The 144,179-nt window shown below is 44.1% G+C and overlaps 1 non-coding gene across 1 annotated transcript; it reads right to left on the bottom strand.

Annotated features, from left to right (window-relative positions):
- Nucleotides 1–63,010: 63,010 nt before the first annotated feature.
- On the bottom strand, nucleotides 63,011–63,085 carry Trnat-ugu (transfer RNA threonine (anticodon UGU)). Its single transcript has one exon. It is a non-coding gene; the product is annotated as a tRNA-Thr (tRNA).
- Nucleotides 63,086–144,179: the final 81,094 nt, after the last annotated feature.

Here is a 144,179-nt window from a genome sequence, read left to right as displayed (position 1 = left end):
TGTAAATATTCGTCCATGTTCCAAATGAACATTGGGAAAGTTTAAGTTTGTAGAAGCAATACTGGCCGAGATATACACGAAAGAGCCAAGGAAACTGGTACACCTACCTAATATCGTGTACGATCCCCAGCGGGCACGCACAAGTGCCGCAACACGACGTCGCATGGACTCGACTAACGTCTGAAGTAGTGCTGGAGGGAAATGACACCATGAATCCTGCAGGGTTGTGATAAATCCGCAAGAGTACGAGTGGGTGGAGATCTCTTCTCAACAACACATTGCAAGGCATCTCGATATACCCAATAATGTTCATGTCTGGGAACTTTGGTGGCCACTGGAAGTGTTTAAATTCAGAAGAGTATTCCAGGAGCCATTCTGTAGCAATTCTGGACGTGTGGGGTATCGCATTGTTCTGTTGGAATTGCCCAAGCCCGTCGGAATGCACAATGGAAATGAGTGGATGCAGGTGATCAGACAGGATGCTTACGTTCGTGTCACTTGTCAGCGTCATACCTAGACGTATCCCAGGAGTCCCGTATCACTCCAACGACACACGCCCGACACCGTTACAGAGCCTCCACCAGCTTGAACAGCCCCTGCTGACATGCAGCGTCCATGCGTCGTCATACGCATACATCTCCATCCGTTCGATACAATTTGAAACGAGACTCGTCCAACCAGGCAACATGTTTCCAGTAATCAACAGTCCAATGTCAGTGTTGACGGCCCCAGGCGAGGCCTAAAGGTTCGCGTCGTGCAGTCATCAAGGGTACACGAGTGGGCCTTCCGCTGCGAAAAACCATATTGATGATGTCTCGTTGAATGATTCACATGCTGACACTTGTTGATGTCACAGCACTGAAATCTGCAGCAATTTGCGGAAGGGTTGCACTTCTGTCATGTTGAACGATTCTCTTCAGTCGTCGTTGGTCCGGTCTTACTCTATCTTTTTCTGGCCACAGCGATGTCGGAGATTTGATGTTTTATCGGATTCCTGATATTCACGGTACACTCGCGAATGGTAGTACGGGAAAATCCCCACTTCATCGCTACGTCGGAGATGCTTTGTCCCATCGCTCGTAAGCCGACTATGACACCACGTTCAGACCCACTTAAATCTTGATAACCTGCTATTGTGGCACCAGTAACCGATCTAACAACTGCGATACACACTTTTTGTCTTATATGGCGTTGCTGACGGCAGCACCATATTCTGACTGTTTACATATATCTGTATTTGAATACGCTTGGCTATACCAGTTTCTTTGGCGCTGCAGTGTATTAATCGTACAGAAAAAATGAAGATAATCTTTTTGTAGGAAATTTAATGGAGTTAAATTTTGTAGTGGCACACGTTTTCGCTGGACGCCACAATTTTCGAGCCATTCAGGAAAACCTCGTTTGAAAGTCGCTTTTGCACGTTTATCTTGAATGTTTCGGAACCTGCGGCCTCTAACGAAAGCATATCCCAGAACAAAGTTTAAGTACATTATGTATGAAATGTATATTTGTACCATCAGCTGTTTTTATTTTAAACCCAGATATCAACCGGTTTCGGTCTTGGAGTATCATCACGGATGAACGGTTAAAATGGACTAAGTCACCAATTTCGTTAGTCATTACTTAAAACGTGTTGTGCTGTCATAAATGTTAATATGTGACACAGGATTTAAAAAGCAAACAAATTAGTACTAAATGTATACAGAGCAGTGCTGAATAGTGGTGGTTTAGACCATTTTAACCCTTCATCCGTAATGATGATGCAAGTCTGAAACTGGTAGATATCTGGGTTTAACATAAAAACAGCTGATGGTTCAAATATGCATTTTGTACATTACTTAACAACTGTTGACAACAACTTTCCAAAAATGTTTAACTACATTAAAGCTCCTACAAAAAAGTCCTTTTCATTTTTCTGTAGGGCTAACAGTTTGCGCATAGTGAGTGAGAGGATATGAAAATCTTGTGTGGGCTGCACAAAACCCATAGGTAGGAGTAGCTGAATTCAGCTGGTAAATGCTGGACTACTAGTCCAAACGTCTGTTTCAGTACTGCATTGGCACTTTTTTTTTTCATTTGACGCTCTTTCATCTCTGTCAACGATTTGTGAAAGTGAAAAATATCAAGTTCCAACATAGTAGAGAGTCCACATTAAACCGGATGTGTGTGTGTGTGTGTTTGTGTGTGTGTGTGTGTGTGTGTGTGTGTGTGTGTGTGTGTGTGTGTGTGTGTGCATGTGCGCGCTTGTGTGTGTGCGTGTGTGTTTGTGGGTTAGGGGCGCTCAATAACTAGGTTATCACAGCCCTTACGAAACTGGTAGAAAATAATGTGGTAAAAACGGAGAAAATGCGAGAAAAGGGATAAAAAGCAATACGACATAAAATCGCTCTCACTGTCACGCAACCTCACCCATGATCATCACCTGCACAATCATACTAGCTCACATCATCGAAGATAGCGTTAAAATGGTTCAGATGCTCTGAAACTCTTCCGTAAATCTAAGAAAGACAAGAGGGAAACCAAAATAGATCCTCAGGAATATGCGGCTGATTGATCGCTTGGCAAAACGCGTATGAGCCAGCCTTCCTCGTAACACATTGAAAACGTTGCTCTGAGATTTTAGGGAGCAAATTGGACACTTCAGAAGCCAGTTCTAGGGTTGGGTTAGTATCCCCTGCATTTCGTATGGCTCTTACGTGTGTGAGAACTGTTCAGAAGAGGATGCATGAATGTTTTGCAACCAGTCTCCTCCGTAGGAAACCTTTGTAATAATTGTTCACACTGATTTATAAATCTGGAATAAGTTGGCTTTCAACTAGGGTCACTCATTTTTTTCGAAGGTTTCATTGTCTAATCTCAAACTCGGTGTCTGTAGTAATCTCACGTTATCGGCAGTGTATGGAGTGTTTTTCATGTGTAATTTGCATCCGCAAACTGGGCACATTTCATATCTTTCATGCAAGTTGCCCTCATGCACCGGTGAAAGCACACTATACAGGACTGAAACTTTTACGAGAAACGATGCACCAGTGGCAACTAGAAGTTTCGTGGGACCATTTTAATGTGCGACGCACGTGTTTCGAAACTTGGATAGCTGATTCAACGCTTGGACTTTTAATACTATAAATGTACTTGATTTACAAAGGCAGCAGTAAAAATCGACTGAACGCATTCACCAAACTGAACTGATGAATTGTGTAAGTATGCAGGGGACTTTGAAACGAATGACAACGTTATTGTTGTACACTCACAAAACGGCGGCCATGTCGTTACATCTGTTATGAATTGTATATTGTGCACGAGGGGAGATCACTATGTTATTGTTGTGGTCTTCAGTCCTGAGACTGGTTTGATGCAGCTCTCCATGCTACTCTATCCTGTGCAAGCTTCTTCATCTCCCAGTACCTACTGCAACCTACATCCTTCTGAATCTGCTTAGTGTATTCATCTCTTGGTCTCCCTCTACAATTTTTACCCCCCATGCTGCCCTCCAATGCTAAATTTGTGATCCCTTGATGCCTCAAAACATGTCCTACCAACCGATCCCTTCTTCTAGTCAAGTTGTGCCACAAACTTCTCTTCTCCCCAATCCTATTCAATACCTCCTCATTAGTTACGTGATCTACCCACCTTATCTTCAGCATTCTTCTGTAGCACCACATTTCGAAAGCTTCTATTCTCTTCTTGTCCAAACTAGTTATCGTCCATGTTTCACTTCCATACATGGCTACACTCCATACAAATACTTTCAGAAACGACTTCCTGACACTTAAATCTATACTCGATGTTAACAAATTTCTCTTCTTGAGAAACGCTTTCCTTGCCATTGCCAGTCTACATTTTATATCCTCTCTACTTCGACCATCATCAGTTATTTTACTCCCTAAATAGCAAAACTCCTTTACTACTTTAAGTGTCTCATTTCCTAATCTAATTCCCTCAGCATCACCCGACTTAATTTGACTACATTCCATTATCCTCGTTTTGCTTTTGTTGATGTTCATCTTATATCCTCCTTTCAAGACACTGTCCATTCTGTTCAACTGCTCTTCCAAGTCCTTTGCTGTCTCTGACAGAATTACAATGTCATCGGCGAACCTCAAAGTTTTTACTTCTTCTCCATGAATTTTAATACTTACTCCGAATTTTTCTTTTGTTTCCTTTACTGCTTGCTCAATATACAGATTGAATAACATCGGGGAGAGGCTACAACCCTGTCTCACTCCTTTCCCAACCACTGCTTCCCTTTCATGCCCCTCGACTCTTATAACTGCCATCTGGTTTCTGTGCAAATTGTAAATAGCCTTTCGCTCCCTGTATTTTACCCCTGCCACCTTCAGAATTTGAAAGAGAGTATTCCAGCTAACATTGTCAAAAGCTTTCTCTAAGTCTACAAATGCTAGAAATGTAGGTTTGCCTTTTCTTAATCTTTCTTCTAAGATTAGTCGTAAGGTTAGTATTGCCTCACATGTTCCAACATTTCTACGGAATCCAAACTGATCTTCCCCGAGGTCCGCTTCTACCAGTTTTTCCATTCGTCTGTAAAGAATTCGCGTTAGTATTTTGCAGCTGTGACTTATTAAACTGATAGTTCGGTAATTTTCACATCTGTCAACACCTACTTTCTTTGGGATTGGAATTATTATATTCTTCTTGAAGTCTGAGGGTATTTCGCCTGTCTCATACATCGTGCTCACCAGATGGTAGAGTTTTGTCATGACTGGCTCTCCCGAGGCCATTAGTAGTTCTAATGGAATGTTGTCTACTCCCGGGGCCTTGTTTCGACTCAGGTCTTTCAGTGCTCTGTCAAACTCTTCACGCAGTATCTTATCTCCCATTTCAAATGGCTCTGAGCACTATGGGACTCAACTGCTGTGGTCATAAGTCCCCTAGAACTTAGAACTACTTAAACCTAACTAACCTAAGGACATCACACACATCTATGCCCGAGGCAGGATTCGAACCTGCGAGCGTAACGGTCGTGCGGATCCAGACTGTAGCGCCTTTAACCGCTCGGCCACTCCGGCCGGCTATCTCCCATTTCGTCTTCATCTACATCCTCTTCCATTTCCATAATATTGTCCTTAAGTACATCGCACTTCTATAAACCCTCTATATACTCCTTCCACCTTTCTGCCTTCCCTTCTTTGCTTAGAACTGGGTTGCCATCTGAGCTCTTGATATTCATAAAAGTGGTTCTCTTCTCTCCAAAGGTCTCTTTAATTTTCCTGTAGGCAGTATCTATCTTACCCCTAGTGAGACAAGCCTCTACATCCTTACATTTGCCCTCTAGCCATCCCTGCTTAGCCATTTTGCACTTCCTGTCGATATCATTTTTGAGACGTTTGTATTCCTTTTTGCCTGCTTCATTTACTGCATTTTTATATTTTCTCTTCTCATCAATTAAATTCAATATTTCTTCTGTTACCCAAGGATTTCTATCAGCCCTCGTCTTTTTACCTACTTGATCGTCTGCTGCCTTCACCACTTCATCCCTCAGAGCTTCCCATTCTTCAACTACTGTATTTCTTTCCCCCATTCTTGTCAATTGTTCCCTTATGCTCTCCCTGAAACTCTCTACAACCTCTGGTTCTTTCAGTTTATCCAGGTCCCATCTCCTTAAATTCCCACCTTTTTGCAGTTTCTTCAGTTTCAATTTGCGGTTCATAACCAATAGATTGTGGTCAGAATCCACATCTGCCCCAGGAAATGTCTTACAATTTAAAACCTGGTTCCTAAATCTCTGTCTTACCATTATATAATCTATCTGATACCTTTTAGTATCTCCAGGATTCTTCCATGTATACAGCCTTCTTTTATGATTCTTGAACCAAGTGTTAGCTATGATTAAGTTATGCTCTGTGCAAAATTCTACAAGGCGGCTTCCTCTTTCATTTCTTCCCCCCAATCCATATTCACCTAGTATGTTTCCTTCTCTCCCTTTTCCTACTGACGAATTCCAATCACCCATGACTATTAAAGTTTCGTCTCCCTTCACTACCTGAATAATTTCTTTTATCTCGTCATACATTTCATCTATTTCTTCATCATATGCAGAGCTAGTTGGCATATGAACTTGTACTAGTGTAGTAGGCATGGGCTTTGTGTCTATCTTGGCCACAATAATGCGTTCACTATGCTGGTTGTAGTAGCTAACCCGCACTCCTATTTTTTTTATTCATTATTAAACCTACTCCTGCATTACCCCTATTTGATTTTGAATTTATAACCCTGTAATCACCTGACCAAAAGTCTTGTTCCTCCTGCCACCGCACTTCACTAATTCCCACTATATCTAACTTTAACCTATCCATTTCCCTTTTTAAATTTTCTAAACTACCTGCCCGATTAAGGGATCTGACATTCCACGCTCCGATCCGTAGAACACCAGTTTTCTTTCTCGTGGTAACGACGTCCTCCTGAGTAGTCCTCGCCCGGAGATCCGAATGGGGGACTATTTTACCTCCGGAATATTTTACCCAAGAGGACGCCATCATCATTTAATCATACAGTAAAGCTGCATGTCCTCGGGAAGAATTACGGCTGTAGTTTCCGCTTGCTTTCAGCCGTTCGCAGTACCAGCACAGCAAGGCCGTTTTGGTTAATGTTACAAGGCCAGATCAGTCAATCATCCAGACTTTTGCCCCTGCAACTACTGAAAAGGCTGCTGCACCTCTTCATGAACCACATGTTTGTCTGGCCTCTCAACAGATACCCCTCCGTTGTGGTTGCACCTACGGTACGGCCATCTGTATCGTTGAGGCACGCAAGGCTCCCCACCAACGGCAAGGTCCATGGTTCATGGGGGGGGGGGGGGGGGGGGGGAGATCACTAACTAATGCAAAAAATTGTTCAAATGGCTCTGAGCACTATGGGACTTAACTTCTGAGGTCATCAGTCCCCTAGAACTTAGAACTACTTAAACCTAACTAACCTAAGGACATCACACACATCCATGCCAGAGGCAGGATTCGAACCTGCGACCGTAGCAGTCGTGCGGTTCCAGACTGTAACGCCTAGAACCGCTCGGCCACTCTGGTCGGGAAAACTAATGCAACACTTTTTTTCTGAGCCAGTTTTTGATGAAAAATGCAGAATTTGTCGTGGGACACCTTGAAATATTAGCGCTTCAGCCCCTATAGTAACATAAAATTGCTATGGGTGGCGGTACTGTACTTAGCATTCAAAATGGCTTCTGCAACGGCGGTGCGTTTCAAGCATAGATCAGTCATTGAATTTCTTTTGGTGATAAACCAAATCATGGCATATATTGGTAGGAGCTTCCAGAATGCCTACGGAGACATGGAAGTGAACAAAAACAGGATGAGATGTTGGGCGGGGCATCTGTCATTATCGCAACAAGGTCGCGCGAACCTGTCAGATCTCCCGCCTACTGGCCTACCGCACGCAGCTGTGACTCCTGTAACGGTGGTACGTGTGGACACTCTCATTGGAGGTAATCGACGATCAAACACCTCGCTACGCAACCGGACGTCTCTACTGGTAATGCTGATACACTCGTCGACCAGTTGGGATACTGAAAGTTGCCTGCCCACTGGGTTTCTCTCCATCTAACACAAGACCATAAAGAGCAAGGAGGGACCATCTGTGCAGACTTGCCTGCGTGTTACGAGGCTAGCCGTAATGATTTCTTGTCGATCATCGTCACAGGGTTCATTACTTCCAACTGGAAACGAAACGGCAATCCACTAAATGGTGCCACACACCTCTCTTCCGAAGAAAAGGTTCAAAGCCGCACCCTCAGCCATGAAGTCGTGACTACGGTCTCCTGGGACTCTGTAGGAGTTATTCTGTTTGATGTCCTCTCTCATGATGCAAGAACCAACTGTGAAGCGTACTGTGCTACCCTCATGAAATTGACGAAACGACTTCAGCCTGTTCTTCGCCACAAAAATATAAACGAACTCGTTCTTATGCGTAACAAAGCAAGGCTCCACACAAATCTATCTGAGAGCGGCTCACAAAACTTCATTGAACTGTTCTTCCTCATCCACGGTGCAGCCCGCATCTCGCACCTTCCGACTTCCATGCGTTTGGCCCAATGAAGGATGCACTCCACGGGAAACAGTGGAGGTTACTGATGCAACAGGAAGTTGGCTCCGACGTCGACCAGTGGAGTGGTACCGTGCGGGGATGCAGGCCCTCCCAGTAAGGTGGCGTAAGGCCGTCTTATTGAAACGAGATTCTGTGGAAAAACAGGGTTTCATGGCCGAAAGAGTGGGAATAATTTAATTTATTGAAATCATGAATAAAACTAACCTGCTTTCAGAAAAAAAGTGTTGCCTTACTTACTGAACGCCTCTAGTATTTATACTTAACTGAATTCCGTCTTTACCATTGATTTACAGAAGATTGAGAAAATTATGTAATTTAGATTAAAGAAGGGTTCACAGAATACTTGTCTTAAGAATGGACTAAAATAGCATACACAAGACGCAACAATTAAATTGCTAGACTCTGTATAAGGTTATAAAAGACAGCACGGTAGGAAATGCTTGCAAATTAGTCCATCATATTTTCATATCTTACACCAAACATTCCCTTTTGTAGTCACAGTTTGGGAATGATCTGCGACGTCCTTATATAATGTCTTTACAGCTTATCTATCTAATTAATAGACTGCACTGGTACGACTCGTAAAAATTCGAGTGAACTATTATGTGTAATCTGAGTGCAGATAAATGTAATCACAGAATTGTTATTACTATTTATCGAATAAATTGCTCTTTTAAAATTTCCTTCTCATACGGTCGTCTTAGTGGTTTTAGTAACATCGAACGCCTATAATGGCTTGGTTTCCACGGATCACCAGAACGTTATTCCCACGTCCACAGCAAGCGCGCACATAGAGATGAAGACAGCAGCCGATGCTGCTGCCTCCAGAGGTGAACACAATGCAAGTGCAGCCAGCGCAGCTAATGTTACACTGCGTCCCTTGCTCACAGAAACATCGCCGTCGCGCGCTCCTAAATTATCACTTCTGCCTGAGTCCACGGACTCAACCTGTTCTGCGCACTTCAGCAACTCAGTAATGGATATACGATAAGAAAATTTGCTTAGAATATACTCGACGTCACTGCAGATGGACCACTAGTCCATTTGAGAATGTTGCAGAAGGATTTCTGCCATAACCTTGTTCAAGGAGCCAACTTTTCTGCTGCGAGAAACATAATGGCGTGATATCTTCACGCTTCGACTGTCTTAGGTGTTCATAGGCGGTAGTCGTGCCACCAAACTTCCTTGTACATTTGAATCCCCTTTTGGTTTTCCTCGATATCTGGTTCATAGTAATTTTCATAATTCTTCTCGCCGCAGGAAGCTTTTGTTTGTGCAGCATGGGTCCAATCTCGTTGTGTTTAAACATCAGTACGCCAATGTATCTGGTATTGTGCTGTGTGAACTATGTGTAGAACCTTTCGCAAACTTTAAGCACCTGGGTGGCTCTCGAAAAAGCCCTTGAAAGAAGGCCTCTGTCGCAAGCCAACCTTGGACACACCTGGTGCGCTTTGGGGAAACGACAGGAAACATTAATAGTGGCTGCAGCGGCAACACTCACTTAACTACGAGTCCACTCACTCAAGTATTACGGCATCACGCTCGGTTGCGCCCAATGAAATACTTGCTGCAATAATTCTAGCCTATGTATGAGAGGCGTTCTGCACATTTCTTCTGAAAGCTGCTTGGTTTTACTCGGGATTCCAAACACCATAATGTTCTCCACTCTTTTGGCCACAAAAATCTATTTTTCAACAGAATCTCCGTTCAATGAGACGCTCTTACGCCACCTTACTGGCAGGGCATGTATGTGCGCATGGTACCACTCTACCGCTCGACGTCGGAGCCTACGTCTTATTGCACCAATAACCTCCCCGTCATCAGCGTACTGCTTCCTGCAGAGTGCATCTTTCCTCGCGCCAAACAGATAGAAGTCAGAAGGTGCGAGATCCGGGCTGTAGGGTGCATTAGTAGGAGCAGTCCAATGATGTTTTGTGAGCGCCTGCCGAGTGCGCAGACTTGAATAAGGTCTTGTGTTGTCATTGAAAAAGAGGAGTTCGTTTACATTTTTGTGGCGACGAAAACGCTGAAGTCGTTTGTTCACCTTCCTGATGGCAGCACAATAACTTCAGAGTTGGACGTTGCACCCTGTGGGGCTAACATCGAACAGAATAACTCCTTCACAGTCGCATAACACTTTTACCATTACGTGACAGCTCAGTGTGCGTCTCTGAACTCCAACTTTGGAGGAGAGGTGGTTTGGCGCCACTTCATGGACTGTTGTTTTGTTTCCAGTTCGAAGTCATGAATCCATGTTTTATCGCCTGTGCTGATATTCGACAAAAAAATTGTCGCCATCAGCCTCGTAACGTACAAGCCAATCCGCACAGATGGTCTTGCTTTGTTCTTTACGGTCTACTGTTGGGTGACATGAATCCAGTGGGGGTACAGCTTTGAGTACACCACTGGTGGGCGAGTGTCTCAGCACTACCAAAAGAGACGTCCAGTTGTGCTGTGAGGTGATCCGTCGATCACCTCGAATGAGACTGTCCGTATGTCCCAACACTGCAGGAGTCATAGCTGTGTGCGGCTGAACGGCACGCGGGAGATGGGACATACTGCGCAACCTTGTAGTAATGACGACGCCTCGCCCAACGACTCACCGTGCTTTTGTTCACTGGCAACTCTCCGTGACATTCTGCAAGCGCCTATGAATATCTGCAATGCTCTAGTTTACCACAAAAAGAAAGAACTCCTCAGTGAGTACTCTCTGCTTGGAAAGCAGCTTCGTTACAGACGCCATTTTGAAAGCTATGTGTAGCGCCGCCAGCTATCGGAACTCCATGAAACCATAGTGGCTAAAGTGGGAGTATTGCACGATGTCCCACAACAAATACCGCTTTTACTCCATATTCTGGAGAAGTTTTATATTATCTAACCTACATTATGTTTATAGCGTAGATAAGAACAATTCCACCTTTTACACCTGACGTTTAGGTTGTTATTTTGTTTTCAACCAAACACGCTTCGCCTACGCATATTAGAGATCACCAGTGATCTACAACAGTGAGAAAATTACTTAGTTATACATGTTTTATTAGGAAAGCTGTAATGTTTCCTGGCAGCTCATTTAAGTGATTTAACTATTTACAGTTACATAGTTGTCATTTATGACTTACTTCCTTTTTGTTATTCTTTTAATTTTGTCCATTGGGTCTTCTGTAGGGATTATTGAAGCACGTGCAAGATAAATTTACAAGTATTTCATTCAGCCTTTAGAGAACAAGATCTGCTATTTTTATCTTTTTGTCTGTACAGTATTTACATTCAGTTAAATTTGTTTCAAAAATTTGCTACCCATTCCTCAACTGCGTGTGTTGATGGAGCTACGACAGGACACAGATCAGGTGTACTACAGAAAATCCAGTTAGAATCCTCCATTTCGTTATAACAACGGGAGTTTCTAGTTTAACAAAAGGACCTGTCTCGATTCCAGGAAGACTTGTTTGAGGAACCAGATCACGCCGCCGACGAGCCGTTACACCCTAATCCTGCTTCTTTCCTACGCCATGACAGAGTCTTCTACGCACATTATTACTCGTAGTGACTAAACAATGACTTTCTAAGTCAGTAGCTGTCATTGCAAATACTAAAGCACCAGTCAACATTTCACTGTGCGTCGTTCACGCCTCCTAAGTGATATGGCTGATCTGAGTGAGTTGTTAACATAAGGTATTATATTGTAAAAAAACTTACACACACAAAGTTTCCGCATCACCTACCTTCCCTCCATCCTTAACCCAACATTCCACATCACAACTTACTGCTCCCGGCGGAGGTTCGAGTCCTCCCTCGGGCATGGATGTGTGTGTTTGTCCTTAGGATAATTTAGGTTAAGTAGTGTGTAAGCTTAGGGATTAATGACCATAGCAGTTAAGTCCCATCAGATTTGACACACATTTGAACATTTTGAAAACAAAATAACAATCTAAACGTCAGGTGTAAAAAGTGGAATTCTTTTTATCTACGCGATAAATGTAATGTATGTTACATAATATAAAGCTTCTCCAGAATGTGGAGTAATCAGTTGGTTAGTCTTCGTAGAAGACCTCTCACTAGTAACATCTTGTATAGAGGAAGCTACGAGGGACGTTCAATAAATAATGTAATACATTTTTTTCTCGGCTAGTTTAGGTTGAAAAATGCGTAATTTGTTGTGGGACATCGTGCAATACTTCCAATTTAGCCCCTATAGTTTCATGAAGTTCCGATAGGTGGCACCGCTAGACATACCCTTCAAAATGGCGCCTGTAACGAAGCTGCTTTCCAAGCAGAGAGTACTCACTGAGGGGCCTTTTTTTGCGGTAAACTAGAGCTTTGTAGATATTCATAGGCGATAGCAGAATGTCACGGAGAGTTGCCAGCGCACAAAAGCACGGTGAGTCGTTGGACGAGGCGTCATCATCACTACAAGGTTGCTCAAAATGTCCGATCTCCCATGTGCCGTTCAACCGCACACAGTTGTGACTCCTGCAATGTTGTCAATGAACATTTACTGACTTGAAATAATATACACTGTCTGATCAAAAGCATCTGGATACCGATTAGTGGACATTAATGTGCGGTGTGTCCAGGCTTCGCGTTTATGGCTGGGTACACTTGCAGTGGGGTTCCTCAATCTCTGTGGAAGACTGGCTACCCATTCTTCCACAAGAGCCAAAACTGAAGAAGGTAGCAGTTTTGGATGCTGGGGTATGGAGCAAAGTCGACGAACTAACTAATCCAAAAGGCTTTCCATTGGGTTGAGGTCGGTACTCTGTGCACGTCAGTCAATTTCAGAAATGACTTTGTTCACAAACCATTGCATCACAGTTTCTGCTTTATGGCAGTGCCCATTGTGATGCCATCACAAACAGTCATCCTCTCTGAACTGTTCCTCAACTTACGCAGCACAAATGTCGTAAAATGTGCTCATATCCTTTCGCATTAAATGCTTTCTTGAGCGCAATCGGTCGACCACGCCCTAACCACGAGAAACACCCCAATACCATACCACCACCTCCTGCTTACTTGAATGCTGGCGCTACAAATGATGGCAGCTAACGTTCTCCAGCCTTTCCGTCAAACCCAGGTCCTTCTATCGCATTGCCACAAAGTACAGCGTCATTCTCACTTTTACAATTACCCACAATCCCGTCGCATCGTTATTTACACCACGTCAAGCGTCATTTAACACTGACAAGAGAAACTCCGCATCGCATACTCCTCAGATTTAGTGGTCAGTTGGCTCATTGGATAGTCCGTCAAAAACTGCACACAGATCAAGTATGAAAACAGGAAGGTGTACTGAAGCGTGGAAAAAAGAAGAAAAAAACAGTGAATGGTCCAAATTTAATACGTCCAATGTCGAGCAACGTTATTAGTCGTCGTGGTTGTGTGGTCCGGCTGGTAGATTGTGATCCGGGAGATAAGCGTTCAAATTTCAGCCAGCACAATTTTTTTTCTGCACAAAATTAAGGACTTTCCGGTCGGTTATTGACGTGTCTCTTCGTTGTGTTCAAATTTGTATATGTGTCGTGGCGTAATGTCAGTTTGCAACAGTGACGTGTAACGAAGGGGCCTGCAGACCTATGCGCCCCCTACTTGTTCTACACAGGTACCACATATTAGGGCTCTTGTGTCCCGTTTTGGAAATCTTGACTCTTGAATTCCTCCGTTGTAACATCGTTCCCATACGTTTATTTGTTGTTTTAATTTATGTGAGAGATGTATGAAGCATCTCGCCTGTTCTCACAGTTCTTCACATTCCCTTGCCACGATAACGTATACACTCCTGGAAATGGAAAAAAGAACACATTGACACTGGTGTGTCAGACCCACCATACTTGCTCCAGACACTGCGAGAGGGCTGTACAAGCAATGATCACACGCACGGCACAGCGGACACACCAGGAACCGCGGTGTTGGCCGTCGAATGGCGCTAGCTGCGCAGCATTTGTGCACCGCCGCCGTCAGTGTCAGCCAGTTTGCCGTGGCATACGGAGCTCCATCGCAGTCTTTAACACTGGTAGCATGCCGCGAAAGCGTGGACGCGAACCGTATGTGCAGTTGACAGACTTTGAGCGATGGCGTATAGTGGGCATGCGGGAGGCCGGGTGGACGTACCGCCGAATTGCTCAACACGTGGGGCGTGAGGTCTCCACAGTACATCGATGTTGTCGCCAGTGGTCGGCGGAAGGTGCACGTGCCCGTCGACACTGTTGCTCCTGGGGTATCGGCGAGGACCATTCGCAACCGTCTCCATGAAGCTGGGCTACGGTCCCGCACACCGTTAGGCCGTCTTCCGCTCACGCCCCAACATCGTGCAGCCCGCCTCCAGTGGTGTCGCGACAGGCGTGAATGGAGGGACGAATGGAGACGTGTCGTCTTCAGCGATGAGAGTCGCTTCTCCCTTGGTGCCAATGATGGTCGTATGCGTGTTTGGCGCCGTGCAGGTGAGCGCCACAATCAGGACTGCATACGACCGAGGCACACAGGGCCAACACCCGGCATCATGGTGTGGGGAGCGATCTCCTACACTGGCCGTACACCACTGGTGATCGTCGAGGGGACACTGAATAGTGCACGGTACATCCAAACCGTCATCGAACCCATTGTTCTACCATTCCTAGACCGGCAAGGGAACTTGCTGTTCCAACAGGACAATGCACGTCCGCATGTATCCCGTGCCACCCAACGTGCTCTAGAAGGTGTAAGTCAACTACCCTGGCCAGCAAGATCTCCGGATCTGTCCCCCATTGAGCATGTTTGGGACTGGATGAAGCGTCGTCTCACGTGCTCTGCACGTCCAGCACGAACGCTGGTCCAACTGAGGCGCCAGGTGGAAATGGCATGGCAAGCCGTTCCACAGGACTACATCCAGCATCTCTACGATCGTCTCCATGGGAGAATAGCAGCCTGCATTGCTGCGAAAGGTGGATATACACTGTACTAGTGCCGACATTGTGCATGCTCTGTTGCCTGTGTCTATGTGCCTGTGGTTCTGTCAGTGTGATCATGTGATGTATCTGACCCCAGGAATGTGTCAATAAAGTTTCCCCTTCCTGGGACAATGAATTCACGGTGTTCTTATTTCAATTTCCAGGAGTGTACTTACCACATGACTCATATTCTGTGATGAATAGTGAGAGCAGGCAAGATTCCGCGTGGACCTCTCACAGAAATAGAGACCACAAATGAACGGCTGTGAACTATGTTAAAACGAAGGAATTCAAGAGTCAAAACTTCCAAAACGGAACGTAAGGGGCATAACATGTGGTACCTGTGTAGAGCTAATAGGAGATACATACTTCTGGAGGTCGCTTCGTTACGCGTCACTGTTCCAAACTGATATTACGTCACGACACATCGACATCTACATCTACATCCATACTCCGGAAGCTACCTGATGGTGTGTGTTGCAGGGTACTTTGAGTACCTCTATCGGTTCTCCCTTTTATTCCAGTCTCGTATTGTTCGTGGAAAGAAAGATTGTCGGTATGCCTCTGTGTGGGCTCTAATCTCTCTGATTTTATCCTCATGGTCTCTTCGTGAGATATACGTAGGGGGGAGCAATATACTGCTTGATTCCTCGGTGAAGGTATGTTCTCGAAACTTCAACAAAAGCCAGTACCGTGCAACTGAGCGTCTCTCCTGCAGAGTCTTCCACTGGAGTTTATCTGTCATCTCCATAACGCTTTCGCGATTACTAAATGACCCTGTAACGAAGCGCGCTGCTCTCCGTTGGATCTTCTCTATCTCTTCTATCAACCCTATCTGGTACGGATCCCACACTGCTGAGCAGTATTCAAGCAGTGGGCGAACAAGCGTACTGTAACCTACTTCCTTTGTTTTCGGATTGCATTTCCTTAGGATTCTTCCAATGAATCTCAGTCTGGCATCTGCTTTACCGACGATCAACATTATATGATCATTCCATTTTAAATCACTACTAATGCCTACTCCCAGATAATTTATGGAATTAACTACTTCCAGTTGCTGACCTGCTATATTGTAGCTAAATGATAAGGGATCTTTCTTTCTATGTATTCGCAGCACATTACACTTGTCTACATTGAGATTCAGTTGCCATTCCCTGCACCATGCGTCAATTCGTTGCAGATCCACCTGCATTTCAGTAAAATTTTCCATTGTTACAACCTCTCGATATACTACAGCATCATCCGCAAAAAGCCTCAGTGAACTTCCGATGTTATCTACAAGGCCATTTATGTATATTGTGAATAGCAACGGTCCCACGACACTCCCCTGCGGCACACCTCAAACCAGTCTTACTTCGGAAGACTTCTGTCCATTAAGAATGATATGCTGCATTCTGTTATCTAGGAAGTCTTCAATCCAATCACACAATCGGTCTGATAGTCCATATGCTCTTACTTTGTTCATTAAACGACTGTGGTGAACTGTATTTGAATACAGCGAACACACACGTCAGTGACCGGACGGAGAGTTGTTCGTAATTTTGTGAAGAAAAAAAAGATTGTACTGGTTGAGAATTGAGCCCGGATCTCCCACTTCGCAATCTACCACCGCGACCACACAACCATGTCACGACAGCTGATAATGTTGCTCAACATGTTACATATTTATGTTGGACAGTTCACTATGTCTATTTTTCTTCTTTTATCCACAGTTCAGTACGCCTTATCCCTGTTTTCAAGCTTGACCTGTGTTCAATTTTTGACGGACTATCCAATGGGCCAACTTATCAGTAAATCTGAAGGGGTGCGATGGGAATTTCCCTTGTCAGTATGAAATACGTTGCGTATAAGGGGCTGTTCGACCCTTGTCCCCCATTCTTTCTACCTTTCTACACACAGTCATTGTGTTAACTGGGCTGCTAGTTTGGAATTCACGAGTGGTTCCTTCCGCTGATGTCATGCCAATTTTTTACAGCCACCCTCCGTAATGTGCGTTAGTTCCAGTCCAACAGTACATAAGGTATTCCTGCCCTAGGTTTAACCGTGATCGTTCTTTTGCGTTTCCACTTCAGTAGCCACATCGCCAACAGCCCACATGGACAGCTTCAGAAGGAGTTGAAATGTCCCTGGTGGATTTGTTAATAGCGTGATATTCAAAGTCTAGGCGACGTCTGAAGTCACGGAGCTCTCCTGATCGACCTATTTTGCTGTCGTTGCTTCTCTACTGACAACACAGTACTCCCCGTTGAGCCGTGGTAAAATTTGCTGTTTTGAAGAATGCGTCGCAGCGCGTAGTGTTAAGGCCGGTTCCCACTAGAGCGCGGCAGCGCGGCGTGCGGCAACGACAGCGGCAAGCGTTTTCCGCTTTGACGCGGCGGCTCGCGGAATTGGCGTTCCCACCTGGAAGCGGCAGACGCTAGCGGTAGCCAATGACGGACGGACAGTCACTGAGGTACGGGGCGGGACCCACGGAAACGCCCGGTGCGTTTGATTAACTGTATCTTACACCTACATGAAGGAAAGACAAAGTTGGGTGAAGACATACCAATTTTTCATTTTCTGTACAATGTACTCTTTCACATATTTCATTATCCATGTTTTCTCATTTCAACATAAACAGATTTCATGACTACCGTTCATGATTGTTCACTATCCCCTAACACATTGAAAGAATGTACGATAAAAGAGATTATTCAGATAGTTAAGCGAGACAAAAATTTAAAATGTGATACGGTAGCAGGTACACGAAAACAGTAAGAACACAAAGGCTAGCTGGAAGGGATGAAAGTGGAAGCCACCTGATAGAATTTCCCACAGAGCATAATGTAATCATCGCCAGCACCTTGGTTAAGAATCACGAAAGAATAATATAAATTTGGAACAGAGTTTTCGAAACCAGATTTTAAATTGTAAGGTGTTTCCTGGTGCAGACGCAAACCTGACTGAAGACTGTCAATAGCAAGAAAAGCGTTCTGAAAAAGAAAATTTGTTCACATCGAATATAAATTCTAATGGTTGGATACTATTTTACAAAGGTATTTGTGTGGAGTGCAGCCTTGTATGTAAGTGAAATGTGGACGATGAACAGTTCTGTCAAGAAGACAATGGACGCTTTCAAAACGTGGTGATCAATAAGAATGCTGAAGATTAGATACGAGGATCGTGTGACTAAAGAAGAAGTACGGAACTAAATAGAGGAGGAACAGGAAATTACGGCACAACCTTGACAACAATAGGGGTTAGTTGACAGGACTTATTATGGGGCATCAAAGAGTGAGGACAAAGGGATTGGGTGATAGTATTCTGATAATAATCATCTGTTGAAATGCTATTCTACTATTTTATCTATTACTGTAAGCAGTGGACTTACTCTTCCATGCACTCCTCCACAAAACATTTAAACCAAAACTGAAATCAGCTGAACACCAAATCTTTCAACCACTGTCTGACAACTACTGGATTTACTTTCAACGTTCTATAATTATCACTGGCTAGCCACACATACATACAGATATAAAGAGAACAAAAATAAACAAACATTAGTTTTCAGCATATAATTCTGCAGATTGGCAACATGTACATAAACAAACCAGACAGGAAGGGACATGAGGTGAACACACTGTAGTTACGACTTCAAATCAGAGTTTTCAGTAAAACGTCTACAGCTAGTGACAGAAGAAAAAAGAGCGAACATGAAAATGTGCTTATGTTCCATAATCTAAGTTTTAGTTCAACCTCCAGCATGTGACCAGGTGAGGCGAAACGTATATGTCCGCCAATAACTCGATTCACTGTAAGTAATCAGTTATTCACTTAAAAAAAGATGTGAACTGTTTTATAATCTGCAAGTATCACAGATCAAAACAAAACTGAGTCATTCTAGATTCCACCGAAGATGCCTTAAAATAAAAGGCGAAACGCGCGTTGAATCAGTAAAGTTCACTGGATAAAGAAAAAAAAGTTTGTTACTTACCAAAGGAAATAATCAATAGCTGTAGGTATTTAGTGAATTATATTTTATGACATACCAGCAAATTAGTTTCGGTTTAACTTCTCATTCCACATGCTATTAAATGCTGTTTAAAACAATTCATCTATCCCTTCTGAAAAACTGTGGTTACTTTCATATCTCGGTAGATAAACAGATTTAGGATATTTATCATGCGACGAAATACATGACTTTTCACAAGTTATCGTTTGCAAAAAAAACACGTTTCGATTTCTTGAACCGTTTACGATATTTGCGGTTGATACAACCACACGGTTTACGACAAGCAGGACGAAGTACCGGTCGCGCCGCGAGCAACCCTTGCGCGGTCACGGTACAGCCCGTCCGCCGACATATCATTCAATATCTCGAGAACGGTGATAGCTATCGATCTGCTCTCACCTTTAAAAACAATTTCGATATGTTGACTAAATTTCATACGCAATAATGTATTACCTAAAATGAACTGTACGCAAAGTCCACGCAATGCGTTTTTACCTCTGCACACTCATTCAAATTTCGTGTAAACGTTTACGTAAATGCGATACAGCAAGTAACCACGACGAATAACGAAAAGAAATTCGGTCCTTTATCGAGAGAAGATATCAGGCTGTAACATGACCAAGAATCAAATTTTTCTACCGAATAGTTTCCTTGGAATCGGATGATAAGTATTTCATAGCTGCCGCCGCGTCCGCGCCAGCGGTTCGGCGAAAGTTCGTGTGGCCCGGGGTTCCGTACCTGACGTCACGCTCAGCGCGTTCTGTGATTGGCGGCGCGCACCTGGAGCGCGGCACGCGGCAGCGGAAGCGGTTCGACATGGTCAAACCGCGACGCAGAGCCCGCCGCGCCTTGCCGCTGACGCCATTTCCATGGCAACCACGCCTCTGACGCGCCGTTTTGACGCGCGGCAGCCCTAGTGGGAACCGGCCTTTAAAGCAGTCGCCTTCCGTTTCTGGCGGTGGCGCCGCTGTGGCAATCGTAGCTTTGGTGTCCCCCTCTGGTGGGAAACGGGAAAAGTTGCCTGTTCACGTGCATTTAAGGGGCGCTATGAGCTCGGCGGTCAGTCTGTCAGTCTCGGCGAGTCTGGTTAGTCGGTCAGCCAAGCCAGTCTGTCAGTCTCGGCGAATCTGGTTAGTTGGTCAGCCGGGTCAGTCTGTCAGTCTGGGCGAGTCTGTTCAGTTGGTCAGCCGAGTCAGTGTGGGGCAGTCAGTGTCTGTCTGTCTGTCCAGAGTGCTAGTATGTGTTAGGTCTCCAGTCTGCTCCAGTTGCTCGGGCAACGGACATTGGCGGTTGGATCCATCGGTTGGTCGGTCGCAGAATGAGACACAAGATGACTTCTCCGCCTGGAGCGTCGGCGCATGTGAGGTCGCCACGTGAATCCAGTGAGCCACGCCGTATAGCGAGGGGTAGTGGCTTCGCGGCCGACACGAGAGCAACAGGAGTCAACCCACGACGTCGGTCTGGCCGGTGCGAGCTGCGACGCCGTGAGACGGGAGATCGGCGCGCCTTCCTGCGTCTGTTGAAGCGGCTGGCAGCGGACGGTTCGGGAGAGCGCTGGGGCTGCTGCGCCAGGTCTTCCCCAGAAGTCGTAGTTTATTAAAAGTTAAATGATTCGTGATGTGGTGTTTCATTTAGCTGTTAAATTCTACTTGTGTTCTTGGTCAGTCTCTCCTCCCCAGCTTGCTCGTCTGTCTCTCGTCCTCATTTGTTAGGCAGTTAGTATATGTCTGTCTGTCGGTCTGCCGTTCGTTAATAGCTGCCTCAGTCATGTTTGTCGGATTCGGTGTTAACGAATTTATTGCTTAAGGTGTAAAGGCCGAATTCCTGACATATGTTTTTATCTTGCCTATCATCTTGCGAGGTGGTATATGTGTAATGTAGAGCATGTTGGTACATTTTACGGAAAACTGCATTTCATGGATTTTATTTAAATGGTCTTTTTAGTATATAAAGTTGCCACCCTTCCACCGTAAGAGTTCTTTTAAAAACAAGTTGCACCTTCGGTGGCAAATAATTTTTAATGTGAGTGTTTTGTACCATTTCCATCCCTCTTATGGGGTGCGTAGTTTATGTGTTTGTGTGAGTTGTTAAAATTTTTAGTTTAAAGTAATCTGGTGTGTTGCAGATTTGCACCAGTTCAGTCATTCAGAGGTTGTTGTGAGCGGTCGTGACTACGGCAGTGTTAAAAGGGAGCGGCAAGGTTCTCAGCCCGAAAGCTCATACTATCAGAAAAAATTGTTATTTCTGCCTCTGAATACATTGTAACTTGATATTTACAGGGTGCTTTCTGATTATAATTTTAAATCTGTTTTTTAAAAGAAGGGGGCTTTTATGAATAAAATTTTCATTTATTGAAAAAAAAAATAATTTGTCATCAGTTACCCATTGGCAACTACATCCACGCCCACATAGTGTGAATAAATGTGTTAATATTCTTGATGAATCGCTAGTAAATAAAGTAAATTCACGGCTCACCCGTCTCCTGTTATAATTTTGCGCCTGCCGCTCTTGACATCTGGTGATAAGTTCCCCAATGCACTATGACAACCGGATACTTTTCATTAGATAATGTAAGTGGAAAGTCTTCAGAAATACTCAATTAGCAATGTAATGAATTATTGGTGAGAATTAAAAATTTGTGTCAGAGTGGAAGTCTAACCTTGGCCTACTGCTTATTCCCGGCAGGTGCCTGAACCGCTAGGCTCTCTGATCACGCCTGCAGTCCAGGAAAACTTTTCTCTATCTCCTCTCATTACTTCTCAACGGTAGAAAAGCAGAGATTAGCAGTACATCGTGAGGTGCACTCTTTCCGGCACAAATTTTCGTTTGTTCAAAATGGTTCAAATGGCTCTGAGCAATATGGGACTTGACATCTGAGGTCATCAGTCCACTAGAACTTAGAACTACTTAAACCTAACTAACCTAAGGACATCACACACATCCATGCCCGAGGCAGGATTCGAACCTGCGACCGCAGCGGTCGTGCGGTTCCAGACTGAAACGCCTAGAACCGCTCGGCCACCGCGGATGGCTTTCGTTTGTCGCGGTGCAATCGTTACAACTACAGCTTTCCACTAATTTATTACTCACGAACACTAAGAGCACGAAAAGTTTTCGAGGGTATCCATTTCCTATTGCCACACGTTGCCACGCTCTTATTTAAATGTGCTGTGCCATTGTCTCCTAATATCCCTTTGTTGATCTTACTTGTCTGACAATGTGCCAAGGTGGAGTCCATGCTTTAAACATACAGTGGAAACCCGGAGTTAAGACCAAGGACAGAAACGAGGCCACCCTTGAACAAATGACACGCGAGCGCTCTCGGGGAGTACACACATCCTGTTAGGCTGTTGCGGCGACGGCGAGAATTTTGACAGCCCGCAGATCAAACTCTTATGATGGATAGTCTTTTATAACGCAACTCAATTACAGACACTCGGCAAAGCAAGCACTACATAAGGCACCGGAAGCGTAGAACGGCTGCTTTGATCCATAGTCACTTGACAGCAGTCGACTGTCAAGTATTACGCTATTGGCGACCATAATTAGACTTACACCCTTTATACTCCACATGCATTTAAAATCTTTAACTGAATAGTTTACTCTGAAAATTGTATACATTCAATAACAAATTCACTATAAAAAAACTCTCTTGTACTGACACAAAAAAGGACAATAAAATTTCACTTAACAGTTACGAGTATCCTTCGATGTTATCACCTTCTATACAAATATACCCAGAATGGAAAGTGTCTTGAAAGGAGTATATAAGATGAGCGTCAACAAAACCAAAACGAGGATAATGGAATGTAGTCGAATTAAATCGGGTGATGCTGAAGGAATTAGATTAGGAAATGAGACACTTAAAGTTGTTAAAGTAGTAGATGAGTTTTGGTATTTGGGGAGCAAAATAACTGATGATGGTCGAAGTAGAGAGGATATAAAATGTAGACTGGCAATAGCAAGGAAAGCGTTTCTGAAGAAGGAACATTTGTTAACATCGAGTATAGATTTAAGTGTCAGGAAGTCGTTTCTGAAAGTATTTGTATGGAGTGTAGCCATGTATGGAAGTGAATCGTGGACGATAAATAGTTTATACAAGAAGAGAATTGAAGCTTTAAAATGTGGTGCTACAGAGGAATGCTGAGGATTAGATGGGTAGATCACGTAACTAATAAGGAGGTACTGAACAGAATTGGAGAGAAGAGAAATTTGTGGCACAACTTGACTAGAAGAAGGGAACGTTTGGTAGGACATATTTTGTGGCATTAAGGGATCATCAGTTTAGTATTGGAGGCAGCGTGGAGAGTAAAAATCGTAGAGGGAGACCGAGAGATGAATACACTAAACAGATTCAGAAGGATGTAGGTTGCATTAGATACTGGGAGATGAAGAAACTTGCACAGGATAGAGTAACATGGATAACTGCATCAAACCAGTCTCTGGACTGAAGGCCACAACAACAACCTACAAATATAGCAGTCCAAAAGGTAATTATAAACATACAGAATAACATTTCACAATATAGAAAAATTTCCGTTGCAGGCATAGAAGAAATCATAGACCTCCTCAATATAGTTACAACACAAAATTATTTTGAAATCAACAATGATTCACATTCCCAATTAGCCGGAGTATCCATGAGTTGCAGTATTGCCGGAACCTAACGAAGAAAATCATCTGTTATTTTGAGGTAAGTGGCTTACACACTTCCCCTTGAAGATGGAGATGAGCTTGACATCGAACGTATTCATCAAGCACTAAATAAACTACATTAATAAACTCTATTCTAAAATACGCTTCATCGTGGCATCAGAAACGAACAAACCAGTTAATTTCCTGGACCTCACAATCACTAACAACAATAACTCACACGTTTTTGAAATTTGCTGAAAGCACACAACTGACATCATACATGCTAATTCATGCCATCCAAAGGCACACAGCCACACATAGTCGTATTTCCAAATCATGATCAACACAACCACTAAACCAAGGTGCCATACAAAAAGAGCCCGATGCTTTACGATATATAGCACAACAAAATGTTTTCAACACAGACACAGTAATGCAGATATTAAAGAAAAACTACACCTCTACAACCAAAAACTAACAAGGACATAAAATTATTCAGAGAAACAATAAAACAAGACTAAACCAACGTACATACCGATAACATATTTAAGTTCAACAACAAATAAATCAAACGCGCTAAGTAAGAAGTATCCAATTCACGTACAAAACCTACAACAATATCCAGCATAGATTTCACTTAGGAAATAAAAAATTATTCGTGCAACCCAGGCATATACAAAATCGAATGTCAGGAGTGCAATAAATTTTACATAGGACAGGCACTTTAGTACAAGATACCGAGATCACACGAGAGTTAGAGAAAATCATCCATCTACATTCTTCAAACACTTGAGAACGATAACCACAACCCAGAACGAATGGAGTTAGCAACGAAAATTTTACACACATTGCCTAAAGATTTAGCAATGAACGCACGTGAAGAGAAAGAAATCTACATACACATGATACAACGCTCTGATGACGCTTTAAATGAGGGAAATGATTTAAAACAAACATTTAACTCAAACAAGCCACAGAGACAGCGATTACGAAGCTGGTACACACAATCCGGAATGATAACATCAACACACCACGGTAACTGTAGCCATTTGCATTTTGGCCAACTGTCAATCTGGCAGATCTGACAATAAAACGTAAAATTATAAAAATTAAGTGAAAGGACCACTAAAAACAGGAGCAAACCACAAAATAGCTTATAGCATAAGACTCTTACACCTGTTCCACGTGACAAAGACCACTGATGATGTATGGTCGTTACTAACAAATTAGTATATCCGAAAATATGATTAACCAACATTACAATAAAATAGAAAATGTTATGTAACTTTCCCAGATGATCGGAGGCAATTAAGTAGAAATGTATCAACCACAATAAACACGTCATTAAATTACCGCAGTTGCAATCTAGATTTTATTACATAATGTCTCTAAGAGATTTATTCCACGCTGCAGGCCCACTCGATCGTAAAGGTAATTTGTGCGTTGCTTCAGACTATATACGAAACATTTTACAAATTATATAAGATGCTAGCAGAATGATACATATGTAGTACTTAAATGTCCATTTTCAAGTTCAAAATGTGGTGACGAAAATACACTCTCAACATTACTCAACGCCGAGTGTCTCTGTTGAATAGGAACTTTTCCACGCACTCCACCAAAAGATCAACATAAGGGTTATCTGTTTTAACACTTCCGTTTAGTAAAAAGGTGTTAAACAGTAATGTAATACTGCCACCTTCTGAAGAAGATAGATTTAAATCTGTCGAAACCTAGGTAAAGATTACTTTATCCATTGCAACTGGTCGGCTGTTTTTAATCTTATTAAACAGCAATGTTAGAATTCTCTGTTGATGGAAATGTAAGCTGCAAAACTAGCTGCAATCAGGTAATACATTTTTAATATTTTACATGACAGAACTATTTCGACTGACTGCCATTATCAAGCGACCTGCGAGAGTAACATTGGTAAGATTATCTATACGCAAATCGTGGTTATTTTATGGTTACTTTTGCGTTGGTACTTTAGTTGGAAGTGTCGACCCTATTGCATCTAAAGTAAATTTTTTCTATTAACTCGTTGTAAGTATAACATTTTTTGTTTTCACGAAACACAAAAAATGCGTTTTTAACAGATATTTTGATAGTTCGGTATTCTGACAATTATTTATAACGATGCCATATATTTACAAAGTGTATATACAGCTTATCAGACATGATGTTACATTTCGTTGTTCTTATATTCCTTTGAATTTTATCTATATGAATATATATTTCCAGTTCTTCAAGAATGTTCATAGTAACTCGTTTCGATATTCTGTGTAATATTTATAACGTAGTTTATATTCTCTCGGCTTTGTGGTGCTAGAAAAATTACACAGATTACTGTATCTGATCAAAAGTATCCCGACACATGACATATCAGGTGTGCTGACCCTTCGACTTTATGACGGCTGTAACTCTCCTGGGCACACTTTAATTGACTTGTCTAGATGTCTCTGGGAGAATGTCTACATATTCTGCCTCAAGGACCGAAACTAGAGAAGATAGTGATGTTGGTCGCCTGGGTCTGAAGCAAAGTCGACGTTCTAACTCATCGGGACGGTGCTGAATTGCATTCAGATCGGGACATTGGGCAGGCTAGTCCATTTCAGGAACCTTATTGCCCACAAACCATCGTCCGACCGATGCTACTTTATGGCAGGGTGAACCGTGAAGCTGGTACAAACTATTATCGTCCCGAAACTGTTCCTGTACTGTACGCAATACAGAATGCTTTAAAACGCGTTCAGCCGACCTGTGTGGCCAAGCGGTTCTAGGCACTTCAGTCCGGAACCGCGCGACCGCTACGGTCGCAGGTTCGAATCCTGTCTCGGGAATGGATGTGTGTGATGTCCTTAGGTTAGTTAGGTTTAAGTAGTTCTAAGTTCTAGGGGACTGATGACCTCAGATGTTGAGTCCCATAGTGCTCAGAGCCATTTGAACCATTCTGAAAACACGTTCAGATAGTTACGCATTTAGCGTTTCCTTAGTCATAATAAGGGACTACATCCTAACCACAGAAACATCCCCATTCAGTAACACCAACTTCTCCGTACTCCAGTGCTTGTGCTACATGTGATGGCAGGTAATGCTTTCGAACCCAAAACCTTCCATCAGGTTTTCACACATTATATATTCATCACAGCAAATCACTCGCTTCCAGTCATCCGCTGTCTAGTGGAGTCACAGTTTATACCACCCTAAGTACCGCTTAGTATTGGATACCATAATGTATGGCTTATGTAGAGTTGGCCGACCATTGCACCCTATTCCTTTTAAATCCGTACGCACACTCACTGCGCTGTCTGGACTCTCAGTAGTACTTTTGAAACCCACGAGGGATTCCTTCCGCAGAGTTCACGTGATTTTTACAGGCACCCTCCGCATTGCTCGTCAGTCCCTGTGCGTCAGTATATGAGTTCTGCCTGGTCTTGGTTTTTCCGTGGTTGCGGTTCGCGTTCGCTCTTCACAATGAGATTACCAATGTCCACTTGGGCAGCTTTAGAAGGGTTGAAATGTCCGTGTGAATATGTTATACAGAAGATTTCTAGTGACTAGACCAACTTCGAAGTCACTGAGCTCTCCTGAGTGACCCATTCTGCTGCTGCTGCTTTTCTACTGACACATTAGCCCTCGCTTCCTTTTATGTACTGGGATGTGACATCTAGTGGTCAATTCGACATGACATAGGGGTCTGGAGATTTCTGATCAAATAGTGTATACAACTACACTGAAGAGCCAAAGAAACTGGTGCATCTGTGCATCTGCATAACATCGTGTAGGGGCCCCGTGAGCACGCAGAAGTTGTGCAACAAGACGTGCCATGGACTCGACTAATGTCTGAAGTAATCCTGGAGGAAACTGACACCATGAATCAAGCAGGGCAGTCCAGAAATCCATAAGATTACGAGGGGGTAGAGATCACTTAAGAACAGAACGTTGCAGGGCATCCCAGGTATGCCCAAGTGGAAGTGCTTAAACTCAGAAGAGTGTTCCTGGAGCCACTCTGTAGTAATTCTGGACCTCTGGGGTGTCGCACTGTCCTGCTAAAGTTGCCCAAGTCCGTTGGAATTCACATGTGGACATGAATGGGTGCAGGTAAAATGGAAATGCCGTGTGGCTAGGGTCTCCCGTCGGGTAGACCGTTCGCCTGGTGCAAGGCTTTCGAGTTGACACCTCTTCGGCGACTTGCGTGTCGATGGGGATGAAATGATGATGGTAAGGAGAACACAACAACCGGTGCCTGAGCGGAGAAAATCCCCGACCCAGCAGGGAATCGAACCCGGGCCGTTAGGTATGACATTCCGTCGCGCTGACGACTCAGCTACACGGATGCTGGTGATCAGACGGGATGCTTACATACGTGTCACCTGTCTGATTCGTATCTACATGTATCAATGGTCACACATCATTCCAACTTCACACGCCCCACACCATTACAGAGCCCTCACCAGCTTGAACAAACCCCTGGTGACATGCAGGATCTATGGATTCATGGGGTTGTCTCCATGTATACGTCAATCCGCTCGATACAATTTGAAACGAGTTTCGTCCGACCAGGCAACATGTTTCCAGTCATCAACAGTCCAATGTCGGTATTGACGGGCCAAGGCGAGGCGTAAAGCATTGTGTCGCTGCAGTCATCAGGGGTACACGATAGCGCTTTTGGCTCCGAAAGCCATATGGATGATGTTTCGTTGAATGGTTCGCACGCTGTCACTTGCTGACGGCCCAGCATCGAAATCTGCAGCAATATGCGGAAGGGCTGCACTTCTGTCACGTTAAACGGTTCTCTTCAGTCGCCATTGGCCCCGTTCTTGCAGGATCGTTTTCCACCGCAGAAATGTCGGAGATTTGATGTTTTACCGGATTCCTGATATTCACGGTGCACTCGTGAAATGGGCGTACGGGAAAATCCCCACTTCATCGCTACGGAAATTTGTGGTAAGGGCTTATGGGACCAAACTGCTAAGGTCATCGGCCCCTAAGCTTACGCACTACTTAATCTAATTTAAACTCGAACCCCCGACGGGGGGAGCCGCGCCGACCCTGAGAAGACGCCCCAGACCGCGCGGCTACCCCGTGCGGCACTTCATCGCTACCTCGGAGATGCTGTGTCCCAACACCCGTGCGACGACTATAACGCCACGTTGAAACTCACTTAAATCTTAATAACATGCCATTGTAGCAGCGGTAAACGATCTAACAAATGTACCAGACACGAATGCGTTGCCCACAGCAGCGCCGTGTTATGCCTGTTTACATATCTCTGTATTTGAATACGCATGCCTATACCAGTTTCTTTGGTGCTTCAGTGTATGATATTGCACCAACTTTCGTACGTCCTAATAATGATTACGGGCCGTTCTGAGGCCTCGACCTCTCCAAATGAAAACAGGGACGACGGGGATTGTAAAACAATCTTAACGACTAGTGATGACGCGTATGGATGTGAAAATAGCTTCTAATTTAGAAGCACCCGATAAGGAAAGTAAAGCGTGTATTTCGTTACTCAGCATGTGTGATGATGTGACTGTTCGGTGGTAGCAAAGAAAAATAAAAGCCTTACTTATAGACTGTTTTTGTTAACTCCATCAACGGAACCACTGAGTACGAAAGCAAGAGATGAGTCCTGGGAAAACGTAACTTTGCGGCGAGCACAAAGGTTTGTTTTCAAGTCCCAGTTCAACACACAGAAATGATTTGCCCACAAACTTCATTACAGCGTATTCTCCTGTGCAAAATAAAAAGATCGATATGGAACGGCAAAACTAGTTGAATACCTAAGTTTTCCGAAAGAAAATACAATTTTACTAATTGTACGAGGGTTGCCCAGAAAGTAATGTTCAAATGTTCGTGAATTTCTAATGGACCAAACTGCTGAGGTCATCGGTCCCTAGTCTTGCACACTACTTAAACTAACTTATGCTAAGAACAACACACACACCCATGCCGGAGGGAGGACTCGAACCTCGGTGACACGGCGCCCTAGACCGCTCGCCCACTCCGCACGGAGGAAAGTAATGCACCACACTTTTTTCTCAGCCGAAAACAATGCTGCGAATGTGAAACGTTACGTATGTATTATTTTAAGCCTCGTCAGTGAGCGCGCCAAGTTTCCATCACTTCCGACAGATAGCGTAGCTTCAGAACAGTTTCAGCGTAGCGTCTGTAGGTGGTGTACGTTACAAGCAACGTGCCGTCATTCAGTTTCTCACTGCAGAGAAAGAAACAGTGAGGAATATTCACAAACGTTTGTACGAAGTCTAATAAGCATCTGCTGTCGACAGAAGTACAGTTAGTCGCTGGGCACCGAGGGTGAGGTCATCAGAAGGCGGTTCGGCGGAGGTCCATGATTATCAGCGGTCCGGGAGACCATCCACGGCTGTCGACTTGACAGCCCCGACCTAGCCCCTCGGACTTCCACTTGTTTGGGCCATTAAAGGATGCCATTCGTGGAAGACGTTTAGAGGACGATGAGGAGGTGATTCACACAGTGAAGCACTGGCTCCGCCACCAAGACAAGTATTGTTACCGACAGGACATTGATTTCATTTTATTTGATTTTAACAGGAGAGCTAAAACAGCTTAGGTCTAACCCGCCACTGCCCGCACCGAAACTAGGTTTATTGTGCGGTATCGCTCCCTGTATATCTAGTAAAGACAACCAGTGCCCTTAAATAGTGCAAGGAGTCCCTCTACCAGTTTTTTGTTGGACACAATTTCTTCAGGTCTAGTTGTCCCGAAGATTCTGTATGTTTTACTCTCCAATGCCATGCATTCAAAGATTAGGTGTGATGCAGTTTCTTCGCCCTCATCACAGATCCTACATTTAGGGTCCTCTTCCATTATACCCATTGTGTGTAGGTGTTTTTTGAAGTTCCCATGGCCGGTCATCAGTCCAGTCATGAGTCTGATCTCTTTCCTGTTCAATCCCAGGATTACAGAGCTTCTTTTAAAACATGGCTTGCGCACTATTACCTTACCATGTTTTTTTTATGGACCTTGGTCCAATATCCTACGTGCTGTTTCCTAAGCCAGTTCCGTAGTTCTAATTTGATCATAGCCTTGGTGATTGTCAAGACAGATTCCGGTCCAATAAATGGAGTTGTTGCTCCCATCCAAGCCAATCTATCGGCTTGTTCATTGCCACAGATCCCTGAGTGGCCAGGGACCCATACTAGGTACACCCTATTGCTTCCCCCTAGCTCCACCAGAGCTCTGGCCATCTACAACAATCTTAGACCTTGTTGCAGGAGCTTCCAATGAATACAGGACAGCCTGGCTGTCTGAATAGATGTGGATGCTACGATCATTGTAGCACCTACTCATATTCTCCTCCACACATGCCCTGATTGCAGTAATTTCGACTTGGAATACAGAGGCCAGTTTCCCTAGAGAGATGCTGCTCTCCAGTCTTGGCTGAACCTCGTACAACCCTGCCCCAACTCCTTGATCTGTTTTCGACCCATCGGTGAACCAAACGATGTCCCCCGTACGGTGTGGAACTGTTTTCTCCCACTGCTCCCTACTTCCAATTATTATGTTGTAAGGCTTGTCTAAGCAGTTAGGAGTTATTATATAGTCAGCGGGCATTACCCCAGCCATACCTATATTTACTACCGACAGGACATACACGCCCTTGTTTCGGGCTGGAGGAAGGGCAAAGAAGGGGATGGAGATTAAGTGGAAAAATAGGGAGTGTAGATAAAACACCATTCCTTCGTGTGTGTGATTCTCATGATGTTCAGTACAGAACTGTTGAAGAAAAAGAATGCGGTGCATTACTTTCTGGGCAACCCTCGAATTTCTACTGAAGAGCAGAGGCTCGACTTTTTTATCACTGACTTTTTCTCTTTACGTCCGCCAGAGTTCAACGGCTTCGGCCAGGTAGGAGTATTACAGTTTTACCTGTGACATTTTTTCTCGTAAGAGTAGCCTGGTACAGCGTGTCGGCTTTCTTGTGGACCGGATGATGGGACGGCACGCATTTAAATTTGAACAATAATGCGAGTGCGGTGACTTCCGGTAAAGGGAGTGCCTAACCTGCCTGCTCCGACCATCCGATATGCGCCAGCGGAGGCCAACGCACCGCGCTTCTCTGATTGCACGGTACATTTAATACTCGCGCGCTCGGGTTTACGCTGCCCGCATGGACGCGTTGTGCGAGTACTGGGTGGCTTATGGAGGGTCGTTATTACCTACCTATTGGGGCAAACGCTTGTGATGTAAGGCAGAAATACTGGTGGTTGATCTTCGAAATAGTGCATAAACAATCCTGAATGTTTTATGGTTCTCGACTGCTATATAGTCATTTGTATTTCCCACGAAAAATAATGAACGAGGTAGGTTTAACTGGTCCGACGATCATAGGTACGAAATGGTGTGACAGTCAGTCTTCCACAAACCGAATTCAGACACGTACGATACAGACTGTTACCATAATGTACTCTGTTTCACTCACATAAAGAAAAGACTTCTAACTATACTATGGCTGCTATTGTGTCCCATCAGTCTTTAGGTCGTACAAATCCCCATTCATTATATGTGTTTCCTTTCTATTTAATTTTATTTATCTTTTGTAATCTTCAAGTATCAGCCATTCAGGCGGCGGCTAGTAAGTAAAGGTCGTAAACTTGATAAAGTGTAGAGAATATGTATTAACTAATTAACTCAATAGGTCTTGATACTGGAATCTGTATTAGTTTGTTGCGGTATGAAACGAAAAAGTTAAAGACAAAAGTGGAAAGATTATATAGAATTTTGATTATTACCGTTTCTAACTTATGTATCACCCATATTCTGCTAAAGGAAACATTACCAATGACAAGTACCGTCGATATCTCACAGGAGGTGTTGATAACATGTCTAAAAACGGTTTTAAATTACCTCTCGGAGGCAATTCTGTGCTGGCGTAAGCTGTTGCCAGCACACCGGTCGGCAAAGATCCATTAATGGGCGCTGAATCAAGCGCGCCTATTACGAGAGAGACCAGAGACAAATGGACAAGCAACATGCCGCCAACGCCCCCTCTACAGCACGCACATAGGCCGCCGCGGCTGACCGGAGGGCCTCACTGACTCACTACTCCAGTCTGCCGTCTGTTATTCATTCACAGAGTGGGCTCAGTTCCCATCTCAGGCTACGACAGTACATAGCGACCAGATTAGTGACTATACTGAGACTAAAGTTCGTAACAGCAAGATGACTGATATTGTCTGCAAGAGGGCTCCTCTGCTGGAATATAGCTGCGCAGTATGGGATCCTTACCAGGTAGGATTGACGGAGGACATAGAAAAAGTGCAAAGAAGGGCAGCTCGTTTCGTGTTATCGCGCAATAGTCCGCCCCGGTAGCTGAGTGGTCAGCGTGACAGACTGTCAATCCTAAGTGCCCGGGTTCGATTCCCGGCTGGGTCGGAAATTTTCTCCGCTCAGGGACTGGGTGTTGTGTTGTCCTAATCATCATTATTTCATCCCCATCGACGCGCAGGTCGCCGAAGTGGCGTCACATCGAAAGACCTGCACCAGGCGAACGGTCTATCCGACGGGAGGCCCTAGCCACACGATATTTCCATCGCGCAATAGGGGTGAGAGAGTCACTGATATGATAATATTTTGTTGGCACCCACCTACGTAGGGAGAAATGATCATCATAATAAAGTAAGAGAAATCAGAGATCTAACGGAAAGATTTAGATGTTCCTTTCTCCCACGCACCATTCGAGAGTGGAATGGTAGAGAAGTAGTATGAAAGTGAGTCGATGAACCCTCTGCTGGGCAGTTAAGTGTGAATTGCTGAGTAGCCATGTAGATGTAGATTTAGGGCTATTACTGAGGAGCTTGAACCACAAGAAATGGAGTCTATTCCAATTAAGTAAATGTTCACATAAACAAAGAACCGTATTAATCCACGTGTGCATTTGTGTTGTAGAAAGAGGATGTCGTCTACCCATAACAACATCCTCTCTCTCTCCGTTGCTTCCTTGCGGTACAAGACTCTGCAATGGCGGTGAGGATACTACAAATTCTATGCGCCATAAGGTTTACGTTATACACTCCTGGAAATGGAAAAAAGAACACATTGACACCGGTGTGTCAGACCCACCATACTTGCTCCGGACACTGCGAGAGGGCTGTACAAGCAATGATCACACGCACGGCACAGCGGACACACCAGGAACCGCGGTGTTGGCCGTCGAATGGCGCTAGCTGCACAGCATTTGTGCACCGCCACCGTCAGTGTCAGCCAGTTTGCCGTGGCATACGGAGCTCCATCGCAGTCTTTAACACTGGTAGCATGCCGCGACAGCGTGGACGTGAACCGTATGTGCAGTTGACGGACTTTGAGCGATGGCGTATAGTGGGCATGCGGGAGGCCGGGTGGACGTACCGCCGAATTGCTCAACACGTGGGGCGTGAGGTCTCCACAGTACATCGATGTTGTCGCCAGTGGTCGGCGGAAGGTGCACGTGCCCGTCGACCTGGGACCGGACCGCAGCGACGCACGGATGCACGCCAAGACCGTAGGATCCTACGCAGTGCCGTAGGGGACCGCACCGCCACTTCCCAGCAAATTAGGGACACTGTTGCTCCTGGGGTATCGGCGAGGACCATTCGCAACCGTCTGCATGAAGCTGGGCTACGGTCCCGCACACCGTTAGGCCGTCTTCCGCTCACGCCCCAACATCGTGCAGCCCGCCTCCAGTGGTGTCGCGACAGGCGTGAATGGAGGGACGATTGGAGACGTGTCGTCTTCAGCGATGAGAGTCGCTTCTGCCTTGGTGCCAATGATGGTCGTATGCGTGTTTGGCGCCGTGCAGGTGAGCGCCACAATCAGGACTGCATACGACCGAGGCACACATGGCCAACACCCGGCATCATGGTGTGGGGAGCGATCTCCTACACTGGCCGTACACCACTGGTGATCGTCGAGGGGACACTGAATAGTGCACGGTACATCCAAACCGTCATCGAACCCATCGTTCTACCATTCCTAGACCGACAAGGGAACTTGCTGTTCCAACAGGACAATGCACGTCTGCATGTATCCCGTGCCACCCAACGTGCTCTAGAAGGTGTAAGTCAACTACCCTGGCCAGCAAGATCTCCGGATCTGTCCCCCATTGAGCATGTTTGGGACTGGATGAAGCGTCGTCTCACGCGGTCTGCACGTCCAGCACGAACGCTGGTCCAACTGAGGCGCCAGGTGGAAATGGCATGGCAAGCCGTTCCACAGGACTACATCCAGCATCTCTACGATCGTCTCCATGGGAGAATAGCAGCCTGCATTGCTGCGAAAGGTGGATATACACTGTACTAGTGCCGAAATTGTGCATGCTCTGTTGCCTGTGTCTATGTGCCTGTGGTTCTGTCAGTGTGATCATGTGATGTATCTGACCCCAGGAATGTGTCAATAAAGTTTCCCCTTCCTGGGACAATGAATTCACGGTGTTCTTATTTCAATTTCCAGGAGTGTAGTTATTATTTAGTGAGACAGTTGAAGTTCCACTATCTCTTATACTGGACGTATAGTACCATAGCCTATCGATACTGCCGGAACTGGTGCCTCGAAAATTCCTGCAGGCGCTGCGAGCGGCGCTTTGAGCATCGCCACCACTCAAGAACCTCCAGGCCGCCTACCAATGAAGACCGCTCGGACGGTGCTACACGCGGCGGGTACCTGGTCACCAGGCTTCTTGTCGTGAGTGCTTCCATGTCGCTAGTTGGTGCCGAACGTTACATAGCTTGTTGAAGGGTAGCTCTTCCGGCAAACATTCAGTGTGCTTGACGCACGTCCTTATTGGATATCTCTTTACACCTAGTTACGGCTATCTCAAGTTGTCAACAGTACAGCATTTGAGTACGATATATTTTTTTAAAGAGCACTTAACTAGTCTTTCGCTTACTTGCCCGGATTCCTACAGCGAAAGATTTTTTGGCGACCTTCCATCGATTTATCGTTAGCTCCTCGGAACATGATAATTACCAAATGGTTCAAATGGCTCTAAGCACTATGGGACTTAACATCTGAGGTCATCAGTCCCCTAGACTTAGAACTACTTAAATCTAACTAACCTAAGGATAGCACACACTCCCATGCCCGAGGCAGGATTCGAAGCTGCGACTGTAGCAGGAGTGCGGTTCCGGACTGAAGCGCCTAGAACCGCTCGGCCATGATAATTACACTCATACTTTAAACGAAGCTGCCTCCTCTAAGGATTTAGTCTGCTTAAGGGCAGTTAAATAAAAACGTGACGGATAAAAAAGGTAAGTAAAATGTTTATTATTTCAGAAGTACTCGACGTACCTGTTAATTCGTTTATCTCACAGTGAAACATGACGATCAGTGCCTTCATGGAAAAATGTTTATGGTTACCGATGGAACCATGATTATACCCAGGCGTCTACCTTTTCGTCCGATGCAGATCGACAGCCTCCAATGTCTTTCTTCAGGGCTCCAAAAATATGGAAATCATACGAGGAGAGATCGGGAATGTATTAAAAATGTGCAAGGGCTTATCAGCGAAACTTATCCAGCGAAGTCAAAATGACATTCATGACGTTTTTCTTTGACTGCGAGGACCAGCTGCTCACTGACTTTTTAGAACACGGTGCCACATTCAAGGCACAGTGGTACGTGGGCATTGCACAAAAATTGAAGCCCTCCTTTGTCCAAACGCCCTGGAATGTTGACGGACAGCACCATTCTATTGTAGGATAATGCCAGCCCACATTTTGCCAGATCTGCTTCCAATTATAGCGATTATTTTTGAAATAATAAACGGTTTAGCTACTCTTTACCACCTGCCTCGCTTTCATTTGGCTGTCCCTTGTGTATACACATATAAAGAGTAGTCAGATACTAAAGGACATTTACTAGTTCTATACCAGATATCTGATTATTATACACACATCAAAAAAAAGTTTTGCATCACCCCGATTCCCAGAACTCCTGAAGACAGACGTGGACTGTGGATGTTGTATCACAGACACAGTCCCTTTGGCTGTTCAGAGATGTCACTAAACCCGCCCTAAGATGTAAACATGCATGAGCAGCGCCTATTAGACGGAGGGGGTGCGACAGCCGATCAGTTCGTCATTCTACCAGGAAGGAGGTACACGGCTCGTGTTGTCTGTAGTTCAACCATGCCTAGACGGTCAATACCCCGGTTCGATTGCGTCCGAATTGTTACTTTGTGCCAGGAAGGGCTCTGAACAAGGGAAGTGTCCAGGCGTCTCGGAGTGAACCAAAGCGATGTTGTTCGGACATGGAGGAGATACAGAGACAGGAACTGACGATGACATGCTTCGCTCAAGCCGCCCAAGGGCTAGTACTGCAGTGGATGACCATTACCTACGGATTTTGGCTCGAAGGAACCCTGACAGCAACACCAACATGTTGAATAATGCTTTTCGTGCAGCCACAGGACGTCGTGTTACGACTCAAACTGTGCGCAATAGGCTGCATGATGCGCAACTTCACTCTCGACATCCATGGCGAGGTCCATCTTTGCAACCACGACACCATGCAGCGTGGTACAGATGGTCCCAACAACATGCCGAATGGACCGCTCATGATTGGCATCACTTTCTCTTCAACGTTGAGTGTCGACGCAGACGTTTTTGGGAGGCAACCCGGTCCGGCCAAACTCCACAGACACACTGTCCAGCGATTGGATGTTTTCTGCTGTTTTCGGATGACAGTATGTAGGGCCGACGAAAGCCGCTGGTAGTCATAGAAGGCGTCATAACGGCTGTACGGTAAGTGAATGCCATCCTCCGACCGATGGTGCCACCCTGTCGGCAGCATATTGGCGAGGCTTTCGTCTTCAAGGACAACAATTCGCGCCACCATCGTGTACATCTTGTGAATGACTTCCTTCAGGATAACGACATCGCTCGACTAGAGTGACCAGCAGCTTCTCCAGACATGAACCCTATCGAACATGCCTGGGATAGATTGAAAAGGGGTGTTTATGGACGACGTGACCCAACAACCACTCTGAGGGATATAAGCCGAATCGCCGTTGAAGAGTGGAACAATCTGGACCAACAGTGCCTTGATGAACTTGTGGATAGTACGCCACGACGAATACAGGCCTGCATCAGTGCAAGATGACGTGCTACTGGCTATTAGAGGTACCGGTGTGTACAGCACTTTGGACCACCATCTCTGAAAGTCTCGCTGTGTGGTGGTACAACATGCAATGTTTGGTTTTCATGAGCAGTAAAAAGAGCGGAAATGCTGTTTATGTTGATCTCTATTCCAATTTTCTGTAAAGGTTCCGGAACTCTCGGAACCGAGGTGATGCAAAACATTTTGTGATATGTATAGTACCAACGAAATGGGCAAGTAGAGAACAATATAACAAGAAAATAATCCTAATAAATGTAGGTCCCGAAAACAGTGGTTTCCTGCACACAACGTTTGCACAAATGCTGTCATGCCAATGTTACAACACTGCTAATGTAAGGTTACAGGTATTTCGAAAAACTGCAAAGTGAGGCGTAAATTATAAAGTGATGAACTGCTCTCGTTTGAGATTACCAATATTTCGGAAACCTAATATTGGTAAACAGCGCTTCCACAACAAGTGTATCGGATGTGGGTAACCAGTACCACGGCCTTTCAGGCTCACCGACATAAATCCATCGCGTTTTTTTTTCTTTTTTTGTGTGGTGATATTTGAAAGCTTTGATGTATTCCAGCACTGTTGTGTAGATGAAGTCGGGGAACGCATTGTCAGGGCGCTCGGAACGCGCCCAGGATTTTTGAACATGTATGGGAATTGGTGACGAGATGTGCTGCAGTCTGTGTTGACATGAACGGGATCATTTGGAACACTTTTTGTGATGTGTTTGTCCTCGAGTGCGCATCTGGAGTTTTGGGTCCTCGGGGTATTCATCTACTCGACGATAGAAGGTCGTATAGGGGAAATGAAATGACTGGTTTCAGGACTTATGTTTATTAGAATTACGCTCGAAAATAAAGAGAGAGAGAGAGAGAGAAACGACGATCGTCATGAAGGAGTTATCCGAATGCAATGTAAATAGCTAGATGTAGTATACGAGGGCAGTTCAATAAGTAATGCAATACATTTTTTTCCTCGGCCAATTTTGGTTGAAAAACCGGAAATTTCTTGTGGAATATTTTCAAACATTCCCGCTTCGTCTCGTATAGTTTCATTGACTTCTGACAGGTGGCAGCGCTGTACGGAGCTGTTAAAATGGCGTCTGTAACGGATGTGCGTTGCAAACAACGGGCAGTGATCGAGTTTCTTTTGGCGGAAAACCAGGGCATCTCAGATATTCATAGGCGCTTGCAGAATGTCTACGGTGATCTGGCAGTGGACAAAAGCACGGTGAGTCGTTGGGCAAAGCGTGTGTCATCATCGCCGCAAGGTCAAGCAAGACTGTCCGATCTCCCGCGTGCGGGCCGGCCGTGCACAGCTGTGACTCCTGCAATGGCGGAGCGTGCTAACACACTCGTTCAAGATGATCGACGGATCACCATCAAACAACTCAGTGCTCAACTTGACATCTCTGTTGGTAGTGCTGTCACAATTGTTCACCAGTTGGGATATTCAAAGGTTTGTTCCCGCTGGGTCCCTCGTTGTCTAACCGAACACCATAAAGACCAAAGGAGAACCATCTGTGCGGAATTGCTTGCTCGTCATGTGGCTGAGGGTGACAATTTCTTGTCAAAGATTGTTACAGGCGATGAAACATGGGTTCATCACTTCGAACCTGAAACAAAACGGCAATCAATGGATTGGCGCCACACCCACTCCCCTACCAAGAAAAAGTTTAAAGCCATACCCTCAGCCGGTAAAGTCATGGTTACAGTCTTCTGGGACGCTGAAGGGGTTATTCTGTTCTATGTCCTTCCCCATGGTCAAACGATCAACTCTGAAGTGTATTGTGCTACTCTTCAGAAATTCAAGAAACGACTTCAGCGTGTTCGTAGGCACAAAAATCTGAACGAACTTCTCCTTCTTCATGACAACGCAAGACCTCACACAAGTCTTCACACCCGAGAGGAGCTCACAAAACTTCAGTGGACTGTTCTTCCTCATGCACCCTACAGCCCCGATCTCGGACCGTCGGATTTCCATATGTTTGGCCCAATGAAGGACGCAATCCGTGGGAGACACTACGCGGGTGATGAAGAAGTTATTGATGCAGTACGACGTTGGCTCCAACATCGACCAGTGGAATGGTACCGTGCAGGCATACAGGCCCTCATTTCAAGGTGGCGTAAGGCCGTAGCATTGAATGGAGATTACGTTGAAAAATAGTGTTGTGTAGCTAAAAGATTGGGGAATAACCTGGTGTATTTCAATGCTGAATAAAACAACCCCTGTTTCAGAAAAAAAAGTGTTGCATTACTTATTGAACTGCCCTCGTACATGCACAGACAAACAAATCATTAAAATTTCAGAGAAACTGGATGATTTATTCAAGAGAACGAGCAAGTCAATAATGCGCTAATCCATCTCTGGCCCTTATGCATCCAGTTATTCGGCTTGGCAATGATTGATAGAGCAGTTGGATATCGTACCAATTCTGTCCAATTGGCAAGTTAGATCGTCAAAATACCGAGCTGGAAGGAGGGCCCTGCACATAATGTTCTAAAAGTTCTCAATTTCGGGAGAGATCCAGCTACTTTTCAGGGCAACGTACTGATTTGCAAGCACGAAGGCAAGCCGTGCGTGGGCGGGCATTATGTTGGTGAAGTGTAACCCAAGGATGGTTTTCCAAGTAGACAACAAAACGGAGTGTAGAATATCGTCGACGAGCCTCTGTGTTGTAAGGGTAGCGCCGATGACAACCAAAGATGTCCTGCTATGGAAAGAAATGACACCCCAGGCCATTAGGCCTGCTTCTCGGGCGCCGGCCGCTGTGGCCGAGCGGTTCTAGGCGCTTCAGCCCGAACCGCGCTGCTGCTACGGTCGCAGGTTCGAATACTGCCTCGGGCATGGCTGTGTGTGATGTCCGTAGGTTAGTTAGGTTTAAGTATTTCTAAGTCTAGGGGACTGATGACCTCAGATGTTAAGTCCCACAGTGCTCAGAACCATTTGAACCATCCTGGTTGTCGGGCCATGCGACGAGCGACAGTGAGGTTGTTATTTCACCGCCGTCCGGGACGTCTCCAGACACGTCTTCTCTGCTCATCGTGGCTCAGTTCGAAGCGGGACACATCGCCGAAACAACTATAGTCCAGTCATTGAGATTACGGGACGAAGACGTGTCTGGAGACTCCCTGGTCAGTGGTGGGATACCAACCTGTCTACCGCATGCCACACGCCCCGACAACCAGAAGTGATAATCAGGTGTGTCATTTCCTTTAATAGCAGGCACCACCCCTTTCGTTGTGTACCGCTGCACCCTTACATCACAGCAGAACTTCGTCGATATTCTACGCCCCGTTTGGTTGTCCTTCATGCATAGCTACCTTGGGCTTACTTTTCAGCAAGATAATGCCCGTCCGCACACTGCAAGAGCTTCTACTGCCTGTTTTAGTGCCTGCCAAACCCTACCTTGGCCAGGAAGGTCTCCTGATCTTTCCCCAATTGAGAACCTTTGGAGCATTACGGGCACGATCGTCTGACCAGATCGGAATTTTGACGGTCTAACGTGCCAATTAGATAACTGGAGATCCAACAACTCTGTCAATAAACGGGAACCCGAATAGCTGCTTGCTTAAGAGCCAGAGGTGGACCAGTGCTTTACTGACTTCTGAAATTCTGTCTCTTGAATACACCTTCCAATTTTTCTGAGACTGTAATCCTTTGTTTGTCTGCGCGTGTACATCACATCTACCTGTTTCCGTCGCATTCGGATATTTCCTTTGTGTTCTGTCGTTTGAATTCTTTTTATCCTACGGTGTATTTGCTTGGCCCATTGTCCTCTACACGCACTTTTCGTTTCTTCTAGTAAAATTCAGATAAGCTATATAAGTGGAGACAATATTTGTCCCGAGAGGTCGAGGCAGTTACACTGATTTTGTACCTGTTGCAATACGACCGGTGTCCGCCAACAAACGTTTCCAAGTCAGTCTGCGGTATTAAGTAGGTAGTAGGAGTATTCCACTAAATTACAGGCCCATATCGTTAACGTCGATATGCAGCAAGATTTTAGAACATATATTGTATTCAAACATTATGAATTACCTCGAAGAAAACTGTGTATTGACACACAGTCAACATGAGTTTAGAAAACACCGTTCCTGTGAAACACAGCTAACTCTTTATTCACATGAAGTGTTGAGTGCTATTGAGAGAGGATTTCAGATCGATTCTGTATTTCCGTATTTCCGGAGGTCTGTTGACACCGTACCACAAAATGGTTCAAATGGCTCTGAGCACTATGGGACTCAACTGCTGAGGTCATTAGTCCCCTAGAACTTAGAACTAGTTAAACCTAACTAACCTAAGGACATCACAAACATCCATGCCCGAGGCAGGATTCGAACCTGCGACCGTAGCGGTCTTGCGGTTCCAGACTGCAGCGCCTTTAACCGCACGGCCACTTCGGCCGGCACCGTACCACACAAACGGCTTGTAGTGAAATTGCGTGCTTATGGAATATCGTCTCAGTTATGTGACTGGATTTGTCATTTCCTGTCAGAGAGGTCACAGTTCGTAGTAATTGACCGAAAGTCATCGAGTAAAACGGAAGTGATTTCTGGCGTTCCCCAAAGTAGTGTTATAGGCCCTTTGCTCTTCCTTATCTATATAAACGATTTGGCGGATAATCTGAGCAGCCGTCTTAGGTTGTTTGCAGATGACGCTGTCCTTTATCTACCAATAAAGTAATCAGAAGATCAAAACACATTGCAAACCGATTTGGAAAGGATATCTGATTGGTGCAGAAATTGACAGTTGACCCTAAATAACGAAAAGTGTGAGGTCATCCACATGAGTGCTAAAAGGAATTCGTTAAACCTCGGTTACACGATAAATCAGTGTAATCTAAAAGTCGTAAATTCAACTAAATACCTCGGTATTACAATTACGAACAACTTAAATTGGAAGGAATACATAGGAAATGTTGTGGGGAAGGCTAACCAAAGACTGTATTTTATTGGCAGGACACTTAGAAAATGTAACAGATCTACTAAGGAGACTGCCTACACTACGCTTGTCCGTCATCTTTTAGAATACTGCTGAGAGGTGTGGTATCTTTACCAGATAGGACTGACAGAGTACATCGAAAAGTTCAAAGAAGGGCAGCACGTTTTGTATTATCGCGAAATATGGAAGAGGGTGCCACAGAAATGATACAGGATTCGGACTGGACATCATTAAAAGAAAGGCGTTTTTCGTTGCGACAGAATCTTCTCACGAAATTTCAATCACCAACTTTCTTCTCCGAATGCGAAAAAATTTTGTTGACACCGACCAACATAGGGAGAAACGATCACCACGATAAAATAAGGGAAATCAGAGCTCGTACGGAAAGATATAGGTGTTCATTCTTTCCGCGCGCTATACGAGATTGGAATAATAGAGAATTGTGAAGATGGTTCGATGTACCCTCCGCCAGGCACTTAGATGTGATTTACAGAGTACCCATGTAGATGTAGATGAAGTGTGCGTGGGTCCTGATTGTTGCGGCGGACACACGAAGCCACGGAAGCTCGCTGAAGAGACGAAAGCGACCTTCCAAGTGTTCCCTCACAAACGCAGGCGCGGCATCACCTTTGCCACGTCACTGGGTGGCCCACGAGTGACGCGGAACGTGATCTCCGCACAGTAACAGGTACACGGACGTCGAGTCCTGCGAGATGCGACCCTGGGACGGATGCAGGTAAATGCGCTGACTGGCTGAAAAAACACCCGGCAGGATGTGACAGCCGGGGCACTGGTCTCCGGTCGTACTCCGTTAAACGCGGTGGGCGCTTGAAAAACAGGAAAATGAGCTGCAGAGGCAGCAGAGTGGCGGAGAGGAGAAGGGAGCAGGCATCCTGTGCGTACGGAGCACCTTCCGGCGTCCAGCAATTACCCGCGCTGGCCGCTCAGCCGGAAAGCGAGGCTGTGTTACACCGCGGTGCATGCGCCGACGCCTTCGGCGATCCTCGGAACGGCAGGCCAGGCCGCAAGAGCGGCTTAACAGCCTGTCTCAGTGGCACCACAGAAACCGCACACAGCCGCCTGAGGCTGCTCGCTGCGTACTCAGTGACCTATGCCGCATGGTTTCTCAGTGAACACCACACCTTTATTTGCTAACGCAGTTCTGTGGCTTCTATACACTGAAGCGGCAAAGAACCTCGTATAGGAATGCTTATTCAAATACAGAGAAACGTAAACAGGCAGAATTCGGCGCTGCGGTCGGCAACGCCTATATAAGACAACAAGTGTCTGGTGCAGTTGTCAGATCGGTTACTGTTGCTACAATGGCAGGTTAATACGATTTAAGTGAGTTTCAACGAGGTGTTACTGTCGGCGCACGAGCGATGGGACACAGCATCTCCGAGGCAGTGATGAAGTGGGGATTTTCCCGTGCTGGCCGCTGTGGCCGAGCGGTTCTAGGCACTTCAGTCTGGAACCGCGCGACCACTACGGTCGCAGGTTCGAATCCTGCCTCGGGCATGGATGTTTTTTTTTTTTTTTTTTTTTTTTTTTTTTTTTTTTTTTTTTGTTTGTGGTTTTAGGGCGCAAAACTTCTATGGTCATTAGCGCCCAGCCCATGACGTAGAAAACAGGAAAAAAAAACGAAATTTAAAATCAGCAGCAATGGAAACAAAGTCAGAAAATTTGAGAAACTAAAGGCAGAAGGAATGCTTAAAAGTCCACTATAGAAGGGGGTTGGTTGTCCCCAAAAAAAAGCTTCAAATGACTGACGTCATTTCACTGTCACTAATAAACTGTAGAACGCGGTCAGCTGAGCGCGTGTCATCTGCTAAAATCGACGATAGATCAGGCGAGAGCTGTAGACGGGAGCGTAACGGATTAAAATAGGGGCATTCAATTAAAAGGTGTCTGACCGTCCACAGCTGAGAGCAGTGGGGACAGAGTGGGGGAGGATCACCGCTTAAAAGATGTCGATGACTAAAAAGACAGTGCCCTATCCGGAGTCGAGCTAAAATTACCTCCTCCCGACGACGCGTTCGGGAGGAAGAGGTCCAAGCGCAAGGAAGGGCTTTCACTTCCCGCAATTTATTGTGGGGAAGTGTTGACCAATGCGCATGCCATAAATGAGTAACTTGGCGACATAAACCGCTCCGTAGATCGGTAAACGTAAGAGACTGAAGAGCTGGCCGAGGAAGAGAGACTGCAGCCTTGGCCGCTATATCAGCCGCCTCATTTCCACAGATACCAGCGTGTCCCGGGAGCCAGAGGAACGCCACTGAGACGCCCCCCAGGTGGAGCAAGCGCAGACAGTCCTGAATCCGGTGGACCAGAGGGTGCACAGGGTAAAGAGCTTGGAGACTTAGGAGAGAGCTGAGAGAATCTGAGCAGATTACGTACTGTATCCGCTGATGGCGGCGGATGTAGTGGACAGCCTGGAGAACAGCGTAAAGCTCCGCAGTATAAACCGAACACTGGTCGGGAAGCCGAAAGTGATTTGGGGTGTCGCCAACAATACAGGCACTCCCTACACCTAACGATGTTTTCGAGCCATCGGTGTAAATAAATGTGGCTTCCGTCATTTGTGCACATAGAGCAGCAAATGCCCGACGGTAAACAAGTGTAGGGGTACCATCCTTGGGAAATTGACATAGGTCTCTGAGCAAGTCGATCCGGGGACGGAGCCAAGGCGGTGCTGTACCCCAAGTTGTCAAGAAGGTTTTAGGAAAGCGGAAGGAAAGAGAATGGAGCAGTTGACGGAAGCGGACTCCCGGGGGTAGTAGGGAGGAGGAGCGGCCTGCATACCAGACATCAAAGGAGGCGTCGAAAAAAAGGTTATGGGCTGGATTAGCAGGCATGGAAGACAGATGGCTAGCATAACGACTCAGAAGGACTGCCCGCCGATTGGACAGCGGAGGTTCAGCAGTCTCAGCATAAAGGCTTTCCACAGGGCTGGTGTAAAAAGCTCCAGACACTAAACGTAATCCACGGTGGTGGATAGAGTCGAGACGCCGAAGAATAGACGGCCGAGCAGAGGAGTAGACTATGCTTCCATAATCCAATTTCGAGCGCACTAAGGCGCGATAGAGGCGGAGAAGGACCACTCGGTCCGCTCCCCAAGAGGTACCATTCAGGACACGGAGGGTGTTAAGGGAACGCAGACAGCGAGCCGAAAGATAGGAAACGTGGGAGGACCAGCACAGTTTTCTGTCAAACATAAGACCCAAGAATTTAGCGACGTCAGAAAACGGAAGGTTGACAGGACCTAGATGTAAGGAGGGCGGAAGAAACTCCTTACGTCGCCAAAAATTAACACAAACGGTCTTACTGGGTGAGAAACGGAAGCCGGTTTCGATGCTCCACGAGTGGAGGCGATCGAGACATCCTTGAAGACGTCTTTCAAGAAGGCTGGTCCGTTGAGAGCTGTAGTAGATCGCAAAATCGTCCACAAAGAGGGAGCCCGAGACATCAGGAAGGAGACAATCCATAATTGGATTTATGGCGATGGCAAACAGTACAACACTCAGCACGGAGCCCTGGGGTACCCCGTTTTCTTGGGAGAAAGTACGGGAGAGAGTAGTGTTCACCCGCACCCTAAATGTGCGCTCTGCCATAAATTCGCGAAGAAAAAGGGGCAGCCGGCCTCTAAAGCCCCAAGAGAACAGTGTGCGGAGGATGCCCGTCCTCCAACAGGTATCGTACGCTCTCTCCAGATCAAAAAATATTGCTACCGTTTGGCGTTTCCGGAGAAAATTGTTCATGATATAAGTGGAGAGAGCAACAAGATGGTCAACTGCAGAACGATGCTTTCGGAATCCGCATTGGGCTGGTGTTAAAAGACTGCGGGACTCCAGCCACCAAGCTAAACGGTAATTCACCATACGCTCCAAAACCTTACAGACACTACTCGTGAGAGAAATGGGGCGATAGCTAGAGGGGAGATGTTTGTCCTTTCCAGGTTTCGGAACGGGAACGACAATAGCTTCCCGCCATCGCCTGGGAAAGGTACTGTCGGTCCAAATTCGATTATAAAGGCGAAGGAGGTAACGCAGGCTATGGGTTGATAAATGCAGCAACATTTGGACATGGATACCATCCGGTCCTGGGGCGGAGGAGCGAGAAGAAGAGAGTGCATGTCGGAGTTCGCGCATGGAGAAAACAGTATTGTAGCTTTCGCGATTTTGAGAGGAGAAAGCAAGATGTCGCACTTCCGCTGCACGTTTCTTCGAGAGAAACGCTGGCGGGTAATTTGAAGAGCTCGAAATCTCAGCAAAGTGCTGACCCAATGAGTTAGAAATTGCGACAGGGTCCACTAAGGTATCATGCGCGACAGTGAGCCCAGAGACCGGGGAGAAACTAGGCGCGCCTGAGAACCGTCGAAGCCGACTCCAAACTTCCGAGGAGGGAGTGAAGGTGTTAAATGAGCTAATAAAGAATTTCCAGCTTGCCTTCTTGCTATCGCGGATGACGCGACGGCATCGCGCACGGAGCTGCTTATATCGGATACAGTTGGCCAAAGTTGGATGGTGACGGAAAATGCGAAGAGCACGTCGCCGCTCACGTATTGCGTCACGGCATGCCTCGTTCCACCAAGGAACTGGAGGGCGCCGGGGCAATTCGGAGGTGCGTGGTATTGAACGTTCCGCAGCTGTGAGAATAACGTCGGTAAAATGTGTGACCTCATCGTCGACGCTGGGAAAGCGACGGTCATCGAATGTCGCTAGAGACGAAAAAAGTGTCCAATCGGCTTGGGCAAACTTCCAGCGTCGCGAGCGCATATATGGCAGTTGAGGCTGCAGTCGAAGAACACATGGAAAGTGGTCACTCGAGTGTGTATCATCAATGGCGAACCATTCGAAGCGCCGAGCTAGCGGAACAGTACCAACCGCAAGGTCCAAATGGGATAAATTTGCCGTGGAGGCAGATAAAAATGTGGGGACCCCAGTGTTGAGGCAGACTAGATCCGCTTGGTGGAAGACGTTTAGCAATAGTGAGCCACGTGGACAAGGATGTGGAGATCCCCAAAGCGGGTGGTGGGCATTGAAGTCCCCAACCAACAAATAGGGGGGTGGAAGCTGATCAAGAAGATGAAGGAGATCAGCTCGTGCCATTGGTGTAGACGATGGAATGTATACCGTACAAAGAGAGAACGTGTACCCAGAAAGGGAAAGACGGACGGCGACAGCTTGGAAGGAAGTGTTTAAGGGGATTGGGTGATAATGGAGAGTATCATGGAGCAGAATCATGAGTCCTCCATGGGCTGGAGTGCCTTCAACAGAGGGGAGGTCATATCGGACGGACTGAAAATGAGGGAGAACAAAGCGGTCATGGGGACGCAGCTTTGTTTCCTGAAGACAGAAGATGACCGGCGAGTAGGATCGTAAGAGGATCGACAATTCCTCCCGATCGGCGCGAATGCCGCGGATATTCCAGTGGATAATGGACATTGGGTGAACAGAAAAGGGAGGAACGTGACCAAGGGTGCTGTCAACTCAACGACTGCTCAGAGCTTGCGACCGACAGCATGGAATGGCATTCAGTCGAAGGCAGAAGATCCTGATCCATAGGTTGGTCAGGAGCAGCTCCTGCCACCAACGATCGGCCAGTTGACCGGCCACCAACAGTGCGCCTCGGCGACACAGAAGATGGCCGAGGGCGATTTCCGCCAGGTGGTGCTGTAGATGGGACACGCCTTGGCGGAGAAGGAGAGGAACTGTGTTTCTTCGTAGCCTTCTTGGAGGTATGTTTAGATGAAGGAGGAACCGATGGTTGTGAAGTTGTAGTACGTAAAAACTCTTCACGAGAATGCTCTTTTTTTGAAGACTTGGCGTCTGACTTTTGGGCTCGAGATTTAGCAGAACCCGACGAAGGGTGAGCCATAGAGTGGGCAAGCGAAAGAGGTGAGGTTGAACGGGCGATCTTTGCGCTGGCCGATCTGACGACCGTGGTACTAAATGTGAGGTCGCAAGTCTGCGTGGCCGCCTCCTTTGTTGACCGAGGAGAAGCAAGGACAGCGCTGTATTTTCCTTTCTGAGGCACGGTGGGCTGTCGACTGGCGAGTAACTTTCGAGCAGCAAAGGTCGACACCTTTTCCTTCACTCTTATTTCCTGGATCAGCTTTTCGTCCTTAAAAACGGGGCAATCTCGAGAGGAAGCAGCGTGGTCACCCAAACAGTTGATGCAGTGAGGGGATGGAGGTGGACAAGCACCCTCATGGGCATCCTTGCCACACGTAACACATTTGGCCGGATTGGAACAGGACTGGCTGGTGTGATTGAACCGCTGACATCGATAGCAACGCGTAGGGTTTGGGACATAAGGGCGAACGGAAATTATCTCATAGCCTGCTTTGATTTTTGATGGGAGTTGAACTTTGTCAAATGTCAAGAAGACAGTGCGGGTCGGAATGATGTTCGAGTCAACCCTTTTCATAACCCGATGAACAGCGGTGACGCCCTGGTCAGACAGGTAGTGCTGAATTTCTTCGTCAGACAATCCATCGAGGGAGCGTGTATAAACGACTCCACGCGAGGAATTTAAGGTACGGTGCGGTTCCACCCGGACAGGGAAGGTGTGGAGCAGAGAAGTACGCAGCAATTTTTGAGCCTGGAGGGCACTGTGTGTTTCTAACAACAGGGTACCATTCCGTAATCTGGAACAAGACTTTACGGGACCCGCAATTGCGTCGACACCTTTCGGAATAATGAAAGGGTTGACCGTGGAAAAGTCGTGACCTTCGTCAGACCGAGAAACAACAAGGAACTGTGGTAACGATGGAAGAACCGTCTGTGGCTGAGACTCAGTGAACTTACGTTTGTGAGCAGACATAGTGGAAGGTGAGGAAACCATTGCGGAAGAATCCCCCATGATTACCGGCGTCTCCGATGGCGCGCTCCTCCCTTGTGGGGGCCCTCACCGAGGGCACACCCGCCTTAGGTGATTGTTCACACCTCAGGTCACACCTCCCGACAAACGGACGGAGGGACCAATCGGCACTTTCGGAAGGTATCAGCTCGGGTAATCACCCCTCCCTGGGCCTGGCCGTTACCAGGGGGTACGTACGTGTCCTACCTGTCTACCCGGGGCGGGGAATTACGCGTTACCCCGTCACCGGCTACGCATGGAAGTGCGTGGGTCGGCCTTCAGACACGCACAGGGAGGAAAAAAGAGAAAGGGAAAGGAAAGAAGAGGGGGTCTCAAACGCCGCAGCGGAGAAAAGGGCAAGGAGAAGAGGGAAGGAAAAGAGAAGGACAGAGGAAGGACGAGGACTTGTAAGTGTAGAAAGCAAGTAAGTTGGAAAAGTTTCGAGCGTCCGTCTCCGGACGTAGGCACAAACCATACTCCCAGAGGGGGAGAAAGGGAAGGAAATAGCCAGAGGTGAGGGGGGGGGGCGAAGATGGGGGACGGGAGGGATGCGGAAAGGGAAGGGAAGGTATGCAGCCCGGAAAGGAAGGAGGGCCACATTAGCTCGGGGTCCCGTGCTCGCTACGCACGTGTCCACAAAAGAGTTGTGGACCCCCTGGGGGGGGGGGGGGCATGGATGTGTGTGATGTCCTTAGGTTAGTTAGTTTTAAGTAGTTCTAAGTTCTAGGGGACTTATGACCACAGCAGTTGAGTCCCATAGTGCTCAGAGCCATTTGAACCATTTGAACGAGTGTGCCGTGAATATCAGAAATCCGGTAAAACATCAAATCTCCGACATGGCTGCAAGAACAGGACCAACTACGACAGAAGAGATTAGTTCAACGTGACGCAAGTGGAACCCTTCCCCAAATTGCTGCAGATTTCAATGCTAGGCCATCAACAGGTGTCAACGTGCGGAACATTCAACGGAACATCATCGAAATGGGCTTTGGGAGCCGAAGGCCCACTCGCATACTCTTGAAGACTGGACACAAAGCTTTACGCCTCGCCTGGGCCCGTCAACACCGACACTGGACTGTTCATGACTGGAAACATGTTCCGTGGTCGGACTAGTCTCATTTTAAACTGTATGGAGCGGGTGGATGTAAACAGGTATGCAGAGAACCTCATGAATCCATCGACCTTGCATATCAGCAGGGGACAGTTCAAGCTGGTGGAGGCTCTGTAATGGTGTTGGGCGTGTGCAATTGGAGTGATATGGGACCCCTGATACGTCTAGATACGACTCTGACGTACGTAAGCATTCTGTCTGATCAATTGCCTCCATTCTTGTCGATTGTGCATTCCAACGGACTTGGGCAAGTTCTGCAGGACAATGCAATACGCCTCACGTCCAGAATTGCTACAGAGTGGCTCCAGCAACACTGTTCTGAGTTTAAACACTTCCGCTGGCCACCAAACCCCCCAGATATGAACATTATTGAGCATATCTCGGATGCGTTGCAACGTGATCTTCAGAAGATATCTCTACCCTCTCGTACTCTTACGGAATTATGGACAGCCCTGCAGGATTCATGGTGTCAGTTCCCTCCAGCACTAATTCAGACATTAGTCAAGTCCATACCACGTCTTGCTCGCAATGGTCCTAAACGATGTTAGATAGATGTACCAGTTTCTTTGGCTCTTCAGTATAGTTTTTAGTTCAGTGATTTGAGTGTTTCATGAACCATAATAGCGGTCTATCACTAAGAATTGCACGAGTCAAATTTAAAATTACAGTACAGTTTCTCAGTGTAAAATACTGTATCATCCTTACCATTTACATGGTGATATATCAACCTGTCATACAGAGCAATTATAATTAGACTTTTGCTGCTTGGGAGGGCCTCCATGAAAAACGAGCGATCGTAGGCCCGTCAAACTTCGTGGAAACTTTTGCAAGGACATGCGAAAATGAAACAACGAATAAATTACTGAAGGAAAGTCGTTTTAATTTCTACATCAGATGGTAATATTTGTTAATCGCGTATCATGTTTTATGGTCCAGGCTACACCCGTTGCTCAGTGTCACGGCCCTGTGCATCGACAACAGCCTGGGACGACGCTATAGACTGATCTACTGTTGCCCCAAACAAAGGTGGACCATGGAATGTCCAGCTGCTGCGACACAGCTCGTGCATTACTTGTTGGTTGCACATTGCGTCCGCCATTCTCAGCCATGCCAACAGCAACTATCCAGCAAGACGTGGTGCGGTTGTTTCTCGGCCTCTCCCAGAAGAGATAACCCAGTCGCCAGTTCGTTAGAACGTCCGAATAATGTTCTTCTTCTCCCGGTGTGGAATGAGGACCTCTCTGTATTCCTTTAATGCGTCGATACTCGCGAAGAGCGCTCCGCAGTATTGCTATTACTTTGATAAAACAGCTTTACGAGTGAAGCACTACTCACCTGGTTCAAAACTGTGTTGGCTGCCTGCAGCTGTAATACACACTGACGCTTGTGTTTCAACCCTATGTCGCCGTACAAGTACCGGCGCCTAACGACAGGTCGTGACACTAACACTACCGACAACGCAAGTTCTGCAGCGCACAGTTTGAACATAATTGCTATGAAGTAGGCTACCCCTACGGTAAATAGTTTCCCGTTTACACTTGCTGAAGTCGCGAAAGTTTAATTGTAACCACACTGTGTGTATACAAGCCAACGGTGGTAATACCCATTCCTATCAGATGGGTGACTATCCGAGTTTGCTGAGCGCTACTGGCAAACAGGGTACACTCAGCACTTGTGAGGCCAACTGAGGAGCTACTTGACTGAGAAGTAGTGACTCCAGTCACGAAAAGTGACAACGGCACTGAGAGCTGTGTGCTGATCACATGCTCCTGCACCTCCATATCCGCATTCAGTGACGCCTGCCTCATGAGGATGACACAGCGGTCGGTCGGTACAGATGGGTCCTCCGAGGCTTGTTCGGAAGGAGTATATACATAAAACGTTCTTTATAGGAGGGCTATTCGAAAACTAAGGTCCGATCAGGCGCTAAATGGAAACCACAATGAAAAGCCGATGAAGCTTTTCACAGATGTGTTGGGCAGTTTGTCTAATATGCCCGTCGATTGCGTCACGTCGCTCTTTTCAGTTCTGAGCTCGCAGTGAGAACGTGAAGATGCCTAGAAAATAGTGTCTCACACATAATTGAGAGCCTGGTAAGAGATTTTGCCTGATGTCATAACGTAATTGTCTTGCATTTGCTTCCTTATGACAATCCTCGGCCGGACTCTACAGGGGCAATGGAGACGCACCTACAGCGTTTCGGTTGGAAGTGGTAGACTATCCACAGTACAGCCTGTAACGTGCGCCTCCTGGATATCACCTCTGCTCACACAAACCACTTGCTATGAAGACAAGATTTTGGCACAGACAACGAGCTGCAGGGCAGCGCGGAGAAGTGGCGGAAAGCACAGGCGGCTGCCTTCTATGAAGAGGGTAGTGGAAAGATGGTACGACGTTACGACAAATGTCTAAATCGGAGCAGTGACTGTGTAGAGAAGTAGCTACAACTTGTAGCTAACAGTTTCCAACAAAACATTTTTGGTTTTTGCGGTGATTTCTATTTCACGACCGATCGGACGTTACTTTCCGAATAGCCTTCGTAATTATCTTCTATGTTCAGTCCCTTTCTCTCTGCCTCTTTCTCTCTTTTTCACAGGCACACACACACACACACACACACACACACACACACACACACACACACACACAGATTGTATTGTTATACTTTCAAAATTATTCCTATGGAGCAGAAAGAAAATTGTCAAAGTGAAATGATTTCAGTTTGTGTTTGAAATTGACTAAGCAGGCCGCGGTGGTCTTGCGGTTCTAGGCGCTGCAGTCCGGAACCGCGGGACTGCTACGGTCGCAGGTTCGAATTCTGCCTCGGGCATGGATGTGTGTGATGTCCTTAGGTTAGTTAGGTTTAATTAGTTCTAAGTTCTAGGGGACTGATGACCTCAGAAGTTTAGTCCCATAGTGCTCAGAGCCATTTTTTGAAATTGACTAAATCCTTTACGTCACTAGGTATCTGTTGAAAACATAATCACGGCACAGACTTCACTCCTTTCTGTGCGACACTAAGGCTGAGTGAGGGATGATGAATGCTATTGTTGTTTTTCAACAGGGACTGACTGTCGACAACAAACTGCATATGTTGTGGTCTCCTCCTTGAAGAAGCTCTCTACGCTGGTCTATTCTGTGCAAGCCTCTTCATCCCTGCATAACTTCTGTCATCTACACCCGCTTTAATCTGTTTACTATAGTGAAGTCCACAATTTTTACCCCCGCTATTTGCTCTAAATTACAAAATTGACGTTCTTTCATTCTTCAGGAATCGTCCTATCAGCTAGTTCCTCCTTCTAGTCAAGTTTTCTTTCCTCCCCATTAGAATCCAGTATATCCTGATTACTTATACGATGTACCAATCTAAACTTCTTCTGTTGCAGCACAACTGAAACGTTTCTATTGTCTTCTTGTCTGAACTATTTATCGTATACGTTTCACGTCAACGCAGGCTAAACTACAGACAAATGCCTTTAGAAAGTACTAACTAATACATTTATAAAAGTACATGCAAAATGAAATGAACGTACAGTTCAAAAGGCCGGGAGATCCCGTCTCAGTTTGATGATGCAAGTCTTTCTATTTAATGCCACTTCGGCGACTTGAACGTCGGAGGTGGTGAAGATTAGCCGGCCAGGGTGGCCGAGCGGTTCTAGGCGCTACAGTCTGGAACCGCGCGACCGCTACGGTCGCAGGTTCGAACCCTGCCTCGGGCATGGATGTGTGTGATGTCCTTAGGTTAGTTAGGTTTATGTAGTTCTAAGTTCTAGGGCACTGATGACCTCAGAAGTTATGTCCTATAGTGCTCAGAGCCATTTGAACCATTTTTGATGAAGATTAGGTGAAGTGGTTAGGAACACATAAATACCCAGTCCCAGAGCGAAGAAAATTTTGACACGTTGCACCGCTTCCGAGTCAATTAGCACTAAAATTAACCAATAAGGCCGTTTCGCGCGCAAATTCAAGCGGCCTGCCAGATACAATTAGTGTACTGTGTGTGGAGTTTACGGGCGCTCAACGCCGAGGTTATCATCGCCACAATTACTGTAGTTGTTGTCATGGATTAGATAATAGTGTACGATACTACTCAGTCTTTGGCTAGGGTTCGATGCTTACTACCGTCCCCGTTCCAATTTAAAAAAAAAAAAAAAAAAAAAAACAAACAAACGAAGATCACGATTGGCGATATCGTCTACTGTGAGCCGCTTGCATATGCGCGCACAATGGCCTCGTTGCCTAACTTCAATGCTAATTTCCGCGGAAACGGCGCAATGTATACAATTTTTTCCTAACAATTATTTCTCAGCACAACCTACCCTGCAAAACTCTTACAAGCTTTTCAAACTGTCTCTGACAGCCCTGTATATTTATGTTGTTGCTTTTGCTTTCTTTCAATAATACGGCACTGTATCAGAAGATGAATATGCACATAAGTCAAACCGTAGAAGAATTAAGTGGATAAGAAGACAAAGGAAAGGAGGGGGAGTAGGTGAAGGGAAGAGAGAAAGGGGGAAAGATACCACAAGCAACCGTTACGGTTTTGTTAATCTAATTCACAGGACAAAAATTCAATACGGTAACAAATATAATACTAACTCCAATTTATATCATTGTTCATTAATTTCTCAGTGACCCGATGAAAACATTCTCTGTTGCGTGTCGTATGAGCACCCCATCAGATATATGAGAAAGGCAACCCTCCCTTCCCCCTCCATCTGCCCCCTCTCTGTGTTTTTACACACACACACACACACACACACACACACACACACACACACACACACACACACATATATATATATATATATATATATATATATATATATATATATATATATATTACTCGAAAACAATATTACTGCATCTGGTAGTGAGGCACTTAGGTTGGCTTATCGTGTTACTTCAGAGGACATGCTGAATCACTTGATAGTATACGCACAACTGTCCTGAAAGCATTTACAGTGCGAAGCATTTTCCTTGGTCACCACTACACTTGTTTTCTGTAACATCACCATATGTTTCCGATAAAGGCCATGGGAGGCCAAGTGCAATTATGTCATGGTCGGACAGTATACATTGTCCGCCCCGATAGCTGAGTGGACAGCGTGACAGAATGCCATGCTGAGGGGCCCGGGTTCGATTCCCGGCTGGGTCGTAGATTTTCTCCGGTCAGGGACTGGGTGTTGTGTTGTCTTCATCATCATCATCATCTCAGCCCCATCGACGCACACGGCGCCGCAGTGGTGTCAACTAAAATGATTTGCAGCAGGCAACTGGTCTACCCGACGGGAGGTCCTAACCACACATTGCATTTCAGTGTACATTGATAATGGCATCAGGAATTTACGCTGGTGAACTAAAACATGATCACTGATCACTGTGAGACTGAATGCCGCCTCGTGGTTTTCCAGGTACGTAATAGAGCAAGGAAAGTATTTGCGCAGATCAAAAATGCAGGGGAAATCAACAATTAATTCTTTTACTAAGGGTTCAAATGGCTCTGAGCACTATGGGACTTAACTTCTGAGGTCATCAGTCCCCTAGAACTTAGAACTACTTAAACCTATCTAACCTAAGGACATCACACATATCCATGCCCGAGGCAGGATTCGAACCTGCGACCGTAGGGGTCGCGCGGTTCCAGACTGTAGCGCCTAGAACCGCTCGGTTACTCCGACCGGCATGACTAAGGGCAGATAGTTGCGGCCCTCCATCTGCGAACGAGCATTCGTATCTGCGAAGATAATGCACCATTCGCGCTTTTGCCATCTTGACCATCTATGGAAAGTCCGTTAATGTTCGGTGAAATCATGAGCAGGCGACAAGGTGTTGTGTAGGTTGAAGACTTACCAGCTCTGTCAAGCAGGACGGTACGTTATCTGCGGCAGATCTGGCGACAGAGTACAATCCTAGTGCAGGCAGAGGTGATCCAGTGCACAACATTCAGCGCACATTTTGTGACAAGGGGCTGCGCAGCAGACGGCCCCTACGTGTTCTCAGGGCGACGACATATTGCAGTGTCCCTAGAGTCACTGACATTCGCCAGTCGATCAAAGGAAACGTGCTGCCTGTTCCAATAATCACGTTTCTTCTTGCGCCAGCTCGATGGTCCATCTGGGTACGCATTCATTCGTGGGAACAGCTGCTCGAAACGTGAATTGTCCCATGGACAGAGGCTGGTGCAGGCAGCTTTACTATGTGGAGGATAGGCACTGTAACAGCTGTGAACATTATTGCGAATCACATGTATCCCTTCATGCTTGATGCCTAACCCAACAGCGATGGAATCTTCCAACAGCATAACTGCTTGTGACACAAGGATAGAGCTGTGCTACAAATGTTTGAAGAGCATGACAATGATGCCTTAGTCACCAAATTCGGCTGATGTAAACCCGATGTAAGACATCTTGAGACACAATCGAGCGCCATCTCCATGCCCACAAACTGCTGGCCCATTTACGAGAATTGCTACACTTTTATGTAGACGTCTGATGTCACATACTTCCAGAAACCTACACAAGCAGCTTTAGATTCCGTGCAACGAAGACTCGCTGCTGTATTGAGTAGATCAACACACTGTTAAGCACGTGGTTGTAATGTTTGGACTCTTCAGTGTACTTGATCATACAGACATGCAACCGAAAAAACACATTTTTTCAAAAAAATGGTCGAAATGGCTCTAAGCACTATGAGACTTAACATCTGAGGTCATCAATCCCCTTAGAACTACTTAAACCGAACTAAGGACATCACACACATCAATGACCGAGGCAGGATTCGAACCTGCGACCGTAGCAGCAGCTCGGTTCTGGACTGAAGCGCCTAGAACCGCTCGGTCACATCGGCTGGCACACATTTTTCGCACGAGATGTGGCTTCGTATAATCATTTACTTGTATCTCAAAATAACATTGCACTGCGTTAAGAATAGATGATAATATTTAATCCACTATGGTCCAGTCTATTCGATTCCTAATGGAGAGCTCTTTATAGTGAATGGTGGATTGTAGTTTATTTCTCCAATGCATCTGGGACGTTCTAAGTATGATCCTGAGTCGGATCACTCGCCTTTGATGCGTGAAGAACATCTCTCTCTATCTATACTAATAATAAATATGTAAAATTGCGCGTCTGTCTGCCTGTCTGTTTGTACACGCTTCTTAAAAGTTACTAGACAAATTTTCATTTGTTTTCACGGGTAACTTGGGCATAGTTGGGGGACGCCATATAGGCATCGTTTCATCCAAATCGAATCCGGAAAAAAAGATATCGGATTTGGAAATTTTATCGATATTGTTATTACGTTTTCACGACTAACTCTCTGAACCGATTTCGATGAAATTTTGTATTGAGAGAGCTTGACCACTAAGAAAGAACATAGGCTACTTTGGAAAGTGTGTAGTACAAGATAGTCATTGAGTTGAAGGAAATTACACAAATTTGGGAATAATTTTTACTTTTTGAAAAAGTTATTTACTGTTTGACTTTTGAAGTTTATCGTACCCCACTTCAGTAGCTACGGGGTTAGCATGACAGATTGCTAACTGAAAGGACCCAAATTCGATTCCTGGCCAAGTTGGAGACTTTCTCTGCGTGGGGGTTGGGTGTTGTGTTGTCCTCATCTTCATACTATCCGAACTGAGACGAAAATCGCCTGTGTGGCATCACATAAGTCTAAACCTTCGTAACTTCGTTCCAGGGTTTGGTTTGGCCCTAATGAATGCTCTGAATTGTTGAAACACACTGTTGTATCTTTCACTGTTGCGGTGGCTGTATGGGTACGTCCGAAAAGCCAAGCTGTTTTTTGTTTTTTAAATCTTTATCACATTTGTGGCAGTACTTTTTTGGTTCATATGTGATAAATAATCCAATTCAAAATAAGGAATACAATGCTAATACACCTTCCAGTGTATTTAATGCATACTTCCACACTATTTGTTGCATAACGTACACACTGTAAAATTTATCGCTGCTTCAGTAACACGTTGCACAGACGCGCATTCCTGCCCGTGCCCCTCTGCACGCAATGCGCGGCAGCCATGCTGCGTGTGCCAACGCACCGTGCATTGGGACTGCTTTGGAGTGGGGAGAGTGGAGCGCACATCACGAGCTGTGCTTTCCCGAACAGGCAGACGACACGTGAGGGCAGCTGATGTTATTGCACATACGGTAGCGTACTTACTCACCATCACTCATAGTAACGGAACTACTGATAGACGAGCGCAGCCACGTGTAACAGCCAATTTGTAGTAAATGTGTGCAGCAGAACAAGTCTGGGCAAATTGTAACTATAGGTTCGTTTGAGCAGTTGCTAGACAGCGACAGACAACAGGCTGTATTGCGCATGCGCAGCTACGATGACGTAGGCAGCCCGTGCTTGGTGCCTGCTCTGCTCAAACGCTTTTCGTCGCATTTCTGTGTGGAATTTCGTGCGTGGTGGGGCATCACGTGACTATGTGCAGCCCTGCGGCATGTTGTTGAGAGGACTTAGAGAGCTGTATCTGGAGCAATTGTTTTATCAATTCTGCCCAGATAAGGAATGCAAATAAGGAAGCAGTTCTTGGGGTATATTCATTTCAAAACTAGACTCCACAGCTAAAATTACCATAACATTTTGCTATGTGGTGACTGACAGATTTTTTTTTTTTTAATTCGTACTCTGCAGTATTGTTATGTAGCATTTCCAATTAGGTTTACATCTACACAGCACTGCAAAAAGCTAGTAAGATGGAATACAAATTTCTTGCAAAAAAAAAAAAAAACAAAGACTGTTTCTTGTGTAGCTTACACCAGAATAAAGGACAATAAATTTCATGACTATTTCAAAATGTGTAAAAAATTAACAAAGGAACTGTACAACTGACAGTTTATATTCTACTCTAAGAATAAATATAAAGCCATGTGGGGAGTTAAAACGATAAAACACGGTATGCTGCCAGTCTACAATTTAGCATAGAATGGTATTCTTTAAATTTAAGATGTAAACACAAATTAAGAAATAACTTCAGGCCTAGAGGAAGTACTAGACAAGTGCCTTGTGATCGAAAAAGTTTCACAGAAGGCAGAGTTATAAAATTCTTCTACGGTTGCCAATATATTTGAAACAAAATATTTAGTTCAAAACTACTGACCAAATTTGCCTACTTAGTTAGCGTCAAGTCAATGTTTACGTATGTTCATACGTATATAGCATTAAGAGGCCTTACAGTGTCATAAAAGGAACAGGGCATCAGAGACTGCTCCAGCATCATCGGAGTTTCATAAACCATGCTAAAATGCTTCATTTCGCTCTAACAGCACATTTCTGTGTCCAGACGCACTCTTGAGTACCTGATGTTCAGCTTTCCTATGTGGTTGTCGTGATACCAATTTTTTTGGAGGTTCAGTACTGTATACTCATCTCTCATTCTTCATTATGGTATAATATCGTCCGTCCCAGAAAATGAAAATTTGCTCTTGAAATTGAACGAAGTTGAAAGTAACCAATAGTGCGGAATGAAACACATCGTTTCAAATAAACTAACTTCCTCAGCGTAAAAAATTAATAGAAGCAAATTTCACTACAAAAATGACAGAAATAGCTTCATTAAGACATTAATAGTTGATTGCTAATAACGTGGAAATAATGTAAAATCATAAAATTGAAACTACTAACTTATTTTGGTCTTTCATGATTGTGAGAATGTATATTAAATCACTTGATGGCTCCCGGCTGCAGAAATATTTTTTTTTTTTTTTCCACGTGGGAGCTGTAAACGAAGACAGAACAGCAATATGACGAAACGTATACACGGGTCACGTGGAGAAGGACTCCCCCACTATAACTCAGCTTGCTATGCGCATGCGCGAATCAGCTTGGGCGCGCCGGAAAAATTTTTTCGGATAGCATCTGGCTACTTGCTGCTACTGCTGATACGGCAAACAGCCACAGCCACAGAGAAGACACTGCTCATACACGATTTCAGCTCTGCGCATCTATATCTACATTTATACTCCACAAGCCACCCAGCGGTGTGTGGCGGACGGCACTTTACGTGCCACTATCATTACCTCCCTTTCCTGATTCGCGGGAAGAACGACTGCCTAAAGCCTCCGTGCGCGCTCGAATCTCTCTAATTTTACATTCGTGATCTCCTCTGGAGGTATAAGTAGGGGGAAGCAATATATTCGATACCTCATCCAGAAACGCACTCTCTCGAAACCTGGACAGCAAGCTACACCGCGATGCAGAGCGCCTATCTTGCAGAGTCTGCCACTTGAGTTTGCTAAACATCTCCGTAACGCTATCACGCTTACCAAATAACCCTGTGACGAAACGCGCCGCTCTTCTTTGGATCTTCTCTATCTCCTCCGTCAACCCGACCTGATACGGATCCCACAACGATGAGCAATACTCAAGTATAGGCCGAACGAGTGTTTTGTAAGCCACCTCCTTTGTTGATGGACTACATTTTCTAAGGACTCTCCCAATGAATCTCAACCTGGCACCCACCTTACCAACAATTAATTTTATATGATTATTCCACTTCAAATCGTTCCGTACGCATACTCCCAGATATTTTACAGAAGTAACTGCTACCATTGTTTGTTCCGCTATCATATAAGTATACAATAAAGGATCCTTCTTTCTGTGTATTCGCAATACATTACATTCGTCTATGTTAAGGGTCAGTTGCCACTCCCTGCACCAAGTGCCTATCCGCTGCAGATCTTCCTGCATTTCGCTACAATTTTCTAATGCTGCAACTTCTCTGTATACTACAGCATCATCCGCGAAAAGCCGCATGGATCTTCCGACACTATCTACTAGGTCATTTATACATACAGGGTGTTACAAAAAGGTACGGCCAAACTTTCAGGAAGCATTCCTCACACACAAATAAAGAAAAGATGTTATGTGGAAATGTATCCTGAAACGCTTAATTTCCATGTTAGAGCTCATTTTAGTTTGTTCTTCCACCTACGCTCAATGGAGCACATTATCATGATTTCATACGGGATACTCTACCTGTGCTGCTAGAACATGTGCCTTTACAAGTACGACACAACAAGTGGTTCATGCACTATGGAGCTCCTGCACATTTCAGTCGAAGTGTTCGTACGCTTCTCAACAACAGATTCGGTGACTGACGGATTGGTAGAGGCGGACGAATTCCATGGCCTCCACGCTCTCCTGACCTCTACCCTCTTGACTTTCATTTATGGGGGAATTTGAAAGCTCTTGTCTACGCAACCCCGGTACCAAATGTAGAGACTCTCCGTGCTCGTATTGTGGACGGCTGTGATAGAATACGCCATTCTCCAGGGCTGCATCAGCGCATCAGGGATTCCATGCGACGGAGGGTGGATGCATGTATCCTCACTAACGGAGGACATTTTGAACATTTCCTGTAACAAAATGTTTGAAGTCACGCTGGTACGTTCTGTTGATGTATGTTTCCATTCCATGATTAATGTGATTTGAAGAGAAGTAATAAAATGAGCTCTAACATGGAAAGTAAGCGTTTCCGGACACATGTCCACATAACATATTTTCTTTCTTTGTGTGTGAGGAATGTTTCCTGAAAGTTTGGCCGTATCTTTTTGTAGCACCCTGTATATTGTGAAAAGCAGTGGTCCCATAACACTCCCCTGTGGCACGCCAGAGGTTGCTTTAACGTCTGTAGACGTCTCTCAATTGAGAACAACATGCTGTGTTCTGTTTGCTAAAAACTCTTCAATCCAACCACACAGCTGGTCTGGTATTCCGTAGGCTTTTACTTTGTTTATCAGGCGACAATGCGGAACTGTATCGAACGCCTTCCGGAAGTCAAGGAAAATGTCATCTACCTGGGAGCCTGTATCTACTATTTTCTGGGTCTCATGAACAAATAAAGCGAGTTGGGTCTCTCACGAGCCCTCTGGCAACTGCTTAAACGAACCTTAGGACAAGTGTAACATCCTGTCATGTCTGGGGGCACGTTACTAGAGACCAGACGTGAGAGTGTGGCCTGCGTTGGGCAGTAGGCGTAGCGGTGCGGCCGGCGGCTGGCTGCACCGGTTGCTAGGCATCCGGCGGCTTCCGCGGTCCAGGCCAGGCCGGCCACTTGGCAACACGGGCACAGGAAGTGGCCTCTGCAAGAAGCGCGCGCTGACCTTGCGCTGGCGGCTGGACGGAAGGGCCGTGGGAGTGTGTCCGGTGCGCAGCCCGCGCCCCCTCGCTCTTCTAGCGACTCCTAGCGCCGCTGCGACGGAACTTGGTACAGGCATGCGCATTCAAGTACAATTACAATGAAGTGAACACCCTTAGCTGCTTACAGGCGTTGACTTACGTGAACGGGGACAGATGAAAATGTGTGTCCCGACCGGGACTTGAACCCGGGATCTCCTACTTACATGGCAGACGCTCTATCCATCTGAGCCACCGAGGACACAGAGGATCGCGCGACTGCAGGGATTTATCTCTGGCACGCCCCCCGCGAAACCCACATTCTCAACGTATTTTCCCGCACTACATTCGTAGTGCCCCCGCCCATTATACTCATTACTCGCGGCGCGTTGCCGATTCCCGTAACAGTTCCGGCACTGTTTGTGCATTCGCACAGAAGAAGAAGATGGCCAAGTGGCCGGTGAGCCTTAACTACACTCCTGGAAATGGAAAAAAGAACACATTGTCACCGGTGTGTCAGACCCACCATACTTGCTCCGGACACTGCGAGAGGGCTGTACAAGCAATGATCACACGCACGGCACAGCGGACACACCAGGAACCGCGGTGTTGGCCGTCGAATGGCGCTAGCTGCGCAGCATTTGTGCACCGCCGCCGTCAGTGTCAGCCAGTTTGCCGTGGCATACGGAGCTCCATCGCAGTCTTTAACACTGGTAGCATGCCGCGACAGCGTGGACGTGAACCGTATGTCCAGTTGACGGACTTTGAGCGAGGGCGTATAGTGGGCATACGGGAGGCCGGGTGGACGTACCGCCGAATTGCTCTACACGTGGGGCGTGAGGTCTCCACAGTACATCGATGTTGTCGCCAGTGGTCGGCGGAAGGTGCACGTGCCCGTCGACCTGGGACCGGACCGCAGCGACGCACGGATGCACGCCAAGACCGTAGGATCCTACGCAGTGCCGTAGGGGACCGCACCGCCACTTCCCAGCAAATTAGGGACACTGTTGCTCCTGGGGTATCGGCGAGGACCATTCGCAACCGTCTCCATGAAGCTGGGCTACGGTCCCGCACACCGTTAGGCCGTCTTCCGCTCACGCCCCAACATCGTGCAGCCCGCCTCCAGTGGTGTCGCGACAGGTGTGAATGGAGGGACGAATGGAGACGTGTCGTCTTCAGCGGTGAGAGTCGCTTCTGCCTTGGTGCCAATGATGGTCGTATGCGTGTTTGGCGCCGTGCAGGTGAGCGCCACAATCAGGACTGCATACGACCGAGGCACACAGGGCCAACACCCGGCATCATGGTGTGGGGAGCGATCTCCTAGACTGGCCGTACACCACTGGTGATCGTCGAGGGGACACTGAATAGTGCATGGTACATCCAAACCGTCATCGAACCCATCGTTCTACCATTCCTAGACCGGCAAGGGAACTTGCTGTTCCAACAGGACAATGCACGTCCGCATGTATCCCGTGCCACCCAACGTGCTCTAGAAGGTGTAAGTCAACTACCCTGGCCTGCAAGATCTCCGGATCTGTCCCCCATTGAGCATGTTTGGGACTGGATGAAGCGTCGTCTCACGCGGTCTGCACGTCCAGCACGAACGCTGGTCCAACTGAGGCGCCAGGTGGAAATGGCATGGCAAGCCGTTCCACAGGACTACATCCAGCATCTCTACGATCGTCTCCATGGGAGAATAGCAGCCTGCATTGCTGCGAAAGGTGGATATACACTGTACTAGTGTCGACATTGTGCATGCTCTGTTGCCTGTGTCTATGTGCCTGTGGTTCTGTCAGTGTGATCATGTGATGTATCTGACCCCAGGAATGTGTCAATAAAGTTTCCCCTTCCTGGGACAATGAATTCACGGTGTTCTTATTTCAATTTCCAGGAGTGTATATATATATATATATATATATATATATATATATATATATATATATATATATATATACTAAGATGGAATCTGCTCTTTCGGACATGTCCGAAAGAACAGATACCATCTTAGTAAATATATAGTTAAGACTAGCCGGCCACTTCACCGTCTTCTTTTCCTGTGCGAATGCACAAACAGTGCCCGAACTCTTACGGGAATCGGCAACGCACCGCGAGTAATGAGTATAATGGGCGGGGGCGGTACGAATGTAGTGCGGGACAATACGTTGAGAATGTGGGTTTCGCGGGAGGCGTACCAGAGATAAATCCCTGCAGTCGCGCTATCCTCTGTGTCCTCGGTGAGCCGACCGTAGTGGCCGAGCGGTTCTAGGCGCTTCAGTCCGGAACCGCGCTGCTGCTACAGTCGCAGGTTCGAATCCTGCCTCGGGCATGAATGTGTGTGATGTCCTTAGGTTAGTTAGGTTTAAGTACTTCTAAGTCTAGGGGACTGATGACCTCAGATGTTAAGTCCCATAGTGCTTAGAGCCATTTTTTTGTCCTCGGTGACAGATGGATAGAGCGTCTGACGCTAAGGGTGTTTATTTCATTGTAATTTCATTCTAAGGAGCTGCTTGGTCACCGATGGTATCTGTTCTTTCGGACATATCCGAAAGACCAGATACCATCATAATAAATATATATTCAAATACAGGCAGAATACGGCGCTTCGGTCGGCAACGACTGCATATGACAGCAAGAGTCTCGCACAATTGTTAGATCGGTTACTGCTGCTACAATGGCAGGTTATCAAGATTTAAGTGAGTTGAACGTGGTGTTATAGTCGGCGTACGAGAGATCAGATACAGCATCTCCGAGGCAGCGATGAAATGGGATCTTTCCGTACGACCATTTCACGAGTGTACCGTGAATATCAGGAATCAGGAGAAACATCACATCTCCGACATCCCTGCGGCCAGAAAACTATCCTGAAGGAACGGGACCAACGACGACTGAAGAGAATCGTTGAACGCGACATTGCTGCAAATTGCTGCAGATTTCAATGCTGGGCCGTCAACAAGTGTCACCGTACGAACCAGTCAACGAAAAACGATCGATTTGGGCTTTCGGAGCCGAAGGCCCACTCATGTGCGCTTGATTACTGCACGACACAAAGATTTACGCCTTGCCTGGGCTCATCAACGCCGAAATTGCACTGTTGATGACTGGGAACTTGTTGCCTGGCCGGACGAGTCTCGTTTCAAATTGCATCACGCGGAGGGACTTGTGGGGGTATGGAGACAATCTCATGAATCCATGGACCCTACATGTCAGCGGGGGACTGTTCAAGCTGGTGGAGGCTCTTTAATGGTGTGGGGTGTGTGCAGTTGGGGTGACATTCGACTCCCGATACGTCTAGATACGACTCTGACAGGTGACACGTACTTAAGCATCCTGTGTGATCACCTGCATCCATTCATGTCCATTGTACATTCTGACGGACTTGGCCATTCCAGCAGGACAATGCGACACCCCCTAGGTCCAGAATTGCTACAGAGTGGCTCCAGGAACATTCTTCTAAGTTTAAACACTTCTGCTGCCTACCACACTCCCCAGGCATGAACATTATTGAGAATATCTGGGATGACTTGCAACGTGCTGTTCAGAATGGTCGAGCGGTTCTAGGCGCTTCAGTCCAGAACCACGCGGCTGCAACGGTCGCAGGTTCGAATCCTGCCTCGGGCATGGATATGTGTGGAGTCCTTAGGTTAGTATGGTTTAAGTAGTTCTAAGTCTAGGGGACTGATGACCTCAGATGTTAAGTCCATAGCGCTTAGAGCCATTTGATTTTTTGCTGTTCAGTAGAGATCTCAACCCTCTCGTACTCTTACGGATTTATGTACAGCCCTGCAAGATTCATGTTGTCAGTTCCCTCCAGCACTACTTCAGACATTAGTCGAGTCCGTGCTAGGTCTTGTTGCGGCACTTCTGTGTGCTCGCGGAGACCGTTCACGATTTTAGGCAGGTGTACCAATTTCTTTGGTTCTTGAGTGTATTTTCAGATATACAGATGTTTTGATCAACAGCGTGTGGTCCACTCATGCGTTCCACAAGAATATTTGGATGTTTAGTGTGGCATTATAAGTTGTTTCATTGATGAAAGCACTCTAAAGCGCTTACAGGAATTTGGATATAATGCGAAATAGTTGTAGGCACTTTCGCAAGTACCAGTAGATGATGCTTTGTTTTGTTGTGGTCCATATAGTTTTCCATGGTAATTCTGTGATCTGGGGTGCAGCGAACCATCTGCGTATGGGCCATCGTTCGAACCGTCTGGTTCATGCACCCATGCTGACTGCTGTATAAGTTTTATAATCAAAAATTATAATTATTATTAGACCGGTGAAGACGTACGGAAATGTTTAACGCTCTATCTCTGAGAATATTATCGTTACCTATACTTTCTCTCTAAAAACTGCTACGATATCTAGTGAAACTTTATTATCTTTATCATAAAATCTTACATGTAGCCGTACAACTTGTATTTTGAAAACCCTTATTCCTACATGTCAGTATTCAATGGAACCTCCTACTATCGGACATGTCAGTATTCTGATAGAGAACAAAAACATATTTATTACCCTCCCTAGAAATCATGAAAAATCAGTTCTCAAGTATCTGACTACAATTTTTAAAAAATATTCTGTAACGTCTCCAAAGAATCATACTGCAATGCTCCTGCACACAACAGACAACTAACCTCATTTTGCTGCTGCGATTGCATAAATATGTTGTATCTGGGAACGAGCTAAAATAATTCAGAAGAAATGCAGAGTGCAATGCATGGTTACAGTTACTATTTTTTTTATAGAAATTAAATGAGCAGGAGGTATTTAGTCAACAAGCCTTATGCAATGTAAAAATGAAAGGAAATTCACTATATTTTGAAACCTGAAGATTCATACACTGACAAACTTTACTCAGAACTTTCTTTTCCTTGGACACTCTGATTAGAAAAACCTTTAATTTCCACAATCTCTATAATCAGTAATCACGTATCAGGTCGCAAACAAGAGATGAATAGTGCTTTTAATGTATGCGTACGTAAATCTGACAAAATCTCTCCTGTGTGGAAGCAAGCAACAACTACGTGCAGCAAAGAGGCAAATTACCAAAAATCCGCGATTAATACCACAGTCTCTTCCGGCGCTACTAGCACTGTCAGGGCAGGATGCGACCTCCCCCGACACGCAGTTTCTCTCCACGCCAGACTGCGTCCGACTCGTCCCAACAACTCTTCGCTCGCTAACACTCGCAATACTAATATTTCAGGCTTAGAGTTTGAGTATGCACGCAACAGAGGAATCAATAGCCAACTTTCTAGTAAAAGGGTATGAACATGCAACTTTCACTGTTCATCGGCGACGAAGACTGGAATTTGCACACCAATAACGCAATTGGACTTCCACTGAGTGGCGACAGGTTTCCTTCTCAGATTAATCATGTTTCATGCTCCTTCGAACAGATGGCCGTTGATGACGCCTGGGCGTTGAGACAAACAGAGCTTGGATGGCGTGTACAGGTACAGTTGCCCATGCAAATTCAACACGATACCACAGACCTTCAAGAGTAGTGACTGGCGTAGTGTGAGGAGCCAGTTGCTCGGCCACCATTGACCAGACGTTTTCAATTGGTGAGAGATCTGGAGAATGTGCTGGCCATGGCAGCAGTCGAACGTTTTCTGTATCCAGAAAGGTCCGTACAGGACCTGTAACATGTAGTCGTGCATTATCCTGCTGAAATGTAGGGTTTCGCAGGGATAGAATGAAGGGCAGAGCCACGGGTCGTAACACATCTGAAATGTAACGTCCACTGTTCAAAGTGCCGTCAATGCGAACAAGACGTGACCGTGACGTGTAACCAATGGCACCCCATTCCATCACGCCGAGTGATACGCCAGTATGGCGATGACGAATACACGCTTCCAATGTGCGTTCACCGCGGTGACGCCATCATGATGCTGTAAACAGAACCTGGATTCATCCGAAAAAATGACGTTTTGCCATTCGTGTACCCAGGTTCGTCGTTGAGTACACCATCGTAGGTGCTCCTGTCTGTGATGCAGCGTGAAGGGTAACCGCAGCCATGGTCTCCGAGCTGATAGTCCATGCTGCTGCAAACGTCGTCGAACTGTTCGTGCAGATGGTTGTCGTCTTGCAAACGTCCCCATCTGTTGACTCAGGGATCGAGACGTGGCTGCACGATCCGTTACAGCCATGCGGATAAGATGCCTGTCACTCGACTGCTAGTGATACGAGGCCGTTGGGATCCAGCAAGGCGTTCCGTATTACCCTCCTGAACCCACCGATTCCATATTCTGCTGACAGTCATTGGATGTCGACCAACGCGAGCAACAATGACGCGGTGCGATAAACCGCAATCGCGATAGGCTACAATCCGACCTTTATCAAAGTCAGAAATGTGATGGTACGCATTTGTCCTTCTTACACGAGGCATCACAACAACGTTTCACCAGGCAACGCCGGTCAACTGCTGTTTGTGTATGAGAAATCGGTTGGAAACTTTCCTCATGTCAGCACGTTGTAGGTGTCGCCACCGGCGCCAACCTTGTGTGAATGCTCTGAAAAGCTAATCATTTGCATATCACAGCATCATCTTCCTGTCGGTTAAATTTCGCGTCTGTAGCACGTCATCTTCATGGCGTAGCACTTTTAATGGCTAGTAGTGTATTTCTGCGTCAAAAAATTGCTACCTCCTGAAGGAACTCGAACCCTAAATAAAGGATGTTTTTCCTTTCAGCTTGGCAACTAATGCAATTTTATTGAGGACTGGGAGTAGGTAGCGGTTTACAAGGTGGACGAAGACAACTCGAATGTCATTCGGAATATGTGAAGCTTTCAAAGGCTACAGTAAATTGCATGGCGTTATGTCTATACGCACTTGTCCTCAAGCAGACTTTACCATTCAGAATTCCGGCAGTGCCATGAAGTTGCGGGATCTATATTTAGCGGAACAGCGAGAGAGGGGAGGGCGTTCATTTGCTTGCTGTCCGTGCTGCCTGCGCTCGCCACGCTGCCCCTTCTCCAGCTGTGTTACCCGGAGAATACTAACATGCAGCTGAAGGCACGCAACTTTTGCAACGGACCGTTAAGCCTGACGATCCGCTTTGTGCTTTGGTAAGGACTTAGGTTCTGTTCCTCACATATCCACCCATAAATATCAAAAATTAACTCCAGGCCTCCTTATCTTGGCCATGGGGCAGTCATCTGCATCGCACGACGCAGTTTAAATATGAAAACTACATCTATAACCTGCAATTCACAGTGAATTTCGTGCACTCCTCATTATATCAGTTATTAGGGCTTTTTCTCAGTGTACTCACTTACACAGCGTGGGATGGATGATTGCTTACAAGCCGCCAAGAGGTCTGTGTTTAAACTAATTGTGTCTTCGCGATCCCTAGGGCAGTGAAATATTGTTGTTGTGGTCTTCAATCCAGAGACTGGTCTGATGCAGCTCTCCATGCTGCTCTATCCTGTGCAAGCTTCTTCATCTCCCAGTACCTACTCAAGCATACATCCTCCTGAATCTGTTTAGTGAATTCATCTCTTCGTCTCCCTCTACGATTTTTGCGCTCCACGCTGCCCTCCAATACTAAATTGCTGATCCCTTGATGCCTCAGACTATGTCCTACCAACCGATCCCTTCTCCTGGTCAAGTTGTGCCACAAATTTCCCTTCTCCTCAATTCTGTTCAATACCTCCTCCTTAGTTATGTGATCTACCCATCTAATCTTCAGCATTCTTCTGTAGCACGACATTTCGAAAGCTTCTATTCTCTTCTTGTCTAAACTATTTATCGTCCATGTTTCACTTCCATACATGGCTACACTCCATACAAATACTTTCAGAAACGGCTCCCTGACACTTAAATATATACTCGATGTTAACAAATTTCTCTTCTTCAGAAACGCTTTCTTTACCATTGCCAGTCTACATTTTACATTCTCTCTACTTCGACCATCATCAGATATTTTGATCCCCAAATAGCAAGACTCCTTTACTACTTTAAGTGTCTCATTTCCTAATCTAATTCCTCAGCATCGCCCGACTTAATTCGACTACATTCCATTATCCTCGTTTTGCTTTTGTTGATGTTCATCTTATACCCTCCTTACAAGACACTGTCCATTCCGTTCAGCTGCTGTTCCAAGTTCTTTGCTGTCTCTGACAGAATTACAATGTCATCGGCGAACCTCAAAGTTTTTGTTTCTCCTCCGTGGATTTTAATTCCTACTCCGAACTTTTCTTTTGTTTTCTTTACTGCTTGCTCAATATACAGATTAAATAACATCGGGGACAGGCTACAACCCTGTCTCACTCCCTTCCCAACCACTGCTTCCCTTTCATGCCCCTCGACTCTTATAACTGCCATCTGGTTTCTGTACAAATTGTAAATAGCCTTTCACTCCCTGTATTTTACCTCTGCCACCTTCAGAATATGAAAGAGAGTATTCCAATCAACATTGTCAAAATGATTATATCCTTCTTGAAGTCTGAGGGTATTTCGCCTTTCTTATACATCTTGCTCACCAGATGGTAGAGTTTTGTCAGGGCTGGCTCTCCCAAGGCTATCAGTAGTTCTACTGAAATGTTGTCTACTCCCGGGGCCTTGTTTAGACTTATGTCTTTCAGTGCTCTGTCAAACTCTTCACGCAGTATCATATCTCCCATTTCATCTTCTTCTACCTCCTCTTCCATTTCCATAATATTGTCCTCAAGAACATCGCCCTTGTATAGACCCTCTATATACTCCTTCCACCTTTCTGCTTTCCCTTCTTTGCTTAGAACTGGGTTTCCATCTGAGCTCTTGATATTAATGCAAGTGGTTCTTTTTTCTCCAAAGGTCTCTTTAATTTTTCTGTAGGCAGTATCTATCTTACCCCTAATGATACATGTTTCTACATCCTTACATTTGTCCTGTAGCCAACCCTGCTTAACCACTTTGCACTTCCTGTCGATCTCATTTTTGAGATGTTTGTATTCCTTTTTACCTGCTTCATTTACTGCATATTTGTTTTTTTCTCCTTTCATCAATTAAATTCAATATCTCTCCTGTTACCGAAGGATTTCTATTAACCCTCGTCTTTTTACTTACTTGATCCTCTGCTGCTTTCACTCTTTCATCTATCGAAGCTACCCATTCTTCTTCTACTGTATTTCTTTCCCCCATTCTTGTCAGTCGTTCCCTGATGCTCTCCCTGAAACTCTCTACAACCTCTGGTTCTTTAAATTTATCGAAGTCCCATCTCCTTAAATTCCCAGTGAGATACAGTGAGTTATAATATGTTCCTAAATTCATCACTCTACGCCTGATTTAGAAGCTTTCTAAGGAAGCTTTCTCGGGATAGTTCGCGTCTATTTTCAAGCGTTTGTCAATTCAGTTCTTTCGGCATCTTTGTGACACTCCCCCATGAGTCAAACAAAACTGTGACATTTTGTGCTCCACTTCTATATGCCCTCCCTTTTATTTCTGTTTGGTATGGGTCCCACAGACCAGCAGTTTTCTAGGGTGTGTCGCACAGGTGTTTCATATGCAGTCTCCTTTGTGGACTGCCTGCATTTGGTTAGTACTGTGCCAATGAAGCGCAGTCTGACCCCAGCGTTACGTACGACTGAGACTATGTGATCTTTCCATTTCGTATCCCTACAAACTGTCACACATGCAGGTGTTTGTAAGAGGTAAACGAGTGCAACTGTGACTCGTTGGTATCGTGATCGAAGGATACCATTTTTTTTTTCGTTTTGTGAAATCCACGGTTTTACTTTTATGAACACTCGTGACGAGTTGCCAATCTTGCAATACTATGAAATCTTATCGAGATCTGAACGAATATCTGTGCACCTTTACTCAGACAGTACTTCATTACAGATATTAGTATCATGCGCGAAATGACTGAGGTTACCATTAATATTGTCTACAAGGTCATTAATATGCAACACGAACATCAAGGGTCCCAGCACATTTCCCTGCGGCCCACCAAAAGTTACTTCAGCATCTGCCGATGACTTTCCGACGAAGATAATATGCTGCGTCCTCCCCACAAGGAAAGCTTCAATGTCACAACTCTCGCTTGATACCCCATATGACAGTACTTTCGACAATAAGCATAAGTGTGGCACTGAGCCAAATGCCTTTTGGAAGAAAAAGAAACACTTGCTCTTGTCAGATCAGTTAACTACACCAACGTATTTTACTGCTGGCTAAACAGCTAATTTTACTGCTGACGGTAGTGGCACAAGATGATTTTTCTTTCAGTTAAATCCATAGTCACAAAATCTCCATACAGGCCGTTCCAAATAACTGAATGATACCAAAATACCGAATTGCACCTTACTTCCGAATCGACCTTAAAGTGTAGGTCCACCCATAGTTGGCTAGGTAAGTCAGTTCAAGGGTAGGAGAGAAACAGCACCATACCACCCCTATAGGACCTACGAGCAAGGTGGCGCAGCGGTTAGCGCACTGGGCTCGTAGTCGGGAGAACGACAGTTCAAATCCGCGTCCGGTAATCCAGCCTTAAGTTTTTCGTGATTTCCCCAAATCACTCCAGCCAAATGCCAGACTAATTCCGTTGAAAGGACACGGCGGATTTCCCTCCTCATTCTTCTGCTCCGTTTATGACGACCTCGATGTCGATTGCACGGTAAATCCAGACCTTCCTTCCTCACTTTCCCAATAGGACTGTCGCCGTCGGGATGAGAAAGGGACGAAATACCAAGGAGGTTACGATAAAGAGGAGAAGGAATTATCTGTGTTGGTCATAGACGCCAATTGAAACCTGTTCGCCATCGAAGTCTTGGAAGTCTGCTTCTCCCTGTGCTGAACCTACCCTCTCAGTGTTAATGCGTTGCACTAACAAACAGTTCTGAAAACCTATTTTGAAAATATATAACTTCATGGATGAATATCCATTACGAGACAGTTTAAAACGCCAGTTCTCACTCGTCGAGCGTGCCGTACATTGCGACAAAACAGTAGAACTTTTTAGTCCTGTTTTAGGTGAAATCGAAAAGCAGAACTACAGTACAAACGCTTCGCTAAGACTCATCAGTATGGCTTCACTTTTTTGTCGTAAGGGCGTCTCCCTGTATTATAAACTCCTTAGTAACTACAATCCGATCACTGGAACAGACCGTTTATTGACGTATCTATAACAGCAAGACTGTCAACGACGTTACAGAAACGTAGGTACATAGATTAAGTGATCAGGACAACGATGTACAATCTCGCTGATCTTTCGCACCGTCCCCACCCGAGTCGATTTCTAGAGGGACGACCAGCTGGACTGGCCTGGTAATATCTCCTCTACCCCGGGTAACGAGGACAGAGTTCGAGGTAATCTGGCTCAACCTGTTCGTGGTTTCGTTTTTTCTTGACGCCTTTGGGTACAGTCAGATGTTTCGTGAACCTAGGTAAACTCTCGAAAGAACTGAGACTAACATGAGCGTTCTTACATGCGCTACTTAGCTAGAAACGCACAAATCTGTGAGGCATGGACGTTAAAGAAGATTCAGATACATTTACTTACTGAGGACCAGTATCTGTAATCTATAGGCTTAGACTATCTCTCAGATTTCGGCAGATGAACGTGAACTCGGTATCTGTATCAGAAATACAACGCGTGATTTGGCCTTAATACAAACACGCGTGCCGTCTGAAGATGCGTAAAACTTGAGCGTGCCCTGACGACATTGCCCTCTGAACTATTAACGGGGACGCTGAGAGAATCAGTGAGTTTGCAGGATGGTTTAGGTTAGTTCGATTCATCACCAACTGATCAGCGATGACTTTGTAGTAACATTCATTTCTTCAGTCTTCGACGGCATGGCCTTGGCTGGGATAAAGAGAACACCGATTTCTCGATCTCGGTATCATGACACGCTCTGGCGGGGTCCTTCACCGTCTTGCAGTATTATATATACCTAGTGATTGCTAAATTAAAAAAAAAAAAACTGAGCAAAGCATCACGGTATGTTTGGTCTTACGTTTCGAACAACCTTTCTTGGAGTTAACGTTCAGATGGTTCAGATGCCTCTGAGCACTATGGGACTTAACATCTGAGGTCATCAGTCCCCTATAACTTAGAACTACTTAAACCTAACTGATCTAAGGACATCACACACATCCATTCCCGAGGCAGGATTCGAACCTGCGACCGTAGCGGTCGCGCGCTTCCAGTTTGAAGAGCCTAGAACCGCTCGGCCACATCGGCCGGCGGAGTTAACGTCAAGTATGGATTGCGGCAAGAGTTAATGTGCCCGAACAGTCGACTTCTTCCCTTTAATACTTCATTAAACGTAATACATCTCCTTCGGATAGTTTCTTCCTCTTGACGTGGACTCTCAAGTGCTAGCAATTGTCTGCGGGGAAAACGCGCAAAATGTTTGGCATGAGAACCTTCACCACAGCCGTTTAAATCCTCACCCAAGGTTTTTAGAGCTGGGGTGCTTTTATTACATTATAACAATGTCTTACTAAGAGTTTCAGGACATTCAATTCGAACAGGTCACAGTTCTTGTAAATAGTCTAAGTGGACCTGTATTATGGAGCTGCGGTCGCAATGTCTTGCCTGAAGAATTTGCTGAATATCTTAGTAAGCAGAAGCAGTACCTACCGTTCCGTTGACTAGTTGTTTGGTCTCATCTATGAGATATCCTCTTAGGAACACGTGTTTAGTAAAAGTAAACACGGGATCATTCCTATCGAATGTGTTTACTAGCAATAGAAACGGAAGTATACCTAGCGATACAGCTTTAAAACTGTTCCCAGAATCTGGGCCAGCTCTCAGTGTCTCCAGAGAACGGCTCCAGCTTAATAGACGGCAGCTTAATTGACGTAGGAATCTGAACCACACAAAAGACTGGATCAGTGGTACATGATGTCACGGTAGGAGTAGACAATTTTTTCTCATTGCTCTCGTGGGCTTGAAAATTAACGTCATTAGCCTTGTGAAGACGGCTCCCCCCTTCGGAGGTTCGAGTCCTCCCTCGGGCGTAGGTGTGTGTGTTTTCCTTAGCGTAAGTTAGTTTAAGTTAGATTAAGTAGTGTGTAGGCTTAGGGACCAATGAGCCCAGCAGTTTGGTCCCATAAGACCTTACCACAAATTAAAAAAAAAAAAAAAATTCTCTTGTCAAGATGTCGCAAAAACTAAGTCCGTGTTACACTTCTTGTCCGAAATATGACTGCGTAAAGTGTCGTCAAGATACGACAATAGTGACAACTCTTCTTCCAAGCGTTCCTTGCGATATTTAATGTCCTCTAGCGGTCTGTCATCTGAAAATTTTTCAAACGAGGATACTAGACATGTGATCAGACATCTCTGATGAGATTGTTTTCTTCTAAAACCTCGTAACTCTTCAAAAGGCATAGTTGCTCTTAGCTTTCAAATAATATGCTACGCGCTCCGTCAGAATATTCCTCACACTATATTTACTTCGGACTACCAAAACCGAATTTCGTAAACCGTTTTCACAATACCGTTTCTGAGTGGCCATATAAACTCCAAAATCAATTCCGGAAATCCGTTTCTAGATGCCGGTTTTCCACTTCCACAATTGATTTTCGTTCACTTGTAAACGCACAACCGTATTTGAAATGTGCTTGGGTTGTCAGGTTACCTCCTGTTTTCAAAATATTCGATTAATATGGACGGGGTAAGTTATTGTGCAGTGAAGGACAAACAGAGAGCATTTAACAGTCCACCTCTAATATTTAACTGCAGCGGAATAGCGTTTGTGCTGACAAAATCAGAAATTGGAACCGCTGTTTTCCAGGCTCCACATTGAACTGGGCTAGCAAATCTGTTTCAGATCTTTGCATGTTTCCATGACAAAGAAAAACTGTTTCCGTAATTCGGTTTTCGTCTTACGGAAGATGTGTCGCATTTAAACATAGTGACTGCACAATCAAACATAACAGTCGCGCGCGACACTACACCTCATTTTTGTTACCCACAGCGATAGCAACGCCCCAAGCGGCCAGCAATCGACACTTCTAAGTACAATATCGGATGAGTGCAAATACCAACGTTAATATTGGTTTATAACATACTTTTTACAATCGGGAGTCTATGTACTGACATAAAAAGCGACAATAACTAAAAAATGATACCACGTTTGTCTTTCTTTAGTTTCCTAAGGACTCTGGGAGTTACGAAACGGTGCATTACAGGACAGTTCATTTACGATTTTCTTGTAACGTACAGACATTTACCGAATAATGTCGTTTTCCTTTAATAACAAAAATCTGCGAGTAAACACCAGAAAGAAAGAAACACGTCGCAAATCTATCCAACAAAGTAAAGTAATTTTGTTCGCTACGCTTTCAGCCAGATCATTAAGTCTGTAACGTGGGAATCCTATATGGAATGTATTTAACGTGTCAAGCCACCACGACTGTATGTTAACGGAAAGCGACACGGACGTGATAATAAATTTTCAAAAAAAATAAAACTGTTCGCTACGCTTTGAGACAGATCATTGAGTCTGTAACGTGGGAAACCTATATGGAGTGTATTTTACGTGTCAAATAAGCCACCACGTACATGTAATAAATCGTCAAAAGCAATAAAACTGTTTCCCAACACAGAAGAAATCAATCCCACAACTACTTCTAAGATTCAGCAACAAAAGGCAACACATTCACTTCCGAAGCAAAAAGTAATTACATTTACAAAAATGTAAAAAATTCGTGTAGTGGAAAGTCCAGTGAACAATAAGAAACAGCCAGTCACTGGATTCCATAATAAGTTTTTAAATCTCAAGGAAAGGGTCTATGATAACGACAACAGAAATTTATACTTCCCATGAATGAAATGTGTTTGCATTCTCCTGCCTTCGGCGGAATGAGCTGCCAATAAAGACATGGTTGAAAGAATTTTTTCATGAACGAGTTGTAGCTCATGTCATAGATTCAGTGTGATTCGGCAGTTTTTAAAGGTATTTCACGATAATTCATGTCTCTTGGTAACTTATTAACGCATGGAACGCAAAAACATAATAACTATTCTTTAAGTAAATATAATATAATTAAAATCAAACACTACCCTTACCACGCACGTGACTGTCTGCTTTCTCACCGCTTGGAGCGCTAGTGTCGCTCCAGTTGCCAAATGGTAACAACTTTCGCACCGGAAAGTGTCGTGACTGTATGTGTTACACTGATAACTGTTTCAAGTAGGCAAAGATTGACTACGTGTAGCAACTTGCTGCTGTACGGCGACGCTAGTGTTCACAGCGTGTAACAACTGACAAGCAATTTTAAATTAAATACGCACAACCATATGATCTTTTCTTGGCTAGACAAAACACTTCCTAGTGTTTTTCTAACAGCAACAGCAGGCTCCGCGGGCCGTGATTATTTTCTTCTCAGTCACAAGAGCAAAGGGGGGTGTCAGTACACTGTGATGTATAATGCTCCTACTCTACTGCGTGCGCTCATGTCATACCTTTTTAAGGTTGTAGCAACTCCGTCCTCCGACTGTGGCGTGTATCGTCCAGTGACAGCCCATAAACTTTCAGTTCCCGGGTTTCGGTACCAGAAAATGTCGTCGTCTAGGAAGTAAGAAGCACAAGTCGATCACTTTAACTAAGTGTTTATTTACGTAACTATAACAACAAGATGGTCAACGATATTACACAACAGTAGATAAAGTGCTCAGGACAACGATGTATAATGTTGCTGATCTTCCACTAGCAACAAACCTAGTAAAGTATTGTGGTGTTCAAACAAAACTTCGGGTTGATGACACCTTTACCATTTTGCTCGAAGATGATCAGATGACCGAAATCGATAGTTAGTAAATATTTATCAGCAGCTTGTAACATTATTCTTGTTTATTGAATGTGATATTTATAGTGCCTAGTACCTAGCAAGATTACACACTGCTACTATCATTTCTTAATACACTGCTCCTTGATGACACTGATTTATTATTCTCCAACGACCGACGTACGGTATAAAAGGACAGTCTATTTTATTTCAGGTACCTGTTGACACTTTCTGCTGAAGTTGCAGCGTTGCACTGTTTCTGGTCAACTGCTTTACGACGATTGCGCCGTGGTTCTGGGATCTGTTGCCGCTTTGAAACTTCGTAAGTAAATGGCTTTGGCTGCGTAAGCGGGTATTCTGCCATATTTAATACAGGACCCTTTTCTATACATGACACTTTCACTGAATCTACGTTCCAGCGCTAAAGGCAATTCAGTATTGAACAAATACAAAATTCACGGAATCGACATTATTAAATCACCAAAATAAAGTAGGTACATATGTCTTCGCTTTACTCATACTTATATTACAGACCGAACTATCTTAAGTTGAACAGTTTCATTAACACTTCTACTACTTGTGTAGGTGTCATTAGGACTGCAATGCCATAGCTTTTAATAAAAGTACTCTGATCGTTTCTGATGGAAAAGGTATAAGGTCTCGGAGGCTCGTATGAGCGTTTTCAAATACTTACGAGATGTAGGTTATCACCTGCACAAGACGACCCTGTTCAAATTTGGAGAAAGACAGTGAAAACCAGCTGCAAAATCATCCTGCTGCAGACATCTACACGGAATTTAGTCAGCCATTGGAGAGATTAACAGACTTGCTAGTACATTATTGAGAGGCAGGTGGGTTGCTACTACATTTGTTTTTTAAAATTTGTTTCCGAATTTGCGATCTACAAACCCGTGTAATTGCAACTGTTTACTTCATGCACGGACTTTGTTTCATTTAGCAAGCATTTCAATTTTTCGTTTTTTATTTATTAACGAGTCGTGTATTGAGTTCATGTCGAGTGCAGCTCTGATGTTTCGTGGTTGACGGGGGAGATTTGGTAAACAGCTTCTTCTGCACTACTTTACGAGTGTGAGGTCTTCTAAGAAGGCTAGCCAGTTGACTACTAACTCGTCCTTTTTGTTTTTTGTTTGAAAATAAAGTTATTCAAATAAAACAAAACTACAATCATTAAAATTATAGATCTTTACAAAAAGGAGAGGGTGTTATGTATGTGGCATAACTATGGGCCTCATGGAAAAAGGGTGACCCGGCTGAGTCACGCAATTTAACTCTTAGTCTGATCACAAGGGGTGGCCATTACTGCATGCGTTGATCACGTAGGCTGACGTGAGGATCAATGAACTATACTTGACGGGATGTATCTGGAACATCTTAGGTGATTAGAAGTTAGTAGACAGGAATACAGTTAAATACTAAGCTTTAATTTAGCATCAGCGATGAACGTCGATCTTGACTTCGTACAATAGTATTTACAAGTGCAGTTATAGACGGAACTGCGAATACTGCTTTACAGTTATGATTGCTTCACACATATAGATCAACTGGCAATGCATAAACTGTATGTGACGCCTGGCTAGATCGTAGCTACTGACTTAACTGAAGGATGTGCTAACTAGCGTCTCTGCAAATGAGATATCTGGATCTATAACAAGTGAACCACGCCTATTAAAGTCGGCTGTAGAACTGGCCAGTGCGCTAGCTTGTCTCGTAAGACCAGCCGAGTGGCGGCGCTCGGTCTGCTAGCGTCGATAGTGGTGACTCGCGGGTCCGATGTGTACTGACGGACCGCGGCCGATTTGAAGCCTACAACCTAGCAAGTGTGGTGCCTTGCGGTGACACCACTAAAGGAGCTTCGCTAACAGTAGTAATTCAGAGGGAAAGCCAGTACAAAGCAAAAAAGGGAAGGCTGGAAAGTGGAAGGAAAATTCAGAAGGACTGCAAAAAGGAAACAACCTTGTGCATAAAATACGATACTTATGGCCGATCGGTTCTAGGCGCTTCAGTCCGGAACCGCGCTGCAGCTACGGTCGCAGGTTCGAATCCTGCCTCGGGCATTGATGTGTGTGATGTCCTTAGGTTAGTTAGGTTTAAGTAGTACTAAGTCTAGGGGACTGATGACCTCAGATGTTAAGTCCCATAGTGCTTAGAGCCATTTGAACCATTTTTTTGCTATACGTACCTTTGTAAACATCCTACATGTCATCAAGTACCGGGTGACCAAAAAGTCAGTATAAATTTGAAAACTGAATAAATCACGGAATAATGTAGATAGAGAGGTACAAATTGACACACATTCTTGGAATGACATGGGGTTTCATTAGAACCGAAAAATGCGTACATTCGAAAAAAACAGATGGCGCTTCATCTGATCAGAATAGCAATAATTAACATAACAAAGTAAGACAAAGCAAAAATGATGTTCTTTGCAGGAAATGCTCAATATGTCCACCATCATTCCTCAACAATAGCTGTAGTCGAGGAATAATGTTGTGAACAGCACTGTAAAGCATGTCCGGAGTTATGGTGAGGCATTGGCGTCGGATGTTGTCTTTCAGCATCCCTAGAGATGTCGGTCGATCACGATACACTTGCGACTTCAGGTAACCCCAAAGCCAATAATCGCACGGACTGAGGTCTGGGGACCTGGGAGGCCAAGCATGACGAAAGGGGCGGCTGAGCACACGATCATCTCCAGACGACGCGCGGAAGAGATCTTTCACGTGTCTAGCAATATGGTTTTTTTTTTGTTCTAATAAAACTCCATATCATTCCAAGCATGTGTGTCAATTGTTACCTCTCTATCTACATTATTCCGTGGATTATTAAGTTTTCAAATTTATGCTGCCTTTTGATCACCCGGTATTACATCTTCTGTGTGCTATATTTATGACAAAAGTAAAATGGTTGTGACTGGATATTATTAACCTCAGGGCATTTCTACCAATAAACTACAACCGATCTTCACATAAGAATGCAGAGCGTTTCGCCAATGCTCAGTGACGAGGAGTACACTCTCCACGGACAGAGAACTACGTGCCCCAGCCAGCTGCGGCGCCTTAAGCCGTCGGCACACGGACCGTGCATCCGAACGTTGAACGTTGAGCGTGCCGAGTTTCTGACGTCATAGCGTGGAATAGCACGTTCGGGAGTCTTTCCGAACGTGCAGAGCAATATCTGGCATGTCAGATATTCTGAGCGTGCGTCTGAGCGTTGACCAATGAGATGGCACAACGCCACCTACGTCACACGCACGCCGTCTCCCTTCAGTACAGAGTTGTGAGGCGCCATATTGGCGTTCATTTCAAGCCTATATGTATATATGCCGTTTCTGAGCACCAGCAAATTGAGAATGATTGGAAAGCCCGTTGTTAATTCTGTGATTTGTTCCAATAAAATAACGAGAAACATCATATTCATGGCAAAAGAATTATTGTAACTTGCGTATTATGAGAGTAGGCTATTTGAAGGCAGTGACACAAGGATGATCCACTCAAAACGCATTGTTCTTGTACAATTTGTTATAATTAAATTTCAATTAGTAATGTATCTACGATAACGTTTTCTGCAACGGGTAACATACTTGGATTAATTGCGAGAGATGTCCGCGTGTTGTTGGATTAGCGTAATGAGTAGCGTAACTGTCTTGGTATTTAGTTGATAATTGGGGCGGTGGTTCGCTTCTTGATACTTCCGTATTTTATTTCTTAACATTAGCGTTTTTATTAGGTTCTGATACTTCATTATTAGTTTAATATAAGTATATACTATGATATTTGATATTATGTAAATATAAGTTCACCTTTTTTTGAGGGGTGCCTTTGTTCGATTGGCTTAATCTACAGGACAGCTTGCGCTACTTCCATAAAGATATTTTGCTCCTTTTCTTGTTCGCTTCGTAATTCACATGTTGCAAAGATTCTGCTGTTGGGTAGGAACAGTGATTGAGTAAGACTGACCTTGGGGTTTTAATAAAATGCGGGAATGATGAAATAATGTTTATCTTATGCGGATAAGTATTCCAAATTTGTAACACACTGTTTGTAATGGAACTTTTATATGTCTCTGTCCTTATTGATTGGACATGGTACTTTCCTTTTCGTGGACGATGGAGGAAATGTGCGTTTTAATAGTGCTAACGTGGGAATTTTACACGCGCCCGTTGAGTAAACAGTGTGATTTACGAACTAGAAACATCGCTCAACTGCCGCTGGAGTGCGTTGCGATCGCGTATACCACGTTGGGGCCCACGTACCGTATGCACAAGTCGCATCATTCCTGAGCGTTCAGCAGCACCTTGAACTTGGCACGCTCAACGTTAACGTTCGACAGCACGGTCCGTGGGCCGACGGCTTTACTCCTTCCCCACTGCGTGGCCAACAGTGACACACTAACAGTGTGGTGGAAACACTGGATTCCACACCGCAATGTTAAGATGGTCTAGAGTACTATTATTCCGTGCTATAGTCCGATCCACGATGGCGGTTCGCGCAGCTATACATACGGACGGGTATTGCATAGTTGGCGGTTGCAAGAGAAGTTTTGGTAAGCGCATACGAGAGCTCCGTGTTTTAAAAATGCCTTGTACATGTCTCTCGCTTGCTTCTGCAGAAGTTGTCGCTTACTACCACCGTCGGCCGTGACAACTCACAACAAATGGAATAAAAATTCACTAACAACTCGCTACGATCACGTTTAATGCTCGCATTGGCTGCTACGACATTCACAGCAGAGCACCGAGAACACTAACTCAATGCTCATTGGCTGTGGGAGAACGTGTGACGTAGATGCGCAGAACACGCCTAAACTCGACCGCCATTCTTCGTGACTTCTTCTTGTTGCGTGTCGGTTTGTGAAGTAACTCTGCAATTTTACTGTGTTCATACTAACGAATCATTTGACGAATGTTGTCTGAAGAAAATTAACTATCTGGCACATATTATCGAAAAGGCATTGCCCAAGAAGGGAAGGAAAAGTAAAAACAAGCCCATAAATATTTTTATGTCCTCTTCTACAAACAGAGAAATATCTTGAGAAGATGTTATTTCTCCTTACATAAATACTGTCAGCTTAGTGATGAGCTCCCTAGAAACACAATTGTCTCTACAAGAGCTGAACCATTGCCAGTGAAGGTACGAGCTTATGTTACTTGTTGGTTAAACTCAGTTTCTAGTTTCTGCTATTTAGTTGATATGTCATTGCCAGGAGATCCTATGGATAGTCTGGCTGCCTGTAATCACTGTTGCTCAATTAGCACCACCCAGGAGGCACGTGTGGGGTATTTTAAGGTTAAACGTACGGACATGAGCAATGTTACCTCCCATTGTTAACCGGTATAATGCCTCCTGATCTACGCAGATGTACTGCCCTTATAAGAGAATTCAACAAGATCTCCCGTGCATAGCGACCTGCCACTTTTAAATCGTAAGAGACGGAAATCACGCCATCCAACTCTGTGCGATGCTACTGACATGGTTTCTAAGGATTTCAAACCTCTTGAAGAATGGAAAGGTCTGTGGGAAGCAGTGACAGATGTTCACCTGCATAACATCTTCCCAGGTGCTAAACTTCCAAGTGGATTCGACCTACCACGCAGGACCTGGACTGCTCTCGACATAATCCGTACCGGCCATGGCCGATGCAGGGATGCTCTCTTTAGGTGGAAGAAGCTGCCTGATCCAGCCTGTGACTGCGGGGCTCCATACCAGACTGTTCACCATATTGTCAGTGAATGCAGGATTCGAACCTATCAGGGCGCCGAAGAGGATTTCCTGCTAGCAACTCCACATGCAGTGCGCTGGGTTTAAGGACCGTATATTCAGTTGTAAAGACAAACTTAAGTTTCTACTGTGTCAATATGTACAGTCGTGCTCAAAAGTATCCGAACGACCTGAATTGCATTTCTCCAGATTCGCATGCAACCCACATAACGCAGCTGTCTAGCAGGTCCACTAATCGCTCCTTGGTACAGTCGTTTGACTATTGAAAATAGTTCCAACAAGTCACCACTAGAAAACACTGCTCTGTATCGCAATAACTCAAGATGTAAAATAATACTACGATACTACAAATATCAGGGAACACCTTATCACAAATAATACTGTCCTTAAGTATTGTAAGCTCACATTTATTACAATAAATGACATACCTGAAATGTTACCACTCTCATTATTACGTCAGATAGGTAATGCACGTAGTAAGTTCGTCGTATTCATGATTTCCTCTTCAAAGTAACATACCGTATTTATTATTAAACACAAAATGACATTAAAAATTTAAGTTATACACGAGCAGCTAGTTGAGAATATGTATGAACTTCAAATGACACGACGAACCGTCTCATTCTGCATATGGATTCAAACCCAGGTCATGCAGACTAAGCAAAGATTTCGTGACTGACGGAAAGTAACAGTCATTCCTGATTAGGCATACAGAGAGTGATATACCTCGATTTCAGACAGTATCAATTGGCAAATACCAACTTTAAATTACATAACGCAAACATTTTTATCGGACGCGAATTCCTACCCAAGCACATATTGTGTCTGTTAACGAACTACGAGAGAAGTTAAATATTGTTTCTTAACAAGTAACTTACTTGGAATGCCGTGAGGTAAACCTTTGTGTTGGACAGGGATTGGAAGCCAGAACCTAATAAGATAGGTATCGAAGCACAATCAACTGTGACATATCGCATTTTCTTGGCAGTAGCTAGATGTTTTAAGTGAAATGACGAGACGAAACATTAATTTTTTCCTTCCTGGGACTCCAACCCGGCACCTATCGCTGTTATATTCTACAGAAAACGAACGTTAAATATGGGTCTGTTGCACCAGCAGCGACATGTGAGCATGTTTGAACTAGAAATAATATGACGAAGAGTTCAGTGCTGACTGGGAATAGAGCCCGACACATATCGTTGTTGACTACACACAAAGAGACGCCAGCTACCAAATTTTTCTCCACCAGCAGCTCGGAATAACATATTGAACTTACAGTGATCTTGCAAGTAGTTCTGTGTCTCATTGGGAGTCAAAAACATCAAATATCGTTAGTGTGGACAACGAATGAAAATACATTAAACATCGAAATTATTATCCACCAGCAGATAGGTGTTCTCATGGTAGATCTTGATAATACATAATGAAATCTTTAGCGCCGGGCCAGGATTCGAACCCATTCACGCGCAATATGTGGAGATGTTGAGGAATCTGCAGTTTTGAACAAACAACAAATAGTAGCCGAGCTGTATTGTCACGAAGGGAACAAATTCCGCGTTAAGGGCGGTCTGCCGGCCGGTGCGGCCGTGCGGTTCTAAGCGCTTCAGTTTGGAACCGCGTGACCGCTACGGTCGCAGGTTCGAATCCTGCCTCGGGCATGGATGTGTGTGATGTCCTTAGGTTAGTTAGGTTTAAGTAGTTATAAGTTCTAGGGAACTGATGACCTCAGTAGTTAAGTCCCATAGTGCTCAGAGCGCCCGCATCTCGTGGTCGTGCGGTAGCGTTCTCGCTTCCCACGCCCGGGTTCCCGGGTTCGATTCCCGGCGGGGTCAGGGATTTTCTCTGCCTCGTGATGGCTGGGTGTTGTGTGCTGTCCTTAGGTTAGTTAGGTTTAAGTAGTTCTAAGTTCTAGGGGACTGATGACCATAGATGTTAAGTCCCATAGTGCTCAGAGCCATTTTTTTGCTCAGAGCCAAGGGCGGTCTGAGTTGCATTCCCAGTTCAGAACCAATTTTATCGACATACAGAAGCCCAGATAAAAGATGGAATAAGTGTCCTGCGATCCTACATAGCGTTTGTTTCGTTACTAGAAATAAATAACTAGTATAAGAAAGGCTACTGGTGGTAGAGTTTCTATATGTCGCCACTAAAGACTTTATTGTGGCTCAACCTAACGTGTGCTTGGTAGAGAAGGAATATCATTTCTAAAGTGAATTTCAGACCGCAATACCATTATATCTTCTTTACTTGGTGTAGCCAGAAGAGAAAGGAATCTGTCTCTCCCTATCTAAAATCACTGACCGAAGTTGGAATCGAACACAGACCATAGATATATGAACCTATCATCAGCCCAACAGACCACCAAATCCTCTCCTCACTGGCTCATTTTTCTATCATAACGCCGTTGTGCCACACTGGCTGAGAATTCTGACACACAGGCTCCCTGTATCAATTTGCAGCATGTTCAGTAAACTCATTTACTTGGTTGACCGAATCACCATGAACTAGATGCCTCGGTTACCCAGTGCATACATTCAACTTTATTTTGTAACCACCGAAAAAAAAAATCACGTAACTGCCACCTACACAGAACTGCCAACAGTGTAGGATGCAGAAATTTAAATAGGAAGTGTTCCACTTGAGCTACTGAGCGCTATCTGTTTGTTGAAAACGTCGTGCAGTGCAAAAGAAATATAACTGTTTGTCTCTCATAAGTCTTGACGTGGCCATATGCATTATCCCACAGCGCTGTGGAATGCAGAAGTTTTGGAGGAATTGTTCCTGATTTCTGGAGCTGTTATAGCTACGTGTCGCGCGCGGTAGATAAGATGTCTCGAATTCGAGTACATTCACTGCTATATTTTTTTAAAACGCAATTCTGCTGTCTGCTAAAGTTATCAATCTAATGGAACTTGTAACATAATTCTCTTCACTTCACAACCCAAAATAGTCGCATGTGGGAAAAGGGCTAACTTCTGCGACATTTTATTCTTTTCAGGTTTAATAGACAACCAGGCAGCAGACGCATCTCGAAACTTTTGTGTTATGTATGGGGAGAGCGCATCTGGCCAAAATATGTCGGAAAAGTATTTTCTACATTAGCTGTCGTCTGGTAGTGGCATTTTATTCTTCTTCAAACCTTGTTTGACAGCTTTAACTCATAACAAGTTTTCTACATGCATGTAATCAATAAACTGCAGCCGGTCGGAGTGGCCAAGAGGTTCTACGCGCTACAATCCGGAACCGTGTGACCGCTACGGTCGCAGGTTCGAATCCTGCCTCGGGTATGGATGTGTGTGATGTCCTTAGGTTAGTTAGGTTTAAGTAGTTCTAAGATCTAGGGGACTGATGACCTCACATGTCAAGTCCCATAGCCCTCTGAGCCAGCCAATAAACCGCATGTGCATTTTCAGACTGTTATAGATAACATCAGAGAATTCGCATATATCGTTGATTATTAATTTCTCTCTCATGTTTACTATTGCTTTAACAACACTAAAGTAAACCTTACGAAAATTGTGAGCTGTATTATAAGAAATGTAATAAAACTACCCACAAACACCTTACACTGAAAGTCTGTTTTTATAAAACTGAGTATCTGTACACGAGCGTGCCTCTATCGACACGAATTGGTAAAATACTACTCACTTAGATTTTGATTGGCTCTGTGTTCTTTCGTCCCTGTTAATTAACCACGAAAGATGTGTGGTATACCTCTATTCTGAAGTAACAAAGTTGTTGTGGATTGGCAGGAGAGCCAACCCAGGAAAACTAGAGAAAGCCGAAAGGCACGCGTTTTTGCTCACGCGGGCTGGCGTGAGGTCTGGAACAGGACAAGGAATTTAGACTTTAGAAAAACGGACGAAGCTAGTGGAATACTTAACTTTAATCCATTAATGGTGAACGTCGGTCTTGCCATTACGTGATTCACAATATTAATAGCAACTGATAATGGCGCCTTGCTAGGTCGTAGCAAATGACGTAGCTGAAGGCTATGCTAACTATTGTCTCGGCAAATGAGAGCGTATTTTGTCAGTGAACTATCGCTAGCAAAGTCGGTTGTACAATTGGGGCGAGTGCTAGGAAGTCTCTCTAGACCTGCCGTGTGGCGGCGCTCGGTCTGCAATCACTGATAGTGGCGACACGCGGGTCTGACGTATACTAACGGACCGCGGCCGATTTAAAGGCTACCACCTAGCAAGTGTGGTGTCTGGCAGTGACACCACAAAAGTGAGCATGCATTTAAAGATGAAGCGCATGATGTGAAATTCTGTGACAGAGATACGAACCCACCACGGTACTTTCCCTGTCTACGGAATCCTTTTCATGTTAATATCATACATCAGCTATTACTCGTAGATTACATTAAAACTAAAGTAATTGATGAAGACCTTACTTGATAAAGAAAAACGCGCTGCCTTTCTTCATTTACTTGCGCCTAGAAATGGCTATCGAGTACTGCCAAACCAAAAGGCAACAGATCTTACTGCCTTCCGATATACGTCGCTGTCAGTTCTTCCATATGATTTGGTCGATACGACCTGTTTCAAGTTGTGTATGACAGACAATGTTTTAGAAATCAATTGTTTTCGTTTGCAATAAACAGAAAGATTTCCATTCTAAGCCATCCAAGTAGAAAATTTTCGCAATATTAGTTCAAATTTAATATTCGCTTCTACAATGTAGGAAAGTATTTCACAGTTGCGAAACTCGCATCCGATTCATTGACCTTACACTTGGTCGCTGACCATAAATTCTAGCTCAGAGTGACACCAGATTAAGTAACCTAATGTGGCGAAGACTGTTTGCCAGTGCTCTTTCTCACCGGAAAATACGCAATTCACTCATTGAGCTCCATAAGTACACTGTAACAGTAATTTCTGTGTGTATGCAATGCATACGGATTAGAATTTAGTGGTGCTCACTTCTGTATACAATATGCCTGACCTAAATGGATCCTTTATCATTACAGACCCTGGGCAGTGCAACATCATACTGACAACAGTAATGTGCTTATACTGACAACCTGACTGTTCCTTTTATCTGATTTTGTAATCATTTAAATAAAACAACATGACCTTACAGTGGGAGACATTTTGCCCCACTTTTCCTTCTGTGAATTTTGTCAGTAAGCTTTTTGCCGTCCAGCCAGCGAAATGCGGCAGAGTACGGCCGGTAAACGATTCACAAACCGCGATTTAGTGCCGTTAAGACGATTTCTTTAAACATTGTCGTAGCTGAAGGAATTTAGTTTCGTCTTAAATCCTCTCAAGCAGCAATGTTCTCAGACATCTTAAATAGGAAAAAGCTCATTATCCAGGTACGTAGGTTTTAATACAAACTTCCCAGAGTTTGTGTCAGGTTGGTCTTTTCGTCTGATAGCACTGCCTAAGTATTTTGTCTATGTGGTATCACAATTAGTGTTCCTGTAGCTGTGGGAATCATTGGTTGAAAACGAATTTAACACCAATGAGTACAGTGCTGCTAAATATTCAAAATGATTATCAACCTTAGTCTGAGTTCATCCGCAAACTGAGGCAAATTTATAATATTGAAGTTAGACTGTGTATCCTTGTCTTCCTTGAGTGGTCATTGGAAGGCGTTTACACACATGTATACAATACTATGAACACTTCGAACGCTATAGTTAACGTTGCTCTCATAAACTACTTTTGTTTTTTAATTCTTCTGTTTCTTCAGCGTGCAATATGTGTTGTAGATACAGTCTTAGAGAAAAAAATTGACCGCCGAGTCGTTCACGTAAGGTGGGCAATACAGTCGTGCTCCTCTCAGAATCCTATGCCCGGCAATATGCTCGATCTGGCAACATTGTAGACTGCGGCGCTTCCCAGAGGAAGTCATGACTTCAGTCTTAGTACGTTATTCTTGACTACGACCATAGTCTTGAGGTTTGCCGGCACGGTAGCTCAGCGTGTTCGGTCAGAGAGCCGGTGGGCCTTTGTAATAAAAAAACTGAGTGGCACGATCAACAAACTAACTTGAACAGATGTCATTGTGACGTCCGCAACGACCAAACACAACGATCTACAACGAACAAAATAAAAAAATAAAAATAAAAAAATGAGGTAAAACGCAAGACTAGCTAATACGACGTCTGGTAACTAAACACACACGTCAACAAAGTTTTTATCGCCCCTTTCCTCTCGGTGCTGAAGTTATGAGTGTAATTCAAGCTAATCTACAATAGATTTCGCTTTCTGTCACACTGGTAATAACAGTTTGGTCCAACAATGTTTTAGCGAAAGATTTCTTTGCCGACCATCTGCCTCTGAACACCGCATGCGTCTGAGTTCTCTGGGACTCGTTTCCTGCCTACCGGCGGGGGCTGAGACATTGCATTGTCTCGCCTTCTGCCGACAACGTCTGCTCCACTCCTCACTCTCCACCATGTAAAATGCTTTAATAATGTTGAGTGGTGACCCATACAATCTGTCTACGATTTGTGTTTCACTCTTGATAGCAAAGGAGGCACAAAACCGTTTTTATTTGATGATTATTTTATTACACTAGAATGCAATACATCAATGTGGCACAGAATTAATTTCATTGTTTCTGATCCAGTGCACTACAATTAAAGCGTCACATTCTGTTCTTTTTCCTTTCACGGGAGGTTCCTCAAATAATTTATTATTGTCATGAATTCATATGTGTTAGTCAAGGCATAGAGAGTAAATGCAATGTAATGTGTTTGATTTCTTTCTTTGATTCTCTATGGCAAATGGATGCAAAGATTGTGTCAATACCTATCAGAACCTGCTCTATAACTACTCAGGCAAATTGCTTGTTTTGAGGTCTATACCTTAATTAAGGAGAAGTGAACGCTGTTCACAAGTGATATTTAAAATTTTCAATTGGTTTTAAGGCGACAAAATTGCCCATATTTGAAGCTACCCAGAGAAAAAGTAAGTTGCTAGAGCCGCAGTTAGCAAACGTCTGCAGGAAGTTCCTAATTGCAACTGTGGAAATTTAGCATAGAGGCCCTATAGTAATCAAGAGGTTCATTTCCTTCACACTTATCCCCCTGGCATGTGAGTCATGAGTGAAGAACAATACTGAAATTCGTATCACTGATGGTCGATTCGAATTTCTTCAGAGACGCTGGTATTGCGAAGCAGCTTGGCAGTCAGAAAGCCAAGATCTATGACCATTAACACAACTTACTGAGTCGAGCTACCAAGAGGATTTGATGTGTAAAGGTTTTCTTCCGATTTCTATACAGAATTTTTTCTGGAAATTCGCAGCTCCATAAAATATAATCAGAGAAAAACGCTCACATACGCTAGCCCCTACCACGGTTATAACTGACGACTGATTGAGCTGTCCTGATCCGAGACACGGGCGGTACCACCGGGCTACGGTCACACTACTGCCTGTACGCCACTCTCATCATGGTATTTGTCTCTCAGCCTCATAATGCATCGTGAAAGATAATAAAACTTGTCGCTTATGTGAAGAAGAGCATTTCTTTAGGCAAAAAATTCAATTTTCTGTCTCAGTGTCTTAGTTTACATGAGGATTATCAATCAAGTGAATTTAGCGAGTCAGTTCAGTACCATATGCGGAAGTGATTGCACTGTCACAGTGTTGCCAAATGTTTGTGACGATGTTGCCAATTCTCAGCTGCGTTAGGAACATCTCTGTAGCGGCATGCGAGGAGAATCCCTTGCTCGTGTCATAGGAGGATATGGAGAGGAGGCGCGGGGTTTGGTTAATACGGAGCGTTTTCTCCTAGCAGTTGCATCAAACATTCAGGTGTATAATCTTCCATCACGATTACAGTTTCCTAAAAAATATATACTACTAAAACACTTACCTTGTTACTTTGTGACAAAAGATTGTTTCAGTACAATAAAAAGTCTTTGGAAATCACTTAGACCCACCTGTCACAAAAGTAAGATAACAAACACTTTGCACCTCGAAATCGATTGCACCTATGTGCAGTTTTGTGACGTTTAAATAAATCGTCTAAAGGGCACTAAATCGTGGTTTGTGAATCGTTTATCGGCCGTACTCTGCCGCATTTCACTGGTTGGAAGGCAAAAGGCTTACTGCCAAAATTCACAGAAGGAAAAGTGGGGCAAAATGTCTCCCACTGGAAGGTCATGTTGTTTTATTTAAATGATTACAAAATCAGGTAAAACGAATAGTCAGGTTGTCAGTATAAGCACAATACTATTGTCAGTATGATGTTGCACTGCCCAGGGCCTGTAATGATAAAGGATCCATTTAGGTCAGGCATATTGTATACAGAAGTGAGCACCACTAAATTCTAATCCGTATGCATTGCATACACACAGAAATTACTGTTACAGTGTACTTATGGAGCCCAATGAGTGAATTGCGTGTTTTCCGGTGAGAAAGAGCACTGGCAAACAGTCTTCGCTACATTAGGTTACTTAATCTGGTGTCACTCTGAGCTAGAATTTATGGTCAGCGACTAAGTGTAAGGTCAATGAGTCGGATGCGAGTTTTGCAACTGTGAAATACTTTCCTACATTATAGAAGCGAATATTAAATTTGAACTAATATTGCGAAAATTTTCTACTTGGATAGCTTAGAATGGAAATCTTTCTGTTTATTGCAAACGAAAACAATTGATTTTCTAAAACATTGTATGTCACACACAACTTGAAACAGGTCATATCGACCAAATCATATGGAAGAACTGACAGCGACGTATATCGGAAGGCAGTAAGATCTGTTGCCGTTTGGTTTGACAGTACTCGATAGCCATTTCTAGGCGCAAGTAAATGTAGAAAGGCAGCGCGTTTTTCTTTATCAAGTAAGGTCTTCATCAATTACTTTAGTTTTAATGTAATCTAAGAGTAATTGCTGATGTATGATATTAACATGAAAAGGATTCCGTAGACAGGGAAATAACCTGTTCTTGAGAAACTACTTCTATAGTGACCAAAGGCATCAAATGATCTTCAAGTACAGTGTTCTTATTTTTTTCATAGTTCCACACAAATTCTTCCTGTTTTCTCGATTGACCTGTGTTCCGTTTTTCAAGGCCTATCCACTATGCCAACTTATAACTAAATCTGAGGGGGGCGCGATGGGGAGGTTCCCTTGTAAGAAATTTGATCAATTTGTGAAAATTTCAAAATGGCTTCACATCGAGCCTATGATGCCTAGAAGAGTCTTTACATCCTGCTGACATGAGAATAGCATGATCTCCGCTTCAGAAGCTTGCTTCTACTTAACCATTTAATATACTCGCGTTTTTTCCACCGTGACTAATTTTGTAAGCTAAGCACATCATTCGTTACAGCACACTCCTGCGGCTATTAAATGTGGCCACAATGGTCTGGTGGGCCTCGTGATGACTGGGTATTGTGTGATGTCCTTAGGTTAGTTAGGTTTAAGTAGTTCTAAGTCTAGGGGACTTATGACCATAGATGTTAAGTCCCATAGTGCTCAGAGCCATTTGTACCATTTGAATGGTCTGGTGGAACGAACTATCACAGGTGCAATGCGTGGGTTCAGGCATTGACGTTTAATAGGCACAAACAGATTTACTTTACCCCTGGTAACTTCAAGAGAAAGACGTTATAATCCAGAATCCGCATTAAACATCAAGTTCCTTCATTACCAACTGGGCAGAGCCGGTTTACGTTGAGAAAAGACATAGCGGAAGTCATGGTAAACAGAAATACAGTAGCCAGTAAACTTACTTACATTAGAACATTTTATTTTATTTGATGATCCAATAGCCATTTAAAGGAACAGGGTTCTTACTGTACTTGTACTTGAGACGTTGAAAAATTTGGTGCTGGACTGTGATCCGAATTCGTATCTCCTCTTTCGAGGATCTGAATCTCTCGGAACAGTATAGTTCAATCATTCGTTCCTTTGCTCAAGACTGCAATCTTTTCTAGGTCTCCTCCAAAGGTAAGTATGTGGGTACGAATCCTGATCCAGTACAAAAATATTCATAATTTCATTTCATGCCCTATCACCTGTTAGTGAAAATTAACGTACATTTTTAATGTCTGTTCATGTGTTGCCAACAGTCGCAATAGGTGTCGTTATGTCTGGCCAAACACGCACACATCTTACTATTGGTGAATAAGCAACTGATACTTAAGCTATATTCGTGGATGCACGGTAGGTGTGCAGTTCGATTGTCGCTTAGGCACAAAAGTTTGTATTCTTATTTTAGACTCAAACACCTAGCAGCTGGTAAGAAAAACCGATACGAAACATTTCATTTTATTAGTTAACAATCCGATTACGGGTTGGGTTCGTATCTCCGTCACAGAACTTCACATCATGCAGTTCATCTTTAAATGCATGCTCACTTTGTTACTTCAGAATAGAGGTATATCACACATCTTTCGTGGTTAGTTAACAGGGATGAAAGGGTCTTGATAGAAGTCACGGTTTATTACAAAAACTGTCGTCTTTTATTTACAAGTTTAAATTTGGTTACTGGTATTGGCAAAAATTTCGGTAATTCATGACTCTTCATGGCTAGTCATCAATATGATATGATTAGATTAGATTACATTAGATTAATTCTTGTTTCATACATCATGAACACGATATTTCGTAATGATGTGGAACGTGTCATTTTAATGAATGATTTCTTTACATACCATGATTCAATTTCTTTACAATTTTTTACTCTCTCTCTCTCTCTCTCATTCTTTTTGATTTTTATCTCTCTCTCTCTATGTCACACACACACACATTCTTTTTTATTTTTATTAGTTTGTTGTGCTCGACCATCGGCGAGGCCCGAAAACGTCTGTGAATGAGTTTCTTAGTTTTGAGTACGCTTACGAAAGAAATATAAAAAAAACTATGAGAGTTACTGATTTATGGTGCTTAGTTTGCAATCAGTTCTGAGTATTTTCAGTAACTACGCTTAAGTCCCTAAACCTAGTTACAGAAATGCGAATCAGACGCATTACGTATTCCAGGCCGTAGCAGCCGCGACTTGGAGACACCAGTTATGGTCACTTCCCAGCCTTCTATAAGATCACATCGGTTAGTCTTCTTCCTGCTGGTATTGTAACTGAGATTTGGCATCAAGGCAATGTATGTTTGGCAACTCTGTGATTGACGAGTTACTTCCTGGTGTGCACGGAATTAAGCCTCAAAGTTCACTTGATTTTACCTGTCATTTCCATTGAATAATCTGAGTTATTATCGCTTGAGGTGTAACAAAAGATTGTAAATTTACGGTTTTCAGCCCAGGAAAGTCGTTGCGCGTGGAAATCGCAACTAATCTCGTCCTTCAAATAGTGGTTTACGAGTTCTAGCTACTATTCGTCTCGAAAGAGGAAGCTAAGCCACATACTTCTCCGCCAGCTCTGTGGTAACGTCCTGACCTGTGAAAAAGCGTCTGTTATGGTTCGCAGTTCCAGTCTCACTGAGTGTAGCGTTTCTATCCCTTCTGTGAAAGAGCTACAAACAGTCAGATCAAACATCGATAAGGAAATCGCAAGAAAATACTTTCGGCTCATAGTGCCATGGTGAAAAACTTACAATGCTGCACAACAGGTAACGCCTCTTTCCGCTGCTGACAAGCAAATTTCGGGTTTCTAGGAATACATAAATTTATTTATGAAATGCCACATTTGCATACCTCTTGAGTAAGACACAGCATACCAATTAAACACAGACCCAATCAAAATCTAAGTGAGTAGTATTTTACCAATTCGTGTCGATAGAGGCACGCTCGTGTACAGATACTCAGTTTTATAAAAACAGACTTTCGACGTAAGGTTATTGTGGGTAGCTTTATTACATTTATTATAATACAGCTCACAATTTTCGTAAGGTTTCCTTTAGTGTTGATAAAGCAATAGTAAACATGAGAGAGAAATTAATAATCAACGATATATGCGAATTCTCTGATGTTATCTATAACAGTCTGAAAATGCACATGCGGTTTATTGATTACATGCATGTAGAAAAATTGTTCTGAGTTAAAACTGTCAAACAAGGTTTGAAGAAGAATAAAATGCCACTACCAGACGACAGCTAATGTAGAAAATACTTTTCCGACGTATTTTGGCACGATGCGCTCTCCCCATACATAATACAAAAGCTTCGAGATGCATCTGCTGCCTGGCTGTCTATTAAACCTGAAAAGAATAAAATGTCGCAGAAGTTAGCCCTTTTCCCATATGCGACTATTTTGGGTTGAGAAGTGAAGAGAATTATGTTACAAGTTCCATTAGATTGATAACTTTAGCAGACAGCAGAATTGCGTTTTAAAAAAATATGGCAGTGAATGTACTCGAATTCGAGACATCTTATCTACCGCGTGCGACACGTAGCTATAACAGCTCCAGAAGTCAGGAACAATTCCTCCAAAACTTCTGCATTCCACAGCGCTGTGGGATAAGGCATATGGCCACGTCAAGACTTATGAGAGACAAACAGTTATATTTCTTTTGCACTGCACGACGTTTTCAACAAACAGATAGCGCTCAGTAACTCAAGTGGAAAGGAACACTTCCTATTTAAATTTCTGCATCCTACACTGTTGGCAGTTCTGTGTAGGCGGTAGTTACGTGATTTTATTTCGGTGGTTACAAAATAAAGTTGAATGAATGCACTGGGTAGCCGAGGCATCTAGTTCATGGTGATTCGGTCAACCAAGTAAATGAATTTACTGAACATGCTGCAACTTGATACGGGGAGCCTGTGTGTCAGAATTCTCAGCCAGTGTGGCACAACGGCGTTATGATAGAAAAATGAGCCACTGAGAAGAGGATTTGGTGGTCTGTTGGGCTGATGATAGGTTCATGTATCTATGGTCTGTGTTCGATTCCAACTTCGGTCAGTGATTTTAGATAGGGAGAGACAGATTCCTTTCTCTTCTTGCTACACCAAGTAAAGAAGATATAATGGTATTGCCGTCTGAAATTCACGTTAGAAATGATATTCCTTCTCTACCAAGCAGACGTTAGGTTGAGCCACAAGAAAGTCTGGAGTGGCGACATACAGAAACTCTATCACCAGTAGCCTTTCTTATACTAGTTATTTATTTCTAGTAACGAAATAAACGCCATGTATGATCGCAGGACACTTATTCCATCTTTTATCTGAGCTCTGTATGTCGATAAAATTGGTTCTGAACTGGGAATGCAACTCAGACCGCCCTTAACGCGGAATTTGTTCCCTTCGTGACAATACAGCTCGGCTACTATTTGTTGTTTGTTCAAAACTGCAGATTCCTCAACATCTCCACATATTACGCGTGAATAGGTTCGAATCCTGGCCCGGCGCTAAAGATTTCATTATGTATTACCAAGATCTACCATGAGAACACCTATCTGCTGGTGGATAATAATTTCGATGCTTAATGTATTTTCATTCGTTGTCCACAGTAACGATATTTGATGTTTTTGACTCCCAATGAGACACAGAACTACTTGCGAGATCACTGTAAGTTCAAGATGTTATTCCCAGCTGCTGGTGGAGAAAAATTTGGTAGCTGGCGTCTCTTTGTGTGTAGTCAACAACGATATGTGTCGGGCTCTATTCCCAGTCAGCACTGAACTCTTCGTCATACTATTTCTAGTTCAAACATGCTCACATGTCTCTTCTGGTGCAACAAACCCATATTTAACGTTCGTTTTCTGTAGAATATAACTGCGATAGGTGCCGGGTTGGAGTCCTAGGAAGGAAAAAATTAATGTTTCGTCTCGTCATTTCACTTAAAACATCTAGCTACTGCCAAGAAAATGCGATATGTCACAGTTGATTGTGCTTCGATATCTATCTTATTAGGCTCTGGGTTCCAATCGCTGTCCAACACAAAGGTTTACCTCACGGCATTCCAAGTAAGTTACTTGTTAAGAAACAATATTTAACATCTCTCGTAGTTCGTTAACAGGGACAATAGGTGCTGGGTAGGAATTCGCGTCCGATAAAAATGTTTGCGTTATGTAATTTAAAGTTGGTATTTGCCAATTGATACTGTCTGAAATCGAGGTATATCACTCTCTGTATGCCTAATCAGGAATGACTGTTACTTTCCGTCAGTCACGAAATCTTTGCTTAGTCTGCATGACCTGGGTTTGAATCCATATGCGGAACGAGACGGTTCGTCGTGTCATTTGAAGTTCATACATATTCTCAACTAGCTGCTCGTGTATAACTTAAATTTTTAATGTCATTTTGTGTTTAATAATAAATACGGTATGTTACTTTGAAGAGGAAATCATGAATACGACGAACTTACTACGTGCATTACTTATCTGACGTAATAATTAGAGTGGTAACTTTTCAGGTATGTCATTTATTGTAATAAATGTGAGCTTACAATACTTAAGGACAGTATTATCTGCGATAAGGTGTTCCCTGATATTTGTAGTATCGTAGTATTACTTTACATCTTGAGTTATTGCGATACAGAGCAGTGTTTTCTAGTGGTGACTTGTTGGAACTATTTTCAATAGCCAAACGATTGTGCCAAGGAGCGATTAGTGGACCTGCTAGACAGCTGCGTTATGTGGGTTGCATGCGAATCCAGCGAAATGCAATTCAGGTCGTTCGGATACTTTTGAGCACGACTGTACATATGCGTATGTAATTTAATTTCATGATATGTCTGTATTAGCCATACGCTAAATAAAATAGTTTCTTGTTTGTACGAAAATTAACAATTTCATATGAAAACTGAATTTTATTGGAACAGTTCTTTATTATTACAGTCAGCAAATAGTTTGTTATCAAATAAGTAAAAGTAACATCATATTTGGAAAACGAGAAGTGCACTAAAGCCTCGATTATATGGTTTGCGACCATCCAGTCCTCCACACTATACAGCTGTCAGCCTTCACAATATCGCAGATTTTTAAATGCATTGCAATGGGGCGCCCGCTTCGGTCCCTCTAGTACAATGTACAAATCTGTTGGATAATGAAAAGGGTGGAGTTCCTTCTGCACCAAATACATCATTTCACGCTTCGTGCAACTAAACATTATAAAATTTTTACTTACTTCAATACACACAGACGTGATCGCATTTAAGTTGTTTATTTCTATTTTCGGATGACCTGTTTCGATCCTCTAAGAGAGATCTTATATTCCTCGATGACCGTAGGAACCGCTGACGTGGAGCGAGTCTATCTTTGCGGGGGTGGAGGACACTGTTCTTGGAGCAACTATGAATGTGAGTGAGTTGTGTTAAACAAAAACGTATAGAGTCAAGAGCAGTTTCATTTTTCGGGTATATTGGCCGTCGTCAACAGTAGCTACAGTGCCCTTGCACCAGTTCGCTGGCGTATTTCGTTCGTATTATCTGAAGTATTTTCCATCACATCTTTGGTAGGGCTGACATTTTCAGCTGTGTTTGTTTTCACACTTTTGACAATCCTGAGCTTAGATGTCAGCGAAACGCCAGGAAACTGTCGCCGATAGCTAGTTCCTAAGAGACGAACCTGCAGGGATATCTATATAGACGGACGCGAAATCCTGAACGTTTTTATTCAAGGAAGATCTGTTTTTATTGGTATGTACGCTCTAGGACTTCTTCTTTCTTCTTTTGCTGGTGTCTTTGTCCCGCGGTTTCGCAGAGACGGCATGGTTAGGGACGGATTTGGCAAGGTTAATTTAAGGTGTGGCCGGTTCCCCTTGCTGTCGCCACTCCATACCCCTTACAACGGAATTAGTGTACCCCAGCTGTCCGCGTCTAGTGTAATCCATGGAATAGTGCGAATGTGTTCAGATGTCTGAAAGTCATGTAACTGAAGCGTGACGTGGGGACCAGCCCAGTATTCACCTAATGGGATGTGGAAAACCGCCTAAAAACCACATCCAGGCTGGCTGGCACACCAGCCTTCGTCTGTAATCCGCCTGGCGGATTCGATCTAGGTACGTGTGGTCCAGGTAATGAACAATTATAGAATTTTAATATACCTGAACATTTTGTTATTCCGGCATTTAACGATGTTATTCCAGATTGTCCAGAGCCCATTCTATGCCGACAAGAATTTCAATTGTACTTAGACGCCCCAGCAATGTCTCATCCGCCATATGTTACCATCCCACTCCTTTTTCTTTAACACTTCTGCTGACATCCATTTGTTTGAACCATTGTACCTTATACAAAATACTAGTTTTTTTGGGAAGTATTTATTGTAATGGTCTCAACTGCAATAATTATTTTTAAAAATATACATTTGCGGCATTTCTTATGACAATATGTCGTCTGTTATCAAAACTGTGTTAGTTTTTAGGTCATATAAATATTTTTCGCATGTAGTGGTTTGTATCATTATCAACGAATATTTTACGGTGTTAGACACATCAATTTCATATGAAAAACATGTTATACACATCAGTTTCACGAGAAATACATGACAAAGTTAGATGACGATAAATAATTTTTGCTAGTTCGATCTGCCGGTGGTCTGTCGTCAGACATCGTATTTAAAACAATGCAGCAGGCAAGTCCAGGAAGTTCTTTGTCTCAGCAGTGTAGAATCATATCGGTCATAATATCTGCAGCTCGTGAGCCATATCAGTACATCGCGCAGCGTGCACAGATAATGCTTACAGGAAACCATTTAAACCTTTCTTTGGTCTTGACAAGGCTAATCTCTATATAGTAAACTGTTCTGATAGACTATAGCCTCATTCTGACAGAACAAACATGCTAGCATCACATTATTAGGCTATTTTCAGTTTTCAGTTTCAAGTGTCGCCATTGCCAGTGACTATCTTTCGTCAGTGGTGTCGATCATTCCAGAGGAGCGGCAAATGTCACCAACGCGCATTAACAAAGGAAGACTGGAGTAACCACGTTAATATTAGTGGAAACTAAGAGTGATGACAAAAGACCGTCATTTCACATTTGAAATGAATATAAAATTATCGACATCTTGTTTCTTATGTAAATAAGTTATACAGAACTGCAACCAGTCACTTTTTTGAATAATTATGTTTTATTCCATGAACCGCTTTTCGAACCTTTTCAGGTTCATCTTCAGATGGTTTCAGGAAGTTACATCATTACTGGTAGTAGCATAATGCTGGGTGCTGGCTTGCGACAGTATAGGCGGCTTTTTTCGGTTAGTGTCCATCTGTCTGCCTCCATTTTGATGTCCAATAGTTATGTAAGGACACACACTTCCACACAAACTATATTAATTTACACTTTGACAGCGAGACTTTTCCAGCATCCAGCTGGAACAGCAGCAACAGTTGTAAAGCGCATGCTTCCTGAAACCATCTGAAGATGAACCTGAAAAGGTTCGAAAACCGGTTCATGGAATAAAACATAATTATTCAAAAAAATGACTGGTTTCAGTTCTGTATAACTTATTTACATTTAATATACAGGCACGGTTCTAAAATATCCGTAATGGATAAGCACAATCTTGTTTCGTAGTTTTGTTTTCCTTTTCAAAACTTAAAGTCTCCCGAACGTTGTACTTTAGCATATGAACTAATTCTGCTGAGAATTCTGCGATGCATAATGCTCTGCAGACGCCAGGACATATCAGAAAAAAATGCTCCTTGGAAAAGGCTTCGAGCATCTGTGAGTTGTCGTTTATGCTGCCATCATTCAGCAATGTCAGTAGGGAGCGTTTCGCTGTTTCCATCGAGATGCGTGAACGAATCGTTCGTTGCCACTCTCTCTAGGCACATAACCCTAGGTATTAATCAGGGCACACGCCAAATGGAAACTATTGGACCAGCCGGCTGTAAGCTCCTTGTAAAACGTCACTCCTCGTTTGTCAATATTGCTGTTACTCGTTCAGGGCCATAACCTAACCTGACCTATCATAACATAACCTAACATGAAGGATTGCAATCTGAAATTGTCAAACCCTAACTCCACCGAGAGAACAATTCGTTTCAAGCTGTGGGTATGCTACCGTTCTTTTAATAGGCAAACAAACCTTTAATGACTTGTTGGAATTAACTCGTTCACATATTAAGTAAAAAGGAAAATTTATAAGAAAATATATTCCTTTACTTACCATGTGGGGAATCTGTAGATTTCTTGATTTTTTGCTCACACACGTCTCAGTTTTGAGTTTAGTATAAATTTTTCACGTGCTTGGTAGGGATTTGCGCTACTTATCAGTTTACTACAAAATGCACCTTCTATTGCAGGAAGAACCACCTGCCGCGCATATTGTTGACTTACCAGTCAAATGCGGGAAATGGCCAGATAAAATAACTGATGACATGCGACGAACTCTTGTAGAAAGAGGCCCCTTTTCAAGTAACTGATGATAACTTTCCTGCTAATAAGAGAGTTCACTCCTGCAAATTACATAAGAAAATTGTCTAACGAGAAGAAATATGCAGAGAGCGGCTTATTTATTCTGTTTCAAAAAACTCAATTTTTTGTTTATGTTGACAACTTTTTAGTGCTTCTTGTTTGCGAGAATGTCAGGTTTTCCAGACTGGAAGTGTATTTTCTGATTCCTAATCCGACACGAAAAATTATCAAACCATATAAAAGCATACCAGTAATGGCGAGAATGACACTTGCGTTTGCGGCTGGACTAATTGCCTGATGAAGGAAGTCGGAGACTCATTCGGGCTGAGACTGAACAGTATCACGAGGCATTCAAAAGGTTGCTTTGTGTCACACGGTTCCTTCTCCTTTAGAGAAACTGCAGATATTCTCTTTAAAGAAATAGTGGTGATTTATTGCAGCTATTTGAGCTCATTGCTACATTTGATGTGTTGAAACAGCATTTGCGAAGAGTATGTTCTGCATCCCAGCGTCTGCCTCCTTAGCTGGTTACCACACAGCGGGCTTATGTTCGATTCGAGGCTGGAGTGGAGATTTTTTTCTGCTCGGAGACTGAGTTTTGTGTTGTACTTATCATCATTTCATCAAAACTTACACGCGAGTCGTCCAACGAGGCGTCAACTGAAAACACTTGCAACTCGGCGGCCGAAATTCCCCAGGAGGGGTCTCCCGGCCATCAATGCCTTACAATCATTTCACTGCCTCATTAAGGTAATGCAAAATGAATTAATTCATCGCTCTATTAACAACATGTATTTCGAATCACATTTTAAATGAGCTTAAAAAGCTACATACACTACTGGCCATTAAAATTGCTGCACCATGAAGAAATACGCCTGGGCATTGAGACAAACAGAGACAAACAGGCACGCCAGACGTTACTTTAACGTCTGTAGACGTCTCTCCATTGATAACAACATGCTGTGTTCTGTTTGCTAAAAACTCTTCAATCCAGCCACACAGCTGGTCTGATATTCCGTAGGCTCTTACTTTGTTTATCAGGCGACAGTGCGGAACTGTATCGAAAGCCTTCCGGAAGTCAAGAAAAATAACATCTACCTGGGAGCCTGTATCTAATATTTTCTGGGTCTCATGAACAAATAAAGCGAGTTGGGTCTCATACGATCGCTGTTTCCGGAATCCATGTTGATTCCTACATAGTAGATTCTGGGTTTCCAAAAACGACGTGATACTCGAGCAAAAAACATGTTCTAAAATTTTACAACAGATCGACGTCAGAGATATAGGTCTATAGTTTTGCGCATCTGCTCGACGACCCTTCTTGAAGAACGGGACTACCTGTTCTCTTTTCCAATGATTTGGAACCTTCCGTTCCTCTAGAGACTTGCGGTACACGGCTGTTAGAAGGGGGGCAAGTTCTTTCGCGTACTCTGTGTAGAATCGAATTGGTATCCCGTCAGGTCCAGTGGACTTTCCTCTGTTGAGTGATTCCAGTTGCTTTTCTATTCCTTGGACACTTAATTCGATGTCAGCCATTTTTTCGTTTGTGCGAGGATTTAGAGAAGGAACTGCAGTGCGGTCTTTCTCTGTGAAACAGCTTTGGAAAAAGGTGTTTAGTATTTCAGCTTTACGCGTGTCATCCTCTGTTTCAATGCCATCATCATCCCGGAGTGTCTGGATATGCTGTTTTGAGCCACTTACTGATTTAACGTAAGACCAGAACTTCCTAGGATTTTCTGTCAAGTCGGTACATAGAATTTTACTTTCGAATTCACTGAACGCTTCACGCATAGCCCTCCTTACGCTAACTTTGACATCGTTTAGCTTCTGTTTGTCTGAGAGATTTTGGCTGCGTTTAAACTTGGAGTGAAGCTCTCTTTGCTTTCGCAGTAGTTTCCTAACTTTGTTGTTGTACCACGGTGGGTTTTTCCCGTCCCTCATAGTTTTACTCGGCACGTACCTGTCTAAAACGCATTTTACGATTGCCTTGAACTTTTTCCATAAACACTCAAGATTGTCAGTGTTGGAACAGAAACTTTCGTTTTGATCTGTTACGTAGTCTGAAATCTGCCTTCTATTACTCTTGCTAAACAGATAAACCTTCCTCCCTTTTTTTTATATTCCTATTAACTTCCATATTCAGGGATGCTGCAACAGCCTTATGATCACTGATTCCCTGTTCTGCACTCACAGAGTCGAAAAGTTCGGGTCTGTTTGTTATCAGCAGGTCCAAGATGTTATCTCCACGAGTCGGTTCTCTGTTTAATTGCTCGAGGTAATTTTCGGATAGTGCACTCAGTATAATGTCACTCGATGCTCTGTCCCTACCACCCGTCCTAAACATCTGAGTGTCCCAGTCTATATCTGGCAAATTGAAATCTCCACCTTATATATATATAGTCTTATAACATGCTGAGAAAATTTATGTGAAATGTATTCCAAATTTTCTCTCAGTTGTTCTGCCACTAATGCTGCTGAGTCGGGAGGTCGGTAAAAGGTGCCAATTATTAACCTAGATATGCGACTTAAACAGATAAACAGTGTCGTCATTATAAAATTGGTTGATTTTTTAAATTTCTGTCCTACTTTTTACAATTTCTAATGAATTAATTTACAAATTACAAAAATAAAAATTTCATTACGAAACTTAAAAAATACAGAAATTTTATATTTCCGTCCTTTCCACCAAGTTTAATAGACTGCACATTTTTATTGAAGCTAGAAAGGTATGACGTGTAGTTCTGCTTCTACTGAAAGCTTTTAACGTCTTCAATATTTACCTTAAACGTATGAGATTTGTTTCTTCTTTTAATATCTAGCACTGGAATAAGACTTCGATATTGAATATCTGTTACAGAGGAGTGTCTATGTATTACATATTTTAAAATAAGAAACACTGAATTATAAAGGGAAAACAAGATATATGTGTGTGTGTGGCGGGGGGTGGGGGGGTGGGGGGGAGGGGGCAAATGATATGCCACTAGTGCGGAGAAATGTTCTCGAACCGTCCCTGCTGATGTTCTATTAAATGTATGAATTGTTAGGTCACAAATATTCATTATAAGTCAATCCCTAATAATTAAATCATAATACAGTACCTATTTCACAGTCTTTCCCTTGAACCGACAGCTAGTCCCTGTGCTCCGCAAGAGATGGTGCACCTGCATGGGCGCTTTCTTGTAATAGTTCTCGAAACATATAAGCAGGGCACTGTGCTAGTTTCCGCCCCCCTTTGTCCGTTTGTGGCGTCACACGAAGCTCGCGTGAACTATGAGTAGATGCATGCAACAGGAAGATTGTATTCAGCACGTTTTCTCTTCTGCTACTCTGAATTCAGCGTGCGTTAATGAGTTTAGTGACCGATGAATGCATAATGTCTAATGTGACTGAATGGTATTTTAGTCAGCGGTTTCGCAAAACGAGTGATTGTAAGAGTGATGTTATATGAAGTGTTTTTAATTAATCTTTCCACTCTCTTCCATTCAGTGAAAAAGTGAAAAGTTAGAACTTGTTACGGGTGTTGGACCATGTCCATGTCTCAGAAATGTAAAGGTGGTGAACAAATCAAGAAATTTCATACAAACATTTAGTCCAGATAATTGCAACAAAAAATTTAATTCTGCGCCAGTAAACGTTGTGGTACCTGCTCTGTTCGCCATGTTTGAAGAACGAATCTCCTTAGAACAGGAAACATCGTGTTTATTTGGACCCTAATCATTGGCACACTGCAATTTCACTATACGAAAAACCAGAATCTCATATCCTTACATGGATAGCACTGGGCACATTTGTTAAAATTTGGAGTGATACGCAATTAGATGAACAGAAATGTGTAAGCATTTTAAAAGCACAGTAAACTAGTGAAATAGAATCGGTAAATACTTAGAGAAATTGAAAGCAGTCACTTGCTTTGTTGGACAAATACAATTATTACTCCGTGGATACAGGGAAAGCTGTGACTCCACCTATTAAGGCAATTACTTCGGAAAATACAAAAAACTGAGCCACAATTGCTACCAATTAATCACGCTGATTTCTCGTTATGTTACGAGATTTTCAATTTAACTTCCTGTAGTGCCTCTTTGAAGAATTGGTTTCACTGACAGCTGTTACATTTAACACCGTGCAGTCAAAATGGTTAGAATTATATTTTGCAGCAAAGAAGTGGAAGACTTGAAAGCTGTGCATTAAGAGAGACAACGAATCTGAGAAAATATGATGCAAGGCTGAAAGCATGTGTGACACGTCAAAGAAGAGAATTGAGAAAACCTACACAGAAACTTATGGAAAAGACGGCTACAGGAGGAAGTACCTTGAGATACACTACTGGCCATTAAAATTGCTACACCAAGAAGAAATGCAGATGATAAACGGGTATTCATTGGACAACTATATTATACTAAAACTGACATGTGATTACTATTTCACGCAATTTGGGTGCATAGATCCTGAGAAATCAGTACCCAGAACACCCACCTCTGGCCGTAATAACGGCCTTGATACGCCAGGGCATTGAGTCAAACAGAGCTTGGATGGCGTGTACAGGTTCAGCTGCCCATGCAGCTTCAGCACGATACCACAGTTCATCAGGAGTACTGACCGGCGTATTGTGACGAGCCAGTTGCTCAGCCACCATTGACCAGACGTTTTCAATTGGCGAGAGATCTGGAGAATGTGCTGGCCAGGGCAGCAGTCAAACATTTTCTGTATCCAGAAAGGCCCGTACAGGTCCTGCAACATGCGGTCGTGCATTATCCTGCTGAAATGTAGGGTTTCGTAGGGATCGAATCAAGGGTAGAGCCTTGCGTCGTAACACATCTGAAATGTAACGTCCACTGTTCTTAAGTGCCGTCAATACGAACAAGAAGTGACCGAGACGTATAGCCAATGGCACCCCATACCATCACGCCGAGTGATACGCCAGTATGGCGATGACAAATACACGCTTCCAATGTGCGTTCACCGCGATGTCGCCAAACACGGATGCGATCATCATAATGCTATAAACAGAACCTGGATTCATCCGAAAAAATGACGTTTTGCCATTCGTGCACCCAGGTTCGTCGTTTAGTACACCATCGCAGGTGCTCCTGTCTGTGATGCAGCGTCAAGGGTAACCGCAGCCATCGTCTCCGAGCTGATAGTCCATGCTGCTGCAAATGTCATCAAACTGTTCGTGCAGGTGGTTGTTGTCTTGGAAACGTCCCCATCTGTTGACTCAGGGATCGAGACGTGGCTGCACGATCCGTTACAGCCCTGCGGATAAGATGCCCGTCATCTCGACTGCTAGTGATACGAGGCCGTTGGGATTGAGCACGGCGTTCCGTATTATATTCCTGAACCCACCGATTCCATATTCCACTAACAGTCATTGGATCTCGACCAAAGCCAGCAGAAATGTCGCGATACGATAAACCGCAATCGCGATAGGCTACAATCCGACCTTTATAAAAGTCCGAAACGTGATGATACGCGTTTCTCCTCCTTACACGAGGCATCACAGCAACGCTGGTCAACTGCTGTCTGTGTATGAGAAATCGGTTGGAAACCATCATGTCAGCACGTTGTAGATGTCACCGCCGGCGCCAGCCTTTTGTGAATGCTCTGAAAAGCTAATCATTTGCATATCACAGCATCTTCTTCCTGTCGGTTAAATTTCGCGTCTGTAGCACGTCATCTTCGTGGTGTAGCAATTTTAATGGCCAGTAGTGTATTTATGCTATAATGATTCAGTTAAACGCTAGGTTTGATTCGCTGCCTGACTTAAAGTTTATTGAAATTTATGACTCAAAGACGTTATCGAGTATTGCAGATGTGTTTCCAGTGGAGGTATTTGAAAGATTAATGACAATATACATGGAAAGTTCTTTTCATGCTATTAGATTAAAATCTCGAGTGTGGGCTATTTTTACGTCAGAGCATCTTACAGCCAAGTCTGTGAACGAAATACACGGTTTCCTGTATCGAAATTTCCTTGAAACTGGACTTCCAGAATACTATTAACTGTGAACTGATTTTAATCTTCCCCACTACATCATCAGTCGAACGTTCGCTGTCAGCACTGAAAAGAATGAATACCTTCATTGGGAATGCACAAGGACAAAGTCATCTTTCCCACTCCCGATCGTGTCCACAGAAAAGAACCTGTTGGTGCAGACCAAAGTTCAAAATTTATTTTTTGATTTCATTACTGAGGAGTTTTACAAGAATAACTGCAGAGCGGTGTTCCAATACAGAGCAAATAACGGTGAGTGGGCAGTCATACACATACATACACATACATACAACTGATAAGTTTCATGTTGCATGTCTTACCAGCATTTTCAGGATACGTCATTGACATACACCATTCGTGGGTATAAAGAGAAACTGTTGACTGAAATACACTGTTCGAAATTCTGAGGGTAGCAAGTATAAAATAGTTACCTAAAATTTATGTAAAACTTACACAGAAGCCAGACTGCGTTTCTAAGAGTCGAAGAACATGAAAAGGAAGCAGTAGTTGAGAAGGGAGTGAGACAGTGTCGTAGTTTGTCCTTGATGTTATTCGCTCTGTACACTGAGTAAGCTGTAAAGGAAACCAGGTAGAATACTGGAGAGGGAATTAGATTTCAGTGAAAGAAATAAAAGCTTTGAGGTTCACCAGTGACACGTAAGAAATTATAAGATAAACTCCAACAAAAGTTAACAAAGCTAATAGAATGTATTCGAATTAAATAAGGCGATGCTGCGGAAATTACGTAAGAGATTGAGACACTAAAAGTTCTAGACGAGTTTTGCTATTTGGACAGCAGAAGACTGATGATGGCCGAAGCAGAGAGATAGAAAATGCATCCTGGCAACAGCAGGAAAACTTTTTCTGAAAAAGCACATTTTGTTAACATATAACACAGAGTTTCCTGAATGTATTTGCTAGAGTGTAGCCTTGTAGAAAAGTGTAAAGAGAAGGAAAAGCAGTTCAGACAAGAGGAGCATAAAAGTTTTTGTAGTACATTGGTCCGGAAGAATTCTGAAGATCAAATGGATGTTTCAAAAAGGACATTATACGAGGTACCTTCAAGAAAGTAAGTCACACATGTCGTCCCACGCTAAGACTTTTGCGCAACAAGAGTGACGCATTGCCAGAAGAGAGTAAATTTGCTGGTTTTCCTGCTGAGACATTTCTGCTGCGGTACAGATCATCACAGGCGGGAGGGGAAGGGGGGGGATTAAATCTCACGGAGACACTAAACGCGGCACAATACGATTCTTGTGGGATAAACACCTAAATTGCACACAGATTCGCAGTGAAATTTTTTCGGCGTGTGAGCCAAATACAGTGTCACGTCTGGCCGTGGTGAAACTTGCGTAATACTGATCGAGAAATAGGGCCGTGGCATCGATCACGGACGACAATGATTGGGTAATGGGCACACTATTTCGCGTCTGTCACAGATGTCCCGATGATGAGGACGTTCACAAGGCTGTCCTTGAATAGCTTCCTTGGCAAAGGAGCGATTTCTGTTGTAGGCTAGTTGAACGACGGGTAGAACATTCCGAGCCAACGTCCTTGCCGCAGTGGTAAACCAGGTTCCCGTCAGATCACCGAAGTTACGCGCTGTCGGGCTGGGCTAGCACTTGGATGGGTGACCATCCGGTCTGCCGAGCGCTGTTGGCAAGCGGGGTGCACTCAGCCCTTGTGAGACAAACTGAGGAGCTACTTGATTGAGAAGTAGCGGCTTCGGTCTCGGAAACTGACATACGGCCGGGAGAGCGATGTACTGACAACATGCCTCTCCATATCCGCATCCAGTGAAGCCTGTGGCTGAGGATGACACGGCGGCCGGTCGGTACAGTTGGGCTTCATGGCCGGTTCGGGAGGAGTTTAGTTTCTAGTTTAGAACATTCCGACCGTTGTTTACAGAGACATGGTGACTACGTTGAAAAATAGTGACATGTACACTGATCAGCCAGAACATTATGATCACCTGCCTAATATCCGGGATGTCCACCTTTGGCACGGATAAGAGCGACGACGCGTCGCTGCGTGGAAGCAATGAGGCCTTGGTAGGTCGCTGGAGGGAGATGGCCCCACATCTCGCCGGCAGGGGTGGCCGAGCGGTTCTAGGTGCTACATTCTGGAACCGCGCGACCGCTGCGGTCGCAGGTTCGAATCCCGCCTCGGGCATAGGTGTGTGTGATGTCCTTAGGTTGGTTAGGTTTAAGTAGCTCTAAGTTCTAGAGGACTGATGACCTCAGAAGTTAAGTCCCATAGTGCTCAGACCCATTTGAACCATTTTGAACCCCACATCTCCACACACAAGTCTCCTGGTTCCCGTAAATTCCGGGGAGGGAGCGATGAGCTGTAACCCCACGTTCAGTCAGATCACTGATGTGTTCGATCGGGTTCAGATCTGGAGAGTGCGGGTGGGGGGTGGGGTGGGGGGGGGGGGGGGGGGGAGCACATCAATTGGAACTCGCCACTGTGTTCCTCGAACCACTCCATCACACTCATGGCTTTGTGACATGGCGCATTATCTTGTTGAAAAATGCCATTGCCGGCGCGAAACACGATTGCCACGAAGGTGTGTACGCGGTCTGCAACCAGTGTACGATACTCCTTGGCCATCATGGTACTTTACGCGAGCTCCACTGGACCCATAGATGCCCACATGAATGCTCCCCAGAGCATAATGGAGCTGCCGCCCGCTTGTCTCTGTCCCGCAGTACAGGTGTCAAGGAGCTGTTCCCCTGGAAGACGACGGATTCAGGCTCTCCCATCGGCATGCTGAAGAAGGTGTCGGGATTGATCAGACCCTGCAACGCTTTGCCACTGCGCCAACCTCTTGCCACTGGTCACCTGCCCATTTCAATCGTAGTTGCTGATGTCGCGGTGTTAACATTGGCACATGCACGGGTCGTTGGACGCAGACTCCATCGTTAGGAATGTTCCGTACAGACACACTTGATCTCTACCCAGCGCTATAGTCTGATGTTAGTTACGCCACAGTTCGCCACCTATCCTGTTTTACCAATGAGTCCATATCTATAATGAGGGGTGGCCGGACCCACGACGCCTGGATGGGGTTTCACCTTGGTTTCGCCACGTGCTGAAGACACTCACCACAGCTCTCCTCGAACATCCTGCAAGTCGTGCAGTTTTCGAAATGCTCGTGCCGAGAATCCGGGCCATCACAAACTGCCCTCGGCCAAACTCAGATAGGTCGCACGCGTTCCACATTCCACACACGGACAGCACGCTCACTGATACTCCATGCACCGTGCGTCTGTCTGATTATCAGTCATTCCTAGCCAGGTGACGCTGTTATCGCCTGGATAGGTTCATATCGAAAGTAGGTCGATGGTCATAATGTTCTGGCTGATCGGTGTACATGTGTTACTTTGAAGTGTAGTGCAGCACTCAGTAAAAGTTACTTGGGCTGCCATAAAAATATGTAACTTACTTTTTGTAGCCCCCTCGTATAACAGCGTAAGCTGCTGTATGTCCTAACGTGCGATCGATTTCGGACAAGGACCATTATCAATCACAGCTTGGTTCAACTGCAAGAGTTACACATATAAGGCCAAAAACAGCGCAATGCAATAAAATTAATGTCTCCGAAATTTAAATAAAACAAACGTTATTAACATCCACATATTTATTCTTCATGTCTGCATATCTGCAACACTCTGAATTGTAGCGTATAACATGGCAATGTGCAAAAAAATTGCGTCAGTGCGTGAGAAACAGCATTCTGTAATCGAATTCCGAATTCGAAGAATTTTCCCAAACATGGAGGACCATTTCCTTCAACATGACAATTCCAGACCACACATGGGTGCTACGATATCTACAAAAATCCGACGCCTTGGGTTCACTGTCATCGATTGTCCTCCATAAAGTTGCGATTTGGTCGCATCTGATTTTCACTTGTTTCCACGAGTTCAAGTACTCCGTGGGAGACTTCACTTGGATAGTGATGAAGCGGTGCAACCAGAGGTGAGGTTGTGACACTGTCAACAATGTAAGACATTCTACAGCGAAGGTATCAACAAACAGGTTTCTCGCTGGGAGAGGTGTTTCCGTCGCCAGAGACATTAATATCTAGACATGAAGAATAAAGGTGTAGAATGTTAATAATGTTTGTTTTATTTACAGAATCCTTAAGAATTTTCATATAAAGAATTTGAAGGCATTACTTTTCAGCACGCCGTCGTATAATATTTATACATGAGGGTTAGCCGTACGGAGGTAGTGATATGGCTAAAAATGATTTAAACATATGATTTTGATCTGCGAGGAATTTTCACATCAGCGCTGCTCCGCTGCAGAGTGAAAAATCCATTCTCGAAACAGTCCTCCATGTTGTGGCCATGCCATATCTGTGCAATATCCTTTGTTCCAGAGTGACAGTCCTGCAAGTTTTATGTGAAGTTGGAAAGGTAGGAGGGTAGGTATTGGCGGAAGTAAAGCTGGGAGGACTGGTCGTGAGTCTTGCTTGGGGAGCTCAGTCGGTAGAGCACTTTCCCGCGAAAGGCAACGGTCCCGCGTTCGAGTCTCAGTCTGGCACAAAGCTCTGATCTGCCAGAAAGTTCTATATCAGCGCACATTCCGCTGCTGACTGAAAATTTCTTCTGGATGAATTATCAGTGTTAAATTTTTGACATTGTGTTATATTTTTACGTATATATGTAACTTTTACTCTTAACCCAAGCTGTTCTGGACAATGAACCCGTTGCACGTTAACACTTTCGATGCCCCCGCCCTGCCAGGCTTGGTAGCTCGGGAAACGGCAGCTGGCCGACGCCACCCCTAGCTTTTATTGACTACTCGCGCCGTCTACCCTGTGTTTTGTTTACTGTGCTGGTTGGGTTTGCCTCATTACTTGCCGTGGCGCTCTGCAGTGAACGTCGGTTGCGATTTAGCTGTTGGTTCATCTTTCCACCATTCTGTAGTAAAACTTGAGCAAGTAAATGCATTTCTTTTCAATTTATCGTTCTTCACCTATAAAAATATTTCAGCATAATTCCACAAAAATTTTAATTTTATAGACATGTCTCAAAACAGACGTGGACGTTAGAGGAATTAAAACACGTGTCCTTGGATATTTTATTTTGTTATTTATTATGTTTGCCCACTGCATACTGTACGTAAAAATTGTAGTGGGACGAAATTAAACGTCACCCATCCACCAAGTCAGCCCAGTTTGCAGGTGACTATAAGCTTAATTTAGTTTTGTTTATGTGTTTTCTTATTATTTATAATAGATGTGAATTATCTAAAAGTTTTGTATTTTTTTTTATGTGTTTCATGTACGGAGAGATCGGCGCAACGAACGGGGACAGCATCTTCGTTGCCGCGACCAGAGAGGAAATTGCTGGCCGCTATACGTCGCGGGTCGACAGCCAAGGAGCAACAGAAGATCCTGGAACCGAGTTGTTGCGTCGTGTTTCTAAAAATTAAAAATGAATTTTTATACTCTTTTTTGTACAACAATGACGTCATAATGAGCTTAGTCTTATTGAAATGTTAGTCACTGTCTGTCAACGCTCAAGTTCACATCTGTATGTGTAGGAAGCTAATAAAAATAGTGTATGCTACTAAAGTTGAAACACGTGTCGTGAAGATTTATTTATGAAGAGTTATGTGAACGGATTAATAATATATTTGACAAGATTATTGATTCAGACAGCGTTGGCCAACACTTTGAATCTAAAAAGTTTATTTAATGTGTGATTCTGATATCGATTAGGTCAAGATAACGTGTGTCGATATAATTTTCTGAGGAAAAACAAACGAAATTTAAATTGGGAAAAAGTTACGAAAACCAATTGGCCCAAGTGATGTAATTCTTTGCACACGACTCAACTGATGTTTTACAGTTTCGTTCAAGAACCATTCTATGACAATTTAAAAGAATATGAATCATTTTTGAAGTGGGTTGTAACTGACGTAGGTGACGAAGTCTGCACATGGTCATACATATATCCAACGAAAACTTAATACGTCGTTACACCGCACCGTGGCGACCTTAGAAACAGGACTTGTGTGCAACTAAGGCACACAGGTACGAAACAAAGCATCAAGAGTCCTTCGGAAGTCAACGCGGGTTTTCGTGGAGCCTTCACCAGCCAACGGCTACTTCGCGGGTGTGGGCATCTGACGGAGTGCAGCCAAGCAGTACGGTCACGCAGTGGTTCCACGAGAAGGCGCATCTGTTGGGCAGCAGCTGAACGCTGCAAACCCCGACAACCTTTTTTCTCCCTAAACTAGTAGGCCCAGTACGTCAGCTGCGGGGCGTTCCTCCGGCTGGTATTAGAGGTGTTGCTGAGGGCTTCGCCTGTCTACGGCGGTGCCGGGCGTGGTTGCAGCCAGCGACGTTTCCGGTGTTCGACTCAGCGTCCTGCCGGGGGCGGAAGCGGGGTCGCAGCATCTCAGCGGCTGCATCGACGGCTGTTACATCTGCAGCCCATAGCAGCACACTGATCATCGAGAACTACAAATTACAATATTAGTGTCCGGTGAGTTTGTTTCAAGTTGGAAGTGGAGTGTTGTACATAGGAAGTGTGCTTTTATAGGATTGTTGATTACAAGTCTGCGTGTGTAAATAGTTAATATCTTACAATAATGTCGGGAAGTGAAATGTCAGACGAAGAGCAATCTATGTCCGATAGGAGCATGAGATCCCTTTTTAGGGCGATCGCTAAATTAAAACAATCTAACGGGGATTTTCTAGCTGAATTAAAACAGTCTAACGAAGAATCTGCTGCTAGATTAAAAGAGGAACTAAAACAGGAATTAAAACAGTCTAACGAAGAATCTATGGCTAGATTAAAACAGTCTAATGAAGAATCTGCTGCTAGATTAAAAGAGGAACTAAAACGGGAATTAAAACAGTCTAACGAAGAATCTATGGCTAGATTAAAACAGTCTAACGAGGAATCTACTGCTAGACTTAAAGGGGAGCTAACAAAATCAACAGACAGGTTGCAGGAATATCTTAATGAAACCAGTCGAGAATTAAGTGATAAAATAGAGTCTTCTAAAGTTGAAATGCAGGAAAAATTAGTAGGACTTAGTAATAAGATTGCTAATAATTGTAAAAGGTTAGAGGAACATATCCAGGAATCACGCGAGGAAAAAGCTCGCATGCGACACGATATTACTGACTTATCCGAGAGACTAGATAGTGTCAATATCTTAGTTGTAAATGAAATACAGAAAAATAACGATATGTTACGAGATGAATTTTCTATGCAAACAGAAACTGTTCGCAGAGAATTATTGAAATCTATTAAAGAGGTCTCTACCAAACCTGTAGAGATTTCTTCAATAGATAGTGTAGAATTAGAGACATTAACTCATCAAGTAGAAAAGGACCATACCGAAATCGAAAACATGAAATCTTTAATTACTGAAATATGCAGTAACCTTGAGACTGCCAAAGATAATAACATTGATGAAGGTACAGAGCGTTCACATCGTGAACACAGTGAAGAATCGATATTAGCTAATCGCGTATCCAATACAGAACTGCGGATACAGGAAATTACTAAACGGTTATCGGAATTAGATAATAACGAGAACCTTTCAGGTAGCAGAGGTAATAACATAATCAGAGACAACAGTCGCATCGAATTTGCTAGCTCGGACGACAACAATATGAATAAGGCAGTCACGGCAAGCCAATCCGATGCAACTCCGTCTCTGCCAGCTAAACAAAATCCGACTATTTCTCTCGCAGAATGTCTGGATGACATAACAACAAATTCAAATGTAGCAAGTCGATTTCCTGTATTCAAACCAGGAGGCGAACTGCACCCTATAATCTTTATAAAAGCTTTTGAAACATCATTATCTCCTAAATGGAGTAATGAAAAACGCATTCAATTTGTAATAGGACATTTAGAAGCAGAAGCTGCGGAATGGACAGTACTGCATAGAAATGAATTCAGGGATTGGGATGATTTTGTTAAGCAGTTTAAGCAAAATTATTGGTCAAGACGAAAACAACAACACTTAACTTTAGAGTTGATAGCCCCTCCTCCATATTCTAAACGGTGGAGAGGTTATAGGAATTATTTTGAATGGAATTTAAACCGTGCTAAATTAATTGAAAGTCATCTAATACGAGTCCTAAGTAGTAGGTTACCGTATTACATAAAGGAAAGAAAAATGTTATTCTACGAATTATACAAAACCTTAATAATGGGGACGAAACAGTTAACACCCGGGTGTGTGGTTATATTTTAACGACTTGTTGTATTGGAAAGCACAGAGGGAACACCAGAGATGGAAAATCTGCATTCCGGAAACTGTTGTGGACGAGTTAATTACTTATATTCATGAAGGTTACGGGCATTTTGGAATTCATAAATGTATTAAACATCTAATGAAGTATTATTATTTCAAAAATATGTCACGTATTGTGAGAAGTATTATTAGGGCTTGTGAAACCTGTCAAAAGGTTAAAGTTAATAACAAATCCAAGCGTTATAAATTATATGCTGTAATTCCTCGAGGTTTGTGGGATCTACTGTCATTAGATTTTTTCGGCCCTCTGCCTCGGAGTTCAGGAGGATTAACATATGTGTTTGTTGTAATGGAATGTTGGTCCAAACATGTGAAACTGTATACTTTGAAACGAGCGAATACAGCAAGCGTTATACGCTGCCTCACCCGAAATTACTTTGTTAACTGGGGCATTCCTAAACGACTTATGTCTGACAACGGTAGTGCCTTTATTAGTCAAAGATTTCAAGATATGATAAGACAATATGGAATCAAACATATCTTAATTTCGAAATATCACCCTCAAAGTAATTTAGTAGAAAGAGTCATGAAAGAATTAGGACGATTATATAGAACTTATTGTGCACATAAACATACTCGGTGGGCCAAACTAATGCCTGAATTCGAAAAGATATTAAATGAATTGCCTCACCTAACGACGGGATTATCACCTATAGAAATGTTAGGCAAACAAATTATAGGTGAGCCTTTACTAGCTGCTTTACCTTGGCCACCAGTAAATGAGATGCAACAAGATATTCCAGACGAAAAAAGTTTGCGAACAGATTGTAAAAAAATGCCGAACGGAGAATTAAAAGTTATAATCAACAGGCTATAGAACCCTCATTTCAGGTAGGAGATCTTGTGTTAGTACGATCTCATCCTAAAAGTTCTAAAATCGATAAGGAATGTAGAAAATTCTTCTTTATCTTTGAAGGTCCATATGTTGTACATAAGATTGTACATCCCAAAGCATTACTTCTTATGGAACCTTCATCAGGTGTAATTAAAGGATTATATAGTGTTGATCAAATGAAACTCTTCATTCCTAAATAAGTTAATATTTAGTATATGTTACATACGGAAGAGCGTTCATAGTTTATTCATGTGAAGTTTTCGTGATAGTTACGTATTATTTTAAAGAATAGAACAGAAAGCTTAAACAAGTGTTCTACAATAATCTACTGGTACTTCAAAAAGAGAAAGATAACCCAAAGGGGGATTTATATGGAAGAAACTTTGCTCTTAGGTCAAAAGGAATTTTGCATATTTTAAATTTACTCGGATAGTAGGAACCAAAGGGGATGGTTAATAGTTTTAGGGACCATGGGCGTCCAGAGCTATATGGCTCACGAGAACATAGCAGAGTGCCTTTAATAGAGGTTTGCAATAGTGTTAATATAGAACACACCAAACAGGGCTCTCTCGCTTGTTTCTCCTAAATAAATGGCCATTACCCAACAAGGCGTCCGAAGGTAAAGAAAGCCGTGCCGAGATTCTAAAGAGAGTTTTGCTTGATTTCTTCTTGACCTCAGGCATAAATAAGGCATTAGGGAAGAGAATGACGTAAAGTAAATAGTACTATTAGTTATTGTGAGAAACTTATTAGTAATATACATTCTTGAAAAGAATAACTCTAGTAAATAAATGAAGCTGAAACTAATCTATCACAATTTGAACGCTCTGTCCTAATGTACAACGTTAAAGAACGTACTAAATTAGTATTTATTAGCAACTATTAACTGAAGAGGAGCAATCTCCCTATATTCGGTTACGAATTACCATAAGAGCACAATTAAGAGTAAATGACAAATAGTCACAACGATATCGTATTAAAAGGATTAAATCTCTCTAATAGCAAGGACTCTAGGTTACGTAAAATGTGAGGAAAATGTATTAACAGTTAAATATTGTATATTGAACAGTTTTAATTTCGGTTGAAACCTGACAAACTGAGCTTGTGGGTGGGGTATGTAGTGGGACGAAATTAAACGTCACCCATCCACCAAGTCAGCCCAGTTTGCAGGTGACTATAAGCTTAATTTAGTTTTGTTTATGTGTTTTCTTATTATTTATAATAGATGTGAATTATCTAAAAGTTTTGTATTTTTTTTTATGTGTTTCATGTACGGAGAGATCGGCGCAACGAACGGGGACAGCATCTTCGTTGCCGCGACCAGAGAGGAAATTGCTGGCCGCTATACGTCGCGGGTCGACAGCCAAGGAGCAACAGAAGATCCTGGAACCGAGTTGTTGCGTCGTGTTTCTAAAAATTAAAAATGAATTTTTATACTCTTTTTTGTACAACAATGACGTCATAATGAGCTTAGTCTTATTGAAATGTTAGTCACTGTCTGTCAACGCTCAAGTTCACATCTGTATGTGTAGGAAGCTAATAAAAATAGTGTATGCTACTAAAGTTGAAACACGTGTCGTGAAGATTTATTTATGAAGAGTTATGTGAACGGATTAATAATATATTTGACAAGATTATTGATTCAGACAGCGTTGGCCAACACTTTGAATCTAAAAAGTTTGTTTAATGTGTGATTCTGATATCGATTAGGTCAAGATAACGTGTGTCGATATAATTTTCTGAGGAAAAACAAACGAAATTTAAATTGGGAAAAAGTTACGAAAACCAATTGGCCCAAGTGATGTAATTCTTTGCACACGACTCAACTGATGTTTTACAGTTTCGTTCAAGAACCATTCTATGACAATTTAAAAGAATATGAATCATTTTTGAAGTGGGTTGTAACTGACGTAGGTGACGAAGTCTGCACATGGTCATACATATATCCAACGAAAACTTAATACGTCGTTACACCGCACCGAGTCCTGTTTCTAAGGTCGCCACGGTGCGGTGTAACGACGTATTAAGTTTTCGTTGGATATATGTATGACCATGTGCAGACTTCGTCACCTACGTCAGTTACAACCCACTTCAAAAATGATTCATATTCTTTTAAATTGTCATAGAATGGTTCTTGAACGAAACTGTAAAACATCAGTTGAGTCGTGTGCAAAGAATTACATCACTTGGGCCAATTGGTTTTCGTAACTTTTTCCCAATTTAAATTTCGTTTGTTTTTCCTCAGAAAATTATATCGACACACGTTATCTTGACCTAATCGATATCAGAATCACACATTAAATAAACTTTTTAGATTCAAAGTGTTGGCCAACGCTGTCTGAATCAATAATCTTGTCAAATATATTATTAATCCGTTCACATAACTCTTCATAAATAAATCTTCACGACACGTGTTTCAACTTTAGTAGCATACACTATTTTTATTAGCTTCCTACACATACAGATGTGAACTTGAGCGTTGACAGACAGTGACTAACATTTCAATAAGACTAAGCTCATTATGACGTCATTGTTGTACAAAAAAGAGTATAAAAATTCATTTTTAATTTTTAGAAACACGACGCAACAACTCGGTTCCAGGATCTTCTGTTGCTCCTTGGCTGTCGACCCGCGACGTATAGCGGCCAGCAATTTCCTCTCTGGTCGCGGCAACGAAGATGCTGTCCCCGTTCGTTGCGCCGATCTCTCCGTACATGAAACACATAAAAAAAAATACAAAACTTTTAGATAATTCACATCTATTATAAATAATAAGAAAACACATAAACAAAACTAAATTAAGCTTATAGTCACCTGCAAACTGGGCTGACTTGGTGGATGGGTGACGTTTAATTTCGTCCCACTACAAAATCTAATATTCGATATCATTGAGCCGTCGTAAAAATTGCTGTTTTGAACTGCACGCCGCAGCGCGTAGTGTAAAGCAGTCGCCCTCCGTTTCTGGCGGTGGCGCCGCTGTGGCAATCGCAGCTTTGGTGTCTCCCTCTGGTGGAAAAGGGGATACGTTGCCTCGTCACGTGCATTTAAGGGGCGCTATGAGCTCGCCAGTCGGTCAGTCGGAGTGAGGCTGGAGGCAGTCGGTCAGTCTGGGCGAGTCTGGTCAGTTGGTCAACCAAGTTAGCCTGGGTCTGTTTCTCGTCCGCATTGGTGAGACGGGTAGTGTCTGTCTGTCGTCGGAGTGCTAGTATGGCTGTCGTTTGCATCAAACTTTAAAGACAGATAATGACAGTCTTGCCACTCCGCCAGCAACAGAACTCAGCTAGTGGACGCCCGGTCGGGGCTTAGTTCCTGCATCTGAGTCTGCACGTTTGGCCGCCAGTCTGCTCGAGTTGCTTGGGCAACGGTCATTGGCGGTTGAATCGGTCGGTTGGTCGGTAGCGCTCTGAGACACAAGATGACTGGTCCGCCTGGAGCGTCGGCGTATGTGAGGTCGCCACGTGAGTCCAGTGGGCCGCGCCGTATAGCGAGGGGTAGTGACTTCGCGGTTGACACGAGAACAACAGGAGTCAACCCACGACATCGGTATGGCCGGTGCGAGCTGTGACGCCGTGAGACGGGAGATGGGCGCGCCTTCCTGCGTTCGTTAAAGCGGCTGGCAGCGGACGGTTCGGGAGAGCGTTTTGGGGGTGCTGCGTGAGGTCTTCGCCAGAAATCGCAGTTATTAGAAGTTAAGTGATTCGTGATATGTTGTTTCAGTTACTTGTTAAATTCTACTTTTCTTGGATATTGTCTCGTCCCCAGCTTGCTCGTCTGTCTCCCGTCCGCATTTGTTAGGCAGTTAGTGTCTGTCTGTCTGTTTGTCTGTCGGTCGGTCTGCCGTACGTTAATAGCTGCCTCTGTCATGTTTGTCGGATTCGGTGTTAATGATTTTATTGCTTGAAGTGACGGCCGAATTCTTGAAATATGTTTTTATCTTGCCTATCATCTTGCGAGGTGGCATATGTGTAATGTAGAGACCATGTTGTACCCCTTATGTAAGTTTGCATTTTATGGGTTTTATTTAAATAGTAATTTTAGGTAATAAGCTTGCCACCCTTCAACCGTAAGAGTCCTTAAAAAAATTGCACTTTCGGTGGCAAATAATTTGACTGTTGCACCATTTCCATCGCTCTTACGGGATGCATAATTTATGTGTTTGTGTGACTTGTTAGATTTTTTTTTTTTTTTTTTAGTTGAAAGTAATCTGGTGTGATTTGCACCAGTGTATTCTTTCAGAGGTTGTTGTGAGGGGTCATTACTACAGCCGTGTTGAAAGAGAGCAGGCAAGCTTCTCAGCCCGAAGGCTCATACTGTTAATATTGTTCTTTCTGCCTCTAAATAAAATTGTAACTTGATATTTCGAGGGTGCTTTTCTGCTTATAATTTTAAATCTGTTTTTGAAAAGCTTTTGGGAATAAAATTCACACTTGTTAAAAGCAATTTCATTTTCCATCTTTTACTTCCTGGCAACTACTTCGGCGCTCACCTAGTGTGACGAAATGTGTTAATGTTCTTGATGAATCGCTAGTAAATAAAGTAAACTCTTTAAGAAAAGATTTTGATAGTAAATTTTGCGGTTCAATCATAATTCTCGCTATATATTCAATAAATGATTAATTTTTTTTCAGTGAAAGATTCTGAAATTATCTGATAAGGAATGTATGCCATGTTCTCTGCATTCTTTGTTCTCCACTTTATTTCGGACAATTAAATTTTTTTTTCAGTTGAATGTGAGGATGAAATTTCTTCTTATGATTTACCAGTATCTTCTTATTCTACCGGCTCGATCGAAAATGAAGGTAAAATATGAAACTCGGACTCATTTTGTCCAATGTTCACTGCTAAGTGCCCGGGCACAGACTGAGGCAAATCAGACTTGCATAGTAAACGAAACACAGGGTAGACGGTGTCGATAGCCAAAAAACGATAAGCTTGGCGTCGGTCACCTGCCATTCCCGGAGCTACCAACCATGGCAAGGCGAGGGCACGAACGTGTTAAACAATATTATAAGCCGCAGCTTATGGTGTTATATAATGCCACTTCTACAGTTTATCAAGTCTGAGGAACAGAATCAAGAAAAAGGAAATATGTAGACTGAATAGAACAGGAAGAAAAGAAATTTGTAGCATAACTACACTCATACTAATAAATTAAGGATAATTGCAGAATGTGGTGCCACAAAACGTGGCACTGCACAAAACAGGCGCTAATAGCATAGCCACATAGGGAGCACACACGACACAGATCTGTAAGGCCACGGTATTGGTGATAAGTTGAGAAAACCGTCCCGAAACACAAGTGCAAAAAACGCCACTGTTTCCTGAGCATGTACCCCGACATCAGTACTGGATATGATCACCATACACACGCACACAGGCAGCACAACGGGTTGGCATACTCTGGATCAGGTGGTCGAGCAGCTGCTTGTGCTTGTCGGAGCTCCTGAAGTGTCGTAGGGGTTTGAAGACGTGCGGCGATACGTCGACCGAGAGCATCCCAGAAGTGCTCGATGGGGTTTAGGTCTGTAGAACAGGCAGGCCACTCCATTCGCCTGATATCTTCTGTTTCAAGGTACTCCTCCACGATGGCAGCTCTGTGGGGCCGTGCGTTATCATCAAGGGAAGGTGAGACCCACTGCACCCCTGAAAAGGCGGGCATACTGGTGCAAAATGACGTCCCGATACACTTGACCTGTTACAGTTCCTCTGTCAAAGACATGCAGCAATCATAATCCCACCCCACACCATCAAACCACAACCTCCATATAGGTCCCTTTCAAGGACATTAAGGGGTTGGTATCTGGTTCCTGGTTCACGCCAGATGAAAACCCGGTGAGAATCGCTGTTCAGACTATACCTGGACTTGTCCGTGAACATTACCTGGGACCACTGTTCCAGTGACCATGTACTGTGTTCTTGACACCAGGCTTTAGGGGCTCTCCTGTGACCAGGGGTCAGTGGAATGCACATTGCAGGTCTCTGGGCGAATAAACCATGTCTGTTCAGTCGTCTGTAAGCTGTGTGTCTGGAGACAACTGTTCCATTGGCTGCGGTAAGTTTCCGAGCAAGGCTACCTGCAGTACTCCGTGGCCGTCTGCGGGCACTGATGGTGAGATATCGATCTTCTTGTGTTGTTGTACACTGTGGACGTCCCGTATTGTAGCGCCTGGACAAGTTTCCTGTCTGCTGGAATCGCTGCCATAATCTTGAGATCACACTTTGTGGCACACGGAGGGCCCGTGCTACGACCCGCTGTTTTTGACCAGCCTCCACTCGCCCTAGTATTCTACCCCTGATAACGTCACCAATATGTGTTCTTTGGGCCATTTTCAACACACAGTCACCATTAGCACGTCTGAAAACGTATGCACACTTATTCGCTGCACCGTACTCTGACATACTCCAACACATCTCTGCGTATGTGGACTGCTGCCAGCGCCACCGGGCAACGAACGCAGGTCAAATGCACCGCATGGTCATACCCCGAGGTGATTCAAACCCGCAAACCGCCCACCAGAGCGTTGTTTCACCATGTATAAGCATTATCCTTAGTTTATGAGCATGAGTGTAGACTAAAAGATGGCATTTATTGTTAGTCTCATACTGAGGCACCAAAGAATCGTATATTGTTCTTGGAGGGAAAGGTTGGTGGTAAAATTTGTACAAGGAACCCAAATCTTTGACTACAGTAAGTGTGTTCAAGTAACTGTAGATTGCAGCTGTAATACAGATAAATAATAACGTTGTGAGCGAACCAATCTTCACACTGAAGATCACATCAACAACAAGAATTTATTCTTTTAGATTTTGAAGCTTACACCGCCGTTCTCGCCGTCCCTCGAATCTAAGCCACCAAACGTTCACAGTTGTGCAGGTGGTGCAAATTTGTTTTCGTTAGTTTATTATTGCAGTCAGTAGTATTACTACATTTATTTTTAAGCTGTAAATTAAAGTAAAAAAAAAATCTTGCATCCCAATTTTCTGTGCGTCCCCGAGACGACAGACATTATCACCTCTGCACAGGAGTAATTTTATGGGGGGCGTCCTCGAAACAGTGATAATTATTGGTGCTCATCAAGATGATTGGGACCGTTAGGGAAGTTCCTCGGTGTGAAGAAGGATGCCAGTAGCGCAGGGGTACACAGCTGGGAGGTGGTTGGCGGCAGGACTCACTAACTAAGGGATCTGGAGAGTTCCGTCAGAATACTGGTAAAACAGGCAAAGCATTATGTAGGAACGGCCGTGTCGGGTGGCAATGGTAAACAGTTCCTACACTGACACTCTGCTGTTTGTTGCTGGTACTGAGATATTAAATAGGATCCAGCAGGATCACTCAGGCTCAGTTTTGTCGATGTCCTGGAGCAGACAACAGCTTACGTCGACATCCATCGCAGAGGGCCTCGAGGATAACGGCCAGCCGCCGTCAGCACAACACGGCGAGGCGCTACGGTCTACACTAGCCTAGGTAACGCGCAATCTTGCCCCACTGTTACTGTTCGTTGATAGAATTTCTCTCTTGCTCGTCTCAGCCTTCTAGGAGCTTCGTTGATTACATTTTCGCAACTTTTATTTTAATGCTTGATACATGTGAACCATATTTGGTACAAGGGCACTCTTTCATCCAGATTTCAGTGTTTACCAAGGGTTTTATGTTGCATTGTGTATTTTTAATGCAAAATTGCAATCAAGGAGTCGAATTTGGGTTCTTCCCATTGTTATGATTGTACTACTGCCATTCGTATTCACACACCTCTCTAGGATTAGCTACGATAAATCATTGTCCAAAGTGACTGCTCGATTTACATCTGCATATATGTGCGCTTCCAAGCCCAGACAATATGTCTTCACCTTCACTGGGTTGCATCTACAGCTACATGACTACTTTCCAACAATTAAGTGCCTTGCAGGGGGTTCACTGAAACACGTTTACACTATTTCCGGACAGTTCCACTCTCTAAGAGCGCGTTACAATGATAATTTCTCCCTATGAGGTAGGAGAACGTTGATGATTGCTGGACGTCCCTAGCACCCACACGTTCCCCAGACCAATCCCCATCGGCAACAGCGTTAAGCTGCGTGATCAAAGCCAGCACCGCCTGTAGCTGTGAGCGTAGGGTCACAAACTAAGCCTGCATCCGAACACAGCAATCACAGACCCTATGCATACCACACTGTCCAGACACATTAATGTGACCATTTCTCGAAACCCTACATAATCACCTTCTGCAGCGCTGATTGCCGCGAGACGTGCAACAAGAGAGTCATGAGGTTCTGGAAGGTCACGAGACTCAGAGGGTCATAGATAAGGGTTCCCAGGTAGATGCCGTGTTTCTTGGCTTCCGCAAGGCGTTCGATACAGTTCCCCACAGTCGTTTAATGAACAAAGTAAGAGCATATGGATTATCAGACCAATTCTGTGATTGGATTGAAGAGTTCCTAGATATTAGATCGGAGCATGTCATTCTCAATGGAGAGAAGTCTTCCGATGTAAGAGTGATTTCAGGTGTGCCGCAGGGGAGTGTCGTAGGACCGTTGCTATTCACAATATGCATAAATGACCTTGTGGATAACATCGGAAGTTCACTGAGGCTTTTGCGGATGATGCTGTGGTATATCGAGAAGTTGTAACAATGGAAAATTGTAGTGAAATGCAGGAGGATCTGCAGGGAATTGACGCATGGTGCAGGGAATGGCAATTGAATCTCAATATAGACAAGTATAATAGGCTGCGAATACATAGAAAGATAGATCCCTTATCATTTAGCTACCATATAGCAGGTCAGCAACTGGAAGCAGTTAATTCCATAAATTATCTGGGACTACGCATTAGGAGTGATTTAAAATGGAATGATCATATAAAGTTGATCGTTGGTAAAGCAGATGCCAGACTGAGATTCATTGGAAGAATCCTAAGGAAATGCAATCCGGAAAGTAGGTTACAGTACGCTTGTTCGCCCACTGCCAGAATACTGCTCAGCAGTGTGGGATCCGTACCAGATAGGGTTGATAGAAGAGATAAAAAAGATCCAACGGAGAACAGCGCACTTCGTTACGGGATCATTTAGTAATCGCGAAAGCGTTACGGAGATGATAGATAAACTCCAGTGGAAGACTGCAAGAGAGACGCTCAGTAGCTCGGTACGGGCTTTTGTTGAAATTTCGAGAACATACCTTCACCGAGGCGTCAAGCAGTATATTGCTCCCTCCTAAGTATATCTCGCGAAGAGACCATGAGGATAAAATCAAAGAGATTAGAGCCCACACAGAGGCATACCGACAATCCTTCTTTCCACGAACAATACGAGACTGGAATGCAAGGGAGAACCGATAGAGGTAGTCAAGGTACCCTCCGCCACACACCGTCAGGTGGCTTGCGAAGTATGGATGTAGATGTAGATGTACCGACAGGGATTTGGAGCCGTACTGACTGCGATACTGTGACCACCTGCGCTACATTTCTCCCCTGGAAATTCCTGGCGCTAGCAGCCCGATCTACGCTACATTTCTCCCCTGGAAATCCCTGGCGCTAGCAGCCCGATCTAGGTTGTCCCATAGATTCTCGATTAGATTTAAATCCGGGAACTCTGGTGTCAGGGGAGCGCGGCAGACTCATCCAGGTGCCTTTAAACCACGCACGTACACTGCGAGCTGTGTGACACGTTGCATTGTCCTGCTAGTAGATGCCATCGTGCTTGGGACTGTGTGTAGTGGTGAACATGGTCTCCAAGAACAGCTGATCCATTCAGCCTACCAGAATGACGGGATCACCCAGGGAATGCCTCTAAAGCATTCCCCAGATCATAGCGCTCCCTCCTCGTGCCTGGACCCTTCCGACGATAGCTGCTGGGTGTTTCCTTTCGGGCTCCTCACGCCACACACACCAACAACCATCTGTCCTATGGAGGATAAAACGTGATTCATCCGAAAATTCCAACTGTCACCACTCAGTGGACGTCCAGTTGCAGTAGTGACGTGAAAATTCCAGCCTTCATTTCCCATGAGCAGCAGTCATCATAGGTGCACGAACTATGCGCCCACTGTGTAGCCCAGAACGCAGCAGCGTTCGCTGAACCGTCGTTGAAGAGACACTGTTGTTCGGCCCGTGATTGTTCCGGGCAGTCAGTTGCTCTATACCTGCGCATTCATTCGCCTGTAATCTCCGCAGCCATCGTTTACCACTGTCATCTATGGGCCAGTTTTGTACGGTATACCTTAATCCCAGATACACGTGTACAGTTTACAAACTTAGCAGTTACGGAAATGCTTCAACCTTTGACCCAAAAAGCCGATGATCATACCCTTTTCGACGTTGGATAAATCGCTCCGATTCTGCATTACGATGACGAATGCACCGTTTCCCGCGTCCTCCCGACACGCTTTATCTATCGTGCACTCACTGCTAGTGCTGTCATCTGCCGTCTGTGGGTCACATTAATGTGATTCGACAACGTAGAAATGGGGGTTCTCTACTCTTCACAGATATCAAAACACTTGACTGTGCTTAGTAAGCGCGCAAACATGCCAGAAATTAATTAATCTACGCTCATGCTCATAAATTAAGGATAATTGCAGAATGTGGTGCCACACAACGTGGCACTACACAAAACTGGCGCTAATAGCTTAGGCACATAGGGAACACACTCGACAGAGATCTGTATTGGTGATAAGTTGACAAAACCGTTCGGAAACACATGTGCTACAAAACTCCACTGTTTCCTGCGCATGTACCCCAACATCAATATGCGATATGATCACCATGCACACGTAAACAGGCCGCACAACGGGTTGGCATACTCTGGATCAGGTGGTCGAGCAGCTGCTGGGGTATAGCCTCCCATTCTTGCACCAGTGCCTGTCAGAGCTCCTGAAGTGTCATAGGGGTTTGAAGACGTGCAGCGATACGTCGACCGAGAGCATCCCAGACGTGCTCGATGGAGTTTACGTCTGGAGAACAGGCAGGCCACTCCATTCGCCTGATATCTTCTGTTTCAAGGTACTTATCCACGGTGACAGCTCGGTGGGGCCGTGCGTTATCATCCATCAGGAGGAAAGTGGGACCCAGTGCACCCCTGAAAAGGCGGACATACTGGTGCGAAATGACGTCCCGATACACCTGACCTGTTACAGTTCCTCTGTCAAAGACAGGCCGGAGTGTACCTGCACCAATCATAATCCCACCCCACACAGTCAAACCACAACCTCTATGCAGATCCCTATCAAGGACATTAAGGGGTTGATGTCGGGTTCCTGCTTCACGCCACATGAAAACCCGGAGAAATCACTGTTCAGACTATACTTGGACTCATCCATGAACATAATCTGGGACCACTGTTCCAAAGACCATTTACTGACACCTGGCTTTCCGGGGTCTCCTGTGACCAGGGATCAGTGGAATGCACCTTGCAGGTCTTCGGGCGAATAAACCGTGTCTGTTCAGTCGTCTGTAGGCTGTGTGTCTGGAGACAACTGTTCCAGTGGCTGCGGTAAGGTCCCGAGCAAGGCTACCTGCAGTACTCCGTGGCCGTCTGTGGGCTCTGATGGTGAGATATCGGTCTTCTTGTGGTGTTGTACACTGTGGACGTCCCGCACTGTAGCGCCTGGACACGTTTCCTGTCTGATGGAATCGTTGCCATAATCCTGAGATCACACTTGGTAGCACACGGAGGGCCCGTACTACGACCAGCTGTGTCTGACAAGCCTCCAGTCGCCCTAGTATTCTACCCCTCATAATGTCATCAATATATGTTCTTTGAGCCAGCGCCACCATGCGACGATCGCAGGTCAAATGCACCGCATGATCATACCCGAGGTGATTTAAACCCGCAAACCGCTCACCAGGCCCGCATCTCGTGGTCGTGCGGTAGCGCTCTCGCTTCCCACGCCCGGGTTCCCGGGTTCGATTCCCGGCGGTGTCAGGGATTTTCTCTGCCTCGTGATGGCTGGGTGTTGTGTGGTGTCCTTAGGTTAGTTAGGTTTAAGTAGTTCTAAGTTCTAGGGGACTGATGACCATAGACGCTAAGTCCCATAGTGCTCAGAGCCATTTTTGAACCGCTCACCAGAGCGTTGTTTCTCTATGTATCAGCATTATCCTTAATTTATGAGTATGAGTGTAAAAAGCACACAGGTAATTAAAAATAAATCGCTCATGTTTGGGAAGCGGTAAAAATAATACGAGGGCTATTCAGAAAGTAGGGAACGTCTTGGCACTAAAAAAAAACTAAGTACAAGAAATACATTTTATTATATACAGGGCTATTACAAATGATTGAAGCGATTTCATAAATTCACTGTAGCTCCATTCACTGAGATATGGTCACGACACACTACAGATACGTAGAAAAACTCATAAAGTTTTGTTCGGCTGAAGCCGTACTTCAGGTTTCTGCCGCCAGAGCGCTCGAGAGCGCAGTGAGACTAAATGGCGACAGGAGCCGAGAAAGCGTATAGCGTGCTTGAAATGCACTCACATCAGTCAGTCATAACAGTGCAACGAAACTTCAGGACGAAGTTCAACAAAGATCCACCAACTGCTAACTCCATTCGGCGATGGTATGCGCAGTTTAAAGCTTCTGGATGCCTCTGTAAGGGGAAATCAACGGGTCGGCCTGCAGTGAGCGAAGAAACGGTTGAACGCGTGCGGGAAAGTTTCACGCATAGTGATGTGAAAGATTGAGTGTTTAAACCTCCTCTACCAAGAAACGTGCCAGAACTGCGAGCTCGCATCAACAATGCTTTCGAACTCATTGATGGGGACATGCTGCGCCGATTGCGGGAGGAACTTGATTATCGGCTTGATGTCTGACGAATCACTAAAGGGGCACATATCGAACATTTGTGAATGCCTAAAAAAACTTTTTGAGTTTTTGTATGTGTGTGCAAAGCATTGTGAAAATACCTCAAATAAAAAAGTTATTGTAGAGTTGTGAAATCGCTTCAATCATTTGTAATAACCCTGTACATGTGAAAGAGCGACTGACGTACTACTTTTCCACATAGTCATCAAATACATTGAGGCACTTATGGAAGTGGAAGTCGCTCGGTGCAAGATAGGGGCTGTAGGGCAGATGAGGGAAAATTTCCAGTTTTAATGACTTAAGGCGTTCTTTAGTGTGGTTTGCCGTGTAAGGTCGGGCATTGTGGAGCAAAAACAAAATTTTGGACGTCAGCTTTCCTCGGCGTTTGTTAACTGCTCTTCTAAGGCTGTGCAAAGTTTGACAGTACTGGGCAGAATTTATGTTGCTCTACGTTCGAGAAAATAAATAAGAAGCACACCTTGCCTATCCCAAAACAATTTCGCTGTCAAGGTTTGCAAACATTTTCTTGATTTTTGGGGGGAACTTACGTGCCCCCACTCCATGGACTGTAATTTTGTCTCGCAATTGACGAGTTTCACCCAAGTCTCGTCACCGGTTACGATTCGATCCAGTAATGAATCACCATGTTTGTGGTAGGCCTCCAGAAATGTCAATGTTGTCCCCATTCGCTGTTCTTTACGGTGCTCTGTAAGTATTTTGGGCACCCATCGTGCACAAAATTTGTGGTAGCCTAGCTTTTGAGTGACAATTTCAAACAACAAAGTCCGTGAAACTTGTGGAAAAGAAAGCGAAAGCTCCGTTATTGTGAAGCGACGGTTTTCACAAATCGTTTCTTCAACTTTAGTGACAAGATAGTCGGTCACAATGCACGGGCGTCCACTCTTCTCTTCATCATGAACGTTGATTCGGCCATTTTTAAACCTAGTGCACCATTTCCGGACGGAACATTCACTCATTACGTTGTTTCCGTACACTTCGCACAGTTTACGAGAAATTACTATATGTTTTAGGTTTTTTGCCAACAAAAAGCGTATCACAGACCGCACCTCACAACTGGCGGGATTTTCGATTACAGCGCACATTTCAAATATCGAAAAAGCAGACGCACAGAGACGTTCCCGCTGTCACGGATGGATGCCGACTGGCTGCCGATTTTCCACAAAGGATGGGGCCCCTCCACGCCCACACCAACGTGGTGACCAAACCAAAAGTTCTACTGTCACCTCCGTATAACATGTTAGTTTTTTAATCAGGAGTCACAGGGTGCCGGCTGTGATGTTATCCATGCGTCTGGGTAAGATTACTCATTTACAGGGTCCATCAGGAGATAGAAAGTGGACGAAAGCGACCGAAGGGTAGCGGTTGTAAGGGTAGAGAAAAAAAATTGCCAAGGTAAAAAAACCTCTGCGACAGTAGGACGGGTAGCAAGGGCACTAGCGGCTTGCTAACTGCGACAGTGCATGCAAGGTGTGGTTATACGAGGCGTGGGTAGAAAAAAACCGGACTAGTACTGGTGAAACAATAAAACGAATGCAATAAGGCTGAAAGTCGCGTGGCCTGTCACGTGACTCTCGCTCCGCCTACTGCTCGAGTTTCATCTGCCTCCTGCACTCAGTCTGCCCGTGGCGTCTGTTTTAAGTAGTTGACGTTTTGTCTGTGCGTCGGAAAATGTTGAGTGTACAGAAAGAACAGCGAGTTAACATCAAATTTTGTATCAAACTAGGAAAATCTGCAAGTGAAACGTTTGTAATGTTACAACAAGTGTACGGCGATGATTGTTTATCGCGAACACAAGTGTTTGAGTGGTTTAAACGATTTAAAGATGGCCGCGAAGACACCAGTGATGACATTCGCACTGGCAGACCATTGTCAGCAAAAATTGATGCAAACATTGAAAAAATCGGTAAACTTGTTCGACAAGATCGCCGTTTAACAATCAGAGCAGTGTCTGAGTTAACAGGAGTTGACAAGGAAAGTGTTAGGCAGATTCTTCATGAAAGTTTCAACATGAACAAAGTGTGTTCAAAAATGGTTCCAAAGTGTCTCACAATTGAACAGAAGGAACGCCGAAGAATGATTTGTTCTGACATCCTGGAAAACATTGAAAGTGATCCCACCTTCTTACAAAATCGATGCATTGGAAAACTCCTGGTTCTCCACGACAAAAAAAAGCACGAATGTCAAAATCGAAATTCAAGGCAATGATGATTGTTTTTTTTGACATCAAAGGGATTGTGCACATTGATTGGGTACCAGAGGGACAAACAGTGAATCAGCATTACTACATTAGCGTCCTGGCTACCCTACGTGAGCGAGTACGGAGAAAACGAACGATTTGTGGAGAAAAAAGTCATGGATCCTTCACCAAGACAATGCCCCAGCTCACGGTGCGTTGTCAGTGAAGACGTTTTTGGCAAAACACAGCATTCCCATCTTAGATCATCCACCCTACTCACCTGATTTGGCCCCCTGTGACTTTTTTCTTTTCCCTAAAGTCAAGTCAGCTTTGAAAGGAACTAGATTTGAGACTATTGAAGCAGTAAAAGAAAAAGCGACGGAAGTAATGTATGGAGTTACCGAAAATGATCTGCAGCATTGCTATGAACAGTGGAAAATTCGTATGGAGCGGTGTAGAGACCGAGGAGGAGAGTACATTGAAGGAGATAACATGAAATTGTAAATAATTGTAAATAAATGTTTTTTCCAGCATCAGTCCGGTTTTTTTCTAGCCGCACCTCGTATTAGTGCGAAGTATCGTGCATCGTTACCTTTGTCGTTGCGGAAGCCTGTTGTAGGGCTTGCTGCAGTTGCTGCGTCCCTGCAACAGTTCAAGGTCGTCATACATTAGCGGGCGATCGGCCATAGATCGGCTCACAGTGTAGGGGGTGTGTGTGGCTGGTTTGCGTGCTGTGTACAGTACGGCTTCCCTGCGATTGCCTGTTTTTCGGCGGGTCGAGCATCTGAGGTTACCAGTAGTAGCTGTGTTGCAGGGGCTCGCCAGTACTGTCGTGTTAGCGTGCTATGGACCATAGATGTTTAGTTCCTTGCCAATAGTGTCTTTGGTCTATTATGTTTCCATCTATAGTTGTGGTCGTAGTTACCCAGAAAAGGATAAACGGGTTACGCGAGTGTCTCGTGTTATTGTACAGTCGTGTAGAGAGTTTTTGGAATACCTGCAAGATGATATCTAGCCGATATTCCCGATGAAGGTCCGCGGTGCGTGTGTAGCGCGGAGTGTTACTTATGATTCTGACAAGGGAACCTCCCCATCGCACCCCCCTCAGATTTATTTTAAAGTTGTCACAGTGGATAGGGCTTGATAAACTGAACACAGATCAATTGAGAAAACAGGAAGAAGTTGTGTGGAACTGTGAAAAAATAAGCAAAATATACAAACTGAGTAGTCCACGGGTCGCATAGGCAACATCATGGACAAAGTGAGCTCAGGAGCGTCGTGGTCCCGTGGTAGCGTGAGCAGTTGCTGAACGAGAGGTCCTTGGTTCAAATCTTCCCTCCAGTGAAAATTTTATTTTTGCATAGTTATTATCTGTCCGTTCGTTCATTGACGTCTTTGTTCACTGTAAGAAGTTTAGTGTCTGTGTTTTGCGACTCATCGCAAAACCGTGCAATTAGTAGACGAAAGGACATGCCTCTCCAATGCGAACCGAAAACATTTGATCGCAAGGTCATAGGTCAACCGATTCCTCCACAGGAAAACACATCTGATATATTCTATACGACACTGGTGACGGCATGTGCGTCACATGACAGGAATATGTTGTCGACCCATCTAACTTGTAAACTTGGCAAAGGGGTAAAAAGATTCTTCTACCTTGCCCGATTTAGGTTTTCTTGTGGATGTGATAATCACTCCCAAAAAAGTGATGAAAACATAAGAGTTTGTCACATAAACTGAAAATAAAAAATTAAACTTTTCACTCGATGGAAGATTTGAACCAAGGACCTTCCGTTCCGCAGCTGCTCACGTTACCACGAGACCACGGCGCTCCTGCGTTCCTAGTGTCCATGACGTTGCATATGTTGGCATGAACTACTCATTTTGTCTATTTTGCTTATTTTTTCACAGTTCCACACAACATCTTCCTGTTTTCTCAATTGATCTGTTTTCAGTTTTTCAAGGCCTATCCACTGTGCCAACTTATAACTAAATCTGAGGGGGGTGCGATGGGGAGGTTCCCTTGTGAGTACTTTGTTCTGCATGAGCTGCAGACGGCGCAGGCGTGTGGGCGCAGCGTATCCCCAGACAGGGACTGCGTACGTCATCAGGGGTCGAATAAGTGTCATGTACATGGACCTAGACATCCTCCTATTCAGTGTGCTACGCCTGTTAAACATAGGGTAGAGTTGTTTGAGCCTCGCGTTTGCTTTGTTGGTCAGGTGTTGAATGTGGTCCCCCCAGAGTAGTTTCCGGTCCAGGCAGACACCGAGGTATTTGACCTTCTCGCGGAAACGTATTGGTCGTGCATGTAGTGTTATTGGGTTACAGTGCTAAAGTTTGCGCAGTAGTTTCGGTCTTCTAGTGAACAGAACTGAGCTGCCGAGCCCGCACATACCAAAACATACGCGCTCGGCGCACTCCTAGCGGCGTCAGTCGGAAACGTTCCCTACTTTCTGAATAGCCCACGTACAAAATCGCATTTGTTAGTGTAAGCGGTAGCAGACGAGGCGTAGCACGTCCAGTAATTTAAAGAGGTCGAAGATCAACAGTGGGCTATCATCGAAACTGTCAGCTTTTTGTAGTGATCCCGTCCAACGGTAACGGGAAGAGGAAAAAGAAACTGACTACGCTGCCGACTAGCAGCTCCGCCTTCCGGGACGGCGAGTTGGACGTGATAAAGCGAGGGCGCCGGATCGCCGTGTTTGCAGATGCACGCTGCTCGTGCCGCGGATCCTGGAGGGGCGACCGGAGGACGGGAACCTCTGGAGAGGAGAAGGGAGGAGAAGAGAGGCGACTCGCGGAAGCGGCCGCGGAAGGCGCCAGCGGCGGAGTTCGGATAACGGGACCCGCGAGGGCGGGCGTGGCGCGCCCACACCACACCACACACCGCCGGCCTGCGCTTCCGCGTGTCAGCCGCCACGTCCCCTCTGCAGACGGCTCACTCCTTCAAGACCCCGACGACTGTCAGCATCTTACAGTAAAAAGGCTCAAATGTTGCTGTAAAAAAGTAGTCGAGTCCTGTCAGGGTCGCCAACTCAATAAGCCTCAGAGGCAAAATGGCAAAGCTCAGTAAGAAACTTCCTGGCAGATTAAAACTGTGTGCCGGACCGAGACTCGAACTCTGGACCTTTGCCTATCGTGGGCAAGTGCTCTACCAACTGAGCTACCCACGCACGACTCACGCGCCGTCCTCACAGCTTTACTTCTGCCAGTACCTCGTCTCCTACCTTCCAAACTTAATCTCTCCTGCGAACCTTGCAGCACTAGCACTCCTGAAAGATGGGATATTGTGGAGACATGACTTAGCCACAGCCTGGGGAAACTTTCCAGAATGAGATTTTCACTCTGCAGCGGAGTGTGCCCTGATATGAAATTCCTGGCAGATTAAAACTGTGTGCCGGACCGAGACTCGAACTCTGGACCTTTGCCTTTCGTGCGCAAGTGCTCTACCATCTGAGCTACCCACGCACGACTCACCCCCCCCCCCCCCCCTTAACAGAAGCTCTCCTGCGAACGCCGGCCGGAGTGGCCGAGCGGTTCTAGGCGCTACAGTCCGGAACCGCGCAACCGCTACGGTCGCAGGTTCGAATCCTGCCTAGGGCATGGATGTGTTTGATGTCCTTCGGTTGGTTAGGTTTAAGTAGTTCTAAGTTCTAGGGACTCATGACCTCAGAAGTTAAGTCCCATAGTGCTCAGAGCCATTTGAACCATCTCCTGCGAAACATCCAGAACTAGCACTCCTGAAAGAAAGGATATTGCGGAGACATGGCTTAGCCACAGCCTGGGGGATGTTTCCAGAATGAGATTTTCACTCTGTAGCGGAGTGTGCGCTGATATGAAACTTCCTCGGTCCGGCACACAGTTTTAATCTGCCAGGAAGTTTCGTATCAGCGCAGACTTCGCTGCAGAGTGAAAATCTCATTCTGAAAGCTCAGTAAGTTTTGCGACACGCATCTGTTACACTGGACCACTGGTACGAAGAAAACGTCTCACTGTCCTTCCAGATATTAACCATGATGGAACAAGTACTGATGAGGGGTGGACATGGTTATCTTGAAGATAACAGTGGTCCGGTGTTGGAGACTAGGTGGAAACCAAAACAGTTCTTGATTGCAAAATTTAATTTTATTCAGTTCAGTAACCGTTTTCGATAGCTATGATAATCATCAGGTTTGTCTGTTTCCTTAAACTTTGTAAAAGAATCAAATGAAATTTGTTTCCACGACTGGCATCGTCACATAATACAAGTCAGTGATAGTGATGAACACTCATGGCTCGTGATGTATTGTTAGTACACAGGGCTTACGACTAGGGTACAAACAGACGAAGCGATTACTGAACATGTTGTACCGGACGAAATAACACTCGTCGGTATTGTGATGGGTTCTTAGCTTTACTCTTGGAGGGATCGAGTACATACCACAGTACGTAAAATTTGAAGTCTGAACAATAGTCCATGTCCACAGGAAAGTCATAAGTGTTTATTACCGTTACTGAACATTAATGTATCACTTGATACAGTCACTATTCACAGAGTACAACTGACTTAAATTTTTATGCAGAGTTGTGTCTAATATGATTGTTGGCTCGGTACAGAGACGCTGTGATCGCCTTTGATGAAGATTGCTGACTGGGCTGCGTGGCACTCTGATCTGCCGCAAGTAAGAGAGCCCATGCAAACTCTTCTGGGCCCGCCTACGCCTCCGTCTCTCTTTCGTCGTTGCTTCTGGCAGTGATTATGTTTATCTATGGTTTCGTCGAGAGGTACCAACCTTGCCTTGGCACTTCTCTCTTTGGACGACACCACAGAACTGAATAAAACAAACTTGCGATCTAAGGCTGTTTGGGTTTCCACGTGTTCTATAACAGGTACAGGAGTTAGTTTCGTCGAGTATCAGTCTCTTAATTAGTTATATCGAAGCAGTATCAGTCAATTAATTTTCCCATTTTCGTAACTTGCGGTTCAATTGTATCATTAAACATTCCTTATTGAAGTAATAATTATGTAATTACACTTATCAATGTGGCCCGTCACATTCGGACGAGCTATTAATATTATTTATTTATGATCACAGTATTAAATTATAACCTCTCAAAAAGGAAATTCCAATTTTACCACTACAAAAAAATGTTCAAATGTGTGTGAAATTTTATGGCACTTAACTACTAACGTCATCAGTCCTAAGCTTACACACTACTTAACCTAAATTACCCTAAGGACAACACGCACACCCATGCCCGAGGGAGAACTCGAACCTCCGCCGGGAGCAGCCGCTCAGTCCAGGACTGCAGCGCCTCAGACCGCTCGGCTAATCCAGCGCGGCTACCTCTACACATCTGGACATGCAATGTTAACATATGAAAATTTTAGATTGTGAATCAATTATTTAACAAGATTTATTTTTGTAAACGTTCGCTGTGAATCACTGAATTGTATAAATATTGCTGATTAAAAAATGGTTCAAATGGCTCTGAGCACTATGGGATTTAACATCTGAGGTCATCAGTCCCCTACAACTTAGAACTACTTAAACCTAACTAACCTAAGGACATCACACACATCCATGCCCGAGGCAGGATTCGAACCTGCGACCGTAGCAGCAGCGCGGTTCCAGAATGAAGCGTCTAGAGCCGCTCGTCCACTCCGGCCGGCTATTGCTGATAAATACGCCACCTTTGGCAAATGGATGTATTGCAAGTCTGTTACAGTTCAACTGTGAGCTTAGCCTGAGTCTGATGCCAAAATTAATATTTTTTATTAAAAGGAAATAAATCAGTGTGCCTGAAGTGAAATGGAAGAAATTAATTTATAAAAGACCGAAATTCGCCAGTTCCACTTGCATTACATGAATATCCAGATGAATTCGGTACTATAACAGAATCTACTGTCCATGTGCCGATCCTGAACTTAAGTGGAGGCCAGGGACACAAAAGACAAGTAAAAATATGTTGATCATACTGGTCTCAAATATTCCTTGAACATGGCGACATAGTCTTTACACGCAGTAAATTGTAATTAGAATCGAACTTTAAATACGTGGAACAGTAATTAACCTTAGAAACAACCAATTGTAACAGATTTATTGCATTAACTTGAGGTTCACTTCACTTCTTAACACAAAGAGATGTCATGCAGTTGACAAACGTCATCCAGATCGATCTTGTACGCACATACAGCCACTGAAGGAGTATCACTCGGTGAATCCAGTACTAGTAAATAAATGTGCGTCCTCATGTTTTTTTGGCAAAATAAGTGACCCCTTATGTCTCGGGAGTGCAGTTTCATTAGCTCTGTTTCTTATTCTTCGAATATTTCGGCCGTATACTTTTTAGTCATCTTCTGAGTGAGCCGACAGGCTTGCGAAGTATTTAATTAACAGAGACAGTGGTTTCACCCTGGACAAATCGTGGAATGCGGCGCTTTCTTTAATAAAGACGAATCTACAGCGCAGCCAATAATAATGTTACATTGGTATCCCAGCATTGATCGACCGCATACCGACATACTCAGTTTATGCATTCTCTTTGCCGCCGATCAACGTCTCTGGCGCTTCTGTATTTGCGGTATAAAACAACGGAACGAGGACTGAACTTTCATTGTTTCATTTCACTCTGACAATGACCGACATAAGTTTTTTTGAGCCGTCAGTCTTCTGATTGTTGTGATGTCACCCGCTACGAATTCCTCGCCTGTGCCAACCTTTCCATCTCAGAGTGGCACTTGGAACCTACGTCTCAATTATTTGCTGAATGTATTCCAATCTATGCCTTCCTCTGCAGTTTTTACCCTCTACAGCCCCCTCTAGTGCCATTGTTCTCTGGTGTCTTAACAGATGTCCTATCATTCTGTCCCTTCTTCTTGTCAGTGTTTTCACTATGTTCCTTCCCTCGCCGATTCTGTCAGGAACCTCCTCATTCTTACCGTATCATCCCACCCAATTTTCAACATTCTTCTGTAGCACCACATCGCAAAGGCTTCGGTTGTCTTCTGCTCTGTTTTTCTCAAAGTCCATGAATCACTACCATACAGCGCTGTGCTCCAAACGTACGTTCTCAGAAACTTCTTCCTCAAATTAAAACCTATTTTTGATACTAGCGGGTTCTCTTGGCCAGAAATTCCCTATATGTCAGTGCTAGTGTGCTTTTTATGTCCTCGTTGATCCGTGCGTCATGGGTTATTATCTTGCCTGGGTAGCAGGGTTCCTTAACTTCATATACTTCTTGATCCCCAATGTTTATGTTCAGTTTCTTACTCTTCTGTGTTCTGCTACTTCTTATTATTCTCGTATTTCTTCGATTTACTCTCAGTTCATATTCTGTGCTCATTAGACTGTTTATTCTGTTAACTACATCCTGTAGTTCTTCTTCACTTTCACTGAATATAACAATGTCATCAGCGAATCTTATCGTTAACATCTTTTCACTCTGAATTTAAATTTCACTCTTGAATCTTTCGTTTATTTCCCTGACTGCTTCTCCGAGCGATGTACAGATTGGACAGTAGGGGCGAAAGAATACATCTCTGCCTTACACCCTTTTTAATCAGAGTTCTTCCGTCTTGTTCCTCCATTCTTACCGCTGCCTCGTGGTTCTTGCAAATATTTTATGTTACCCGTCTTTCCCTACAACTTATCTCTGTTTTTCTCAGAATTTCGAAGATATTGCACCATTTTACACTGTCGAACGCTTTTTCCAGGTCGACATCAAATGAACGTGTCTCGATTTTTTTCATCCTTGCTCCCATTATCAACAGGTTGCATCAGAACTGCCTCTCAGGTGCCTTTTCCTTTCCTAAAGCCCAGTTGGTCGTCATCTAATAGATCTTCAATTTTTTCTATACTTCTGCATACTATTTTATCAGCAACTTGTAGGCAATAGCTGTTAAGCTGATTGTGAGATAATTCCGTCACTTGTCGGCTGTTATTGTATTCGGAACTGAGTGCATGACGTTTTTACGAAAGTCTGATGGTACATCGCCAATCTCAAACAATCTAAACACCAACGTGGATAGTTGTTTTGTTGCCACTTCCCCCAATGGTTTTACAAATTCAGGTGGAATATTATCTATCCCCTCTACTTTATTTGATTTTGGTTCCAATACTGGATCTTCTGTCTCTTCTGTATCGACTCCTGTTTCTTCTTCCATCACATCACCAGGAAAAATCTCCACCACCGTAGAGCTTTCAGTGTGTTCTTTCCACCTATCTGCTCTCTCCTCGTCCATTGGTATTCCCACTGCACTCTTAATGTTAGGGCCCTTGCTTTTATTTTCACCGAAGGCTATTTTGATTTTTCCTTTGATTGTTTCTTTTTCGATTTCTTCACATTCCCCATGCAGCCATTTTGCCTTAACTTCCTTGCACTTCCTATTTGTTTCGTTTGTAAGTGATTTGTGTTTCTGTATTCATGAATTTCCATGACCATTTTCGTACATATTTCTTTCCTCGATCAGCTGAAATATTTCATCCGTTATCCATCTGTCCATTTCTCTTCAACTGAACTGCCTACTGATCTAGTTGTTAACCCATTATTTACCGCCTCAGAGATCTTCGAGCGTGTCTCTTCATTTCATAACTCACTTTTTTGCTCATTGATTCTTCCTGACTAGTGTCTAAAACTTCAGCCTACTCTTCATCGCAACTAAATTGTTATCTGGGTCTATATCTGCTCCTGGGTACACCTTACAGTCCAATACCTAATTTCGCAATCTCTGCCTTACGATGATGTAATACAACTGAAATCTTCCCTTATCTCCCTGTCTTTGCTAAGTATACCTCCTCCTCTTGAGATTCTTGAACAGATTATCTGCTATTACAGATGTTTATTGCAGAACTCACTTAGCCTTTTCCTCTCTTGTTCCTGCTACCAAGCCCATATTCTCTCGTTGCCCTTTCTTCTACTCCCACCCCTAAAACCCCAATGACTATTAGATTTTCATCTCCGTTTACGTAATGAATTGCTTTCTCTGTCCGTTCTCCCTCTACTGCGACATCGGCATGTATACCTCAACTATTGTTGTCGGTGTTGGGTTGTTGTCGATTCTGAAGAGAACAAGCCGACCACTGACGTGTTCAAAGTAACTCACTATCTGTCCTACCTTTCTATTCACAACGAATGCTACTCCTGTTACACAATTTTCTGTTACTGTTAGTATTACCCTATACTCATCTGACCAGATATCCTTGTCGTCTTTCCATTTCACTTCAGTGACCCCTACTATAATCCGATTGAGCCTTAGCATTTCCCTTTTCAGATTTTATTGCTTCCCTACCACTTCTGACATTGCAGGCCCCTACTCGTAGCACAATACCCTCCCGTTGGTTATTCAATCTTTTTCTCATGCCACCATTCCCTTGGCAGTCCCCTCGCGGAGATCCAGATCGAGTGCTATCCTGGAATCTTTTCCCAATAGAGAGATTATCATGACATTTTTTTCAGTTACAGGCAGCATGTTCTGTGTATGCATATTATGTAACTTTAATGCAGTAGCTTCCTTTGCCTTCTGTATCCTCATGCCGCTGATCATTGCTGATTCTTCCACCTTTCATGGCAGTTTCCCACCCCAAGGAAAAGAGAGTGCCCTGAACCGCATCTCTGCTCTCATTGACTAGGCCTTTGGTAGAACGAAGGTGACTTCTTATACTGGATGTCATCAGCCTCCATCGATGATCATTTTTATTCAAAATTTAAGTTTGGGTGGTTCGAACCAGGGATCGAGGTCATTTTGATTGCTAGTCAAAGGTGCTACCCCTAGACCAAGGGTGCATAACCCCTAAATTAATACAGTCCAAGTATTAGAAGAAGAGAAACAATTTGTAATTGCACTCCCAAAACTTAATGGAACAGTGGCTAAATATTTGTTTGTACACATAGTCGTGGGAAATGTGGTTTCGTATAGTGTTAGAATTCTAAAGTGCCTTTAAGCATTCTCAGACTCTGATCTACCACTTTACCATATTAGAGTTGGTACTAGTTCAGACTTGTAGCACTGAACAGTAGTTCACGTATACTCGTTGCTTTGGTATCATGTACGAGAATCAGTTGCAGTTTTCTGTTTGATGGGCAAACTTATTTTAATATTCATCCCTGCAGGAAAGTGACTGTTTTGTAAGGAGTTGAACTCAGAGATGGGATCGGGAAATTTGCATGCGAGCAGAATGTGGTGGTTTCAAAGGGGAAAAGTCGGACACGTTTGCTTTTGATCTTCTTCTTCATGTCCTCCTTTTTCACTTCATTGAGTAAGCTCACAGCCTGTTCCATCTTCACTTCTCGGTCGACCTACGTCTCTCTTTATAGTTGATAACTTGTTCAAGTAATTTGTCTTCCCTCGTGGTGCCAATATATTTTATTTCCATGTTATGCATCCTTACTCCGTTTTATTCTTTTGTGCAACATACATTGAGTTCTTCTCTTATAATATTGTTTTGTATTTGATCTTTGAGGACACACCCCTTATCTTTCCTTAAAGATTTCGGTTCAATCGACTATATTCTTCTTTGAACGAAATTAGAATTATATTAATACCTACAGCTGTCAATGGGCGTTGATGTATATCAACGGGGACGGGTGAAAATGTGTGCCCCGACAGGAACTCGAACCCGGGATCTCCTGCTTACATGGCAGATGCTCTATCCATCTGAGCCACCGAGCGCCACTGCAGGGACTATCTTGCGCACGCCTCCCGCGAGACCCACATTCTCACCTTGTATGTCCACACATTACATTCGTAATGTCCCACACCACCACACTCATTACTCGTGGAAGACATTCTTACCAAGTCCAGTAAGAGTTCGGAGAATATGTGTGCATCCGCAAGGAAGAAGAAGGTCATGGCCGGTATTTCCAGAACTATATACTTATATGGATATGGTGTCTGTTCTTTCGGACATGTCCGGAAGAACAGACACCCTATCCACATAAGTATATATTCTTCTTTTCCCTTTCTTAATTAATGCTTAAGATTCACATCCGTTCATCAGAATGGAGGTAGCCATAAATTGTAAAATTTTAGTTTTGTACTGTTAGTTCGTACCACATATCATTGAGAACCTATTTATTTGCTTTTGATGTTAATTTCTTTAGCAACCTTTCAAGTTTTTCGGGGCTATAAAGTCCGCCCAAGAGTCAATATTGTCAACTAGTGATGAATCGTAGTCGTTGCTCGTGGCAATAATTTTAGAACTTCATGTTCCGTAAGTATGACGAGTATCGTAATTCAGTGCTGATCTAATGAAATTTAGTTTTTGCTGACGATGTTAACGTGTTCACTGCCTTAATCAACGAGCCAGTTTATTCGACCGTGAAAGGCGCAAACACATATTAAACCTCAACGTTGTCATGACTGAAAACGACTGGCAGAGTAATCTAACTTGCTCTTGTGGAAACAGCATCCCTGTTGTTTGACCAAAATAACATACGAGAAAAACTGTGTTCTCAAATACTTGTGTCCTATCAATGATCACGGTATAATCTGAGTGACGAATACGATTTAAAAGTGATGACCAGTTGCGCGAGGTGGCGCAGTTATAAGACATTGGAATCATATTGA

The sequence above is a fragment of the Schistocerca serialis genome, chromosome 7, assembly GCF_023864345.2.
Source record: "Schistocerca serialis cubense isolate TAMUIC-IGC-003099 chromosome 7, iqSchSeri2.2, whole genome shotgun sequence".
NCBI lineage: Eukaryota > Metazoa > Arthropoda > Insecta > Orthoptera > Acrididae > Schistocerca > Schistocerca serialis.
The sequence above is the reverse complement of the archived record's forward strand: the minus strand, read 5'-3'. Positions and strand labels throughout refer to the sequence as shown.